Source organism: Hemibagrus wyckioides, linkage group LG23 (assembly GCF_019097595.1).
Source record: "Hemibagrus wyckioides isolate EC202008001 linkage group LG23, SWU_Hwy_1.0, whole genome shotgun sequence".
Taxonomy (NCBI): Eukaryota; Metazoa; Chordata; class Actinopteri; order Siluriformes; family Bagridae; genus Hemibagrus; species Hemibagrus wyckioides.
The window spans coordinates 17,180,174-17,323,168 of NC_080732.1; the positions used below are offsets into that span (position 1 = coordinate 17,180,174).

General features: G+C 40.7%; 6 protein-coding genes across 15 annotated transcripts; 3 read left to right on the forward strand and 3 right to left on the reverse strand.

Moving 5' to 3' along the window:
• Positions 1-5,589: 5,589 nt before the first annotated feature.
• Positions 5,590-16,101, reverse strand: brd2b (bromodomain containing 2b). 3 transcript variants are annotated; one of them, XM_058376601.1, is made up of 12 exons: positions 15,962-16,101; positions 12,615-12,903; positions 11,652-11,789; positions 11,264-11,411; positions 9,972-10,162; positions 8,905-9,342; positions 8,693-8,821; positions 8,205-8,501; positions 7,865-8,109; positions 7,043-7,362; positions 6,742-6,867; positions 5,590-6,164 (listed from the first exon to the last, which is right to left on the reverse strand). In XM_058376601.1, the coding sequence occupies exons 1-12, from the start codon at positions 16,078-16,080 to the stop codon at positions 6,031-6,033; spliced, it is 2,574 nt and encodes an 857-aa protein (XP_058232584.1). In that variant the 5' UTR covers positions 16,081-16,101; the 3' UTR covers positions 5,590-6,030. The 3 variants fall into 3 exon arrangements, with proteins under 3 accessions (XP_058232584.1, XP_058232583.1, XP_058232585.1); XM_058376600.1 differs by having other exon boundaries at positions 12,615-12,906; XM_058376602.1 differs by lacking the exon at positions 15,962-16,101 and adding an exon at positions 14,426-15,163 and having other exon boundaries at positions 12,615-12,906.
• A 1,587-nt stretch (positions 16,102-17,688) lies between these two features.
• tap1 (transporter 1, ATP-binding cassette, sub-family B (MDR/TAP)) lies at positions 17,689-28,997 on the reverse strand. Of its 3 annotated transcripts, none has more exons than XM_058376921.1 (13): positions 28,860-28,997; positions 27,653-27,990; positions 26,388-26,580; positions 24,958-25,072; positions 24,668-24,798; positions 23,678-23,883; positions 22,863-23,060; positions 22,230-22,358; positions 21,952-22,140; positions 21,269-21,442; positions 20,875-21,034; positions 20,082-20,218; positions 17,689-19,453 (listed from the first exon to the last, which is right to left on the reverse strand). In XM_058376921.1, exons 2-13 carry the CDS (start codon positions 27,977-27,979, stop codon positions 19,232-19,234), a joined length of 2,181 nt encoding a protein of 726 aa, XP_058232904.1. In that variant the 5' UTR covers positions 27,980-27,990; positions 28,860-28,997; the 3' UTR covers positions 17,689-19,231. The 3 variants fall into 3 exon arrangements, with proteins under 3 accessions (XP_058232904.1, XP_058232903.1, XP_058232902.1); XM_058376920.1 differs by having other exon boundaries at positions 28,848-28,986; XM_058376919.1 differs by lacking the exon at positions 28,860-28,997 and adding an exon at positions 28,395-28,693.
• Positions 28,998-30,905: 1,908 nt separating this feature from the next.
• notchl (notch receptor, like) lies at positions 30,906-40,489 on the forward strand. The gene is made up of 11 exons (XM_058376171.1): positions 30,906-31,155; positions 33,069-33,213; positions 33,541-33,882; positions 34,410-34,624; positions 34,813-35,140; positions 35,456-35,595; positions 35,707-35,765; positions 36,613-36,742; positions 38,499-38,596; positions 38,681-39,015; positions 39,447-40,489. Exons 1-11 carry the CDS (start codon positions 31,098-31,100, stop codon positions 39,937-39,939), a joined length of 2,343 nt encoding a protein of 780 aa, XP_058232154.1. The 5' UTR covers positions 30,906-31,097; the 3' UTR covers positions 39,940-40,489.
• A 784-nt stretch (positions 40,490-41,273) lies between these two features.
• pbx2 (pre-B-cell leukemia homeobox 2) lies at positions 41,274-51,887 on the reverse strand. 5 transcript variants are annotated; one of them, XM_058376173.1, is made up of 9 exons: positions 51,553-51,883; positions 50,803-50,876; positions 48,843-49,087; positions 47,471-47,661; positions 47,168-47,303; positions 46,525-46,666; positions 44,847-44,941; positions 44,613-44,657; positions 41,274-42,050 (listed from the first exon to the last, which is right to left on the reverse strand). In XM_058376173.1, exons 1-9 carry the CDS (start codon positions 51,789-51,791, stop codon positions 41,976-41,978), a joined length of 1,242 nt encoding a protein of 413 aa, XP_058232156.1. In that variant the 5' UTR covers positions 51,792-51,883; the 3' UTR covers positions 41,274-41,975. The 5 variants fall into 5 exon arrangements, with proteins under 5 accessions (XP_058232156.1, XP_058232157.1, XP_058232158.1 ...); XM_058376174.1 differs by having other exon boundaries at positions 44,847-44,917; positions 51,553-51,881; XM_058376175.1 differs by lacking the exon at positions 44,613-44,657 and having other exon boundaries at positions 51,553-51,887.
• Positions 51,888-53,159: 1,272 nt separating this feature from the next.
• On the forward strand, positions 53,160-64,587 carry LOC131344544 (uncharacterized). Its single transcript, XM_058376915.1, has 6 exons — positions 53,160-53,456; positions 53,571-53,653; positions 54,065-54,604; positions 55,403-55,559; positions 58,435-58,724; positions 63,437-64,587. Exons 3-6 carry the CDS (start codon positions 54,119-54,121, stop codon positions 63,575-63,577), a joined length of 1,074 nt encoding a protein of 357 aa, XP_058232898.1. The 5' UTR covers positions 53,160-53,456; positions 53,571-53,653; positions 54,065-54,118; the 3' UTR covers positions 63,578-64,587.
• A 20,529-nt stretch (positions 64,588-85,116) lies between these two features.
• Positions 85,117-138,495, forward strand: ext1a (exostosin glycosyltransferase 1a). Of its 2 annotated transcripts, none has more exons than XM_058376260.1 (11): positions 85,117-86,914; positions 126,446-126,539; positions 128,670-128,777; positions 131,404-131,523; positions 132,547-132,679; positions 133,987-134,105; positions 134,762-134,857; positions 135,133-135,222; positions 135,362-135,522; positions 135,784-135,955; positions 136,807-138,495. In XM_058376260.1, the coding sequence occupies exons 1-11, from the start codon at positions 85,986-85,988 to the stop codon at positions 136,990-136,992; spliced, it is 2,208 nt and encodes a 735-aa protein (XP_058232243.1). In that variant the 5' UTR covers positions 85,117-85,985; the 3' UTR covers positions 136,993-138,495. The 2 variants fall into 2 exon arrangements, with proteins under 2 accessions (XP_058232243.1, XP_058232242.1); XM_058376259.1 differs by having other exon boundaries at positions 85,118-86,914; positions 136,804-138,495.
• The last annotated feature ends 4,500 nt before the right edge of the window (positions 138,496-142,995 follow it).

Below are 142,995 nucleotides of genomic sequence, written 5' to 3' on the forward strand. Positions count from 1 at the left end.
GAATTATTGGGGGTTTTGATTAGGAGCTTGTTGTCCTCAAATTCCATATGGAGTGAGCCTCTTCTCTTCGAATGCCAGAAATCTTCAGTTTGAGGACCGTGAATCCTGACTTCCTGGGATAGGGTCCAGAGCCGCAGCAACTCTGACTAGAATCAAACTGAATGAATTAACTGAGTGATGTTTTAATTTTTATCATTTTGGAGCTCTGCTGTGAGATTGATCAAATATCACATTAAAACTGAACTAAGGTTTTAAAACGTGGTATAGAAACTACAGAGAAGACTCCAGAGACTTTATTATCTAGCTGGTGGAGCATCAGTACTGCACAGTGTGTGTGTGTGTGTGTGTGTGTGTGTGTTTGTCTAATTTAAATGGCAAGAATATACTTACATATAAAATAAACAAGCCCTAGGCTACACTGCATTATGTTTTAGTTATAAATGGACTTTTTAAATGTAAAGGCTTACTATCAATTGAAGTATTTTCCTTTAAATAAATAAATAAATAAATCAAATCTATTCAATATTTTTTAATTAAAATAAATAAATAAATAAATAAAAACCAGAAAATTATGCTTAATGATCCGAGAACAATTTATTTTTATTTTTTTTAATTGTGTTTACTGAACACAAATGGATGGGATTCATCTGCAGAACTGATATCAAACTTCAGTAATAATAGCGTGTATTAATCTTAAAGGATCTAACAGGAAGTGCTCCCTGCTTAGCCTCAAGGTTTGAGTTTTTAAAGACAGTCGATTCACCTTGCATCTCTGGTCCAATTGCACCTCACGGTGTCCGTACAAGCACACTGCACTCTGGGTCTCTACAATTAACGCTGAGTGATTAACGCTCGTCCTTCTGTAATCTCAGGCTTTTTTGAATCTATCAGCAGTGAAATCCAATCAGATCATATCTATGATCTATGAATCCCTGACTACATGCTTTATAGCATTATTGTAAAAATTTCTACATTTGGGGTGAGATAGAAATGGTGTAAATTGGCAGAATGTTAGATAACGGTCAGATTTTAGAGCAGGGCTGAGCAATCTGACGATACAATAGGGATATATCAGCATCAACTTGTAGGTTATACTTTAATGAGATATTGCAGATATCACGATATCTTTTAAAAACCGTTAGAAATGCTGGTTGTTATAACCTGAATAAAATGTAGACACTAATCAGTAACTTTCAAACCACCTGCTTAATATCATGTTCACAATAATAGCAGCTCAACATCACTAACCAGATCAATCACTGTTTTTGGTAGAAATGATATTTCTACATTTCATTTCATTGTCTGTATCGCTTATCCAAACTATCTATGGGGTCACAGGGAGCCTGTGCCTCTCTCAGGCATCAAGGCAGGATACACGCTGGACAGAGTGCCAACCACAGGGCACACACTCACAATGGGCAATTTAGAGCCTAGAAGCTTGGACTGTGGGAGTAAACCAGAGCACCCAGAAGAAACCCACCAAGCACGGGGAGAACATGCAAACTCCATACACACAGTGACCGGGACTCAAACCCAGGACACTGGAGGTGTGAGGCAAAGGTGCTAACCACTAAGCCACCGTGCCACCAATATTTCTACATATAAAAATAATTTACTATTAGGTGTAGTTGAGTAATAGAAAAACAAAAAACCCAACAGTCATGACATGCATGCTGCTGATTCGGTGTAATTGAATCATTCATCGAAAGGGGCGTGTTCAAAATAATAGCAGTGTGGGGTTAGTTATGGACGAAGGCAGCCAATGCTGGCTGTAGTGCATTTCTCGATGAGTAAAATGGGTCATAAAATGGGACGTTGTTCAGACGACCAGCGCACTTCGATTTAAAAAGTTGTTGGAGAGGGGAAAAAATATAAAGAAGTGCAGAAAATGATAGGCTGTTCAGCTAAAATCGTATCAAATGCTTTGAAATGGCAACCAAAACCCTGAAAGACCTGGAAGAAAATGGAAAACTATCATTTCAAATGGATGGAAGACTCATTGGGAAGACCAATGATCAGCTCCAGAAGGTCTAAAGTTACCTGTAAGTGCAGTTAGAAGACACCTATGTGACGCCAAGACATCAGCAAGACGCTCTGCAAATTCCCATTGTTGGAAAAATTACACGTGCTAAAGAGGTTACAATTTGCCAAAGAACACACTGACCCGGTAGGACGCCACATGTCCCGGGAAGCCTTCATGTCTCTCACCTTCTGGCTCTCCCTTTTAGTTATGCTGTCAGAGCTATTCTTGTCAGAGTCCCTGCCTGCACTTTATACATAATCTATATTGTCTTTAAACATCACATGATCACAAGCATACTTAATCAGTCTCTCTCTCTCTGTCGAGCTATACATCCCACTCCAGTGTTCTGAGTTTCTAGTGTGACCACTGGCTCTACCCCTGGTCTCGTAGCATTGTGGTGTTCACTGATGCTGTAGATGGATCTGTGTGGACAGCCTGTGACCCTGGAGACAGCCAGGGACTTTCACACCGTCAGGGATCTGCCATTACAGCAAGGAATTAGTGTCTATAATGGACTCAGAAACTACACTGACCTAATAGTTCCTCATGAGCCCTTGGTTGCTGTTGTAAAAAGGACGTTATTTACTGTCCAGTGTCACTCAAGGTTCCCTTCTGAGCCTGGTTCCTCTCAAGGTTTCTTCCTCATATCATCTCAGGGAGTTTTCCTTGCCACCGTCGCCTCAGGCTTCTCATTATGGATAAAATAGTTATATAATTGATTTTAATAATTTTATTCTTTCTCCTTTCTCTACTTTTGTAAAGCTGCTTTGAGACCATGTCCATTGTAAAAGGCGCTATACAAATAAACTGAACTCATGGAATTGACTGGCCTAACGAGAAATGGTGCAACATTTCGTGGACTGATGGAGCACGATTGTTCTTTTTGGGTATAGGGGCCGCAGATAGTTTGTCAGACGATCCCCAAACACTGAATTCAAGCCACAGTACAGTGTGAAGACAGTGAAACATGGTGGCACAAGCATATGGGGACGTTTCTCATACCATGGTGTTGGAACTATTTACCGCATACCAGGGATCATGGGTCAGTTTGAATACATCAAAATACTTAATGAGGTGCCTTATGCTGAAGAGGAAATACCCTTGAAATGGCTCAGCCCTGTAGAGGCATGGACTCCTCAAGACCTCTAAAGGTGTGCTGTGGAGTCCAGCACCAACAGCATAGCAGCACCATTCTTTACCTTATGACGTGGAACCTCCGTAGATCAGACTTGTTTGTCCTTCACATCCCACAGACGCTCAATCGGCTTGAGATACAGGAAAATTGCAGGCCATGACACTGAGATGTTCATCAAACCATTCATGAAGAGTTTTTTGCAGTGTCACTTTATCATCCTAACCCTGCTGAAATGTTCAGTGAGTTTATGTATGCAGAAGAAGGCAGCCGATGCGAATCTCAGTGGAAGATTTCAACTTCCCTGATTGTTAGCTGTTATATAATAGGTATACATGTTGCATAATTAAAAAAAATACCTCCTGATTTGCCGTGTAACCAAAAGCATGCAGAATGATCTGATAATATTCTCTAAATGGATACAGATATAAAGAGTTGGTGTGCACAATTTTTATTATTCTTTCAAAGGTGTCTGGTCGAGTCTAGAGGTGTGCATCGGTACTGAGATCCCACAGGAAGTGACAAAAGTCTGATGCGTGGGAAGTTTTTCACTTTCATGCGAGTGTGAACAAGCGGGCAGATACGAAGCTCACTGGAAAAATATTAACGTGTTTTTAAACCGTTCCTTAGTAACTGTCTGGTCAGGGTCACGGTGACTACCAAGAAAAATTGTGTTTGAGAAATAGAACCGAGTAAATTCTTTACGAAAAACTTTTTTTGAGACTAGAATTGAAAGGAAAATGCAGTCTTATAGGAAGTGGAGTGATGAAGCTGAGGATGAGGAACTGCTGGCATTTCTACATCTTGGGTTGTCCCCCCCCCACCCCACAATCTAGTGATCCGAGAGCGGGAAAAATAATTAGGACACGCCCACTTACCTCCCTGATCTGATTAGATACAAAGCATGATTGTGTTACTTCAACATTTACATTTCTGGCATTAAGCAGACACCTTTGAGACTGATATTTTTATACAACTAAGCAATTAGGGGTTAAGGGCCTTGCTCAGGGGCCTGGGACTGAAAAACTCACAACCTTCTGATCAGTAACCAGATCACCTTAACCACCTCCACATTATTACACCTCTACTACATGTTATGACACAAAAGCATGATTTGTTTTGTAGACTGTAATGGGAAAAGGAACAGATCGGAATGAGAACATCGTAACCTGAGCGCTGAGTATTTAAAATAAATAAATAAAGACGCAAAGTCAGTTGGCATACATGTATTCACACCCAAATAAAACCAAACTAAATATACAATTCAAAGACCATATTTTTTTTTCTTTAAATATAAATATCGCAGGAACGGAATGTTGTGTCTGTGCAGCTACATGGTTCACAACAACCGGGTGGTACTCCTTACATTCGAGGAAACAAAAACAGGTTAAAACGATGACAAGCTGATACAAAACAAAGAAGAAAAAGTAGAATAATGATCTGAGGAGGTTTATATACAATAATCGCTCCATCGTTTTTCATGCACTGGCTGTTTCTTTTCTTTTCTTTTATTTAGCCCCCCCCCCTTACAAAAATCACCATTTCAGACCTGACAAAATGAAAGAAAGCTCAAACTTCAGGCATCACATTTTCAAAAGTGGATTTTGGGTTTTGAATCTGTGACTTAAAGCAGCACGATTTAATGCTAGCAATGGACTGAACGCAAGGAAGGAAGGGAAAAAAATAAAAATAAAATAAAAAACGGTCAGCGCTGCAGGTCCGAGGTCAGGCTAACCCGGGGATTATCATCATTAGCGTGCACTCGGTAAAATCGGCCTCGTCGCCGAGTCCAGGTAAGATGACGAGACAGATAACAGACTTCATCTTGAGACGTTCAGAACCTGTATTTGATGATGTAAAAACATTAAAATGAACAAACAATAGAAGAAATGTGAAAATCAAAGGTGCGGTCAGCGAAAGTCCGAAACACGTCACGTTCTCGTCGAGTTCATGAAAATGCGAGATTCCGATCGGCGATTTCCGCGCCAGGGATCCGAAGCGAGTTCTCTAAACTCAAACTAATGAAGCCTTCGGCGTTCCATCCAAAGCCACGCCTAAATGAGTTGAGTTTTAAAGACAGCTTCGACCTAATGACCACTGACTACACCTTTAACTAGTTAATTCTTTTTTTTTTTCTTTAAACACATTACTGGTCACTGGAATAATCGCACTGAAGAACCTCGAGTACTAGTTATACAAGTTTTATGAGGGACATTCCTCCCTTTGGCTAATCGTTTACATGTGAAAAGGAACTGGAGAAACACCGATTCTCGGTTATCTCTGTCGGGACGTTCCGTCTGAATGTTTCCCGACGTAGCGTCCGCTCTAACGTTCTACGTGAAATATGGAGATAAATTGTTTTGCTTGCTTCAAATTAAGGCAGACGTAAGATTCAGATTAAAGATTAAGGTAGGTGTCAAATGTTGTGGTTTAGAGAGAGAGAGAGAGAGAGAGAGAGAGAGAGAGAGAGAGAATTTGAAAGCGAGCTCTAAATCCACCGCGGATGAAAGATACTCGTATATGACTGACCAGACTCCAGCGCAGTTTCTATGTCCACATGACCTCCCACTATGGGCACGTTTATAAAAGTCTTCTTTATGAAAGAAAAATTAATCCAACACAGTCTGTACATCGTTAACAAACACGTCTCGAAACACGCTTTTGGGAATCTGTCGTTGCACATGAAAGTGTGGCCTAGGGATGATGCAGTTTGGCTCTTTTTTTAATTTTACATTTTTTCCTCTTTCTTTCCTCCTGCCGTCTTTTTCTGGATCTCTGGATCACCCCACACAGTCCCGGTCCCTCCCGGAATCCCGGCAGGATGAATTCTGGGATGTGCCGCCGTCGTGTCGCGGTGCTCTCGTAACCCGCACGATCACCTGGAGTCCGAGTCGCTGGTGTCTGAGGAAGAGGAGTCAGAGGAGGATGAAGAGGAGTCGGAGCTGGAGCTGCTGGCACTCAGGCGGGCGGGCATGGAGTGCGGCTCGGTGCTCACGCTGGCTTTCTCCACTGCGGAAGAGGAAACACGGTCAAGTTTACTCATCACCTATTCACTATAACAGCGCTGGTACCTAACTAGCAGTTTAACTGGTTATGAGAAGCGTGGTTGTATTTTTGACCCCAGAAAATCTGCATTGCTTGTGAGGCATAAAGACAACCTTCTGCTTCGTTTTATCGTTCTATTCATAAATACGCCCGATTTTTAGCTTCACTCGCTCCCAGCTATGTGTGAGCTTGACCTTTACGCCGCTAGTTTCAGGTTGATTTGCGCAAAAAGTTCAAGCACGCAACTTTACTACTGGAAGGGTGATCTACAAGGCCCACTGCTATTATAAACAAGTTCAATGTTTCAAATATTTGGAATTCCTTTGACTCCGTTTGTAAATCTCCTGTTATCATTCACCATCAAGACTGATGTGAGATTCAAAAGAACACTGAGGGTGAGAAACTGCGGCGAACAGAAAAGCAAATGTTCAAACCGCATGAGCTGCTTTAATCACTATAATCGTGATTTTGTCCAATACCAATGATAAGGCAGAGATGTAAGCATTTTTCAAATAACAGAATAAACGGATTCAAATCTCACCTTTGGGTTTCTGAGGCTTTTTGACGGAGTTGAGCTGGCCGCTGACATCCTGCAGCCTTCTCTCCAGCTCCCTTCTCTTCTCCAAAGCCAGCTCCTCACGAGACTTCCCACTAGCTGGCTTCATCACTACACACACACACACACACACACAGTGTGTCAGGAACAAGTCCATCACCTCTGCTACCTCTCACAGTAAAACTTTAATTTAGACACATTTCCTAAATAACCATGAGCTGCGTTATTGGGGGCGGAGTCAGCTAGAATCGTGATTTGATGACGCAGAGTGTCCATGAAATCTTACCGTAAGGTTTCCGCGGCTTTTTGCGCAAGCAGCTGGTGACGTAGCTCTCGAGTTCACGCAGCGTCGACGGTTTGAGCGTCTCGAAGTCGATCTCGATCTCCTCGGGGTTGGTGTCGCGCAGCGAGGGCTCGCGGGATTGGATGATGTGCACGACGCGGCCAAGCTTGTCTCCCGGCAGCTTGTTGATGTCCAGGCTGAGCTGGCGCTTGGCGTCGTAGCTCATAGGCAGACCGTCCTCTTCCTCCTCCGAGTCGTACTGCGGTATCGGCGGGGCGGGAGCCGTAAAACGAGCCGCGCTCGGTAAAGCCTTCTTAGTCGTCCTGAAAAAAAAGAAAATATAAATAAAAAATAATAATAAATAAATAAGGCGATGATAATACATACAGTAATGTGAAGCTTAGTTACATAAAAAATAAAAGGTACTTCCAAAATGAATTAAATTAATGCAATTAAAAATTACAAGGGTAATATTACAAAAAGGTATTAGTAAAAATTAAAAAATAAACACATATGTAAATATTACAAAAAGTAAGGGTAAGAAATAATATAAAGAATATTAGAACTATCAATAAAAGTAACATACAATAGGAACAACTATTTAAAAAATAAATCAATAAAATTCAAACTAAAAATAAAAATTATTTTAACTATTATGATGACCGTGATTTTGACTGTAAATGTGCACATTATCGATTAAAAATAAATAAGTAAAATGTATTAATCAAGTAAAAGAATTCAGACTGATGCAAAGAAAAGGTTAATACTGTGGTCTGGTTACACCTGATGATGAACACGACTCGGTTGCTGAAACAAACGTCTTACTTGTTGCTCTTGCTGTTCTTCTTGGCAGGAGCTTTCTTGCTCTGAGTGGACATGGACGCCATCTTGCTGGATTTGCTCTTGGTCACTTTGGTTACTTTCTCCCTCTCCCTCTCGTTGCTCCGGCCGCCTTTGCGCTTCTCCGGCTTCTTCTTCTTCTTCTTGTCCTTCTTCTTCTCTCGCTTCTTCTTGGGTTTGATGATGGGGCCTGACGAGAGCGCGGCTAACTGCTCGTGCACCGCCCGCAGCTGCGAAGGGACACACAGCGTGGGTTTGTGGGTTACGGGTAATTAGACATATATAATAAGACTGGAGAAGTGTGTGTGTGTGATTTTGTTCATACCTGAGTGCACACTTGGTCCTGTAGCTGGGCCAGGCGCTGCGCTCTCTCCTCCTCGCTGTCCGAGCTCGGGCTGCTCTCGCTGCTCGGCTCGCTGTCGCTGCTCGGCTCGCTTTCCGACGAAGAGGAGGGAGACGACGAGGATGACGAAGACGACGAAGACGACGAGGACGAGGAGGAGTGCTGCAAGCCCATAATGCCCACGTTACGGCCCAGTGAGGTCGGCGCCAAGCCTTCTTCCTCCTCCTCTTCCTCCAGGACCTCATCGGGCATCTTTGCGAAGCGGAACTCGAACACGTCCTGAAAGAAAATCATTTTAAAATAATGTTATAAAAATTTTAAAAAGCTGTAACTATGTAAATAATTATCACAGTGGTGACAAGTTAATAAGTGTTATAACCACTGAAGAAGCTGTTTACAGCAAAAAAAAGGACACATGTTTAGGAAAAATTAATAAAGAGGAAAAAATCTGGAATGGTGTGTGTGTGTACCTGCAGTCTGCGTGCCATGGCCACCACATCGTGCTCAGGTGGATTGTACTTATAGCAGTTGGAGAACATGAGCCTCACATCAGCGCTGAACTCCTGTGAGTCCCTGTACTCCCGCTCGTCCATCTTCCTCTGGGGTCAGACAGAGAAAATTTAGAAATCTGTACCTGAGAGTACATTAACTTTATAAGATCTTATAAGCGCACAAAACTGACCTTGATGGTGCTGAGGTCCATGGGGTGCTTGATGATGAGGTGGTAGTCGTGCAGGCCGAGCAGCGACGCGTCGACGGGTTTGTAGAAGGGCCAGGCGTAGGCCGCGTGCTTCTTACTCAGCAGCTCTTTCAGGATGGAGCTGCAGTATCTCAGCTGGCCGCTCAGCTTGGTGCGGTGACGCGGCGCGCTCTTCGGCCTGGCCAGCTCGGGCAGGTCTTTGCGCGGGGGTTTGATGGGACGCCGCGGCACGGATCGTCCCATGACGGGCTGCAGGTGCACGGGCTCGCTCACGCCCATGCCGCACGTCAGGCTGGGTACAGGCGAGAGCGAGAGAGCGCCACGACCCTTACCCATACCCATAGCACGGCCTGCGGGGGGCACGGGGAAACCTGTGGTGCTCGGGGTGGTGGTGTCCGCTTTACGCTTCACACCTTTCTTCTGCAAGTAGGAAAAAAGGAAAGAGATTCAGCTTTAGGATGTTGACGATAATGTTGCTTCTCACTAAAAATAGAGAGTCAAGAGCAAGAGTCATTATCTAAGGAGGCCTACGGGTTAAAAAATAAAACATGTTCATAAATAAGTCATTTCAACCCATTTTGGACAGGCGTCTACGGCACTCCACAGAAACTTCAATTCAGTGTCATTTTTTCCTTCAATCCTAGCCGATCAGTGCTGAACTAAACAGATCCTTGGACTAACAGTCGAGACTTGATGTGAATCGTGCTGGACAAATAACTATCGTCCAGTTAAAGAGTGAAACAGACGACAGGACAAACCTAATTTCTTTGCTGATTTGATCGGAGTGCGCGATGCAGGACCGGCGACAATAATACTGAAGTGAAATAAATGAAGTGCACCATGAACACTTCCCTATTTGAAGTATCAGGCCCTGTTTCACACAGTCAGGAGAGGAACATAGCGCAACCTTTGCTTCGATTCTTTATAGACATTAAAAAAGGGATATTTTCTGTTTATGCAAATTAGAAGGCTATAAATAATTTATTGTGTTTGTGTTATATCCCAGCATTTTCCTACTACAGTACACTACTGTATTTGTAAGTCAGTACCTTAGCTGTGGGCTGTGTGGGGGGCAGAGTCATGATAGGAGGAGGAGGAGGCGGAGGGGGAGGAGGTCCAGGTTTACTGAGCATCATGTGAGGAGAGCCGGAAAACATGGAGTCCGGGGTGTCGGGAGAAGAGGGCGAATAGGCGGATTGGGACACAGCTGGGACCTGCTGAGCTACACTCAGACTGCCTCCTGAGAGAGAGAGTGAGAGAGAGAGAGAGAGAAATAAGATGATATTATTAGGTAAGAAACACTAATTTGATGTTGCAAGACGTGTAATACTCCCTGGTGGAATAAACATGTTTTTTCCGACCACAAACAGTGTAAAAGAAACAATTAGCAGAAACACACTATTAATAGTGTAATGACGGGCCTGAAGACACCTTTGAGGTCATCCAACGATAACATCAGCTCATTCAGTGCTAAATGACAGGATTATCACCATGGGAGAGTCGTAAAGTACACAAGTTTAATTCCAGTAACTGATTCTACCCAAACAGAGAAGATTTTTAACTGACTTAAAAATGAAATCTCTCATAACCACTCATCAGAGCTTTCCTTTTTCTTTGAAGTAAACATGCCATCTGAATCCGTTTATAAAATCGGTCAGAAACTGATAGAGTCTGCTCAATATTTGATTTGATATAAACTCTTGCTATAAATTTCGTCACCCATATCATATACACTATATTGCCAAAAGTTTTCCAAATCATTGAATTCAGGTGTTGTTTTTCAGGGGTTGGACTCTGCTTCTTAGTTCCAGTGAAAGGAACTCCTAACGCTTCAGCTTCATACCAAGACATTGGCTAAAAGTTTTGTAAACCAAAAAAACTTTGTTTTTTCTTTTACAATCTGAAATGACCGACAGTCATCGGTTTTAATGCTGCATTTAGTGAACGCAGCATCTTGCACCTCAGGCCACGCCCACATGTAGTAGAGTCATGGCACTCCCAAAAAATAGATAAACACAGGATGATGATGTGATGTCACAGATGTTCAAAAACGTTTTCTGAATTTGAGTTCGACTCGATTAGAAAAGTTGGAGCTCGGAATGACATCAATTTTTTACATTCAAGAATTTTCCGAGCAACAAGCAGCATTGAAGACGTGTCCCAAACACCACAACAGTTAGATGTTATAAATTACAAGTTTTCAGAATTGCTCGTATCCAGGTAGAGCGCTTCGAGCTGAGCAAAATTAGTCACATTTTCTTCACAAATGCGTTCTTATTCGATATCTTAAAACGAAGGTTTTTTTTCAGCAATATGAATAAACAAGCGCTCCAGCCCCCACCTCTTCCTCGTCGTGATTTGGCCGTCTTGATTGCTCGGCCCCTGGGTGCAGGAGGAGGCAGCTCGATCTCCTCTTGGGGCATCTGAGCCACCTTCTGCAGAAAGACCTTCTCCAGAGACTGGGCCATCAGCACGATGTCGTCAGTGGGCTAGGTCACAAATCACACACTCATTACTTCCTGTTATACTTTTTTTTAACACATCCTGCTCTGCGCAATTTTTCAGGCATGGGAGAGACGGAAGCTACACGGAAACACAAGACTCCCTAAATAATTAACCCATGCTGCACTGGGGGAAAAAAACAATGAGTAACCAGTGGAAACTAGCGCTGTAGTGAACCTCAATGGGGGATTCTCATTTCCGTGTGTGTGTGTGTCTCTCTCTCTCACCTTGTTGTAGATGTAGCAGTTGGTGAACATGGTGTTGAAGTCCTGGATGCACTCGCTGGCGCTGCGGTAGTAGTTGTTCTCCAGCCGTTTCTTGATGGTGCCCATGTCCATGGGCTGCTTGATGATCTTGTGGTAGTCCTGGGACAGAAAACACGCCGTTAGGGAAATGGTCAGCAGTTCGTCATCTCCTTAAACGCCCACATTTGATTGATCAGAGAAGGCGTCTTCGATGTACGAACTGATAAATCTTAACAAAAGCATGACTTCTTTCTCGCAAAACAGATACATTGCCCAGTGTTGTTTTTTTCCACTATAAGAACGATAAACGAAATTTTCACTTGCACTGACATGCTCCATGTTTGTTTTTCTGTCCTCCAGCATGGGACATATATATATATATATATATATATATACACACTTTATTATTAATTCTTAACAGGATTTGTTACTCATATTATGGCTCATGTCCTATTAATTGTTTGTTTCTTTTCATTTAATCTAGGGACCAGCCGTTATTACTACTCCAGGACCAAAATATTATTTATTTATCGTTTATGGACCGATTCCTCAGCCAGAGGATTTTTATTTATTATTATTTTGGTTCAGATCCACCCTCAAAGGCAGGAGTCTTCGATCTTATCCACAAGGCCTTCTGGACTCCACCTGTTTAATCAGTTGATCTTGGTTTCCAATCAGCTATGGAGTGCATGTGCTACGTGGCTGGAATGAAAGCCTGCGGCACGTCTGAAGATCTCGGCTCAAAGGCGTTATCTTTATCGATTTTGAGCCTGGTGCACAATCCAGAGTTTGCTTATTAAAATAAAAGATTTGTCAGACGTTTGCTTCGTATTTGATCTGGTGCTTTTTTCTGTAAGTAAGACAGTTTCTTAAAAGACGTTTAAGGATATTTTAGTCCGATTCCTACAGCATTACACCCCGCGACCGTATGAAGCACACACTCACGGGCAGGTTGAGACGGACGGCGTCCACGGGCTCGTGAAAAGGCCAGGCGAAGTGATGACGCCACAGCGCCTTCGTCACCACCTTCTGGAGGTACTGCAGCTGGTTGGTGGCGCGGCCCTGGCGGTTCGGGTCCTTCACAGGGAGGTGCTGAGAGGGCGGCGGCCCCGCTACAGGCGTGGGGGCCAGGGGCAGGCCGGGGCCCTCGAAGCCCTCATAGAGTAGAGAGGGTTTGCGGATGCGTTTGCCCGGGTTGGCTGCGCTTGACTCCATGGCGCCCGTCATGACAGACCTGCTGTGGAGAGAGAGAGAGAGGGGGAGAGAGGGACAGAAAAAAAAGATGTATGAGGGGGGGAGAGAGAGAGAGAGAGAGAGAGAGAGAGAGAGAGAGAATAGTTTGGTTTCTGGAGCAGGGAAATTATTATATAGGACGATGTACAGAAGGCCTGGAGCCACCTTCTCATAATATATAAAAGATTAAAAAATAAATAAATAATAGTTAAAAGAATAACAGAAAACACAAACACTGTTTAACCCGTGAACCTGAGCGGTCTGACAGCATGATGATTAAAGGTTGCACTGAATCATGGTAACGAGACAAGAGCTCCGAATTCAAACTATGTGAAGGTCAACCATCTGCGGTTTGTCTAGTAGATATAAAATAGCGAAACACCGACTCTGCTGCAGACCAAACACCAAACGCTAGCGATAATACTGACTAGAAGAGTGTGTGAAGAAAAGTGTGTAATTTGAGACAGGGCTCAAGTTTGTTCCGTCTCTTCGAGCTCTTTCACACCTATTAGTCCGTCTCGAGTCTGGATGAGGAATCTGATACCGTGGACTCCTTACGTTATTTTGATTTGGTTTGGTTCCTCATGATACGTACTTTCTCACAAACCCAAAATATTTGTTAAAAAAATACAGAAATATAAATAAAACGCTAAGTCGTCTCTCTGTGAATTAGCAGGAAACATTCGGTGTTTCACATACAGAGTTTATTTTCTATTTTGTGTTTGCTTTTCCAAACACTGAGAACATTCCCACGGCACCACAGCTCGGTCCGTTGGCTCGGTTTAGCAGCTAAAAAAATAAAATAATTTGAATAAACAGAAGACAAACATTTCAGCGTAATTGTGTAAACAGCTAGATTCATCATAATATCTTTTCCCCAGAGAAATCCAAACACAAATGTTTAAGGCATAAAATCGGACCTAGCGAGTCGTCCGAAACACTGGATCTGTATCCGGTTTTATCTGGACATCCGTGGCAATGGAAATAAAGTATTTCTTGTGTGTGTAATATATATATATATATATACATATATATATATATATATATATATATATATATATATATATATATATATATATATATATATATATACACATATACATATATATATACATATATATATATATATATATACATACACACACACAGCTAGGCAAAAAACGTGAAGCTTTCACAGCTTGATGGACTGAAAGTGACCGACGACAGATTTTGCATGTGAACACAGCAAACAAATTGTGTTACAGCAAGTCCTCATGACATCTAGGTTTTGCATAACCTGGTAACAAATGGATTTAAAAAAATAAATAAAATCAGCTGTTAAGAGTTAGACTAGAAAGATTTGTCGATCGAACCTTAAATAAATCAAGATTAAAATGAAAACCTTGGTGCTGTATATGATAGAGCTGTAGATATATCAACGTTCTTATGATAAAGCTAGAGATATCCAAGGGGTTAACAAAAAAATTCTACGACAGAGAGAGAGAGAGAGAGAGAGAGAGAAAGAAATATATCCTGAAGTTTACCACAAAAACCAAGTGTATCTGGATGTCGGTGATGTCAGAGCTATTTTTGTCCAGATGTGCTCTGAAAGAGTCCATCATGTGTGGAACTTAGTGACTAGACAACTAGCAGCTTAACTAGCCTGAAAGATCTCACACACACACACCCCTCCCCTCTTGATTTCTACTGACTGACAAGAGCAAGCGAAATTGACCACCAACAGAAATGTCTATCAGATCCCCTGCCCTTTCCCCTTCGGTGAACTGTAATGAATTGTGGACGGGCGCGGTTTTCGAGTGTCTCCTACATCGCCATAGAAACGATGCATACATTTTGGCACCTTTTATTTAACACGCAAAAGTTCTTCCTGCTTTGGAAAACCTCGGTTAATTACACGCTATATTTATTTCATTAGGTTAATTGGGGTGGTCATTGTATCAAACCGAGGTCAAAGGTGAATCTGCTTCTCCATTACAGGAACATTATTTGCGTCTCACATATCGTCATGGAAACCATAAATCAGATACCAAAGCTATACCAAAAATTTTGGCACCTCCAATGATGCATTTTTTTGTTTTTTGTTTTTTAAAAAAAGGGGGATGTTTGTTTCTAATCTTTATCTTCCACTAAAATAGAAAGCAAACACACTTCTGTCGCGTGACTCCTTCGATGGCCCCGCCCCTTTCACCTATCAGTAAACATGTATGTAAACAAATCAAACCCGCACGTCACGTGCCACTTTCTGATCAGGTAAACACATAAGATATTAGCTTTCCACTGACAACTCGCGTGGTTTGTTGTTGTTGTTTTGTGTTTTTTTTTTTTTTTTTTTTACATTAATTAAACATCTAACCGAAGGCTAACCGTCTTGTTAGCACGCTAACGCGTCCGAATTCACAATTTTAATCCCAAAATATCAGCAGACTAACACGATGTAAAGGGAAGGTATTTACGTAACTAGCTAACTTAGTCATAACAGCTGTGTCAGTACTGCATGTTCAGATGGTGGCCGCATCCCAAATGCCTCCTCTCCTTGGTGAAGTGCACTACGTAGAACGCGGAATCGAGCGTTTCGCACCCTTCTTAGGGCACGTATCGAGGGGGGCACGTAGCCGATTGAGATTGGCCCGATAACGCGGCTAAAAGCAAACAACATGTCGAAAACGCTTTCTAAAATAAAAACGACTTAAAATCGATTGCGCTGAAAATCTGGAACATTAATAAATGTAGAAAAAAGATCTAGCCTCGATGGTGTTTTACACGAATATTAAAATAATAATAATAATTTTGTTTACACACGTCTGTATTTAAAACGATTTAGTCACCTTAGTTAAGTCGAAAAAACACCCCGTACCGATCCGAAACCGCTCAATATTGTTTAGAAATAGTTCGTAGGGTGTTAATAGCTGTTATTTCACAGCCCTATGTAGTGCACTACGATCACATGGAGCCATTTGGGACTCAGCCACTAAACAACCCCAAGCCGCTTCGTCCTTTTGTGCTCGGCAATAAATTACTACAGCTAATCTTTTTTTTTTTACAAAAACAGAAATATTTACCTGTCAATAGACGGGTTGACCGCCGCCTCCATGTGGATGAACCGAGGTTTATTTTTATTGTTATTTGAGCGGTTTCGGTTTTTTTGTGTGTGTGTGCGGGAGCTCAGTTTTATTGTCATTCACCGATAGAGTCCAAGAAGCAAATGGCGCCTTTCGGTTTCCGCCCTCGGAGGTTTTAAATAGCAGCCGCGTTCGGGCCTATCACGTCACAGTCCCGCCTTCCAGCGTCAAACACTATTGGCTAACCCGGGTGCCATTCAAACAAGGATCCTGCCCGCTTACACAATGGCGGAAGTTCGTCAGCAAGTCGTTACTCAACTCAGGGTTGCCATCTAGAGCTTATACTGTAAACACCGAAGGCTGCGCTAGCATTAGCACGCGCCTCCGCTTAGGTTATTTTTTGTTTTTTGTTTTTTTTTTTTGGCGGGGGAAATATTTCATTACTAATGTTCTGGGAATGTTATGGTGGGAACTTTAAAACAACGTTCTCTTATGGTTGTATAGGCGTTGTTTATTTTCGTCGCTATAAAGTTCTAGAAACGTCTCTCTAAAACATTCTCTCGTGGGCTTGTAACAGGAAGTTTGCCACGTTTTATATCAGTATATTATAATGATATTTATAAATAAATACTTTCCTGCAAAATCCCAACAAGTCTCTGATTGTCCTAGGAGGCAATAATTAATTGTGTGTGTGTGTGTGTGTGTGTGTGTGTGAGAGAGAGATACACTACTTTGCCAAAAGTTTTGGGACACCCCTCCAAATCACTGAATTCAGGGGTTGGGCTCGGCCCCTTAGTTCCAGTGAAAGGAACTCTTAATGCTTCAGCTTCATACCAAGACATTTTGGACAATTTCATGCCCCCAACTTTGTAGGAACAGTTTGGGGATGACCCCTTCCTGTTCCAACATGACTGCACACAAAGCAAGGTCCATAAAGACATGGATGAGTGAGTTTGGTGTGGAGGAACTTGACTGACCTGCACAGAGTCCTGACCTCAACCTGATAGAACACCTTTGGGATGAATTAGAGCGGAGACTGTGAGCCAGACCTTCTCATCCAACATCAGTGGCTGACCTCACAAATACGCTTCTAGAGGAATGGTCAAAAATTCCTATAAACACACTCCTAAACCTTCTGGAAAGCCTTCCCAGAAGAGTCAAAGCTGTTATAGCTGCAAAGGGCGGGACAACTCCATATTACATTCATGTGCATGTAAAGGCAGATGTCCCAAAATATAGTTTATGAGGAAGTTTAATATAGTTTATGGCAATATAGTTTATGAGGAAGAAACCTTGAGAGGAACCAGGCTCAGAAGGGAACCTCATGCTCATTTGGGTGGCACTGGACAGTAAATAATGTCCTTTCTATGAGAGCTCCTGAGGAACTAACAGGTCAGTGTAGTTCTGAGTTCGTTATAGACACTAATTCCTTGCTGTCACAAGCTGACAGATGCAACAGCAGTTCAGAGACGGTGTGAAGTGGTTCTGTCCACAGCAGTACCCAGGTCACAAGCAGATTTAGTACGGTTGTGTCCACCTGGGAAGCTCAAAATAAATTCGCAACACAGTCATCTTCATTTTCGGTGATATTTTAATTGGTAGAAGTACTAAGCAAGTACAACAAAAAATCTTAACATACAGTGATCTTTCAGTGGCTTCGAAATGAAAAAAAAAAGTTGAAAAATTTTTGTTTTCAATTTTATTTTTGTTAAAAAAAAAAAAAAGAGTATTTTTTTATGTTTTTATATTTTTATTTTTTATTTTTATTTTCATGTTCTGGGATTTATGATTGGAAATAAACTTTTGTATTATCTTCTTGATGGTTGTGATATTTACACCTAATTTAAAAATCCTAAAATGTACAAACACTTCATACAAACATCGGATGTCGAGAAAACTTCAGGACAACAAGGAGCGAGTTAGATATAAGTTATGTTATACCTTCTATGTAGTAATAACTTAACAGTCACTGGATTCATTTTGCTAAACTCTAAAACCCCTAAAGAAAACACAAATGATTTATATAGTTGTTGGAGAAAACAGAAGCTCATAAGCAGTGTTTGACATGTTCATGAAGCACTGCTTAAGCATTCATGAGCGTTTTATGCCAGTATTCCCAAGATTACCAGAGATAAATGAGTCATCTCTACCTTTCTTATCATATCCGAGGAAAATATTGGCAATCCCGTTGTATTTCCACATGGAAGTTTGGTTAGTGGTTGATAAGTGTTAAAACTGTTATTTTAGACATACGAAGCTTAATAATTCTAATAATTCCCCAAAACATTTGAATGCACTGTTGATATTTCTGATAGTTTCATCTCATTTCAGTGTCTCAGTGTCTTCACATTATCTGTATAAAAGGATTAACAGCTATGTACCAGCTAATAGGAACCATTTTATTCCAACATGCAGCCTTGTCTGCTTTCTTAAGGGACATTTATTTAACATTTGTGAAAGGAGTCTCCAGAGTCAGGACTCAAGCTATAATTAACGTCAAGATAAACCTGACAGAATGACTGTTGGGGCGGTGGTAGCTCAAGTGGTTAAGGCTCTGGGTTGTTGACCAGAAGATCGGGCCAACAAGCTGCCACTGTGGGGGCCCTTGAGCAAGGCCCTTAACCTAACCTGCTCCAGGGGCGCTGTATCATGACTGACCCTGCGCTCTGACCCCAACCCCCATGGATGGGATATGCAAAGAAAGAATTTCACTGTGCTGCAATGTATATGTTACAAATAAAGACAATGTAACTTATAACAGTCTGCTATAACATATGCGATAACGATAAAATGTAACTAGAAACGGATTAAAAAGGATGAAAATTATTATTTTCCTATAACATCGAACGTTTTATTCCTGTGTGTATATATTTTATGCGCGTTCATCTGCTTTACTGTTATTCTAAAGGGATAAGCAACTCTAACTAATTCTCAGTGTAATACTCCTCACCATAAATAAGTTAACTTCACCTCATAAGGTATACATAACTGTTTAGATCAAGATTCTTAAAGTTTTGTTGATTTAAACGTCATGATAAGAGTTTATGCAGGATGTTATAAAGGTGCTATGTAGATGGTAGACACCCTTCGTAAACATCAGTGTCATCTTGTGAATACTGGCATATTTGTTTCACGTTTGAATTTCTGTGCCCTTGTGCGTTGGAGGGGTTTATTCAACAGGAATCACATTATCGTTAGCTTGTGAGAAATTGGGCATTTTCAGATGAAGGTGGATTGTAGAGTGTGATAAATACACATAGAGTTGGAGGTTTAGTTGTTTTCCTGAGCGTTACGATGGAAGCTGGTGTTCTGAAGCCGGACGAATTCGGCGTACGGGCCGTTGTTCTTCTGCAGACTGTCATGGGTGCCCTGCTCCACCACCTTTCCCCCCCGCAGGAACACCACCTTGTTGGCTAACTCCACACCGCTCATCTTGTTGGTAATGAGCAGCACGGTGCGACCGTTCGGATTGGTCAGGAGGGCCTGGTGCACCTGAGGGCAGAACGGTTACATTTTAGTGTGATGGATAAAAGGGGGATAGATTGTGGAAATCATGTGATTAACGATCTTCCAGAGACAAGAAAGGTGCTAGGTCTGTGCTATTAGCTTTACTGTATAATAACAAACAAACAAACCAGCAAATAAATGAGTCTAGACACCTTGACATAATAATAATAATAATAATAATAATAATAATAATAATAATAATAAGATGGAATTATTACAAATATAATTTACCCTTTTTTTCTATAATCATAAATAAAGAAATATATACTAGTAATAAAAATTAAACATATGTAGAGTTAAAAGAATGGAGGTTTGGAAAAAAATCTGGAAAATCATTTCCAGAAACTTTTGGAAATGAAATGAAACGTAAATATATTAAAACAAATTCAAATAATTAAAACAAAAAACAAAACAAAAAGAAAATGTTGAGTGTTCATTATTTTTGCAATTATTATTTTTGTTATTATTATTTATTTATTTATTTTCAATTTATACTATTATTTTAAAGACATTTTGACACTCTGTAGTTTCAGCTCCTGACACCTTGATCTACCACATCCAGACATCTTCAAGGCAACATTTAACATTTAGGAAGAATAGAGATGTATGTTACCATATGCTCACTCTCAGCATCCAGGTCACTGGTGGCATCGTCTAGAATGAGGATCTGCGGCTTCCGGATCAGGGCTCTCGCTATGGCTATTCGCTGCTTCTGACCTCCGGATACTTCATCTCCCTTTTCTCCGGCATCTGGAAAATACGAACCAAGACACTGAGAACCAATAGCAATGTACACTGACCAGGCATAACATTATGACCACCTGCCTAATATTGTGTTGGTCCCCCTTTTGCTGCCAAAACAACCCTGACCCGTGTCAAACTCGCTCAAATCCTGTCCATTTTTCCTGCTTCTAACACATCGGATCTGAGGACAAAATGTTCACTTGCTGCCTAATATATCCCACCCACTAACAGGTGCCATGATGAGGAGATCATCAGTGTTATTCACTTCACCTCTCACTGCTCACAATGTTACGGATGATCGGTGTACCTGGTTATTATGTGAATGGTTATTTTTACACTTGTATGGTTTATCCAAAAAGAAATTGTTACAGTTCGAGATACGATTCCACCATTAGATAATAATGCATGGAAATCTTAGAAACTAATTGTACCAATATTAAGCTTTTACACTGCAAATGTAATGTTTTTATGATATCATCTGACTGCGGCTTATTATTAACGTAAATCATGGAGAGAATATTAATTAAACAAAAATTAATTAAAATGAACCACTGAGTCCATCAAAGTACAGGATGGACATCGTGTCAAGGAAACAGGAAGCAAATGATATAGTTTAAAAGCAGACTGAACTGATAAACATCTCATGAGATGGATCCACTCACTGGTGTCGTAGCCGTGTGGAAAGTCACTGATGAATTTGTGAGCGAAGGCTTGTTTGGCAGCCTCGTACATCTCTTCATCAGTAGCGTCTGTTTTCCCGTATTTGATGTTCTCTCTCATGGAGCGGGCGAACAGTACGGGCTCCTGGGAGACCACGCTGATCTGTAGGGTTCATGAAAATGAAGACGTTATACGTTGCAAAAAAATGATAAAACATCAGGCTACAGTGGTCAAATCACCGGTTATTAAATTTCACATCAGGATGATTTTCATTTAAAAAGATCTACTTAAATGTTAAAGACTAACGAGTAAAAAATACCCCAAAGTCCGGCTTTAAATGTTGGATCACATGCTGCAAATGTTTTCTGTATTAAAAAAAAACATGCGTACTATTACCTTCTCATGCAGATACTGATCCTTGTAGTCGTTCAGCGGATGATCGTCCAGCAAGATCTTTACATCCGGGGGCTGGTAAAACCTCTCCAGCAGCCTGACTATGGTGCTTTTTCCGGCATCAGCTGGACCTACCAGAGCGGTGACCTCTCCCGGCTTCAGCTCCAGAGAAACGCCCTGTAGACGAGTTGAAAAAAGGCCACAGGGTTTGGTCGGGCATCAGATGCAGAGACAATGTCGGCTTCTCGATTGGTCAAAAGGTGGTCATTAAATTTCCATAGTTGCAGGACAAATCACAGGGCTATATAAATACGCTTTTTATGCTTTAATACATTCCTAAATATCATTTCTATAGTAACAACTCACAGAGGGAATTATGAGCACACCTCATCATGTTACTACTGTTAAATCTCCTCTTTAATGAGACCTTCTCATGTTTAAAAACGTTACAGCTTCACCCCTGCCTGTTACAAGGCACTGACACTGGAGCTACTGACACTGAAAAAAGAGGAAATGATTATATCGCTTTATAAATATCCTTTCATTTTCGACTAGCATCTGTTTGTTTCACACCTCGTCACCTCCACACCGTTATACACCCTCAGTGAATTTTATCGTAGATGTGAGCCACACAGAAAAACGTTTAAATGCAAATGAATGTCCTCAGATAACCTCATATAACTCACATCCAGAACGCGCTCGTTTGGCCGTGACGGATACGCAAAAGTGACGTTGTTGAAGCGCACGTGACCCCTGAGCGTCTTGGGAGCTAGGGAACCTTCAGGAGGAACATCAGGCTTCCGGTCCACGTACTCGAAGATCTTCTCTGAGGCGCCGACGGCTTTCTTCACCCGAGGGTAATAGGACATCATAGCCTGTGATAAATGGGTTGCATGATGAGCCGAACGAGTGACGCAGAAATCGAATGAGAAAACGGCGAAATGTAACGCAGCACCAGCTTTACCTCGACAGCGTGACTGAACTGAAGCTCGAACAGCACAAAAGACACCAGATCACCACTGCTCACAGTGTTTCCTGCCACCAGCTGACCTCCATAGTACAGGATACTCACTTTTAAGGCCAGACTGGACATCTGAGTGCAAAGGATTTCAGATGCATGTTAGAAATTTTATATAGTGTAAGTATATAGTTTTATATAGTGTAAAAATCTCTTTAGCATTTTTTACAAGCATAAATTAAAAAAAACTGTTAACTTTCTATATATATATATATATATACACACAATATAGTGTATCTATCTATCTATCTATCTATCTATCTATCTATCTATCTATCTATCTATCTAAGACAGTAAGGTCTTTATCGGCAATTATACAGTATAAATCTACAAATTTATGGGCTATTAAGCACACTATTAAGAAAAAAGAAAAGAAAAACATAACATAAATTAATCAAGAAAGGCTAAAATAAATGTAAATAATTGAAATTTTTTTTTAAAAGGAAATAAAATGTAAATTTAAAACAAAACACAATTTAACACCAACAAATAAATAAATAAATAAATAAATAAATAAATAAATAAATAAATAAATAAATAATAGTAATGATGTGTAGATTTGTGTATCTGAAGTCTTACGCTGTTAGTCCAGGTTGATGCCGCGTAACCAGCTGCTTCCACTTTGTTGAGCGAGTAGGTGTCTTCCAAGCACTTCTTGTATCTCTCTGACTCTCCGTCCTCGTTGGCAAAGCTTTTCACCGTCTTGATGGAGGAGAACGTCTCGGTGGCGACGCTGTTCGATTTGGCCAGAGATTCCTGCACTTTGACCGCATGTGTCTGAGAGAAAACCATCAACAGTGATGAGCGAAGTGACTCATAAAGTCACAATGCACCAAGAAACCGACGCATCTCTGTGATCTATATGCTGCTATGTGGCATTTATTGCTAGCATTCAGCAAATTTTCATGATCAGAGCTAACCTCTGAGAGAAGAGGAATAAAACGGTTGCTTTAGAGGTAATGATTTGTACGATCAGGAATTAAAACCATTGTGTGATTTGATATTGAGGCATATCCATCCACTGTCTATACCCGCTTTATTCCTTATTAGGGTCACGGTGATCTGCTGGAGCCTATCCCAGCACACACTGAGCGAAAGGAAAGGGTACACCCTGGACAGGTCACCAGTCCATCACAGGGCCACACATATAGATAGACAACTGAAGTATTTATACTGTTCTACTATCTTCAGTGCAGAAGCGTTCGAAAGCTTTAACCTTTACTGGCGTGTTTATTTTAAAGGAGTAGTTCCACTTCTACTTAAGAGAAGAATTTGAATATTTGTAACAACTCAAGCTGAGCAGGTTTTGCTTTGGAAAACAGAGCTAACCAAGGAAATCACAAAACCATTTTTGCTGTCTATATCGTTTGCTAAACAAAAGCAATCGGACAGACCTGGTAGAACTTTCCAGAAAACTCCGGGACGATCCAAATGACGGGAAGGCCGAGGATGGTGAAGAGGGACAGGCGCACAGAGAGGAGAAGCATGGAGCCGTAGAGGAAAATCAAACGCATGGTGTACCACATGAGCAGGCTGAGCTCTTCGCTCAGGGACTCGCTCATGTCGTTGGTGTCTTTAGTGATTCGGGACACGAGTTCTCCTGAGGACGCAACACAAACACCTGTATCACTAAACACTGCTGATGTTACTGTAACACTATCAGGGGGTGTGATGATATACTGGTATAAATATATATATATATATATATATATATATATATCATGATAAAGAAATCTGAAATAGTTATACTTTTAACATAGTAGTCTATAGCAGGGCTCAGAGACAATAAAATTTAATTATTGTGATAAATTATGTCTCATTATGCTTTGTCTGAAATAATGTGGCTATTGTGATATACTTATTTTTAAAAATTAATATTGTTTTATATTTATAATTACAAACTGGATTTTTATTTCTGGCATTTAGCTGATGCCGTTATCCAACACGACTGTCATTTTATATCATTTTATACAACTGAGGGTTAAGGGCCCTTGCTCAGGGGCCCAAAAGGACAATCTTGGTGGATCTGAACTTACAACCTTCCCATCAGTAGTCCAATGACTTAAAAAAGTAAATAAATAAAATAATAAAAATAAATAAATAAATTAATTAATTAATAATAATAATCTCTCTTCTTAAGCAAGTTCTTAAATAAAATATTATTTTTATATTACATTTTTTTGATCATGATATAATATTTTTGTCATATTCCCAATGAGCCCTAATGAAAAAAAAATATCTAAGACCTAATAAATAAATTCTGAGATAAAATAAATAAATAAATAAATAACAATGTGACTTTTGCATGAATTAAAGGTATGTGTAAAAAAATAATTTTATTTTTATTTTTTTGCTAAACTCTAATATGCATGCATGTTAGTTACCTGAGGAAGCTTTATCGAAGAAGGCGATTTCCTGTTTCAGCACACACTCGAACACCTGACTCTGGATGGCGGTGTGTATGAGGCTCATGGTGGTGTTGTAGATGAGATCGCACACAAACTCAAACACGGCGCTGACCACAAAAACCATGAGTAATGAGTCGAGGTGTCAGAAAAATGATGCACGTTATAAGTTAATAAGAGAGAGCGAGCTTCCATTCTACAGAAAAATGTAATGTAATTGCTTAACAGCTCTCTGCTGAACACACTGGTGTTAAAGTTCATAGCTGTACCTCATGATGGTCAGGACCGACATGATTTTAATGGCGTTAGCAAAAGCGTCGGGTTCGTCCTCCTTCACAATCCAGTCTGTGATTTTACCCGTGTAGTGTGGAATAGCCATCTCACCTGAGAATCAAAGAGAGAGAGAGAGAGAGAGATAGATAGATAGACAGACAGACAGACAGACAGACAGACAGACAGACAGACAGACAGATAGATAGATAGATAGATAGATAGATAGATAGATAGATAGATAGAAAGACAGACAGACAGACAGACAGACAGACAGATAGATAGATAGATAAATAGACAGATAAAAAGATAGATAGACAGACAGACAGACAGACAGACAGACAGACAGATAGATAGATAGATAGATAGATAGATAGATAGATAGATAGACAGACAGACAGACAGACAGACAGACAGACAGACAGATAGATAGATAGATAGATAGATAGACAGATGGATAGACAGACAGACAGACATAGATAGATAGATAGATAGATAGATAGACGGACGGACGGACGGACAGACAGACAGACAGACAGACAGATAGATAGATAGATAGATAGATAGATAGATAGATAGATAGATAGATAGATAGACGGATGGATGGACGGACGGACGGACGGACGGACGGACAGACAGACAGATAGACAGATAGATAGATAGAAAGAAAGAAAGAAAGAAAGAAAGAAAGAAAGAAAGAGAAAGAAAGAAAGAAAGAAAGAAAGAAAGAAAGAAAGAAAGAAAGAAAGAAAGATATACTTAATTAATCCCTTGAGATATTCTTGTGTTTCAGTCACTTATTCAGAAACAAGATACAACAGACACACACACACACACAATATAAAATATAAAATAAATTAACTAATATTAGTAGCACAGTGCAAATAAAATGTCAATTATTAATTCTTATGATAAACTTTTAAAACTTGTTTTTTGCCCTGCAGTACGGTCTACACACCACTGCTGAGGAAATGAGGACAAATGTTCAGTGTTGCTACAAATTCCTCACTAGAATGATTCAGATCTTTAGAACTGACCTTGTATCTATTTCATTCTTTTTTAACTTTATTTGCATATAAAAGGTCAAAGGATCCAATCTAATAAACTAATGAATGCTGAACAACTCCTGTGCTGTAGATTACGTATAACAGATAATAATATCTAGTGTATTAGTTTCCACGTGTTAAGAGAATTCGAGGTCTGCTTAAAGAAACAGAAAGTGAAGCATTAAAACAAACACAAATAGTTCATAAAATCTTAGGGAATTTCCAGCGCTTATGCAGCACCACACCGTAGCGCCAGCACATGGAGAATAACCGAAACCAAAAGCAACGGCAGCTACATTCTGCCTCGTCTTCCGTTTCAATGTGCCAAAGCTTGTAACTCAATAACACACAGCAACATGAAACACATGGTTGCAGTTTATTACCGAGAGACGAAGCTACCACGAACAGGAGCACCGCCGTGAACCGGCCCCGGTATGGCTTCATGTATCCCAGCAGTCTCTGCAGTGAAGCCTGGCTTTTCTGCTTAGGCTCTACCTTCTTCTTTGTGAGGACGGATGGCACGTAGCGTTCCCACAGAAGCAGCGAGAGAGCCGAAACGGCGTAGCTCTGAATCAGCTGAAAAGGAAATATAAATATATGCTTAAATATACATTAAATATCACAATATTGCATCATATTTACATTTGCTAGCTGATGGGTCACATATATACTTGTTTCTGCACTCATCATATAAATAGTCGATGAAAGAAAAGATGTATCGTCACAAATTATTTCATGTTACACCACGGTGCTGCCGAATTCTTGATTCCTGATTGGTCAGGTGTTGATTACTTCATTTTCTTAACCCACAGGTTTAAATTAAGGAACTGTTTTTAACATGTTATCGGTTCTATGGTTACACAGCTGCCGATCAGGCATAACATTATGATCAGTGCCAGGTGAAGTGAATAAGACTGATGATCTCCTCATCATGGCACCTGTTAGTGGGTGGGATATATTAGGCAGCAAGTGAACATTTTGCCCTCAAAGTTGATGTTAGAAGCAGGAAAAATGGACAAGTGTAAGGATTTGAGCGAGTTTGACGAAGGACCAGATTGTGATGGCTAGACCACTGGATCAGAGCATCTCCAAAACTGCAGCTCTTGTGGGGTGTTCCCGGTCTGCAGTGGTCAGTATCTATCAAAGGTGGTCCAAGGAAGGAACAGTGGTGAACCGGCGACAGGGTCATCTGCAGCCAAGGCTCATTGATGCACGTGGGGAGTGAAGGCTGGCCCGTGTGATCCGATCCAACAGACGAGCTACTGTTGCTCAAACTGCTGAAGAAGTTAATGCTGGTTCTGATAGAAAGGGGTCAGAATACACAGTGCAGGATGGGTCAGGGCTGTTCTGGCAGCAAAAGGGGGACCAACACAATATAAGGTGGTCATAATGTTATGCCTGGTCAGTGTGTATATTGAAAGTTTATGCTTTCTGGTTTCCCTTAAAAACTTTACACAACATTATATGTAACTGTTTAAGGATAAAACGTATCGTAAATCGTTATCATTGTGTGATTGCTTTGTCATAAAGGGAACAAAAATATGCTGCTCTTAAATGATGTTCTAGAATAAATAATCAAACTTTTGGTAGTAATTGTAACTGGATTATTTTTCTGTAACAGCACCTCCCTTATTACCCCCTCACTCACTCCTTGCCAGGTGTGCCAGCCCCAGGTGAGCTCCAGCGTCGACCAGCCGACTGCCCACCGCAGTGTGACGTACACAGGATACACCAAAGTGTGCACAGCTAAGGTCTGGACTCCGCTAGCACACCTCATCCACGCCGGGCTCGACGGGTAGAGAAAGGTGACCAGGAGAAGGGCGATAAACCTCAGCAGTCCTCCGGCCCAGAGAGTAGTAAAGGAATAAGGAACGAGTAGAGGGGAAGGCCGGGTCGCCCCGAACAAGGTCACCACACATACGTCCACGCACAGGAACAGGAAAAAAGACAGGTACGCTGCCATCTTGGCCTTCATTCCCAAACACACTGCAGAAATAACAGAGGTGATAAGAACAGATTGCTAACAAAACTAACTCATTAAACTAACTTATTTACCTCGACTTAAATTTGTTTATATACATATTTACTATAATACTTAATTGCTAACACATTTATACACCTTCTTCTCTAATCAAATATATATGAAGTAAGCTGGATGTTTGTTTAAAACCAGGATATGTTTGTAACTTGTTTGTTATTGTATAATTAATGTATAATAACAACTTATAACACGCAGGCGCTTTCACTTTCACTGCTTATTACTTATTACTGTTTATCCCACTTCTAGCACAGAATCTGTATGAAATATGACTATAATGCGTCATTAAACTGTCCAAATTGCCTTTTTAATATGCTATAAATTAAAAAATGAAGCTTGAGATCATACTTACGTTATGAGAGGCGTTATAACGATGTGAATTATAGCAAACAACGACCTTATCTTCCTCTCCTCCCTTCGATCTCCACGAATAAAAATGAAAAAACTAAATTAAATAATTATCTAAAAACCTAAAATTAAATTTTAAAAGCGATTCTAAGGGCAGATAGATAAAGGTGTCTCGTCTACACACGCCAAACAAGATCTGAACAAACGACAGAAAAAGGTACTAAGAAAAGATCTGGGTCGAATCCTAAATCGCTCCCTGCTTCCTACATAGCTTCACTACCTGTCATGGAAAATAATAGCTTCTGCGCTCGTGCTAGTGCACTACAGATGCTCTACAGGAGCCATTCGGGACCGAGCCTTAATCCAAACGTAGACGAAACCGAAAGTACTTGAAATGGGGGAAAACCCGCTGTTCAATAAAGGCCTCGAAGCATTTAAAAACACGAAAACGACTTACGTGAAGACTTACAGGAAGATTACATGTCCAGAAATTGTCGACTATCAAACAAGAAGCTTTAAAAGGAAGATCCTTGTGGGTAAAGTGGCAAACTGTTTTCTACAAAATGCCCAATGTCCTCGACCAATCAGATACGGTGCAGGAGACAAATGGCGCCATCTCGTGGCCGCCACGTGCAAAACCAACGGTTGCCAGATTGGAACGTTCCCTCTTAGCTAACAAGCTAACACACGCACAAAAAAACTTTCCCTCACATAATCTTTGACGAATTTACTATTTGTAAGATGGCCTAAGAGAAACCTTGAGTCAAAATACGAGTTAGTCTGTTCTTTTCTTTTAAAGAAAAGAGGATATGTCAATGGAATAGAAATCAAATCTGATTTTCTTCCTTTTTCCTCTGCCAATATTTAAATCAGGCATAAATGGCTAGTTAACTAGCTTGTCTGATTTACAAGCAATTATAGGTGGAATTTCAAAATATATATTTCTATATATATTTTATTTTACATCACCATAAGAATCTAAGCTAATTTTATGTCTGTAACATTTGCTAAACAAGCTAGCGAGCTCAGATGTAGGATCTGTGGCTGAAAATTTATGCATGTTTCTAATACAATGTAATCTTCTTGTAATCTTAAGCCGGGATTGGTCCTCAGAAATGATTTAGTGACATCACAAACTGAGATAGATAGATAGATAGATAGATAGATAGATAGATAGATAGATAGATAGATAGATAGATAGATAGATAGATAGATAGATACTCTGATCAGGCATACCATTATGACCACCTGCCTAATAATGTGAAACAGCCCTGACCCTCCTGCACTGTGTATTCTGAACCAGCATTAACATCTTCAGCAATTTGAGCAACAGTAGCTCGTCTGTTGGATCAGATCACATGAACCAGCCTCTTCACTCCCCACGTGCATCAATGAGCCTTGGCCGCAGATGACCCTGTCACCGGTTGGACCAGCTTTTGATAGATACTGACCACTACACACCGGGAACACCCCACAAGAGCTGCAGTTTTGGAGATGCTCTGATCCAGTCGTCCACCCATCACAATTTGGCCCTTCGCTCAAATCCTTACGCTTGTCCATTTTTCCTGCTTCTAACACATCAACTTTGAGGACAAAATGTTCACTTGCTGCCTAATATATCCCACCCACTAACAGGTGCCATGATGAGGAGATCATCAGTCTTATTCACTTCACCTCTCACTGCTCATAATGTTATGCCTGATCGGTGTAGTGTACAGTGTTATTGAGAACGATCTCCTGTAACATTCTAAGTGACAACGAATCTGAACGAGTCTTTTGGAGAATGAGCTCCGCTAGCTCTATAGCGTATTGTAGAGTGGATGAGATGGATTGTCCATGATGGCGAACAGTTTGTTCAGTGGCCTCCTGTTCTTCACTGACGTCTCCAGTTTGTGTCTGATGACAGATCCAACCTTGAGAATTAGCTTGTTAATCCCGCTGACATCCCTGGTGCTGATGCCGTCCCTCCAGCATGTACAGCATATTGTACACACACCAGCCTCTCGGAGCACTGTGGAATTATTGCTGTGTAAAAGAGCAGATATGCAGATGCTTTCCTAATAAAATGGACAATGAGTGTATGTAAGTTTTGCTAAATTAGTTTGATCCAGAGTTGTAGAGAAGGTCATTTTTAAATAAGAAACTTATCATTTTAGATAAACCAAAAACTGTTGAACTCCACCCAGACACACACATTTCGTGTCTTGCGGCCCCCCCCCACTTTTTAAGGCTAAGAATTGTTGACCGATTTGACCTTTTTATTCATGTTCTTATGTATATTTTTTATAACAATGTTTCATGTGTGTTTATGTGTGGATAACGACTTCCTGAAATACAAATCTTTTATATGAAGTCAGATTCAGGTCTGCAACCTAGTCACAATACACACACATAAGGCTCTCACACTTCTATTCTTTTGCACACAGTGGCAGGAAGTGGTCCAGATATCTGCAGAAAAAGAATGAGGGGATAAATTAAGGAGGCGTGGACATAACCGTTCACACGACTCCGAGAATTTTTGCGTCGGGTCTGAAAGGGGGAGGCCCAAGGATTCAAAAAGATACACATTCTTGTCACTGGAGGAAACGTTCTGGACGGAGAGAGAGAGAGAGAGACAGGGGAGCGATTGCCTTTTCCGAGAACTCGTGTGTGGTAAAATTGTCTGAAAGAATAAAGAGACGAACAAAATCGGGACGGAAAATTTACTATGGTCCTGGTGGAGGGTCTGATCTTCTTGTTATGGCCCCTCAGCACTTTATCTCATGGTGAGTCCAGATCAACTTGTAAAGATGGATGGATGGATGGGTGGGTGGATGGATGGTTAAATGGATGCATGGATGGTTGCATGGATGGTTGGATGGATGGACAGACAGATGGATGGATCAATGAAAAAAGGGAGAGCTGAATAAACAGGTCAATAGATTAAATGAATAGATTGAATGAATGGATAGAATGATTAAGGCAGATGGATAGATGCATGGATGAATGGCTGAAGAGAAAGATGGATGAATGCATGGATGAATGTACCAGACAGATGTAGAGTACGACTAGTGCATGAATAGATAAAGAGAGACAAATGTACAGATCCGCCTCTGGATGGAGGGATGATACTTGTACGGAAGAATAGGATGGACGAATGAATAGAAAGAAGGATGACTCAACAGATACAGGGATGTATGGACAGATGAAATGGGTGGATGGAAGGATGGATTGATTAAAAGACACATGGATGGGGGAACGGATGGATAGATGAAATACTGGATTGTCTGATGGATAGATAGATAAATGGATCAGTGCTTGTGAGATAATTCTGCTCTTTAATCCGCTAACCTAACCCAAGCTAAGGTTTGTCCAAGATGCTTACACTTTGATACAGAAAAACATTAAAGGCACTCTATAATTTTTACATATGTATATCTATCGATTTGATTAGAATTTGTGTCAATCATCTGTAAAATCTGTTGTGTAGTCTTTAAAAACAATACCCCCAAAAATATATTTTTAAGAAGTCCTGAAATACTGTTTAAAGCAGTTGTTTGGACCCAGACAATGTAAATACTAATTTATAAAGATTTAATTTGACACCGTTAGTAATATTGCTTTGAAAAATAAAAATATCTAGTAGCCTTGTTTTTAAATGCATCGTTAAACAGAATTCTTTATCTGAATGATTAAACAGTCGTGATTTTTGTTATCTGTAATGTACAGTAGTCCTGTTTTTGTTTTTGTTTTTTTTCACTTGTCATGCACTGTAAAAGACTTCATTGTCCTCCACACCTGTTAGCCTATTGTTCCTTTCCATTATGTTCATCATCGCCATGGTGTTGCCCTTCAACCCTGACCCACACACACACACTCCAGTCCATTTCCTGTTGCTATACACCTCTTCTGGTTCGCCTTTCCTGTTTGTGTCAGAGCCCGACTTTCCTGTTTCCCCTCCGCCTCAGGCCAAGAACACGCCTTTTGGGTCTTTGTGGAGTTTGACCCTCTTTTTGAGCTACAGATTTTAACCTAGTGTCTCTCATCTGGTTCTGTATGTACTGTATAAACAGGGCAGCTAATATACATATATACTGTACTCAGGATTTAGTGCTTTTCATTTATACTTATAAATAATGTTATTGACTTGGTTATATTGTTGTAATCAACAAGCAAATATCGGATGCTTTTGATAGATAAACTCAAGCATAACAGGAGGGTTAACGGTTCTACTAAACACTACTAAACTATTACTATTAAGTAGTAATTTTAGCGGCATGACCAGTAGTAGTCGCTATAGTAATATTAGCTATAGGTGTAGTAGATCATGGTTAGAAGTAACAGTTGGGACTAATAGCTACAGCGTTAATCACTGTTGTGATAGCAGGAGTACTAGCAAATAAATTAGTATTATTAGCATAGTATTAATAGTAGGAGTAACAGATGCGGTAGTATTAGTAGTAGTATTAGCTGTAATAGTATCACAAATAGCAATAGCAGTGCTTACAGTAATAGTATTAGATGTAGCACTAGCTGTAAGTAAAATAGTAACATTGGCAGAGCAGTACTATTAATAACCTCAAAAACAGTCGGAAGAGGAGGAGGAGTTGTAATTGTTGCATTAGATGTAGTGTTAGGACCATTCAGAGTCAGCTATATTTTGCTTGGTTGATTGCCCATGGGTTTGATCTCTTTAAAGCATCACCAGGTGATCCGTGGAGCAGCTGTCCAGCAGATAAAATGTGCAAAGTCAAGTTTGCGAATGGCGTATGCGATATGGAATGCTCCGGATCCCAGTGCCTGAAAGACGGCTTTGACTGCCTTAGGCCCAAAGAATCGTGCAAGTAATAATCCGATTGTGTTTGTACATCAATAATATTCTTGTTATATACCACATATATCGATACAAAAGTCTGGATCCAAGATCACGAACTGTTACTGCGTCTGATATGCAATACAGAAATTTGGCCTAAGCGAAGTAAGAGAGGTCTGAACTGACCTTCTCAATCACTACGAGTTGCCACCAGGAGAACCAGGAGAAATATAAAAAAATGAAACAAATTAAAACTCAGCACCAGAAGTGACATGATTGGTCTTGGAAGCAGACTTTTGAACTGCACACATACGTAGGATTAACTAAACTCCAATTTGTCATGTCTCTTTTCTTACAGTTCCGGCTATACTAAGTACTGCCGTGACAACTTTGACAACACGCACTGCGATAAAGGCTGCAGTACTGCACCATGTGGGTGGGATGGTTCAGACTGTATAAAAAACTATAAAAATCAGCGTCCCAACTGGGCCAAAGGTACACTGATTCTGCATACAGCAATTCCCTTCCAGAAAGCAGTGTTGCAGAACAATTCCTTACTTTGGGCTATCAGCATCCTGCTCCAGACCAGTGTCAAACTGAGAGGTATGGTGCCACTTCAGCCCAGTACTGATTTCATTACTATGGAGGCACAGCAGATGATAGATCTGCACCAGCAAGCACCTACCTACAAGAGCAACAGGTAACAGCATACTTTTCTTGTATCTGATGTTATACGTGTAGGTCAGTAGGTAGAAAATGCTAGTTAAGGTATGGTGATTTGATTGGGGACAATGGTAGCTCAAGTGGTTAAGGCTCTGGGTCATTGACCAGAAGATCAGGGTTCAAGCCCCAGCACTGCCAAGCTGCCCCTCTTGGGCCCTTGAGCAAGGCCCCAAGGGCATCTTTGACATGGCTGACATTCAAATTCAATTTTTATTTTGTCAGATGCCTTAATCCAGAGCAAGTCAGCAAACATGGCCCAATCTAAGCATCAAGCAATTGAAGGTCAAAGCCTGATTTATTAACTTCAACAGGTTTTAGACTGAAGGGTCTTGGTGAAGGTCCCCAAAAACTCTCTGAATGTCCTGAACCTTAAGTGCTAAAATACTATTTGCTAACATCATCAAGAGAGCAGAAAGTAATGATATCTCTTTAGTATTGCAAATTCATATAAGCATTAACAAGAGAGGTAACTTCTGTCCATCTGTCCATTCTGCTGTAATACAGGTCGTTATTGTTCCTTCAAGTGGATAACAGGCCATGCTCCCGGTTACAGTTCACTTGTTTTCCCTATGCGTCGGAGGCAGCAGATTTCCTGAATGCTGTGCTGGAGTTGAACCGTGCCCCAACCCACATCAAGCCTGAGATCCAGGCACTCATCAGCATCCGGGGCATCAATAAGGAGATCGCAGTGATAGAACCTACCATCAAGGACCCTGATGGTATTTTCAGCCATACAAGATCTTATGTTCTTACTTTCCCCTTTTTAATTTTTGTTTCATTTGAATTTTCAAAAATATGTTGCAACACAGATACATAAGATGTATGTTATAACATAGTGAAGCAAATGGTGACTTCCATTATAGCCAGTCTTTTTGTCTTTCTCTGTACTCCATGCTTAATAATACAGGTTCTCCTCCATGGCTGTGGCCTGTGGTTGGTATTGCGGTGGGCATTGGGGTAGCACTGGCCGTAGTGGCACTGATAGTGCTGGTATGGCGATGGAGAAGACGGCATAGGAGAGAACGAGGAAACCTTGTGCATCACAGATCTACGGCAACGGACAACAATGGTGAGAGTAAAGACTGGACACAGTGCTCCGCTGAGCAGAACAAAAGGAACGGAAGGATAGCAAGGGAGAAGGACAGAAATGGCATGAGGAAAAATAAGGAGAAGAAAGGGAAGGACCTGGGAAAGAAGCGCAGGGAACCACTCGGAGAGGATGCCATCCGAATGAGGTGAGGCTACTTTAGACCTTTATCAGTATCTTCAACTGGTATGACAAGCGTAATACTTTCTTGAGCCCTTTTTTCCCTGGATATACAAATAAACATTTTGAAATTGCAGAGTAGAGCTTGTGCTAAAGGTCATGTGAACATCTTGTAAACTAAGACAAAAATAGCCTTTCCAACATCCTTCCTGTTCCCATCCTTACACACTGCTTACACACATCTGTAACTATGATATATTTGGCCAACAAAACTCCATTGATCTATCAATCAAGCTGTGTGAGGAAACTGTTCTGAAGTCTTCTGGGCACATTATGACTGCAGGCCTCTTAAAAAGACCATGGACATTGGCAGTGACACAGATGTGACCCAGAGCTCAATGGAGGACATCAGCAGGACAATCTGTGACCACAGATCTCCAGATCAGAAACATTTCAACATCAGTCACCAACAAGTGCCAATAAGTAAGATAGATACTTTGTGTTTATGATTGTTTTTTATGTAGGTACAAGTTATACCAAGGACCAAGTCCTTGATATAACATTCTCCTCTTGATAATTTGCTATAATTATCAGGTCCACCAAGAAGGTGGGACAGGAATTCTATTCCTACAAATCAGCGGACCCCAAGCAATGTGAGTATACATAGTGCTCAAAATCTTACTGTGAAGTAGATGGGTTGTTATGGGCAATAGATATGTAAGCAGGACCAAGAAACATCGGTATCCTATATTCTTGTTGAACATCGGATGCCTTTTGAATCCAGAGTAATAAAATACTGCCTCCCAAAGACAACTATCCCTTGTTCATAAGCACACCAAACCTAGTCAAGCATCAAAGATATGGAATAGGTGGTATGGTTAAATGGTTTAAGCCAGGAGTGTCCAAATTCTGCAAAGGGATGGTGTGGGTGCAGGTTTGTATTCCAAACAAGCAGAAGCCACAGAAGAGTCTATTGAAAGCCAAGATCAACTGATTAAAGAGGTGGTTTAAGCTTGATTGGTATAAAAACCTGTACCCACACCCGCCATTTGGGGATTAGATTGGACACCCCTGGTTTAAGTGGTACATTGTGTTTGCTGAACTGATGAGGCTTATGGTCATTACCCTATATGTGAAATAATCTAGCTGATGAGTTACAGTCTTAAGGATTGTCTGGGGTTTTTCATTACCCTCATATAATTGTAAAAGGCCCTAGATTAATACACAAATTAACCTTAAAAACAACTGATTTACTTGTACCTTGTACTGTGTATAATACATAATTTTAGGGTATCCAGGGTATCCAAGCCAAAGGATGTACCATGATATTACGACTAATGCTTGCGATTTACATGTCACATAATGAGCAGACTATATACAAGGACTCGCTTAATTCCACCCTTTCATTCAGAATGCATCATTAATTTTAGAGTTTTGCCTCAACAAGAAGTAATCACTACCCCAAACCTGGTCTTGTCATTTTGATGTTTTTCACCACAGTCAGCCCCAGTGCAGTGGTGTGGACCTGATGGTTCTGTGGTTCTGATCCGAGCTGTGAGGAGCGGCCTCGATCGGGTGGTGCTGGAGCTGCTCAGAGCTGGAGTGCCTGTCAACAACACTGACCACACTGGTAATCACCACTCTCCTTATTAACCTAGCTTCTGTCAAGTGGTGGTAACAGGAGGATCAGTTTTGTATCAATATTAAGTTCTGTTTCCTATCTAGCTCTTTATGCCAGCCCTCAGTGGCATTATATTTCATTTAGTTCCATATACATTTTGTAGTTCTATATGGCCAAAAATATGTGGGCATTTGACCATCCTGATTAGACGCCTTGTTGAACACCAAAACCATGGGCATTGATATAGTGCTGGTTCCCCATTTCCTGCTATACAGCCTCTTTACAGGCTCCATTCACCTTTCCCCTAGATTTTGGAATGTGGTTGTGGGGATTTGTGTTCATTCGGCCATAAGAGCATTAGTGTGGTCGAGCGCTGATGTTGAACGAGAAGGACTGAAATGCAGTCAGAGTTCAAATTAATCCCAAAAGTGTTCAGTGGGAGTGAGGTCAGGTCAGCACTGGAAAATTATGTCATTATGCAGCTTGTTTTGTGCACAGAGGTAGTGTCATGGTGGAACAGGTTTGGATCTCTGTACCAGTGAAGGGAAATTTCCAATTTACTGGCAACAGACTGTAGAAAAAGCACATAAGGATGTGATGGCCATGTGTCCACATACCTTTGGCCATATACTGTGTCTTCCTTTTAAAGCACCAGTCCTAAAATCCTAAAAGAATCACAAGGCTGCATTCAGTTCTAGTTTGGGTATAGTTTAGATGTTTTTGATCTCTTGCCTCCATGGAATTCTGACCAACCCCACAGTGAGCTTGGGGTGGTGGTAGCTCAAGTTGTTAAGGCTCTGGGTTGTTGAGCAGGGTTCAAGCCCCAGCACCGCCATCCTGCCACTAGTGGGCTCCACGGGTGCTGCATCATGATTCACCCTGTGCTCTGACCCCAACCCTCCAAGGATGTTTGAAGAAAGAATTTCACTGTTCAATAATATATATGTGGTAAATAAAGGCTATTTAAATTAAAACCAATATAAAGGATTTACTGAAGACAAATGAATGAATGTGATAAATGTGGCAAGTAAAATACACTCTTCTGTTAATTTCTTTGCCCTGTTAGCTTCATATCTGACTACACTCTCCACACAACCTGTGTAAGAGTAAATCCTGCCCACCCGTGTTATTTTTGTTGGGTCCTGTGGGATCCTATTTCTGAAGACCATCTCTGCCATACCACTAGCTAGACTAGGCCTCAAGAATGGTAACAGCTGTGACACTTGGACATGTTGTAGGAGGACCTTTAAATGTTCATATGTAAACTGTCTGGATAGTTGGTACTGATTCCTGACAGGGGATTTAAAGGTCTACACAGAAGTGGCTTAATGGGTAGATGGGGAGTAACATGCATTTCTCTGATCTCCCCATTTCCTCCTCTTCTTCCTTTGTTCTTTTCCTGCTGCATCACCTTCTCAATCCTCCACGGGCTGTCAGAACCCTTAATTCCTGCTGATGAGTCTGAACAAAGTTAACGTGCTGTGGCGTATTTAGTGTGGATACTTTTATAATAGCTTTCATTGCTCTGCTTTGTCTCACTGAATGCTTTTCGCAAGCTGTTTTTGTCCTTGTTCAACCAGTACTATTTATATTATTACTTATTACTTCAATCTCCTTTGATTGCACTATGGCCTCCTAACTTTGAGCATCTTTTTCTCATCTTACCTCCCTAATATCAATGCATGCCTCTGTCTGCTTCTTTGTGTGTGATGAAGCCTCTTCTTTCCTTTATTTCCCTCCTCTCTAAATCCACTCTCTCTACCAGGGAGATCTGCCCTGCACTGGGCATGCTCAGTAAACCACCTCTCATTAGCACGGACACTGATACGTTATGGCGCTGCTGTGGACATGCAGGACCACAAGGTAAAACAACCTTTTTCAGTACTATCAGAGATAATTCAAGTCAACTTTGGTTGCAGTTCAAATCCTGGATGTGACCATTTTCAGGGTGAGACAGCTCTGTTTCTCGCGGCTCTCCACGGTTGCTATGATACTGCCAGGTTTCTCCTCCTAAACGGTGCCAATCAGGAGCTGACTGACCGCAGGGGACGCCGGCCATTAGATGTGGCCCGGGAAGGATACCGTCATCAGATCCTTGAGCTTCTACTGGCCCACCGAGTACACCACAGCCCATTTCCTGTGGCCCCAGCTACCGAGGTGCTGTGGGATGATCGCGGTTACCTGTATTCCCCGTGGATGGCATCACCTCCGTGTCTGCCAGGAAGGAGCGCTTCCTTTTCTGGGGTTGTAGGACCCAGGGATATGTCTTCACCCCAGCCCAGGTAAAGTTTTCAAACGATTCAAACTTATAATCAACAAAATTCTTTATGGTCTTAACTGCTTTATAGTGCGGATTCCACGCACCTGATCTGATGATCATTCGGACTTGCACAAATGGGTAAAACTGTCTAAGGTTTCACCCTATCTTCAGGAGATCATGAGTTTGCATCCAATGATCCCACAGCCATCTGTACTCCTGTCCGCCTTTGCTGGCTTTAGATGTTTTTAAGGAAGCACTTGTTAGATTTTATCCTCCAGAATTAATAGAGAATGATGGGGATGACCTATATAATGGAGTAAATTGGCAAGTCACACAACAACTAAAGAAAGGTGGTGTGTATTATATCTTTGTACTCAGTATAACCCTGAGGTGTCTCGATTATACTCATATTCATCGTAAAAACTCTATAATTACAAAATCTCTTCTCCACAGTGACTGGCAATATGTGCCAACCCAAAGCTTGCGGCCAATGACAAACCAATCCACAACTGCACTAGTCAGCCCCAGGGTCCTCAGCAGGCCATCACGTCCAATCAGCACACTTCAGGAAGTAACCTCAGAAGCTGAGGAAGAAGAAAGGGAAGTAGCACAGCAAGGCTCCAGAGCAACGACACCCCACTTCCTGTATCCTCAGCCGGCACCGCGGCAGCGCTCGTTCTCTTGCACGCAACCCGCTCTGCAGCGCCGCCTCAGTGCCAACCAACCAGAGCCGGTCATCAACGTCCTACCAGAGAAACTAACAAATGAGCAAGTGGAAATAGTGGTTGTGCCCCACCCTAAGGCTAGCTCTAGCCAATCAGAGAGCAGAAATGCCGGGGGAGCGGGTAACACAGACTCTGAGAGAGAGAGAAAGAAGAGCTGCGAGGCAGAAGGTCAAAGCGAGGTGGTCAAAACCAAGCCCATATCAATACAGACTGTTATGTGAGCGTGATGGACTTGCATAAAGTTCTGTATTGTAAGAAGGTCCAAAAGTCTAATTCCACTACCATGCACTTCAAATCGATCATTGTATTAATGTTTTAAAGTTCTAGATATGCTGAGCACGCTCTCTTTGCATTGTTTGTTTGTGCAAGTTTTATACTCATGCTGCCTTCTATGTTTTCTGTCTAAGACTCTCCAGATATTTTAATGTCAAGTAATTAATATTAGAAAGAAATTAATAATAAACCACTTCCTAAATGACCATTTTAGATTGTTAGATAGGTTCTAATAAAAACTGGTGATAGAAGTTGATATTGATGTTTATCATGATGATGATGTCATAAAAAAGGATTGCTTTCTTTTAGTGTTAGTAGTCTCTTATTGTAACAAACTGGATTAGGATTTCAGAACTAATGGATTAAGACAAACTTCTGGTAGTGGACTCAGGCTTTTGTAGCCAGCTGTATATATTATTTTATACAAATATAGATGCCCACAAATTTTTTAAAACCTGTATCTGCAATTTGTATTAATAAACTAGACAATTTGTTCAACTGTCTAATAACTGTTCTTGTGGAAGCCTGAATACTTAGCCAAGAGAGGACAATATAAAGATAAACTTATAGTGCACTTTTAGGGTCATATTTTAATATAAACAAGTTTTATTTCCCATAACAATGACCAACTCTGAATAGAAGCAGTTGATTAGCTGATGGATGTCCAGGGTGTACCCCTGCCTTTCGCCCAATGTGTGCTGGGATAGGCCATTTAGGTCCATGTGACCCTAATTAGGAATTAAGCAGGTATAGACAATGGATGAATGGATTAGCTGTTAATATTACGTATATAAGTATCAAACATTTTTATTTACAATTAAATAGCCTTTATTTGTCACATATTACTGCAGAGTGTAATTCTTTCGTCGCATATCCCATCCTTGGGGGTTGGGGTCAGAGCACAGGGTCAGCCATCATGCAGCGCCCCTGGAGCAGGGTGGAGTTGGTGGCAGCTTAACAGTGCTGGGGCTTGAACCCTGATCTTGTAGTCAACGATGCATAGCCTTAACCACTTGACCTACCACCGCCCCATCTCAGCTTACGTAATAAGTGTAATAAGTTATGTAATAAGTGTTTTGCTGGTAGTCTGTTTGTGAATCATGTGTATTACATATTACAGAAATCTATTGAAGGATCATGATACGATACTTTTGTCAAATCTAAGCTCAGTTAAATTAACAAAACAATACGGTACACTACACTAACCACATCTCAGCTGCTCAGCAACATCTGGTGTATAAATCCTGGCACCTGGCCTGTGAAATGAGAGGCTATGTGGCGGTGTGGCTGAATGTGTACACAGACAGTCTTTATTGTAAAAGAGGTAGAGAATACAGGTGTTTCACTGTACAGAGAAAGACAGCACTGTTGTTATACGCATTCAAACCGTAAAATAAAGACGGCAAACGCACCCCATTCGGAAAACAGGTACACATAGTAAAAAAGAGAAACACACACACACACACACTCAAAAAACAAACAAACAAACAAACAAACAAAAAAAAAAAACCAGAAGACAAAAACGATCTTTGGATTATTCTCTATTGCCCCATTTAGCCATGCCAATTCATCTCTATCTGAGCATCGAAAAAATAAAACAAAACCAATATAGGGTTAGAATAGCAGTGTTAACAGTAACAATAGTACTATAGTTATAAAGAAAAGCAGACTTAATGCAGCTTATAAAGTTTCCCCTTCTTCTTCAGAACCCAGATATTGCAGTAACAAGTAGTGGAAGTAGTGATGGTAAAAAAAAAATTAAACGGAAAAGTAAAAACGCCGAGTACATGAGCCGAAATAAAACGCCATTTCCTCCGTCTTCTCTCGTGCACACGCTTTCCAGATATTGACTTTTTTTTTTTTTTTAAAAAAAAAAAGCAGAACAAAAAAAACACTGCACTTTGGCAGAAGAGTGACCATCGTTCTCTCCGTTTTCTCCTCTGTCCTCGTCTCTCGGACGCGTCGGGGGGAACGGCGGCGGCCATCAGTCCGAATTGTCGGAGCCCTCGCTTCCAGCTGGAGAGGGGGGCGTGTTCTGTTCCTGCCAGGTCCCGTTAGTCTACACACACACAAAGAGGTGACAAATAATGTAAATAATCATTTGAATAAAGCATTACTTTTCCTGTAATTCAATTTTATCCACAACAAGAGCAAAGTCTTCTTGCAAACTGGACAATTTCCATTCATTAAAAACTGGACATGGTTCCGCGTCAACAGTTTGAGCAAACATAAAAAGACCGAGCCCTGAAGACAAGACCCTACATAGAGAAAATACAATATCAATAATTTTTTAGGTTTCTGGATACATTGTGTGTACAGTACATATTCTCTCGCACCTTAGGAACAGAAATGTGCTTACAGCTTTAAAGAAGCTGCAAGCTCCGCCCACTCTGCGTGTCCTCTAACTATACACCCTTTTTGTCACGATTATGTCACAGCGCTAGCTTGAGGCAAAACAAAGGCCAATACAAAGTCGGCTACACAAGAAATACAAATGTCATCTTGTTGGGTGCCAGATCGACGGAGTACAGGCTCCAATTTGAAGTTTTATCCCATAGCTGCGGTCACTGCCGGACAAAAACACGTGTCCATTCAGCACATAGTTATACGCATCTCTAATGCCTTCAGTTTATCTTTACTATACACGCTCGGTTTTTCTATCAGATAAATGTAGATGTCAGGTCACTCAACCGGAGGTCATCCTGTCACATCGCCCATCCAGTGAGTGAGCGGCCAATCTGGTTCCGTCTGTTAAAGTAAATTTTTTCAAATAACATTTGAGTTCCTGGACAGTGAGTGACCTAACAATAGTCAGATAAATTCGATTTTGTCCGGTCATTGTTCAGAAACAAACTAAAAAAACTTGATAACTACCACTTGTAAAGCGGTCAGGGAAATCATTCTGCCTCCACCTAAGCTCTGCCCACAAAAAACCCTCACAATGTTGACTATAATAACGTTACACATTATTCCCATGTGTTCTCAATTCAAACAGAATTAGCCTAGATATTAAGCATGCACAGTTAAAGACACAAATCTATCTTTGCATATAAATAAATATAAGCCTATAAATCAGCTCACAAAGCTGTCATATCAATCCTCCTGTATCTTCTTGCCTCAAAAAACACACACTGACATACAAACCACAGCAACCAGTAGCATGTGCTGATAATCGATTCAACAATAATTAGCAACATTCGAGCTCTTATAAACATTAGAGAACCAGTTTAAAGGCCTTTAATTTGGACAGCTGTTAAGAACCAGCTGTGTCTCATCACTGTAGTTATTTTTAGCATCCTTATATTAGAAGCAGAGTAATTATAATGACGTGGATTGTTTGGAATCAGCACATGCCGAGTGCACAAACACTCTCAGGTTAATTTTTATTTAAAACACCACCATGGAAACCTTTACAGGGGAAAGTTTAGTGGGTCATTGAGCACATGAGTCTGCGAGAATAATAATAACAAAAAAAAATAAATAACTGGCCTGTTCTGAACAAATGTGGGAAATATGGCAGGTGAAAAGCACGAGTCTAGTCTTATTCATTTATCTTGAGACATGGTTTCGAGCTCCAATAATTAGACAAAATTATACTATAGTATACACCAATCAGGCATAACATTATGACCACTGACAGGTGAAGTGAATAACACTGATTATCTCCTCATCATGGCCCCTGTTAGTGGGTGGGATATATGAGGCAGCAAGTCAACATTTTGTCCTCAAAGTTGATGTTAGAAGCAGGAAAAATGGACAAGTGTAAGGATTTGAGCGAGTTTGACGAAGGACCAGATTGTGATGGCTAGACCACTGGATCAGAGCATCTCCAAAACTGCAGCTCTTGTGGGGTGTTCCTGGTCTGTAGTGGTCAGTATCTATCAAAAGTGGTCCAAGGAAGGAACAGTGGTGAACTGGAGACAGGGTCATGGGCGATCAAGGCTCATTGATGCACGTGGGGAGAGAAGGCTGACCCGTGTGATCCGATCCAACAGACGAGCTACTGTTGCTCAAATTGCTGAAGAAGTTAATGCTGGATCTGATAGAAAGGGGTTAGAATACACAGGGTCGGGGCTGTTTTGGCAGCAAAAGGGGGACCAACACGATATCAGGCATAATGTTATGCCTGATCGGTGTAAAAAGCCTTATATAATATTTGACTAGCCGGATTATTATTAAGGTCTACTGTGGATGCTGAAGGTTTGAGAACTGGTGCAGAATTTACTTACCACTATTTTATATCACTTTTAATAATTTATTAAATTTTTTATTAGTAATGTGGCTTGTATTTAATATTCAATGCAAAAATCCTCACCTTGCTGTGATATTAATTCAGCTGTTTATTTGAAATTTACAAAACTATCAAAAGTTTGAATGAGACCCAGCTGTTGTAGGTGAATATAGAGGATTCTGAACTATGGACTATTCATGTATAAACTTGAGCAGGATGATGGAAAGCTGAAACACACATCAGGTGCCTCTGTATAGTGCGATCTTTCCCACAGTCGCTCAGGACAGCACCGTGCTCTGCCTCCGTTTTTCTTTCTGCAAATCACTGGGAGTTTTTTTTTTTTTAATGATTGGCCGTGTTATAAGCATGCATGAGTAATGATCTCCTCACCCGGCTCTCTCTGGGACTGTAGAGTCTGTCTGAAAAGCGCGAGTCCTACCAGAGAGAGAGAGGATAAGGAAGTTTAGGTGGGTCCACACACAAACACACAACAATTGTTATACTGTATATAAACACACGCACAGATTAACACAATGACTGAACGTGCACGCGCCCATGCCCCGGGGACGGCAGCATGCAGCGTGGGGCATTTAAAACAGGAGAAAGACGGTGAAAGGGTCTAACCTGAGCCCCCATGTGGTAGTCAGGTTGCTCTCCATTCACTGGAGGAACTCCAAGGAAGAGATCAGCTGACCCTGAGAGCGAGAAGGACCCTGAGCCTGGGAGAAGCGTGTGTGTGTGTGTGTGTGTGTGTGTGTGTGTATGTGTGGGACAAAAGGTTATCTGTGAAAAACACATGCTCAATTTCCCTTGTATTAATCCCCCCCCCACCACCACCGTTACTGTACACACTGCAATCACGCCAATTTAATTCCTTTTGGTTTATAACAGTATAATTACATTCAGACCCTTTTATTTACTTAGTGATGAGTGACTTAATATTAAGTTACAGCTGGCGTGGGCCGAGTAACATGATACTAAATCTGATTAAGCTTAGTGCCGTATTTATAATTATCTTCATTAACTTTATACTCATCGTTAAATTTTCCGGCTTTTATCTGTGCACACTTGTTCCTTTACAGCGAGACGTGTTAGAGGTTTGCTTCTCTAGCTTCGCACTGGAGGTTTATCTCGGCGGACATCTTTTCTGTAACTCCGCGTCCAACCGCATCCAGTTCAGTGATGTGCTTTAGGACAATGCCTGGCTTAGTGTCACATGGGCCTTGACCATAACCGCTGGGGCTGATGACAGCTGTTACTATCACCCCAGACTTTTATTCCTTTAGCATCACAAAATAAACTGTAACTGTAAATATACGGATATAAAAACAGTCACTCCCTCAACGGTCTATTTTTCCCCTATTCTGAAAATATTAAGACAAAAAGGAAAAGGGATCATTCTCTACTCTCTCTCTCTCCTGAAAGCACAGAGACACTAGAGACTTGCTCCATACCATTCTTCCTCTCTCTCCTGAAAGCACAGAGACACTAGAGACTTGCTCCATACCATTCTTCCTCTCTCTCCTGAAAGCACAGAGACACTAGAGACTTGCTCCATACCATTCTTCCTCTCTCTACTGAAAGCACAGACAGTAGAGACTTGCTCCATACCATTCTTCCTCTCTCTACTGAAAGCACAGAGACACTAGAGACTTGCTCCATACCATTCTTCCTCTCTCTCCTGAAAGCACAGAGACACTAGAGACTTGCTCCATACCATTCTTCCTCTCTCTACTGAAAGCACAGAGACACTAGAGACTTGCTCCATACCATTCTTCCTCTCTCTCCTGAAAGCACAGAGACACTAGAGACTTGCTCCATACTAGAAAATGTAAACATATGAACAATGCATAAGCTCAAGCTGTTATTTAAATAAATAAAAAAATCAAGCACCATCTTCTGACCAATCAGAGTCCAGAATTCGACACTGTTGAGGTATAATGATTAAAGGATGTATATAAAGATTTGAGCTTGTCATCTACATTTCCATTTCCGGCATTTGGCACACGCCCTTATCCAGAGCGCCTTACATTTGATCACATTTTGTACAACTGATGATTAAGGGCCTTGCTCAAGGGCCCAGCAGTGGCAGATCGGGGATTCCAACTCACCACCTTCCAATCAGTAGTCCAGCACCTTAACCACTAAGCTACCACATCCAAATGAGACTTGTAGCTCTAGTGCAAAACTAAAGAAGCAAACACGTCCTGGCTTGATCTTTGGGCCTTTAAGAGAACTGACCTGATTATCTGTAGGAACGATATCATGAGATAAATCCACGGAGTTTGCGCTCTGAACATACCGGTGGAGTTGGGGGTTTGGGGCGATCCCTCTCTCTGCGTCGCCCCCATGGCCGTCTTCATGGCGTAAAGGTTGGCCTCTTCCTGGAACTTGCTGATGTTTTTCTTGTAGCGAATCCTCTTGTTGCCAAACCAGTTGGACACCTGTTGCAACACGGACCCCGAGGTGAAACCCGAACCCGCGGGGAAATAAAAAAAAAAAAAAAAGCAAAACAATCAATCAATTTTGCTGACGCAAGACACAGAACGAAACGTTGCCCTGATCTGATATCTGTGCATCATGAAAATGACAGCGGAATAACGATCCCACGAATCCATAGTGCCAATTTTCCACGTCTGTTTCCAGAGAAGAAAAAAAACGATTGATGGAAACAGATCAATTCGTTCATATTGCACTTTCACCATGGCTACATATGAAACCAAATACGTCAAAATACACACACTCTTAAAAAGTTAACAGCCGCATAAATGCTTTGTTGTATTATGTTGCTCTTTGTTTGTTGTTCCGTTACTAGGAGAGACTCAGCCTCGTCTCATGGCGCCGTCTTAAACCACATCGGGACTGTTACCAAAGTTCTGTGTTTAGTCATGCTGTTTAGAATATCGTTTTTCAGAAGCGTTAGTCAAACTAAAGCGTCGTGTTACCTGAGAGATGGTGATGCCGCACTGTTTGGCCAGCTCCTCTTTGGCCTCCTCGCTGGGATATGGGTTAGACAGGTGGGAGTAGAAGTACTCGTTCAGCACCTCCGTGGCCTGCTTGCTAAAGTTGCGTCTTTTGCGCCTGACAAAGAAACGGCGCGGATTCAACCATCACGTCGCTAATTATGTAAATATTCTACGAGAATAAACCCGGGGCTCGACTCATCGGCTTATCATCAAGTCCAAATGAGAGCGCAAATATTTAGAAGTGCAAACATGGACACTGCATACAAACACACACACACGCACCTGGCGTCCAGGAAGCGGGAGCGGAGGATCATGACGGCCTCGCACGTGCTCTGTTTGAGCTGTGTCTGAATGGAGCTGAACTTGCGGTGGATGATGGCCACCATGCGCTCGATCTCACGCGGGGACACGGGCCGCGTACGCGACTGTTCGCGCAACAGGTTCATGACGTGAGTCGTGAACTCGCTGCACGCCTGAAACACAGGAAATAACACCAGTTGTGTGCATGGGTTATACTTCAATCAGGAAATTTTCCTTAGATTATAAAGAAGATTATTTAGCATTTATGGAAGGAGTCTCCAGTGTCAGTGCTGACGAACAGTCACTCTCTAATTTACATTTTTGCCAAAGAGAGAATAAACTCGACTCGCAGACGATCCACAGCGTTTAATGTAACTAGAAACGAATCAAATTATTGACAAACTGAAGAATCAAACAAACAATCTAGAAAGTTCTATGACGTTAATTAAGGAAAACTTTTTCATGTAAAAAAAAGCATAAAAAGAAAGTGAACCTATACTCAACTATAATCTGAGCGATCGATTTCTACTCTTCAAATAGAGATGACCGATTACTGCGCCTGATCTCGGATCAATACGGTCTCTTGCGTCGCAGCTATTAGATGAAAGTTAATCTTTTTCCCGGTGTGCGCATTATTGACCGGAATGATTTCCATGCTTGCGTCTTGATGCTCGAATCTTTTGATCTTAAGGCTTGCGTCTGCACATATCAGATCCAGCAGTGGGTTTGGAGCTCGAGCTGAATGTACGCATTAGCAGTTATGAGAGACGTTGCAAAATATGAGTTTTGCAGCATAGGACATATGTGGCCATTCATCAAATGCAAAAATCCAGGAAGTAGAGACACATTAAGCCGCGTTAGATTTGATTCATTATCTTATTTTATTTGTACCGCTCACACTTAATGTGCCTTCTTCTTTCTCCTGTCTGGCTGAAAGCACAACATTCTCTCTGTTTTCTCCACCTGTTCATACTGAAGACGAGACAAAACGGTTCGGTTTGAAGAAAATATCCAGCCTCTTCTAAATATGTCTTTGGCTTCATCAGAGAGTCTAAACTAGGCTTTCCTCGTACCATCTCATATTTGAGATCTGGGCATTAATCAGAGCTTCATACACGAGTTTTAATAGTTTATTACAGAAACTGTTGTGTTATGTTCGCGATTTGCCGCCATAATTCACAGGATACTTCTCCTCTTCCTTTTGGAAACAGGAAGGGTGAATGCATGGTACTAACAAGTTTAATAATATCTAGTTTCAGTTCACGGTATGATCTGAGTGTGCAGTCTAAACTTAGCGCTTGTGACTAAATAACTGAGTCTCTCTTTCTCCGTCTGTCTCTATCTCTCTACTGACCTGTTCGTATTTTTCCAGCTCGGTGTGATAAATGGTGCGGATCTGGCTCAGCTTCTGTTTGTAGTCCGAGTGCTCCAGAGAGCTGTCTGGAGACATACCACCCGAGCTGGTTGCTGCTGAGACGGCCGCGGCAGCCCCGCCTCCTTTCTCCGGGCCAGCCACGCCCTCGGCTAGAAGCATGTTGTCCAGTCGGACAAGCTGCGGGTCCGGAGGTTCCTCCTCCTGCGTGTTCCGCATGGACAGACCTGACAAGAATGTGGAGATCATCATTTAGTTATAAAGTCACGCACTTTTCATAAACATATTATAATCGTACGGAATCTATATTACATCCATACATCAGTGACCTCCAAGCCTATGCGTCCTTTATACTTTGTGGATGCTGTTTGTTGGTTCATTTGTGTTTTTTATGCACAGCAACAAGCCTTGTTTCTCTATAAAAACTTTCCGCTGTCTTCATGCTTGTTGTCATGATCCAAGTCTCAGTGATGCTCAAAAACACTGACCTTACATTCACAAGTGTTTGCTTATTTTGAAAAGATAAACAGAAATTTCAGTAGGCTTGAGACACTTTTTAATTCAAACACAAACTGAACACAAGAGAAAAAAAGTGATCAGCATTAGTACTCAGTTACGCTTGAGAACACCGTATGTGATTTGAGACGCACCGTTAAGGAAAGGTTTCCATTTTCCATGTTTTAATGACGTCTTAAACAGCATGTATTCATTTCATCATGGCTTTTCTGAACGAGACTCCTAATAACATTTCAAAATATGAGCACACAAAACCTCTTGGAGATGCTGAGTTTCTCTCACAACACCATTTGTAAAGCAACAGACCCCATGTGGGGTCATGACCCCTAGTTTAGGAGCTTGTGATCTAGACGGTTTGATATAGGAAAATAATCCGAATGACACAATGAAGCAGAGTTTAGACTTTTCTAAACCATCACACCATTAAAATATTTATTCCTCTTATACCACAGCAACTTGCTGACAATTACAACTTTTTAATTTCTTCCTGGACGACACGTCCTGCTTCGTCGTCCACGGAGTCGCATTAAACTTCGAGGAACGTCTGCGAAACAAGCTGGCTCCCGATATCTCTCACATTATAGTAGCTATAAACGTCCATTCTCCCTGAAGACTATCCCTCTGGGGAAAACGTACCGACACTGGACACGCTGTTAAATATCACCTTCAGAGCAAACGTCACCATAGCAACAATTACACAATTTATTACACATGAACAGAGTAAAACAATCAGAGAAACAAAACAACAAACTTATTGAGGTGTTACCCCTGTGCTTCATTACGCTACTCCGTTCTCTTATAAACAGATCCCTTACAAAACCACCGCGCTTTTATTATTATTATTATTATTATTATTATTATTATTCTGTAGAAATTTCTGGAACATTTGTAGAAATCATTAGGGGGAAAAAAATAGATTATTATAATAATAATATTCTCTTTCTTTATCTCTTACAGTACAGCACCGAACACGCTCGTTCTTCAAGATGTTTCACGACATAAGCGAAAAGATGAGTGAATGACACAATAAAAAGTTTATAACAACTTAAAATACACTTCCAGTCGGCTCGCGCAGCTCTCGGGAAGGGGGGGGGGACCCCACTCCCAATCAGTTCCTGTTACATGATAAAAGCTTACAGTTAACATTGAAATAATTTTATAGAAAATACGATGGATAGATTTAAGGAATAAACGTTATAAAGGACAAAAGAGGGCTGTCTGCTTTGCGCCATTAACCTCAGATTGTCGCTTTGTTCAACATGGCGTCGCTCGCCCATCTCTCTCTCTCTCTCTCTCTCTCTCTCTCTCTATGGCCTGCTTCCAAATTAAACTTTTAAATGAATTATGTTCCAAAAAAAACAAAAAAAACAAACAAAAGCTCTGCCTTATTTAAGTGCAATATCCAAATGCACACAATTAAACTTACCGGTTTTCTCTTTAATTTCACAAAGCACGCTGAACAAAGCCGGTTTCATTCGGTGACAGTTCAAGGCATGTTTTCTGTGGGTTTAAATAAACAAACTGCATTAGCCAACCTCGAGCTGTATTTAGCTTTAACTTTATAAAAAATAAAATTATCCTGCATTCAAATATGCAATCCCACTCCAGCTTAAAGCTGTAAAATGCAACAACAACAACAAAAAAAAAAACTTTTATTAATTTGTTAACATCAGGTAAATAAAGGAAATCTGTCCTGAATGCTATCCCTAGCTAGATTAGCCTACATTGTCGTATTTCGTTAGAGCAAAACACAAACACAAGGTCTTTTTTTTTTTTAAATAAATATATTATTAATGCCAAATGGAGTCTATATATTTTATTTTAATAGCGAAAGGGAGTGTTAATAACTTTAAAGCGGTGTTAGGGAGAGTTTTTTTTTTTTTTTTTAATGCAGAATAGGTGGCTCGCTAGTTAGCCATAACGTAAACAATACAATCGCTCGATAAGCCAACTACATTAGACATTTCCAGAAATAATGTATTTATACGTAAGTATGTTAATTTCGTGTCATAATGATGCAAAAAAAAAAAGAAAGAAAAAAGATGTCGTGATAATGTCTTAAACATCTATGGTTAGCTGGGAAGCTTCGGCTGCTAGCAACTTAATGCTCAAACTTTGTTTTTCGGGCACGGAGCCAAAGGTGTTAATGAAAAGCTAAAACCTCATTTCTACTCACTTCGCCTGGGCTTCGTCTAGACTTTGGTCGGTGATGGTCATGATCTGTTGCAAAATGTCCCCAATGTCCCGTCTGTTTTCATGACCGTTCTCTGTTCCCTCGAGGCCCGCGTCGCCGTCGGGCCGGTGTTGTGGCGGAGGGTGCACCGAGTTCAGAGCGTGCATTCCCGGGTGAGCGTTCAACGCGAGCCCCCGGCCTGAGCTGGGCCCGTTGCCTGTAATAGGCTGCTGCTGCAACATACCGAGCGTCACATTAATCTCAACCGAGCCAGCTGTGTGTGTTAGTGTGTGTGTGTGTGTGTGTGTGTGTGGCAGCAGGAGTACACACAAGCACACACCCTTCTGTGGATCACCACACTGGGGTCCTCTAGCGATGGGATTCACCTCATGGGATAGAAGAATAATGGAAAATAAATAAATAATAATGCAGTCTGTAATGTGAACACAATTCCCTTTGTAAACGCATACACTGTGCATGGAAGCATGGAATGAAAACCCCTCTATAAAAATGATGTAGGTGCCAACAATCATAAAGTTTAACGTGCTGCATTATCGTGTTATACTGAATTTAAAGGGGCGGTTCGTCATTTCGAGCCCTCTGCTGACTGCAAGCTGAATTGCAAGGAAAATTATGACAAGTATTTCTCCATCTTTCCGAAGGATCACAAATAACCACACATGTTGAAGCTTGTGAGAGTTGTTTTTTTTTTTCCAGAAAAACGACTGAGCACGGTTAACTCCACACGTCTCCAAAGCAAAACAAAAGAAAAACAGAAATGTCTGTCGTATATTATTGACTACATTTGATTGTACACCAAATCTGCTCGCTTCTTAGACATGGGTCACGTACAATTTAAGTTAAGGAAGGAGGAAAACTTATTGCGGCAGCTGCTTTTATAGGAAAGTGATAAAAAGATGGTTGTGACGTGAACTTGGTGGTTGTGAAGCGGAGTTCTTTATAATAGCATAGTCTGGTGTGTTTCAAATCACAGCAGTTTGCTAATTATCTAATTTATATATATGTATATATATATATATATATATATATATATATATATATATATATATATATATGTATATATATATAAAGAACACGTTAGTTTTCAATTTTCTTGCTAATTAACAACTAATTTATTAATCAGTTTATTACACATCTTATAACGTTCGCTGTCATAGAAGTCTCTGTAAATGAGCTGCTATTGAAGAAATAATAAAAATATCAGAACGAGAGAATTAATATTATCAATAACCTGCGATACGTGTTACAGCTAGAAACGCTGTCAGAGCTGGCGTTATGGAAAATCAGAGACGTTTTTTCTCTAACGATCACAAATGGAAATCTGACAAGAATCTAATTAGGGTTGCAATCACAGCTAAGCCCCGAAGAATCTGCGTAGAATTATAATGTCATTGCGGACTTATGTCAGGTCACACTGGCTGTAGTGAAATAAACAAGTCAGCAGAAGTCATAGTTGCAGACACGGTTGATCTATAAAAGGGTTGTCATGACACATTTCCATTCCTCTGTGTTATATCCTCACCCGTTCTCAAACAGAGCAGTGCACTTCTTGTTTTTGCTGGCAGACAACAGGAAGTGTGCAAAACCACAGTCTTTTGCATTCATGTCGAGCAAGCGGGCAGCTAGTTTCAACTTGCATTCGAGCTGTCAAGTATGAGCAAACTGAGACTCCGCGCTTATAAATCAGCACGCTCTTTTCTGAAAGCCTCGTGTGAAGCTTTAGGTGAACCTGAACGAATTAATTAGCACTCTAACACGCTTGGGAATCTCTGACGGAAACAAGAAACTCAGGTTTACTGGAGTTTTGAAACGTTATTGACCAAGTTAATAGGGGTGGGTTGGGGTGAAGAAAGGAACAGGAAGAAAGTCAGAAAAAAGCAGCTCGAGTACGAAACTCAGATCTTGGCAGCGCGTCAGTGCTCCACTATCGAATTAGATTCTTTTTCTGTAGGAAAACTCAGCAGGTGTGAATTTAATATGAAGCATCTATTTTCATTTAGCGGCATGAGACGACGCCAATGAGGGCAGTCTACAAGAGACGGACTAAAGGATTTCATTTCAACATTTCAGGGTCTGGAAGACGGTAAGAGGCCCTCGTGAGGATTTCATTTGTTTTAACCTTAAGTTTAGTCAGTTAAATAAACTTATCATGATTGTACCTTGTATTAATGCTAATGAAAAATGAATAAGTGTATAACTATCTGGATTTTGCCTTTTCATACTCTCTTTTTTGTAATGTGTAAGAGTTACGACAGGCTTGTGCAACGGTCATGTTTTTTTTTTCCTTGCTGCTGTCAGCTTAACATATTCGAGTAGGATCTAGAGCAGTGCTTCATGAAGTAAACAAGTAACTAGAACTTGCTTTTTGGGGCAACTTGGCAACGAACTGCAAAATATTTAGGCTTGTGAATAGCAAACAAAATCCCATCCTTGTATTATAATTAGTCTGTCAAGTATTTCAAAATCATAACTCCCTAAACTCTCATAACTAAAGCTTAAGGTTCCCATATCCGCTGGATGACTGAAGGACATACTTGTGGATTCTGACATGGACTGTGCGGAGGTCAAAGTTCATTTCCCAGCGGTCGAGCAGCTGGAGCCACTGGTCATCCTCGAGGAAGGGGACGAGTTGGACGATTTCACACATATCTCTACAAGCGGGAAAGGCATTCTGAGAGTCAAGAAAGAAGACATGGAAGACAGAAGTAAGGAGAGCGTGAAAGGAAGCACAGAATCTAGAAATGATGTGGAAGAAGGTGAAAGCATGCACATAACCACCACTCAGGAGGAAGAGGAAAGCCAGCAAAAGGAAGGCTTGGAATACAAAACTACAAAGATTGAGGGAGCGACGGAAACCAGGGAGAACGCCGAAGAGAAAACTGGATCAGTGATGGAGAAGGCGGGAGGAGAGACGGAAGGATCTAAGACAGATGCAGCACCTAAGGCTGTGTCACTATCTGATACCCAGCCTTTGACTCTGATCCCCAAACTACGAACCAGAGACCAACTCAGCCCTGAAGATGCTCAGCAAAAGGTAAGGTTCTACAAAACACGGCTAACTGCAGTGCTCTGAATTATGTTTAGTTGGAAATTTCTAGAGCCAGCTCCCGGATGCTTAAGCAACTACTCTTACAAAGAAAACAACTAGCGTTTAATCCTTCCCTAAACCTGACCCCAACTCTTAGTACTAAGTTTTGTGAGGTGCTTTGTTCAAGTTTGGAGTGGGGCTTATTTCAGGGCCTGAAAAATATAGACCGAAGCTTGAGATGAAGATGACTGTCAGTTTGACCACGTGAATTTTGCAAGATTTTTTTTACAGGTCAGGCAACAGAAACAGAACAAGCTTTAAGGTGACAACAATCATGTCTAAGTCTTCAATTGATTATATGGCACATCACTCAGTTATATGACACTCACTATATAGGATTATGTCTACTCTTGCTTCCAATTACAATGCTACAATGCTTGAACCAAAGGCTAACATATCACATAACATAGTGACATAATTTGATGATTTTGTTCATAATTATAAGCAAAACCGTGATTAAGAACCACAGAAAAGTATGCTACGCAGTGTGCTAGAGTACACATTATAATAATTAAGCTCTAATTCTATTTTTCAGGTTGACGCTTCTGTAAAATGTCTTAGGTAGCTTTTCCTTGCCACCATCACCTCTGGCTCGCTCATTAGGAATAAATTCCAATTTAAAATCCATATCCTAAATTGATATATTTCCGTAAACCTGCTATGTTAAAAGCGCCACACAGATAAAATGATATTGAATTAAAATGGACTTGAATGTAAAATTGACCCCCTGCGACCGTTCCTCAGGTCCACAGGTTATCCCCAGATTCTCCTGACGCTCTCTACGAGCTGCTCTGCGCCCTGCAGGAGGGCCGTCGACTCAACGACCAGCGCTGCTCCTTCACACTGCAGCCACGCCGGAGGTGTCACTCAGAGCCTGGGACCCCACGTCACAGCCAGAAAGGTGAGGGAAACTAAGAGCTAGCGTTCTCAAGATTCCAGTTAATAAGTCATAAAGCATATTATCAGGACTTAATGCTACTAAGGTCTTTATAGAGTCATTTGGTAAAAAGCTGCACCGCTAATCATGTGATATTTTTACACATTAGTGTTATTATAATACTATAGAATAGTGATTATTGTGTTACTACAACATTCCTTAAAATCTACTATACAGCTCTGGAAAAAAAAATAAGAGACCACTGCCCAATCTCCAGATTTCATTTTTCAGTGTAATTATTATAGTTTACACACTACAAAGTTCGATCTACTAAACTAGTGCTATATTTTTCTAGCTAATACTATATATCTATAATTGTACATTGGTTATTTAATAACCAATGAAAGATTGGTCTTCTAATAGTCTGTTAGTATTTACTATAATTTTACTCAAACGTGCTCATTAGTTGTACTTTAATATATTTCCAAGTTAAAATGTTACTATTCTTATATATTCTTTGTTGTTACTATAACATTCTGCTTTGTTAGTATTTACTGTAGCATCATCCTACACTCACTATATAACGTTAAAGTTCACTACAGTATTATGAGGACTACATAAACTAACATTTTACTACAAAGTTACTGTTTATTAAACCTATTATATTTTCAACTATAGTGCAAATATTCATTATATGTAGCTGTACATTGAACTATTTAAAGTATGTAGAGGGTATGTTTAGTTTAAACTTTTAGATTCTTATTTTTTCTTTGTTGTTACTATAACATTCTGCTTTGTTAGTATAACGTTAAAGTTTACTACAATATTATGACGACTTCATTAACTGACAATTTACTACAAAATTACTGTTGTTTAAACATATTATATCTTCAACTATAGTGCAAATATTCATTATACTGTTACTCTAACATACTCTGTAACTGTACATTAAACTATTTAAAGTATTTAAAAGGTATATTTACTTTAAACTTTTAAATTCTTATTGTTTCTTTGTTGTTACTGTATCATTCTGCTTTGTTAGCATTTACTGCAGCATCATCCTACGCTCACTATACAACGTTAAAGTTCACTACAATATTATGACGACTACATAAACTGACATTTTACTACAAAGTTACTGTTTACTAAACCTATTATATTTTCAACTATAGTGCAAATATTCATTATTTGGTTACTCTAACATACTCTGTGGTTGTATAAACTATTTAAAGCATTTAGAGGGTACATTTACATTACACTTTTAGAGACTCATTTTTTCTTTGTTGTTACTATAACATTCCGTTTTGTTAGCATTTCCTGGTAATTCTATTTGCTTTTAGAATTTCCACTATAACATGATTAGACTTACTATCCTGTGCTAATCTTTGCTAGAATATCACGACAATTTATTAAGTGTAGGTTTTACTACAAACTTACTGTCTACTAGCTGCACAGTTTTCTACTAAACTGCTAATATTTATTATAGTGTTACTCTAGCTTACGATATAGTGCTAAAATTTTACTATAACTTATTTTATATACAGAAGTACAAAAATGGTGCTAGGGAACTAAGAATATATTAGATATTACCTAATAGGATATTATTCATGATGTGATATTGAACATGGTATGATGATATGATATTGCGGTATGATGATATGATATTGCGGTATGATGATATTGCATGTGGTATTATATTAACGTAGATTGTAATTATATATTGAAATTGATTGTGGATAGTGTACATAATGACAGTAATAATGTCAGTCTTCATTTGGTCAGCTCTGCTCTGTACTGAAAGGGGAGGAGTTATAGTTTGATGGCCGCTGGTACGAAAGACCTCCTGTGGTGTTCTGTGGTTGTGAATTAATGTGTACTTTTACTATGGGTTTCACATTCTCTAGAACTTTACTGTTATTCACAGTGTTTCTGTTTATTATATACCTACTGCATTTTTATAGCAGTCTTTTCTATACTAAAGTGCTACTGCTTTTTAAAATGTTGTTTTTAAAATGTTTCTGACCTTACTTTAGAACTGTACACATTTCTTCTTTCTTTCTTTCTTTCTTTCTTTCTTTCTTTCTTTCTTTCTTTCTTTCTTTCTTTCTTTCTTTCTTTCAGACACTTTTTATAAGCTACATATAACTGCACACATTCTTTCTTTCTTTCTTTCTTTCTTTCTTTCTTTCTTTCTTTCTTTCTTTCCCTCTAAAATGTTACTGTATTATATAGTGATATCAATTGGACTTACTTTTCTGGCTATACTTTCTGTTTAATTTCTCATTCACATTTCTTTCTTTCTTTCTTTCTTTCTTTCTTTCTTTCTTCTTTCTCTCTAAAATGTTACTGTATTATATAATGATATCAACTTGATTTTCTGACTATACTTTCTGTTTAATTTCTCATTCACATTTCTTTCTTTCTTTCTTTCTTTTACTGTATTATTCTATATAGTACTGTCAGTTGTTTATTTTGTCATTCAGACTGTAGAACAGAGTATTTTACATTAATTTGTCCAAATGTTAAATTTTGGCAAATAATTTTAAGTTGTCAAAAATTAAATTAATTTATTATCTTGACAACTTGTAAGTTGAAACTAAGGTTATCTTTAAGTTTACTCATGTTTTTAAGGTAGAAGGGGAACTTTTTTTCTGTTCTGTAAAAAATGTCTGCCAGTGTAAGCTTCTCATGGCTAGCATTTCTTCTTTATATAATCAATCTTTAAATTCTCGGTGTTTCTCTCTTTCAGACACAGTCTGTTTTTAGTGTTGACGCAACTTATTAAAAAGGAACTTTTCCTCTTCCATCATTTCCTGTAAAGTGGACATTTACTCTATCTTACCACAGCGTGGACTTTTTACAAACTTTTCCTCTTACTCTCATCCTCTTTTCCAAACAGTGGTTTTCTCATCCATGACCTCGCTACAGAAGGAGGAGTTCTTCGAGCTGGTGGCCACCTCACAGGCTCGGCGACTGGACGACCAGCGTGCTGACTTTCAGAAACATTCCCCCGAAACCCCCGTGTGTTCCCCTCAGGAGACTCGCCGTCCCTCCAGCGCTCCTGAAACCTACTCCTCACAGCCCAGACCCAAATCCAGAAGAAGCAGCTGGAAGGTCATCGAGTTCGGCCAGACCGCTCCCAAACCAGCGCAGAAAGAAGAGCTCTACAACATGATCGTAACTTCACAAGTATGTCTTGTACTAGTTCTTCCTTCCTTTCTTTCTTTCTTTCTTTCTTTCTTTTTTATTTATTTTTTCATTCATCTTTTTTCTTTTTTCAAAATAATTTATTAGTACAACTATGCAGTATCTCACAAAAGTGAGTACACCCCTCACATTTTTGTAAATATTTTATTATATCTTTTCATGTGACAACCCTACAATGTAAAGTAGTGAGTGTCCAGCCTGTATAACAGTGTAAATTTGCTGTCCCCTCAAAATAACTCAACACACAGCCATTACTGTGTAAACCATTGGCAACAAAAATGAGTACATCCCTAAGTGGAAATGTCCAAATTGGGCCCAAAGTGTCAATATTTTGTGTGGCCACCAGCGCTGCCTTAACCCTCTTGGGCATGGAGTTCACCAGAGCTTCACAGGTTGCCACTGGAGTCCTCTTCCACTCCTCCATGATGACATCATAGAGCTGGTGGATGTTAGAGACCTTGCGCTCCCCCACCTTAGGGTTTAGGTCTGGAGACATGCTTGGCCAGTCCATCACCTTTACCCTCAGCAAGGTAGTGGTCATCTTGGAGGTGTGTTTGGGGTCGTTATCATGTTGGAATACTGCCCTGCGGCCCAGTCTCCGAAGGGAGGGGATCATGCTCTGCTTCAGTATGTCACAGTACATGTTGGCATTCATGGTTCCCTCAATGAACTGTAGCTCCCCAGTGCCGGCAGCACTCATGCAGGCCCGGACCATGACACTCCCACCACCATGCTTGACTGTAGGCAAGACACACTTGACCAATTTGATGCAGTGTGCAGCGTATGGTCTGAGCACTGACCGGCTGACCCCTCACCCCTTCAACCTCTGCAGCAATGCTGGCAGCACTCATACGTCTATTTCCCAAAGACAACCTCCGGATATGACGCTGAGCACGTGCACTCAACTTCTTTGGTTGACCATGGCGAGGCCTGTTCTGAGTGGAACCTGTCCTGTAAAACCACTGTATGGTCTTGCCCACCGTGCTGCAGCTCAGTTTCAGGGTCTGGGCAATCTTCTTATAGCCTAGGCCATCTTTATGTAGAGCAACAATTCTTTTTTTCAGATCCTCAGAGAGTTCTTTGCCATGAGGTGCCATGTTGAACTTCCAGTGACCAGTATAAGAGGATGTGAGAGTGATAACACCAAATTTAACACACCTGCTCCCCATTCACACCTGAGACCTTGTAGCACTAACGAGTCACATGACACCGGGGAGGGTAAATGGCTAATTGGACCCAATTTGGACATTTCCACTTAGGGGTGTAGTCAAGATTCAAGAAGATTCAAGATTCAAGAAGCTTTTATTGTCATTTCAACCACATATAGCTGGCGCAGTACATAGTGAAATGAAACAACGTTTCTCCAGGACCTGGTGCTACATAAACATACAACAACAAGTTCAATACAAAACAACAAACAACACCACAGAGCTAGGACAGAAGTTTGTCTTAGCCACGTAAAGTGCACAGTGTGCAGCTAGGTGCAAACAGAGCATAGACAAGACAGTGCAAAAAAGACAATAAATACAATAAAGACAACACAAAAGAACACAGGACACTTAGCGCTGAAAAGAAATAAAAGAACGTGTACTGGAATGTAAGTGAAATAAAATAGATAAAGTGAAATGATGTAAAAAAAAGTATTGTGCAAAAATATTGTGCAAAAATACACAGCAGCGGTTGAGGTAGTGCAAATAGAATAAACATAAATATAACTATAGCAGCGGATGACAGGTAGAGGTAGTGCAGTAAGTAATGAACAGTATAAATTATGTGTGTGTGTGTGTGTGCGTCCACACAGTCAAGAGAGAGAGTGTGTGTATCTGTGTGTGAGAGAGACAGAGAGTTAGTATACAGTTCAGTCCTGAGTGAGAGTGTGTGTGTGTGTGAGAGAGAGTGTAGAACAGTTCAGTCCTGAGTGAGAGTGTGTGTGTGTGAGAGAGTGTAGAACAGTTCAGTCCTGAGTGAGAGTGTGTGTGAGAGTGTAGAACAGTTCAGTCCTGAGTGAGAGTGTGTGTGTGAGAGAGTGTAGAACAGTTCAGTCCTGAGTGAGAGTGTGTGTGTGAGAGAGTGTAGAACAGTTCAGTCCTGAGTGAGAGTGTGTGTGAGAGTGTAGAACAGTTCAGTCCTGAGTGAGAGTGTGTGTGTGAGAGTGTAGAACAGTTCAGTCCTGAGTGAGAGTGTGTGTGTGAGAGTGTAGAACAGTTCAGTCCTGAGTGAGAGTGTGTGTGTGTGTGAGAGAGTGTAGAACAGTTCAGTCCTGAGTGAGAGTGTGTGTGTGTGTGAGAGAGTGTAGAACAGTTCAGTCCTGAGTGAGAGTGTGTGTGTGAGAGTGTAGAACAGTTCAGTCCTGAGTGAGAGTGTGTGTGTGAGAGTGTAGAACAGTTCAGTCCTGAGTGAGAGTGTGTGTGTGAGAGAGTGTAGAACAGTTCAGTCCTGAGTGAGAGAGTGTGTGTGTGTGAGAGAGTGTAGAACAGTTCAGTCCTGAGTGAGAGTGTGTGTGTGTGTGAGAGAGTGTAGAACAGTTCAGTCCTGAGTGAGAGTGTGTGTGTGTGTGAGAGAGTGTAGAACAGTTCAGTCCTGAGTGAGAGTGTGTGTGTGAGAGTGTAGAACAGTTCAGTCCCGGGTGTTGAGGAGCCTAATGGCTTGAGGAAAGAAACTGTTACACAGTCTGGTTGTGAGGCCCGAATGCTCCGGTACCTCTTTCCAGATGGCAAGAGGGTGAAGAGTGTGTGTGAGGGGTGTGTGGGGTGTGTAAGAGTGTGTGTGAGGGGTGTGTGGGGTCAGCCACAATGCTGTTGGCTTTGCGGATGCAGCGTGCGGTGTAAATGTTTGTGATAGAGGGGAGAGAGACTCCGATGATCTTCTCAGCTGTTCCCACTATCCGCTGAAGGGTCTTGTGATCTGAGACGTTGCAGTTCCCAAACCAGGCAGTGATGCAGCTGCTCAGGACGCTCTCGATGGTCCCTCTGTAGAACTCAGTCAGGATGGGGGAAGGGAGATGGGCTTTACTCAGCCTCCTCAGGAAGTAGAGGCGCTGCTGGGCTTTCTTGGTGATGGAGCTGGTGTTGAGTGACCAGGTGAAGTTCTCCGCCAGATGGACACCAAGGAATTTGATGCTCTTGACAATCTCCACAGAGGATCCATCGATGGACAGCGGAGAATGGTCACACTGTGCTCTCCTGAAGTCAACAACCATCTCTTTGGTCTTGTCGATGTTCAGGGAGAGGTTGTTGGCTCTGCACCAGGCTGTTAGATGTTGCACCTCCTCTCTGTATGCTGACTCGTCGTTCTTGCTGATGAGACCCACCACGGTCGTGTCATCAGCGAACTTGACGATGTGGTTGGAGCTGTGCATTGCTGCACAGTCGTGAGTCAGCAGAGTGAACAGCAATGGACTGAGCACACAGCCCTGAGGTGCTCCAGTGTTCAGTGTGGTGGTGCTGGAGATACTGCTCCTGATCCGGACTGACTGAGGTCTCCCAGTCAGGAAATCCAGGATCCAGTTGCAGAGAGAGGTGTTCAGGCCCAGGAGACTCAGCTTCTTAATCAGCTGCTGAGGGATGATTGTGTTGAATGCTGAACTGAAATCTATGAACAGCATTCGAACGTAGGAGTCTTTGCAGTCCAGGTGTGTGAGGGCCAGATGCAGGGTTGGGGTGATGGCGTCTTCCGTGGAAGGGTTAGGACGATACGCAAACTGCAAGGGGTCCAGCAAGGGTGGTAGCTGTGACTTGATGTGCCTCATGACGAGCCTCTCGAAGCATTTCATCACGATTGGTGTGAGTGCAACGGGACGGTAGTCATTGAGGCAGGAAACCGTGGACTTCTTTGGCACAGGGACGATGGTCGTTGTCTTGAGGCACGTAGGGATGATGGAGCTGCTCAGCGAGATGTTGAAGATGTCAGTGAAGACATCTGCTAGCTGCTCTGCACACTCCCTGAGAACTCTGCCAGGAATGTTGTCTGGTCCAGCAATGTTGTCTGGTCACTTTTGTTGCCAACGGTTTAGACATCAATGTCTGTGTGTTGAGTTATTTTGAGGGGACAGCAAATTTACACACTTATACAGGCTGGACACTCACTACTGTACACTGTAGCAGAGTGTCATTTCTTCAGGGTTGTCACATGAAAAGATATAATAAAATATTTACCAAAAATGTGAGGGGTGTACTCACTTTTGTGAGATACTGTACATGTTCTTTCTTTCTTTCTTTCTTTCTTTCTTTCTTTCTTTCTTTCTTTCTTTCTTTCTCTCTCTCTCTCTCTCTCTCTCTCTCTTCTTTCTGTCTTTTAAAATATTTTATTAGTCATAAACAATTTTACATATTTCTTTCTTTCTTTCTTTCTTTCTTTCTTTCTTTCTTTCTTTCTTTCTTTCTTTCTTTCTTTCTTTCTTTCAGACCCTTTTATAGGCCATGTATAACTGTACACGTTCTTTCTTTCTCTCTCTCTCTTTCTCTGTCTATCTCTTTTTTCTTTCTACATTTCAAAATATTTTATTAGTCATGTTCAACTATACATGTTCTTTCTTTCTTTCTTTCTTTCTTTCTTTCTTTCTTTCTTTCTTCTTTTCTTTTAGAATCTTAACAGAGCTCTAAACAAGTATGACTAACAGACAGCAGAAGCTTTGACAGTTTGTATGTACAGTGAACTTCACCTCACACAACTCTCCCCTTTCACCCCGTTTCCAGTCACAGGGCAGATTAGAGGAGCAGCGAAGCAAAGCCCCAGGCCCTATGGATGATGAAGATTTCTTCTCCCTGCTGTTGAAGGTCCAGGGAGGCCGAATGGACGAGCAGAGAACAGAGCTTCCTGTAGCACTTCGGCATTAAAAGACACGCCGGCTAACACTGATGAGTATTGATAAAAAGAACAAAAGGCTGTTATTTTGGTTAGGCCTGAAATATGACTTTTAGTCACTTTTTGATTGAATTTTGTCTAAAATTATGTAATTTATGATCATCTGAGCCTCAAGTATGTTTTTTTTTTTTTTGGAGGTCCTGCTTTCTTTTTTTAGTTACATAACTTGAGTGTTAATCATAGTTTTTTGTGTTTTTTTTAATAAGAAAAGCTAGGTTCAACAATGGAGCTGAGATAAATGTTGCACGTGGTTGCAGCAGCCGTTTATTATTCGCTGATGGTTTTCAGTGTTGCTCTTGTCTTCTGTGAGGTGTTACAGAGAGAGAGAATAAAGGAACTGAGAATGCAGGCTTGTAGAAATGTGTCTGGTATAAAGCAGTTAAAGACCAAGAGCTGAGAAACAGAAGAAAGAAGGAAAGACACAGTGAGTGAATAGGGTCAGTAGAACGAAAGAAAAAAAAAAGATCAGTAATAATCGATATTTAACAGACGATATTCTTACAGGTATTGAAAATGTTTTAAAAAGATTATTTGTGTAAATCGGTCTGCGTATAGAATTTTTAGAACATTATTTCAATGGAATTAAAAATTAAATGGAATTTATTTCCATATAGAGATGCTTTTAATAGAAAAATAAAAAAAAATTAAAAATAAATAAATAAAAATCCAAGAAAGCACACTGTTACACAATGATTTTATGGCATTATCGCTATCAAGTCCAACATAAACCCCAAAATAATCCACATTTCACAATATATACTAACAGGAATAAATATATATAAATATATGAAATGATTCTGGGGATTCTTCATCTGGGTCGCTCTGATCGCAGTTTTACTATATGTTTCATTCGTGTAGTTTAAGAGATAAATGTTATAGATATTATAGTTTAAGAGATAAATGTTATAGATATTATAGCTCGAATTCTTTAAAAAGCTAACCATAAAGCTCAGCTTCAAGTCGAACCACTTCCTCATCACCAGAGATAAACCCGATCTTTGTCACTGCTAATAATAAATCTAATAGTTAGACTGATACTAGCTAAGACTGTAGTACGAGCGTTATTCTGGTTAAAGCGTGTGCAATCAGCATAAATGACGCTTCAGCCAGCACTTTTCTAAAGTGTGATAGCAGTTTTAGTTCTGTTCAAGAGCCACAAGGCTAACCGTGGTGCAAGCTGTATGTCTGAATCTTTACAGAATCTCTTTGTGTATTTGTTCAGTGTCTTGAACAGTCTTATCTATAAAAATGAACCCAAAGGATGCTACAGCAGCTGCATCGTAGCCCTATCTCGAAGCTGAACCAGCACGAACAACCACAGCGCCTCCATGTTGTTTTTTTTTGTTAGCCAGCGATGATATATTTTCTTTCTCCAAAAGAGCAAAACTGCTGTATAGCCAATAACGTAGATTAAACGACTGATCGAAAGCAAATATTTGGATATACAGTATAAGTCATTAAAAGGACAGAAGTTCTACTCTGTTTACTCTGTCGATTTAACGTCACTTGCTGAACTCGCGAGCTTCCGAACAGGAAAGGAAATTCTTGAGTTACGCGTGAGTTACGACTTTTAGCTGAAAGCAATAGCAACTTCATAGATGATCGACTCTAACGATCACGAAAGGTTGAACTTTTGGCGTAGCCATCGTTTGTATTTTGGCATGAACTTTCAAACACAAGAGTTCTGTCTGAAAGCTAACCTTTTTCGCATTTGTAAAAAATAAATTACAAAAAATAAAAAATAAAAACATAATGAGAAGAGGCAACTTTGAGAATCTACCGATATGTGGCGTTGTTTTTTCTCCAATAAAATGTTCTATATCATTTTCATTCATGTAACAATGTTTTGTTTTAAAAAACTATTTTTTATTTTTCTATTTTCATTTAATAATGTGAAAGTGCTGTGAGTTAACCTAGAGAGTAGACTACATGCACATCACAGGAAGTCTTGCACTACTTCACAGTGTTGCCAAGTGTTATAAACTAAAGTGATTCGCTTTATACAGTATATGAAATATAAATGAATAAGTCTGTGCTGTGTTTGTTCTTTGAAAATACAGGATACTTGACCTGCTATTGTATTTGATGGAGAAAAAAAGCTAAAAGCGATGGCTGTTTTATGTTTTGTGCACATAAAAGATTGTTGCAATTTTGCAATGGAATTAAAATGAACGAGTTAGTAAGTTTTTCTTGTTTCTTGGTGGTTATTATTCAAGGTTTGTAAGAAGTGACGAGATGTTCGGATCATTTTAACGACTCGGATCGCTGACTCTCGTTCAACGGAATGAACTAATCTTTTTTCGAGACATTTCGGTCATTTCAGCAGAATATAATTACAATCTGGGTCAGTGGCACCGATCAGGCATAACATTATGAGCAGTGAGAGGTGAAATGATTAACACTGAGTATCTCCTCATCATGGCACCTGTTAGTGGGTGGGATATATTAGGCAGCAAGTGAACATTTTGTCCTCAAAGTTGATGTTAGAAGCAGGAAAAATGGACAAGTGTAAGGATTTGAGCGAGTTTGATGAAGAGCCAAATTGTGATGGCTAGACCACTGGATCAGAGCATCTCCAAAACTGCAGCTCTTGTGGGGTGTTCCCGGTCTGCAGTGGTCAGTATATATGAAAAATGGTCCAAGGAAGGAACAGTGGTGAACCGGTGACAGGGTCATGGGCGGTCAAGGCTCAATGATGCACGTGGTTGAAGTGAGTGAAGGCTGGACCGTGTGATCCGATCCAACAGACGAGCTACTGTTGCTCAAACTGCTGAAGAAGTTAATGCTGGTTCTGATAGAAAGGGGTCAGAATACACAGTACAGGACAGGTCAGGGCTGTTTTGGCAGCAAAAGGGGGACCAACACAATATTAGGCAAGCGGTCGCCTGATAATGTTACGCCTGATCGGTGTATAAGCGATGAACAGTACATATAGAGATTTGAGTTGCTTTTGTTTAAGTAATAAAGTGTGGGGAAAAAATCTAAAAAAAAAGTTCTTTAACAGTGGGAAAAACAGTTCTGATTTTGGATAAACTTTTCAGTTTAGTTTGAATTCGATTTTTTCTATTTTTCTTAAATATTGTTTATGGGGAGAACTGGATTAAGTGTTAGGGCCACAACCACTAATTGCCCTATTACCTATTACTTGTATCAGCCCACCCTTATATAATTGGTTAAACCGGCCCTGATTACAAAGTTACATATTAATAACCAATTACCTCAACGCATCTAATTACGCTGATCACATTCAGAATAAGACAAAACTATAAATCAAGGCCAAATTGTAGGAAACAGAAATGATAAATTCACTGCTTAGCTTTAAGTCTGTTAGTTTACCTCACCTCCTGCCCGAGGTGCGAGATGCATAGCCTAACCCTATGAGACTGTCAGGTGATGAACGAAAGACTCGGGAGATGAACTAATCATATTTCCCATTACAGAACCAATAGCATGTTGCGCATGCGCGGTCAATACAAAATGAACGAATCGCTCTCTAAAACGAGTCATATTAAGGATTCGGTTCAAGATGAACGAATCGTTTATAAACGACACATCACTATTATTACATCATTAACATAACAGTTAAAAGGTGGAATGATGTATTTGTGACTGTTATAGGAAAATATTTTCACACTGTACAGTCCTACATTTCAATCCTTCTTCCTTTTAGCATATTAGCATTGATTGGATAAACACAGCAGGTAAATAATGATTTACACGTCACTGAGGGAAAAAAAAAGGACAGGCATGTTGTTGTGTACTCAGGAGGTATTGTTTTCTTTCTCAGCTTTCTAATAATTTTTTGGTCTTTTTTCGTTTTGTCATGTAGTTCAGGGGTCCCCAACCACCTGGCCTCGGACCAGTACCGGGCTGTGGATCGTTGGTACTGGGCCGCAAAGAAACAATAAACTTATAATTTTATATATATAACTTAAAATGATATGTATTTTATTTTAAAAAATTGTGACTTCCGCCTGCACCTCACTTCCACATTTGATGCAGTCGCGGTTCCACAAGCTAACCCATGCCAAAATGACCCAAAAACAAATGTCACTAGAGCGTTCCCTCATCAGTCAAGTTCCCTAACCCCCCCACCTACCACCTACCACCGCCCTCTGACCACCACCAACCCACCGCCCGGGCAGTGGAAAAATTGTCCAGTATCAAACCAGTTTATGGTACAAAAAAGGTTGGGGAACCCTGGTGTAGTTGATCAGGCGTCGCGGATATCCAACTTCTGCTAATTTTCCAGTGTCACTTATGTCAAAATTGCAACGTTCAGCATTTTTCCACTTGGTGCTACTGACCCATATTGGGATGTGGTAACTTAGTGGTTAAGGCGTTAGACTACTTCTCAGAACATTGTGAGTTCAAATTCCAGGTCCACAAAACTGCTTCTACTGGGCCCTACAGCAAGGCCCTTAACCCCTAATTGCTCAGTTAAAAATGTAAAGGTGTAAAATGCAAGAAATATCGTGCTAAATTATAGCTCTGTCTTGGTTTTCACACGATACGAGGCACGCACTTTCCAGTTTCTAAATGAGTGTCTGTTGCTAAGCAACTAACTCTACATGTTTGTGTGTGGTGTTAAAGCCAGGTTTCTTCACCCCGGGGTTAAAAGCAGGGTTGAGAGTGTCTTCTAACAACCCAGAAAATGGCAACTGATCAAGACATCACTCATAATTAAGCTTATTAAATCTACTTATTTAGCTTAGCAACCTGGCTATTTTACAGCTAAACATTTCATACAAAGTCAAACTGAAGACCCAAACTATCAAATAACACCAAACACACACTAGATGGCAACAAAATCTAAGAGTGGGAAAGCATCAGTAAGACAGTTACTGCTAATAAAACTAATAAAATCCTCAACAGAGAAATGAGTAATAAAAAAAAGAAGCCAGAGAGGAAATATATTGCAAGAGAAAATAATTAAATATTCATTTATTTATTTATTTAGAATAGTTATATAATGATTACAAGGTGTGATTTTGAATCATGAACATTAAGCATGTGCACTGGCCGCTTTTTATTTGGATGTAATTAAAGAATAATTTTTCAGATATTAAATAGATAGACATGAATTGGGCTGATGTGACTTCCAGAAATTTGTGGAGGAGGTAATTAAATTATATTTATTTCTTATTCGTTATTATTTTATTTGGAAAATAAATGAAGAAAAAAAGAAAGAAAGAAAACACAAACAAACAAATAAATAAATAAATAACTTAGTGGTTAGCACTGTTGCCTCACAGCAAGAATGTCCTGGGTTCGAATCCCGGGTTCGAACAAGGGCCTTTCTGTGTGGAGTTTGCATGTTCTCCCCGTGCCTCCGTGGGTTTACTAGGGTACTCCGGTTTCCGCCCACAGTCCAAAAACATGTACATTCTAAATTGCCCGTGGGTGTGTCTATATGTGTGGCCCTGCGATGGACTGGTGACCCTTTCCAGGGTGTACCCCTACCTTTCGCGCAATGTGTGCTGGGATAGATCACAGATCCCCGTGACCCTAATTAGGAATAAAGCTGGTATAGTAAATGGATGGATGGATGGATAAATGTTTAAAGAAGGTGAATACTTATGCAGCACTTTGTCTAATAAAGCACAAAGGACATGATGAAGGTTACTGAACATTACTTCACTTCTAAACTGCCTCTCTCTCTCTTCTGTTTATCTTCAATCTGGTCCTTAATTTTCCGTCTCATGTTGTTAGATTATGTCTCACTCGGCTGTAATTGAGGCCTAACCAGAGCGCCTTGTTTAATTTGGACCGTGATGAGATCCCAGGCTTTTATCCAACTTTTATTGCATTAGAGACCGAATACATAATGACATTAAAGCCCACTCTGTGCACCAGGAGATGGCAGTAATTAGCTTTGAAAGCACCGAGGTCTGGGCCTCAACATGCTTATTTATTTATTTATATATTTATTGCACTTATATTCAAGGTTTTACGGTAATTATCTGAATGGAAGATTTTTTCTTTGCATGCACAATATATATATATTGGCATCACTAAATTGTCCATAGTGTGTGTGTGTGTGTGTGTGATTGTGCCCTGCAATGGACTGTGTCCTCTGGGATAGACTCCGAGCTCCTCATGACCCTGTCTTGGATAAACGGATGGATGGTGTAATCAGTTCCTTTTCAATTTACAGTACTTACAAAAAAATCCATGATGTATTAACAGTACGATCTCCACCCTCTTCTTTCTTTAATATGAAATTGGTTGAAGATGACGGAATTAAAAGAAATAAGACGTGTGTAAGAAGTAGAGATCTCCAAGTTCACTCCTGAAGAAATCCCCACACGGCTGCTGACATAGGAGCCCACTGTTTATTTTACGTTCCACCAAACTGACAGGTTCTAGCTATAGCCTGCCAGATAGAGTCGACTGTTAACATGAGCCATTAGCCTGTTTCGGCTTGGTTTATAGGAGTTTATCCCGAGGGGGGAAAGGTTGGATAACATGATTCTGCTTGTTGTATAAAACGATCTGTAAGTGAACAATTTGTGTATGCGTACTAAATCATTTGGGAAGAGAAAAAATGTTAATCACGGAGGTGTCAAGCTTTACGGATTATTTAGAGGAAGCAGATGCACAGACTTGTGATTTACGATTGGAAAAAAAAGTTAAGGCAAAGATAATATAAAAATCATAAACTGTAAATGTTCTAGTGAAGATTCTTGAGAAAAAGGATATAATATAATATACTATAATATAATAAGAAATATAAACACATAGCTCATGCTCTTATAGTATATGGCAACAATACAATTTTTTTATTATCCGTTTACATTTAAGTTTCTGTTCTCACTTGATTTGATATTCCAGTCATTAACATTCACTCCCTCCCCTGAAGACTTTCCTGTGGTGGAGAACTCACAGTCACAGCTTTAACTCAGTGTTACAAAGCGCCGAAAGTGGAGACTCCTTCTATAAATCTGTTTATCTCCAGCGTCCACTCTACGCGGCCTTCGATTAGAGCCGCAGCCGCTGTCCAATCTGCTGTTATAGAAAATGAACCAACACTTTCTGACCAATCAGATTCAAGCTTTGAAAGCGATGTGTCAATAATACATTGACATAATTACGTAAACGTTAGCAGTGACATCATGAATTAATTAATTAGTGCTCTATACGGTACGTTAAATATTTGTAGTATGTCATAGATGGATAGAAATTGCATACAGATATATAGATCTGTAATTAGCATCATAGCCAGTGAAATATGGCTTCTTTTTAAGTAAACGAAGCAACCAGTCCAAATGAAGTCCAAAATTTGGTTTAATGAAGTACAGAAAGCTGAAATTGAGCTGCAGAATAAATTCACGAAACAAAGCTATTAGTCCTGTGATGTATTGAACACCGTGACATTTACAACACTGTAGGTTGTATATACGCATAATGCAGCCAGTGTTTTATCCCACTCAATCCTCTGAAATGATTTTAATGATTTGAAGTTACAGTCTCTTTTTTGTGGTTTGTTTTATCTTCAGGAACAAAACAAAATCCCGAACAGAGCCAGCCGGTTTTCTTGCTCTAATAGCTGTTGGGATTGAGTCATCCCAAATGACTGTCTAGTAATCTGATTTCTTCGCTGTCTACTAAAAACCCCGCGGGGAAATATTGCAGGCGAGCGTGAACGTGCCTCCTCGACCCCGTTGCGACCTCCGTGTTCACCTGTGACCTCCTGCGAGGCCTCTCGGGAATCCAGATTTATTACCTATCCGCTGCAAATCCCTCCAGCATCATGAGTGCAGCTCCAGGATGCTTTCGAGTGGGCATTAGAGAAAAGCACAGCTAAATTAGTTTTCAATCCTGGCCTATATCTATTCCTGAACTCACTTGATGTTTATTTATTTTTTTTTCATTTCTGTGAAAAAGCATGATCACATTCTTGCATCAAGTGATGTAAGAGCCTGAGGCGGCGGTGGTGATGTGTGTGTGTGTGTGCGTGGTTTATTTAGGCGTTTGTGAAGAACAATTTTTTTCAAGCATGTGGCCAGGATCTTTGTTGTGACGAAGCTGTATTCAAGGTCAGACTGCGAAAATCCTGATTGAGGGACTAGAGGATCAATAAAAAAAAAAAATTGTATTACATAGAATTAATTTTTTAAATTATCATTCAATTATCATCATAAACTAAATCACTAAAAATGAATAAAAAATAAATAACAAATCAATTAATACTACTACTAATAATAATTATAATAATAATAGTAATAATAATAATATTTTGCAATATACAAATAATAATTCTTAAAATAATTACCATTTTAAATATTTTTTAAAAATATTTTTAATTCAATTTTTAAAAATCTGAATTTTATAATATTTATATAGACTCAGTGTTGAAAGGAGCGCAAAGGAGAGATTTTTTAGCTATTACAAAGCCGGAATTTAGCAGATTTATTGTATGTGAGGCTTGAAGGCTTAAATGCCACTGAACAAAAGTATGCATCTCTTTTTTGTCAGGGGGCGGAGCTTATTTCAGGGCCAGAACGTTTTAAACAGAAGCCTGAAACGAACAAACCAAGCAAGATATCTCTGACATTATGTGATTATCATCATAGTCACGTTTCATCTTAATATGCCATTAACATCGTGTGACCTCTCAAACACATAGGATTCAATAATAAGTCCAACATGCGGTGCTGTTAAATTTCCCACACACAGACAGGTCCGATTTCCTGCTGCGACTTCTCGACGTGTCGTCCGAGCGAACAGATCTCTCTGCTTTCATGCAGGAAGCCGCAGGTCTGCTTTGACCTCTATTGAATCTCTTTCCAAAGGCGAGTCATTAGAGCGCTGAACTCCTTTCATGGTGCTAAGTTGATTTGAATTCGGCGAGGAGATTAAAGAGAGTTTTGGGGGCGCTGATGTGAAGCGGTGATCCGCTACTGATGTGTCGAATCTTTAATACAGGAAGTGGGAAGGATGGAAATGTGAAAGAAATAGCTTAAGTTTTGCATTAAACTAGCTTTCAGGAAAATGATTTAAAGCATGGGTCACAAAATGAAGTCCAAATTACACTATATTGCCAAAAGTTTTGGGACACCTCTCCAAATCGTTGAATTCAGGTGTTGTGTTTCAGGGGTTGGGCTTGACCCCGTTAGTTCCAGTGAAAGGAACTCTTAATGCTTCAGCTTCATGCCAAGACATTTTGGACAATTTCATGCTCCCAACATTGTGGTTTGGGGATGACCCCTTCCTGTTCCAACATGATTGCACACCAGTGACCAAAGCAAGGTCCATAAAGACATGGATGAATGAGGTTGATGTGGAGGAACTTGACTGGCCTGCACCTTTGGGATGAATTAGAGCGGAGACTGTGAGCCAGGCCAAAACTGGGACGTCTGCCTTTACATGCACTTGAATGTAATATGGAGTTGTCCTGCCCTTTGCAGGTATAACAGCTTTGACTCTTCTGGGAAGGCTTTCCACAAGGTTTAGGAGTGTGTTTATGGGAATTTTTGACCATTCCTCTAGAAGCGCATTTGTGAGGTCAGCCACTGATGCTGGATGAGAAGGTCTGGCTCATAGTCTCTGCTCTAATTCATCCCAAAGGTGTTCTATAGGGTTGAGGCCAGTCAAGTTCCTCCACACCAAACTCACTCATCCAATGTCTTTATGGACCTTGCTTTGTGCACTGGTATGCAGTCATGTTGGGAAGGGGTCATCCCCAAACTGTTCCCACAAAGTAGGGAGCAAAAACAATTAGTCCAAAAATGTCTTGGTATGAAGCTGAAGCATTAAGAGTTCCTTTCACTGGAACTAAGGGGCTGAGCCCAACCCCTGAAAAAGCAAAACCTGAATTCAATGATTTTGGAGTGGTGTCCCAAAACGTTTGGCAGTTTAGTGTATGAGGACTGACAGAATTCAAATCATCAGTCAATAATGACTGCTACGATCCTACAAGCCGAAAAAGGTTGAATAGTGATCTAGCTGAGGTATTGTGAGGTATTTTAGCTAGCTGAGGATACAGGAGCTCAGCTTGTCCCAACACTGTATATATAACAAACCAGCCTTCTATAACTTAAGCATTAATGCTAAACTTGGTGGCTAGCACTTAAAGAACACCACAGTAGAACTGAACAAAACTGAACTGAACTGAACACACACACACACTTATGGTGTGCTAAGTAAAAGTAAATCAAGAATGAAGCTAATTCTTCTTCGTCACTCTTTATTTATTTAGGCTTTTCCCTTCAACACGTCGCCTTCATTCCATTCATTCATCTATTTTCATTCTCTACAGCGCTATGCGAAATTGAATCAAAACTGTTGATTAGCAGATCACTGAATACGGTTTGTATTCAGCAGGATCAGTACCGAGTAATAGCGCTAATCCGGAAATGCATATTAAGAGGCCCGTAACGTGATCCCCCTTTCCTGCTTGGTTTGATATTCAGCTCAGGCCACTGTTAAAACTGAGAGGCTGAAGGGTTGTGGAGAGCAAACATGAATCACAACATGTCTAAAAATGCGTGTCCTGCATTCAGGAAATCTGCACTGGGCTCTGTGTGTGTGTGTGTGTGTGTGTGTGTGTGAGTTTCATATTTACACATTCATTCCAGAGTTTCGAAACCTCCCAGCAGGATCAGATCCAAGCACCAAAAACACTGACACCAATAGTGTAGCTCACGTATATTAGTGCTCTCCTCTGAGCATCTTCAGCCTCCCCGTGTCTATCGTTGATTATTTTCCTATTATAACACATTATATGTATCCCATTACGTACATGCTACCTGTATGGGAAATGTGTGTGTTTTTGCAGTCCTTATCAATACTCCTAATAAATAAATCATATCAATTTCATCAGCGTTGACTGAGACTATTATTTCGGTTCATTCGTCTTACTTTTATTGGAATACAGGTCATATTTCGCTTATCTTTAGGCAATGATTCCACGGTAAATGAGGCCTAAAGGGCTAACAGTGAGACACAGCCAAGCAATTAGAGGAGTGTGAGATGGAAAACATCCAGCAGGGGTTCCCTGTGGCCCGGATCGGAAATTAGTCTTGATCAAGCAGCTGTCTTTATTATGGGAACTCATTGAACGTGTCAGATAGATTTGCATATAAATGGTCTCCCCTGGCCAGACGAGAGGATGTGGGCTTGGACACGTCTCTGTCGGACAGGTTAGCGCTTACGAGCAGCTTGTGCCGTTGAGATGTGAGTCATTATGCCGGTCTGCGTGTCAGAAGTCTATTTTCTTGACGTCAAGAGAATGTTTATTGGCTTTTAGCTATTTACACGAAACGACATGCACTATTGAGGTACTTAAAGCTGGGCTATTACACTTATTTAATCATGAAGCTTCCCCGCTAGGGTTGTAAATGCCTTACTTACTGTTTTTACAATCTTCCTGTCGCTTATATTTTGAGTTCTAGCTTCTATTTTTTTTTGGCACTTTGGTAAATATTGATTCACCTTTAATAAGTTTCCCCAGAGTTATATAATGGAATGATGTAAAAGTGCATAGTCATGCTAGTCAGCTAAATGTCCATGTCTTGTCTGGGTTAGCTAGCTAAGCGCTTGATTCCAGCTTGCTGAATGTCTATTTTAACTATTATAGTAATGTTTTTTATGTTAAGGAACGAATTTTATTGTAGCTTGTGCTAAAAAGCTTGTTAATACAATGACACATTCAATTAAATTATGTGATTTTGGTCCAAAAATCATTCAAGCTTAAACTTATAACATATTTACAGTGGAAGCTCGGCATATGGATTTAATTCCTTCTGGAGGTGAGTTCTTAAGATGAAAATTTGTATTGCAAAATGAATTTTCTCATAAGAAATAATGTAAATGCAGATAATCCGTTCCAGCCGCCAGAAAAATATGACCAATATGACCAATACGAAGTGTATGTAAACTGTACGGCTGCTTACAAAGAACTGACCCAAGCCAAGCATTCCATGTCAAGGCTCCTCACAGGAAGTCGTGCCACCAAGCTTGGGCTAAAAATAGAACAGACCACCCACACCACCAATCTGTCAACAAAAAAAAAACGCCTGAAAAAATCTTCGCTTGGCTTTCCACTGATGTTTCGAACGGCTGACCATTTAGAAACCTTTATTTTTTCTAGACGGCCCCCTGGTGGCGTGGAGGACCTAAGCGGCCGTTTATCTCACTGTTCTACATAAAAAGCAAAAATAATGTTTCTGACTGACCACAGATCTTACAAAGTTACTGATTCAGGGTTTTTTTTTGAGTCACAACTAATGAAATAAAACTCAGTCTGATTTAGTTTATTTTCCATATAAGAAACATGAGTATGGCATCTCTCTTGGCTTCTCCCGCGGGTCCGACAGACCTTCCAGACACCAGATACTTTCTATCTGTTCGCCATCACTCATTACACCAGAGCCACGACATGTAGAAGCCTGTTCTCTAGGCGCTACTTCGATTACACGCCCTGGAAAAGCCGAGGAGCTTCTTCCAGCAGTTCCAGCAGCTCCGAGGCTGCATGCATTAACCATCTGTTTCTGCTGCATTGATACCTCGCTCGCGGTAATGATTAGCCAAAGAGGAAGAGCTACTTTAATGCGTCTGTTGCACAGTGATGGATAATGGATATCGATGACCATGAGCCCATATTAATGCATTATAAAGCACGCTGGTGTAAAAAGTGGTCGCTCAGCAGTTAAAGCTGGGAGATAGACACCAGAAAGAGGTGAGTTCAATCCCAGGAATCCCACAGAGCCGCTGCTGAACTGCTCAGATTTCCACTTTGGCACCAGCGGATGCTGTAGTGTAGTGTTTCAGAGCAGAGCTACAAAATTACGGTGCGTTTAAAACCATCTGTCTATATTTTTATGCCTTTCTACCTGAGAGTCTCTCTCAATTCATCTCACTTCTGTTTTTACATAAAAATGCTGATGTATACAAATTTCTGTGAAAAACTCAACACAAGCTCGTGCTGTGAGTTTTAAGAGTAAAAATATACAGTAGGAATTCACAAATCAAGCGAGTCCGCTTGGCCGAGCGTCTCGGAGGCTCATTAGAATATCCGACGTAGTCCAGAAATGTGTGTGTGTGTGAGAGAGAGAGAGAGAGAGAGAGAGAGAGAGTGAGAGAGAAAGAGAGAGAGTACACCTGCTGTGAAGCGTCAGATTTATCTTTGTCACACTGAATCCGAATCAAGCACCTGGGAAAAATGAAAATGACTCGGGCTAGTGCAAACCTGCTGCTCTCCCTCTCCTCAGGCTCTTCCCACACATTAGGGCACATTTGCGACGTCATTTCTCAGTTTCAGAATGTTCAGGGTATCAAAATCACTCCCCAAGGAATTGAGAAGAGATTTACATACATAAAATAACCCCGGAACTGTCAGAAAAGACAACATTTTGGGAATAATTCATCTACATGGACCAGAGGTCTATAAAGCCTGACCCATATGATCCTCACAACCTTATTATATTTACAGGTCCAAGAACCAAAGTCAAAATCTACTGTCTTTTCACTGTAGATTGAAATAGATCATATTAATGAAATGATTCCTCAATGAGGGGAATTTATTTTACAATTAAGCATGTCTTCATGTCTACAAAAGGATTACATAATCTGATCATAGAATCAGTTTCTTTATACATTCAAAATCCTGGACTTGAAAATACGATCACTCCGACTAATAAAAACACAAGAAGTCATCAATTATCAGCTCCATATTAAATACCTGCAATGTATATATGCATATACACTGTTCAGCCATAACATTATGATGTGCTGGGCAAACAAGTCTGATCCATGGAGGCCTCACCTTGCAACTTACAGGCCTTAAAGGATCTGCTGCTAACATCTTGGTGCCAGATACTACAGCACACCTTCAGAGATCTAGTGGAGTCTATGCCTCGACAGGTCAGGACTGTTTTGGCAGCAAAACTGGGGGAACAACAAAATATTAGGCAGGTGTTTTATATGTTTAATAATATTTTCATCCATCCATCCATCTTCTATACCTGCTTTATTCCTAATTAGGGTCACGGGGATCTGCTGAAGCCTATCCCAACACACATTGGGCGAAAGGCAGGGGCACACCCTGGACAGGTCGCCAGTCCATCACAGGGCCACACATATAGACAGATGACCACAGACACTTGCCCTCACTCCTATGGGCAATTTAGAATTACCAATTAACCTAATGTACATGTGGGAGGAAACCAGAGTACCCGGAGTAAACCCACGCAGGGGCGGGGAGAACATGCAAACTCCACACAGAAAGACCCCTGCCTGTTCGAACCTGGGATTCGGACCCAAGACCTTCTTGCTGTGGGGCAACAGTGCTAACCACTAAGCCACCCTCAAATATTCATTTCATTTCATTTCATTTCATTTCATTTCATTGTCTGTACCACTTATCCGATCTATACTCGGGTCACGGGGAGCCATCTCAGGAGTCATCGGGCATAAAGGCAGGATACACCCTGGACTGAGTGCCAACCCATCGCAGGGCACACACACGCACACATTCACTCACTACGGGCAATTTAATGACTCCAATCAGCCTAGAAACATGTCTTTGGACTGTGGGAGGAAACCGGAGCACCCGGAGAAAACCCCCCAAGCACGGGGAGAACATGCAAACACCATACACACAGTGAGCAGGAGCGATACTCGCTGGAGAACATGCTAACCACTAAGCCACCATGCCACCTCACCCACAAATATTTTCATGTTAAATTTTTTACAGCTTACTGCATAAATAAAGAACTCCTGAGTGGTAGATATGTCAGTAGTTTCAGTATATTGACGCTTCCTCCGCCTCAGCTACATCACTCCATCTATTCATTCACTTCATAACAAGTGTGTTATGAAAGATCGTCAGGTGTGCCATGGGAAATTATCCGCCACCTAACTGATGTAGTGACTGGCAGAGTAGTGGAAATACTCCTCTATGTCAGTAGGTAGCGATATAACGACCTTGTTAATTCATGACAATAGATTTAATGATGAATGCGACAGGTAGCGGTGATAGCAATGGATAAATATTTAAAAATGAAAAGTGCAGACGAACCAGACTGTCAGGAGTTACTGGGACAGTTCCTGGCAAGTGGTTTATTTATCATTGTGTTATTCCTACATGGGCAGTGCCACGCCCTTTCCTAAGGTGTTTTCCCGCTTTCTCACCAGTCCCTTGTTTTTCCTTGATGTGCTGCTCTATATATGTTTGTCCTGCTGTCTTGGTCAGTCATTATGTTTATATACGTGTCGATGTAATGGTGTGTGTGTGCCGTAAGGCCGGACGGCGTGTTACCTAGGTTTTTATGTTATAGACATGTTTTGTTGAGGTTATTTAAGTTTCCATGTCATAGTTATGGTTTATTTCTCTTACATTTAATATAGTTGTGTTTTGTTTTGTTAAATAAAAGCAGTACATGTACCAGATCCCTGTGTTTGGGTCTGATCTGCTATTGTGGACGATTGAGCTTAGATCCGGGTTTGATCCCCGGAATGGGCGGCGTCTGCTGCCCTGGACAAAATTCTGACCCAGATGAAAGCCCTAGTATCAGCAGTGGTCAAAAGAAACCAAAAATGATGAGCTCGGGGCAATCTGGGGATCTGACTAAACCTGGTGTTTTTGATCGTTCTGTGAGCTTCATATCTGACCGCTTGCTCTTGACTTCCCTTCTTGTGCACTTTTCTACCAAGCTTAATAATCTATTTGTAGCTGTTTATTACGCATCATGTATCCATATTCTGTTAAACCCTTGATGATTATACAGAGATTAACGACTTTACGATACTGCATTGTTCTTGTTAATGAACTGCTAATGTAATGCTAAAGTATGTTGATTTACAAACTGCTGAATTAACCAGCAAGCCGTTATCAAGCTAGCGAATAAACTCCTGCTTTGAGTGCTACATCAGTCATCAGGATCGTTTGTACTTTTGAACCCCGACTTCTGTGTTGTCCTAGGCAGCCGTGTCCTTTCTTTTCACTACGCGCTGCATCGGCTATATATGACGACAATAAAAGCCTCTCGACTCAGAATTCTAGTATGAGGTTTTATCTCACCGGTGTTTGTAATCTAGGCTACAATCATCTGAGAATCCCTGGTAGACCTACATAACGCTGGTCTTCAACATCACACAATGCATTAACTATACTGCTGTTTGTTTTGTTTTTTTTGTCCTTTATTAGCCTTTTAAGTAGAGCTGTCTGAGCAGCCGAGCAAAACCGAGTAGCAACCAAAGCATGACTTAGCATAAGAAGCGGTCATTAAGCCAGCGTGCACATAAACATTATTCTGTGCCGAGTAAAGATGCGTTAACGATCTGTGAAAGTGGCTCAGGCTGTTGGGGGAATTTAAATGACCATCCATTGGCTCCTGTTGTCCCAGGGGTGAGCTTCATCCTTAATTGAAGACGGAGGCGAGCCGATGCAGGTCTGCTTTCAGGCCTAACGACATCCACACACCACCTTTCCCATCGCCATTCACTTAGCGTCAGCGCTATCCTATTAGCCGTTTCAAACTCGACGGACTCACCACAGGCAACGCCGGCATACAGAGCAAGGCCTGGATATAAATAACTGCAAACTTTTCTCATTAAATCGTGAAAAGTGTTTAAAAGAAAAGAGATTGAATGTAACTTGATTATATTAATATATGTTGTTGCTGCATTTTTTTTATCAGATATGAATAAATCAGATATCAGAAGCTGTCTAGTTCTCTATGTTGTGTAATAATCTAATGATGTAAAGCATTGTTACAGCAACTCGCAAGGTTTACACTAAATTAATGCTAAACCTCTTTCGATGCATTAAGGATTATAAAATGTATATTCAACCCAATTTTTAAACCCGATTATTAAATGTAAATTCAACCCAAAACTCAGCGAGCAGCAGTTCTGATATGGGAGATATCAGAAGAGAAGGGCTAGATGGGTTTGAGCTGACTGGAAATGACCGCTCTTTGCCACAGTGGTGAATAGAAAAGCATCCCAAAATCCCAGGCAACAACAGGAGAAGAAGGACAAGGGGGATGTAGTAGCTTAGTGGTTAAGGTGATCGGAAGTTTGTGAGTTCGAACCCCAGGTCCACCAAGCTGCCACTGCTAGGCCCCTGAGTAAGGCTCTTAACCCTTAATTGCTCAGTTGTATAAGATGAAATAAGTCGCTCTTGATAAGGGTGTCTACCAAAAGCCAGAAATGTAAATGTCTGTCAGCCAGGAACAGGAAACTGAATGGACACTGGATCCATCCAGGAAATCATCCAGTTTCTGACATAATAGCCATGGTCAAAATCACATTTTTAGGATAAGTTGCTCTGTCACCTGGGAGGAGCTTGGAGTAGAGCCACTGCTCCTCCACATCGAAAGGGGCCAGTTGAGGTGGCTCGGGCATCTGTTTCGGATGCCTCCTGGACGTCTCCCAGGGGAGGTGTTCCGGGCATGCCCCACTGGGAAGAGACCCCAGGGAAGACCCAGGACACGCTGGAGGCACTATGTCTCTCGGCTGACCTGGGAACGCCTCGGAATCCCCCTGGAAGAGTTGGAGGAAGTGTCTAGGGAGAGGAAAGTCTGGGCATCCCTGCAGACTCCTGCCCCCGCGACTCGGCTATGGATAAGCAGGAGACAATGAGATGAGATGAGAAAATCACATTTCTTTCTGATTCTAGTGCTGACGTGAACATTAAGTAAAGAGCTCGAACCGTATCCTCATGATTTTATGGATCACGCTGCTATCACACATGCTATGCATAAACGGCCAAGTTGTTCCTATTAAAGTGGCCTATTAGTAGTCATATGGAAAGAAAGCAGTGGCATAATCGCTTGTTCTGAGTCTAATGCAAGCACGAAATATGAAACAGTCTGATCTGCATACATATGTGTGGCTCGACACGTTCAAGACTCTCCAGATGTTCCTCATGTGCTAGTAGCGGCCACCGCGGATGAAAGACAGGGACGGAAGGAATGCCGGAGAGAGAAAGAGGAGGCTTTGATCACTGGATTGTAGAACCACATACACACACACACACACCACACACACACACACACCACACACAGGTCTGAGGCTAGCGAGCAACCTAGCTTTAAATTCCTCCTTCGCATTCTTTCCTGCTGCATGAAATCGGGTCTCGTCTCTCAGATCTCGGCAGCTGTGACAACACGATCGGACGCCAAGACGTCCAGACCACCGGCTGAAACTTCTTATGAGACGAGAGCGCGCTAATTTCGGAGTCCTGGTCTCCTGCTGTGGATTCGTTCGAGGCAGAGATGATGCATATTAAAGACAAGTTCATGTTTCTGCACTCGGATTAGATTATCTCACTGATCGCATTTTACGTTAAACTGCACGTCTTCTCATAAGGTTTTATTTCTGTTATGCTACGGCAAATGATTCCAACTACATTTTCATTACATAACAACAACAGAGTACTTTTTATCTGTTTATAGTTACATATAATGCTGTGGAACATTTCTTACATTATAGCAGCTATAAACAGTCAGTCCTTCACCTGTCTCTCTCTCTCTCTCTCTGTCCCCTTCTCAGTCTCTCTTTCTGTCTGTCTTTCTCTCTCTCTCGGTCTCCTTTTCTGACTTTCTATCTTTCTCTTTCTGTCTCTCTCTCACTCTTTCTCTTTGTCTCTCTTTCTCTTTCAATCTGTCTGTCTTTTCCTGACTATCTTTCTATGTCTGTCTGTTTCTCTGTCCCTCTCTCTTTCTCTATCATTCTCTCTCACTCTGTCTATTTTTCACTCCCTCCCTGTCTCTCACTCTCTCTCTCTCTCTTTGTCTGTCTGTCTGACTCTCTCTCTCTCTTATAGGTGCTGACACTTCGTAAATGCTGAAGAATCGTCTCTACAGCAAGAGCCACACCCAGTTTTAAAATCTGTCCGGGTCCCCATGCCCGAGCTGTTACTATGGAAACGATAACGTCTCTGTGATTTGCAGCTGCATTTCTGTCATGGAGCTGCTGTGACAGAAAACAAATCAACACCTTCTGAATTCAGCAGCGCTGCGAGTTAATTACAACTAAACACAACAGGATGGTTTTTAAGGTCAAGAGTAAGGTCACTCTCTTCACCGGGTAAAGACGATCAAGGGTCAGTGATGATTTGGAAAAAAAAAAAGACTTGGCCTAGATTTCTGTGGGCCAGATGGAAATGTTATGAAAAAATAATGAAAGGAGCAACAATGGTCTTTGTATTGTAGTTGAGAGTGAGATCAGCAGAGATGTGTGAAGTGTGAAGGAGCCAGATATGAAAATTTCAATGCAAATCATGACATAATTGTGGTTCAGCCATTTGTATAATGGACTCTAGCATGAGTTCAAAGTTCAGATGTTGTGTGTAAGCAAATAAAACCATGGCATATTTTTATCATCATCGTCATCATCATCATCACAATACTACTACTACTACTACTAATGATAATAATAATACTAATAATAATAAGTGAGTGTGAGTGTGTGTGGTTGTCTGTCTATATGTGTGGCCCTGTGATGGACTGGTGACCTGTCCAGGGTGTACCCCTGCCTTTCGCCCAATGTGTGCTGGGATAGGCTCCAGCAGATCCCTGTGACCCTACTGTAATTAGGAATAAAGCGGGGATGGAAAATGGATGGATGGATAATAATAATAATAATAATAATGATAATAATAATAATAATGATAGTACTGTTGATTTGTTTTCTATCACAGCAGCTCTGACAGAAATGCAGCTGCAAATCACAGACGTTGTGATCGTTTCCATAGTAACAGCTCGGTCATGGGGACTGGGACAGATTTTAAAACTGGGTATGGCTCTTGCTGCAGAGACGATTCTTCAGTGTCTATGGAGGGAGTCTCCAGTGTCAGCACCTATAAGAGACAGAAAGAGAGAGAAAGAGAGAGAGAGACAGAGAAAGAAAGACAGATCGAAAGAGAGAGACACAGAATGACAGAGAGAGAAACAGACAGACAGACAGTGAAAAACAGACACGGAATTTTAAAGAGTCAAAACACACAAAATATAAATAGAGAGAGAGAGAGACAGACAGACAGACAGCAGACAGAGAGAGAGAGAGAGAGAGAGAGAGAGAGAAAGAGAGAGAGAGAGAGAGAGAGAGAGAGAGAGAGACAGGCAGACAACAAGATAGAGAGAGAGAGAGAGAGAGAGAGATGAATTTTAAAGAGACTGACAGACAGACAGACAGACTGACAGTGATAAACAGACTCTAAGAGAAATAGAGAAAGACAGACAGACAGACCAATAGAGAAAGAAAGAGAAAGATAGTCAGATATGATGATGATGATGTTGATTCTCTTGTAATGTATTAAAAAAGAAGATGAAGAAAAAGAAAAAGTAAGTATGTTGGGAATGGTGATAGTGATGAGGTCATCTCTCCCAAAATGTCTGGACCACCAGCCGACCAGCAAATAGGTGTCCTGGAGACCATGTGGTGCTTTAAATATAATAAAAAATCATTTATATTTAAAAGTATATCAGTAAAGTGCAGTGCAGGAAAACTCCTGTAATAAATGTGAAGGATCTATTTAACAATAAGAGGATGTTGGTGTTTTGAGTGATTGTGGGTGAAGAGAGCTCCCGCTCTCTCTGTCTCCTTCTCTGTCTCTCTCTTTCTGTCTCTCTCTCACTCTGTCTGTCTCTATCTGACTGTCACTCTTTCTCTATCTATCTTTGAGTCTGTCTGTTTTTCACTGTCTGTCTGTCTCTCTCTCTATGTCCATCTCTATCTGACTGTCTTTTTTTCTCTTTCTGTCTGTCTGTTTTTCATGGTCTCTCTCTCCTTCTGTGCCTCTCTCTTTCTGTCTGTCTTTCTTTCTCAGTCTGCCTGTCTGATTTATTCTCTCTCTCTTTCTCTCTTTTTGTCTGCCTGTCTAATAATAATAATAATCTCTCTCTCTCTCTCTCTCTATCTGACTGTCTAGCTTTCTCCTTCTGTCTCTATCGGACTGTCTCTCTCTCTCTCTCTTTTTGTCTGTCTGTCTGACTGTCTAATAATAATAATAATAATAATAATAATCTCTCTCTCTCTCTCTCCTCTATGTCCTATTCTGTCTCTATCAGTCTGTCTGTCTGTCTCTCTCTCTTACTGTGTCTGTCTCTCTCTTTGTCTCATTCTCTCTCTCGCTCTCTCTCTTTCTTTGTCTGTCTGTCTAATAATAATAATAATAATAATAATAATATCTCTCTCCCTCTCTCACTCCTCTATGTCTGTCTATCTTTCTCATTCTGTCTCTATCAGTCTGTCTGTCTCTCTTTCTCTATTTCTCTTTGAGTCCTCCTGTTTATCAGTCTGTCTGTCTCTCTCTCACTCTGTGTCTGTCTCTGTCTGTTTCTCTCTTTCTGTCTCATTCTCTCTCTCTCTCTTTCTTTGTCTGTCTGTCTAATAATAATAATAATAATAATAATAATAATAATAATAATAATAATAATGTACCTCAGTTCATATTTATTTACTTTTGTGTAACGCATTTGTTTCCGGCGGCGAACGGGTGCCGAGAAAAGCCCCGCCCTTTGCGGAAGTGACGCGGGCCAATCGGAACGCCGTGGAAGAACGTCACGTCAGCAGACGTCGTGCGGGGATTGGTATGCTAGCTACATTGAAACAATCCGAACAACTCGAGCGCTCCAACATTTCTCCGCTTTCCTTTTTCCTTTTTAATTATTTGTAGCACCGCAACACTTCACGCCGCTTTTATCTTTCATTTATTCCCGTTTACGTCTTCATGTTTATTTACCGGAGGAGTTTCCGAGCCGGTTAGACGGGAGAGAGCGCGAGAACTTGTCGGTGTGTAAGTTTATCTCACGTTACTTAAAAGTCGGCTGCTTTAAAGGCGAGTGTGTCGGGCTCGCGCACCACAACCGGATTGGTTTCTCTTTATTTACAAATAATAAATAAATAAAAGAAATGTATAGCAATGCAGAAATGGGTTCGGATTGATCCGGACGTGTTTCCCGGTTCTACAGACTGTGTCTCTGTTTCAAGCAAAGAAAATAACAATGAGGCTTAAATAGCTTTGAGTACCCCGGCTCTCTGGACCTGCTGGAGCAATGTTCCGAATTTTTTAAAGGAACGTTTTTTTGCTCTGGTTCGATTCTCTTTCATGGACCATTTTTTCCCCAAGTCGTTTTATATTCTTCTTGAGATGCTAATTTTATAAGAGCATGGTTCTGTGCCTGATGCGCGTGCAATCCGACACTGGTTCCGATTCAAGTCCATTGAAGTGAAGCTAAGAGGGGAGGTAAGTGCATGGTAAGTAAAAAGTCGCCCACATGCCCTGGCTTTGGGAACTGGATCAGAGAAGCATTGAACCCTTGCAGGCTGGTGGAAGATGGCCGTGCTTCCCAGTAGGAGCGGGTGAGAACACGACCTTAGGGCGCATTGGATCTATCGATAAAGATCTCGACCTGGACCGAAGGACACATGCAGGCCAAAAAGCGGTATTTCATCTTGTTCTCCGCCAGCGCCTGCCTCGTACTGCTGCTGTACCTCGGTGGGGTGCAGATCGCCGAAAGGAGCCCGGGCGGGAGCGACCGGCGTGGCCCGGAACCTCGCTGGCCCAGATTTGTGGAGCGCCTCCAACCTTTCCTCGTGTCGGATCGAGCGGGAAACGAGGACGGCGTTCCAACATCGCCAAGGGACAAAAGAGATGCCGTCTCTGGCGTATACAAGGGCCGGATGTGCCGCATGGACTCGTGCTTTGACTTCTCCTTGTGCAAGAAGAACGGATTCAAAGTTTACGTCTACCCTCAGGAGAAGGGCGAGAAGATCTCCGAAAGCTACCAGAACATTTTGGCTTCGATCGAGGGTTCGAGGTTTTACACGTCCGACCCGGGACAGGCTTGTTTGTTTGTCCTGAACCTGGACACCCTGGACCGGGACCAGTTGTCCCCGCAGTACGTCCACAATCTGAAAGCGAAGATCCAGAACTCGAATCTATGGAACGACGGCAGGAATCACCTGATCTTCAATTTGTACTCTGGGACGTGGCCGAATTACACGGAGGACTTGGGTTTCGACATCGGCCAGGCCATGTTGGCCAAGGCCAGCATCAGCACGGAGAACTTCAGGCCTAGATTTGACGTTTCCATTCCTCTGTTCTCTAAAGATCACCCGAGGACAGGAGGGGAGAGGGGGTACTTGAAATACAACTCCATCCCACCGTTTCGGAAGTACATGCTGGTATTCAAGGGGAAGCGCTATCTAACCGGGATCGGTTCGGATACCAGGAACGCTCTGTATCACGTCCACAATTCCGAGGACGTGGTCCTGCTCACCACCTGCAAGCACGGCAAAGACTGGCAGAAGCACAAGGACGCGAGGTGCGACCGGGACAACGCCGAATACGACAAGTAAGTGGACTTTGGTGTGACCGCAGAGACCTGTGTGTTTACTTTGTTTTAGAAAATATCGCATCAAGAGCCAGCTGTCACATCTGGTAGCGTGAAAAAGCTAAATCCAGATCATTTTCAGCTGCTTTGATTCATATTCAGCCAGAATGACAACTAGCAGCGACTTGAACTGTTGAATCGTTCTGCTTTCTATTCACGTGGACGCGCGTGGTCCTGCTCCTCGTCTATTAAAAAATTTAAATGTCAACTCATGCAAAAACGTCACGTGGCCTTTCATGTAGAATTTGGAAGGCTTGTCTCATAAACCTCCAGATCACTCAGCTCGTCAGTCCAGTTTCAGATAAAACAGGTCTGGTGATCAGACCGCTAAAAAGTTCATCCTTTTCATGGCTACACAATGGCCTCTCGCGTTCATTCAGCTCACCAGATGTTTTTGCTTTCGGATGAAAAACTCGGACTCGTGCGTCAGGCCGGCGTTCCTAAATTATCCAGAGTTCATATGACCGCAGCATCACAAGACCTCTGTCGCTTTCTCAGTAATCCCCAGAGCCAGGTCGTGGACTGAAACGACTGGAAATGAGCCCGGGAAACATCTGGTTTAAATAAGGACACATTTAATGCATTATACGCTACAGTTTGACACACTTGAGCCACCTGTTCGTGTGTTTATTTACATATCAGTGCCATATTTACTTCCATGATATCAGTCTCACAAGGGCCATATTGCTTATCTTTAATGACTTACTACACCGAGGTTCATATTTATTCCAGTTTCCTCACAGTGACGCACAACGTTTACAAAATCGAGCTTGATTTTACTTATTAATTGCGACACTTTTTGTTGCGTCTGTTACTTCCATCCTGGACAAAACCAGACGTTTACGTAATACACATGATGTTTCTTAAATTCGAGGGAAATGTTACGTCTATATTACGCTCCAGGTCTGACAGGGGTGTGTGCGTGTGTGCGTTTAACCAGAGACCTTCTTGCTTTTATTCCGAATTTCTGTCAGTAATTTCAGCCTCTACGGTCTGCCAAGCTCTGTGTCAAACGCTTCACATTTACAGCGCCGAAATGTCATCTCCGTAACGCTCCAGTTTCCACAATATTGCATAAATCAAAGTTACAAAATGAAACCTTCTGCAAGTCTCCTTGATTTTCTTTCTTCTTTTCTTTAATACTTTCTGCACAGGTCCTTTTTTTCTTTTAACTTCAAACTGCTTTCTACACAATATAAAATCTCTTAATGGGAGAATGTCTACATTTTAATATAAACGGTGGGTTGACCTGATTATTCATGATCGTAACCAGATTGTTCAATGCTGTAAAAATTTTTTCATATGTATGTCATGCAGCAGCTTCGAAGAAATCCAGATGTAAATTTAGATCTGAGTGGAACGAGGAGGAGGAAGAGGAGAAGGAAGATATAGTGTGATTAGGCTTGATCATGACAGTGTACAGGTGTAGAAAAGGAAAGAGAAACAGCAGTAAGTGTGTTGAAATGATGCTCCTTATTAACCGAGTCCATGAAGGTTCACAGGACAGGACAGTCTTTTTGAGAACAGCAGCAGCTCTGAAGCATCCAGGTGAGGTTACTGACTGAAATCAGACTCGGAATCGGACAAATCGAAAAATATGACGGCAATTCAGACAAACCAGAAAAGGTAGGTATAGTTTGGGAATGGAATTCCTACCTCTGATCGGACGAGACATCTGTCACTCAGGATATACAGGAAGTCCAGCAGTAGTTGCAGCAGTAGAGAGTGGATTGGTGTGTGTATGAATGCAGCTCTACTCTTATAGCGCTCCTTAATCTGGAATAGTTTTGTCTTCTAAACACACATGCGTTCTTCAGGTGTGTTTTTTGAGATCGCAAACTAATCATCATGCCATCATACACTATCCGAATATCTGAATATCTAAAATAACGCCACATGAACGTCCTTCCTCAAAGTAGCGCTGAATGAATTCCATTTTCTTATAAAGATAAATGTTAATTTGTTTTCTGATTTGTTATTTTGTTTTGCACCCTTCACCCACCGTAGTGCCTGAACACACGTCCCACCGAACATCACAGCTGTAACACTGGATCTGATCTTCATACATATGTGTAATTTGGCAAAATTGGAATTTTTTGTTGGGGGGGGAGTCCAGATTTTTCTTAACCTTGGCAGTGAGACGTGATAAATGAAAACGCTTTCGTTCAATCTGATGAGCAAACAGCCGTCTCGTTGTCTTTTAGAGCCACAAAGCACTGTGAGTATTACCCCCACCCCATGCCCCGGGGCATTCTGACGGATTAACAGGAACAATACCCATGGTGCCAGTTTGGGTGGGGGGTAAAGGGGGGGAGGTTGTTGGGGGCTGTTAAGGTCATCGACTGCAGACGCCGGTCTACGCAGACGTTTAACACGTAGCAGTCAATCAGCGGCGAGTGACTGCATCCTGCGTGACCCGGGTGCGACCTCACACCCCGGCGGCCTGACCTCAGAAACGAGTCTCACCTGCCGGCGTGCTGTCGCTGTAACACACGGAGATGTTCACATGCCACGCACAGCACTGACAATGTAAAGGCATCAAGCTCAGTGACGCATCGCAGCTGTTCCGTCACGACCTTCTGTCTCCTTTTCTGACAGTTCACTTTGAAAGTGGAAATCTATTATTCATTTATGCGGCAAGACGAAAAATTCACAATTTTATTAGGCAGAAGTAGCTGATTTTAGTGGACTGTAGTAAAAAAAGAAAAAGTCAGGTGCAAAACTTTTTGCACAAATAGGAGACAAATTAAACTTGAATTAAATTTAAAAAAAAAGTGCTGGCTTTAAACATAATTTTAAACATTTATTTTATTTTATTATTTATTTATGGTTTGATTTTTCCAGGCTGTGTTTTTTTCTTTATTCACCACAAAAATATCACAATTGTTTAAATTATCTTTTTAAAGACATTTCAATTCCCTAATCTAAAAAACATTTACTTATAAACATTATTAACATTTATTATATTTACTTTTACTTTAATTATAGCATTTTATTTTGCAAAAAAAAGTTAACACTGAATGAAAGAAAGAAAAAATGTTAATATTTTAACTTTTTTATTTTAAGTATAGCTTTGTCATTTTTGGAATTATTTAGCAAAATATAATTTTTTAAAGGAAAATATATTTTTATATTATATTATACCTTATATTATTTAAATAAATAAATCAGGTGTTTATTCAGGTGTGTTTATTAGGAATTCCTATTAGATTTATTTACAAAAATATAAATAATTTATTGTAGCTCTCAGATCCTCCTATATTATGATTATTTTATTTTATTTTTATGTGGCTTTGGTGATAAAGTATTCTAGGTCATTTCCTAGTTTCAGGTTTTAACTGTAACCTCCGAGTGACTTTTTTGCAACAGCTTGACAAAGTCTCTCAATGACTAAGATTTTCCATGTGCTCATTTTTTTGTGAGAAAGCTTTTAAATGATTTTCCCCCCTCCCCTGCCGTCATGTGGCTTCGTGCTCACATGCTGCGTGTATTATAATTAGTCTGAATTAGTCATTCAGCAACACATTAGTCTGCCGAGATGTTTTCGACGTCTTTCACGCCGAAATTCATTGCCTCTCAATCGTGGCAGTGTGGTAAGAACTCTAATGTGGCTCATTTAAAGTCTCCGATCTGGAGGCGAAATAAGGTTGTGTCCCCGAACAAAAGCGTTTTGTTTCTCCTTTTTCTAGTGAAGTAACATTAATAAATCCTAAACATTTAATTTCAGACGAATTTCATCTGTCACTTTAAGCTGATTTAGCCTAATTAGTAGCTAGCCAGCGCGCTGACTAGTAATTAAAGAAGTCGTCGTCTACATAAATTAACAAACCGCTAACGTCTGGTGCTAAATGTACGGTACGATATGTTCTCCTAAATTTAGACTCCTGGTTTTTAAGTTTCTTTTGGATAATTAAAGGTTTTTTTTTTGTTTTCCTCAAAGGGAAGACCCTCTGTTGAACCCAGAGAGATGACTAAAACATTTAGGATTTGAAACCTGGCTTTTGTAAGGGTTTGTTGGACTGTTCATGGTTCTAGCCTGTTGTTGGGCTCCACATAGGATGTTTATTGGGTTCCTCCAGGTGGACATACTAAAGAACACCTTAGGGTGCTAGATTTAGCTTGTATTTCACCGAATATGTTTAAGGATTCCATCAGGGTCCAAAGAACCAGTTGGGTTCCTCAAAGTTTCCTTGGATGGTTAGAAGGTCTATTTCATTTTTTGATGTCAGCATATACTCTTGGACAGAACAGTTTTGCAAGGGTTCCTTGGATAGTTACAAGGTTCTAGCATACACTGAAGGTCTTGATTCAGGATCTTGGATCGCTAGAACCTTCAATGAAACCCACTGGTATATAAGGGAGTTTAAGCACTCTGGGTAAGCAAGGGTTCCTCAGGGGTTCTTTAGATAGTCTAGCTTCCTGTAGGGGTTGTACTTGGAACCTTCTTTCAAACCCATTGTTCTAGGGTTCCACATGGAATCTCGTCATCTAGATGGACAATCCAGGAGGATTCACTCCTGGACATAAGGGTTTTACAAGGGTTCTTGGAAGGTTCTAGCAGTACATCATGTACTTGTACACACTTTGGAAAAGAGTTCTTTGATTTGTGAAAGTTTCATTTTCTTGCCTCCGTAAATGGTTCAATTGGGAAACCCTTATGGTAGGATTCTACATATAAGCCCATCCTCCAGGAAGAAGGACAAGCAAAGATCCCTGTAGGGGCATAGAGTATTAGAAGTTTGGGTTGTACCAGGATTCCTGGGTTCTTAATGGTTCTTGTATTTAAAATGGGTTCTACTTGGACCCTTGTGTGAAGTTTAATACTAAATGAATAGCTTTGTGGAAGATTTATTTTGTGTCATCTGACCCCTAAGACCGAGGACCTCTACTTCTTGAGGGACAACCAGAGATCCCCTAAGGGGCCTCCACAACCCACTGTTTTTGTGCTCTTCATGGAACATTTTTCGAATATTGGTTCCTACAAGATGGAAAAGTATTTCTTGATGTAACTGCTTTTTCTGCTAATGAGATTTTTTTTCTCCAAAGGTTACTGTCCTGACCTTGAGTTTTCAAACCAACCAGAGGCCTCATGCTGATGCTCTGAAACATTAATACAGTGCGTCCCGTCAGCATTCAAGCACCAAGTGAATGATTTTTTTTTGCCTTGACAGGATTTTGCGTAATTGCTCCATGACAGTAAAAAATGCATGGCACAATTTTTTTTATAGCAGGCAGCAGTTCATTCTCTTCTCATTTCCTTACTAACCATAGGCCATTTTCTTCTCCCTCCATCTCCACGGACACACTGCGAAGACGTCGTACACCGGCGTCCGTGCGAACCCACAGAGCTGATGGCTAAGCGGGTGAATTATTGATGGCTGTATTTGAGTCATGTTTTGCCCCATGCACATTACATCCCCACAGCGCCATCCAAACACCCCCCACCCCCACCCCCACTTTGCATCTTCCTTTGCTTGAAAATTTCATGTCTTATTCATACACGCTCAAGATCTTCTCCATTTCTCACTGCATCCCCTAAAGGCAGGACTGTTTTGCTGTTTCAGAAAATTAAGTAAGTGACTATGAAACATGAAATGAGATGAGGTGCGATGGTGCTGGAGTCTGTAACCGTGTCTCAGATCCCAGAATTTATAACCAAACAGCATTTAATAGGAAGACATCAGGCAATTATGGGAGTTATAAATCCGTTCTAACAAGATATGCTGACGTGTTAGCGAGTTTTCTTGCCGATCGGATGAGATAAGTGTAGAAGTTTTGATCAGTTGGCTTGGTCTTGATGATATAGTCGTCATGGCAACGGTACTGCGTCCAGCTCGTTTTAATGCAAGCTCATCAATAGCTCACCTGACCATGACATACATACACACACATTGGATTTGCTTAGTTCCTCACCACACCATAAAAGGGATCTACTGGGAAAGCTGGAAGGGATTCTGGATATATGCTCGTCCCCTGAACCATAGGCACAGGACCTTTAAGGATGCTTTAAGGTTCTAGCTAGAAATTCTATTGGAACCTTATGGAAAGAGGTTCAATAATGAACCACTTGAAATCATTGCTGTTTTTTTTCAGGGTCTGTTTCGCACACGGTGAGATCGGTCACGTATTGTAAAAGAGCAATACTTCTCCTTCGACCTGAAGTGAAAGGTAATCATGCTAAAGGTGTAGCACCTGCATAATTAGCGCTACGCAGCGTAGCCGAATTTGTACGACCGTTCCCTTTAGGCGCTGGCTGCTAATTAACTGGGAACGTTTGCTGAATTTTGATTCTGCAGGCATCGCTTTTGGAAAGCGCTTACAAATGACTGAATTGTATAGCATTACAATTGGAGGCCTCTCTGCTTATTTCCCACAATCCTCAGCCCCAATCAAATGGTGCGAATTTAAAACCCTGAGACTAATCAGCAAAAAGAAAGGCAAGAACATGGATAAGTAATCTTACTAAAAGCGTTAGAGGGCTGAAATTACAGAAGTGAGGCGAGACAATAAAATAATACGTAAAGCAGCCATTTTGGGGAAAATACACCTTCCGAGTGAGTGTGTGAAGCGTTCCCTGTCTCTCTCAGCACCGAGTGTTGGTTTACCTGAGTGTGTAATTATGCTAACGGCCACCCAGAGCCGTCTCGGGTCGCAATGCGAGGCGTGATTTGGCAGGCAGATGTTTCGCTCGTCTAATAGCAGATGTGGCCACTTTCGCCCCGACAGCCGCCATAATCACACCCCGAGACATCACGGCGGATTTAATGAGACGGTGATACTCGAAAAGATAACAGACTGCTTACAGATCAATGCTCTCTCCACCCCTGCCTTAGTGGGTGATTATGGGTAAGAAGCACAAGACGCTCCGGCTGCTGGAGGGCCCTTGATGAGGGAGTGGAGTGGAGGAAATAATGATAGAAATAGTAACCCACTCACACCGGTCTGAATCTAAATAACCTCAATAAGGGATGGACCGAGATGTCTCAGGCTTGTAATGACTCAATTTGGCTCCTTTCATGTGTTGAAAGTGTGGATTAAATGACAACCAGGCGATTGGTGCAAATATTTTTCCTTGATCATGAGACGCAACCATTAATTGGGAGGAGAATATAATGAGTTTTTATTTTACATTTCTGTCATTTGGTAGATGTTCTTATCCAGAGCGACTTAGGTTTTTATAAAACTGAGCAATTGAGGATTAAGTAGCTTTTATTTGTCACATATACATTAAAGTACAGTGAAATTCTTTCTTCACATAACCCATCCTTGGAGATTGGGGTCAGCCTTGAGGCAGCGCCCCTGGAGCAGGGGGTGGTTGGGGCCTTGCTCAAGGGCCCAACAGTGGCAGCTTGGAGCTGGAACCCTGATCTTCCAGTCAACAACCCAGAGACTTAACCACTTAAGCTACTACTGCCCAATTGCTCAAGGGCCCAACAGTGGCTTGGTGGACCTGGGATTCCAATCAGTAGTCAGTAGTCATCCTTCCAATCAGTAGCCTAATGCCTTAACTTAGCCAATGCCTTAACCACTAAGCTACCGCATCCCCTTTTATTCATATTCTTACCTCCAAAAAAGTGAAATATTTAAGCAACAATTTAAGCTCATGTTCCAATGAAAAAGTCGGTTTATACCACAATTGAATTTCAAACAAACAAAAAGACTGAAAAGAATTATTCATTCAGAATTTGAAAACCAGTTTTCACAGAGTATTGGCATCTCATCACTTGAGGTCAAGCTCACCCTCTGTAACAGTTGTTAAGGCTTTGTTAAACACGAGCGACCAGAAGCCGAGTGGAAATGTTAAGCTTGCTCAGGTAACTGTATCGCTTTCCTCACCAGGTCTCTCTATACGATACAGATATAGCTTTTCCAGCTGTCACTTCCAGCGCTCGAACATTCATACACACTCGTGCAACCGGATGATGTTGCAGCTCAGAAGTAAGGAAAGCCGAGAGCCTTTTTTTTGAGCCAGCTCGTCCGCATTCCCGATTTGGAAAGGCAGTGTGGGAAAATGCAGGGTCAACCGCTTGTCCCGTTTCATGTCCAGGCACACTCACAAACACACTCCGAGCTCACCAACACAAGACGGCTAAAACAGCTGAGCCTGCAGCTGGCAGGAGGGCCTGTGGTCCTCATAACGCAGCCACAAACAGGAAACACTGGTTTGCTCTTTTTCCTAAGTTTGTCGCTGTTTTTCTTCTTCGTCATTCATGCTTTATAATCTCCAAAAGGACATCTTTCTCTCTCATAGCTCTGTCGACTTTCCACAAGCCAAGCATGTTTTTTTTGTTTTTTTTCCTCCCCCTGTCGTGCTCGAGATGGAAGAGAAACAAGTGTGGACTCGGATAAGAATTCAACATGACGCCTCAGCGAACCTGTCAATTTGCATCGATTCCTTTCCGTGGGCTGTTTCACATATTTCCCCGCATGTCATTTTCTCTTCTCCAGCATGCTGCTATTTTTAGTATAAACTTGCCCGAAAAGAGCAAAAGTATGTTCATTAGCGGTTTGCGTTTTTCGCTGTTTTAGTTTTTCGTGCATCCACAGGGGTAAATTTGGCAGATTCAGCTCTTCACTTGTGTTCAGCTAAACGTTCGGTATGAAAGCAGATCATTTGACGAAGCTTTAAGGGTTCCCAGTTGGAAAACAGGAGGAGGCGTTTTTTTTTTGTCTCTAAAACCCTTCATTCACACTAGCAAGCGATAGGCCAACATTTCTCAAGTCTCTAGGCATGAGGTCCCCAAAAGCTTGGAATTCCTCTCACCAATTCTACACTGGTTGTCTTCTGTCACTGAAAAACCTCAACACTAATATCTTTGATGGTTCAACAAATTTGCCACTCAGAAACCAGTAGTCTTACACCATTCAGGCATATTAAGCAGTATGACCACCTGCCTAATATTGTGTTGGTCCCCCTTTTGCTGCCAAAACAGCCCATCGAGGCATGGACTCCGCTAGATCCCTGAAGGTTTACTGTGGTATCTGGCACCAAGATGTTAGCAGCAGATCCTTTGAGTCCTGTAAGGGCCTCCAAAGACTTACAGGATACTTTTGATAGATACTGACCACTGCAGACCGGGAACACCCCACAAGAGCTGCTCTGATCCAGTGGTCTAGCCATCACAATTTGGCCCTTGGTCAAACTCGCTCAAATCCTTATGCTTGCCCATTTTTTCTGCTTCTAACACATCGACTTTGAGGACAAAATGTTCACTTGCTGCCTAAAATATCCCACCCACTAACAGGTGCCATGATGAGATCATCAGTGTTATTCACTTCACCTGTCATAATGTTATGGCTGATCGGTGTGTATATGCCTTAATTTGTTGGTTTGTTACCAGCTCATCTAAAGACAACAGGAACAGTCATAAGAAACATGTTCCACTTTTCTCAGACTTCCCCTGCCCACAAGACAGCTGTATTACTCTTTGAGTCATGAATCATAATGTATAGTTGTTGGGTTGTATTCCTTAAACACAACCACTGACTCCTGATGTATGAGACAAATGGCCTTGTCCTCGCTCTGCACAAAAAAGTAATCAGAAGTCCAAGCTCCTCCAGTCAGAGTCGATTTTTCTTTTCTTTGACGTTGTCAAGCCTGGCTAGTTTGAGAATGGACACAACAGTGATGTAGCCTTGGTTAAATATGATGTTGGTGAAAAATGAAATACCTCTTAGTGGCCAGGTTTTTTTTTTTTTTTGAAGTAAGAGGAGAAGAGATTTTAACCATCAGTCTCTAAGCTGACATTTGACTGGTTGTTGAATTAATGACTTTATATCTTACTGGTATTTCATCCACATTATTTATGAACTGGACATGTTTAACTTTTTATTTATTCCCACTCTTAAAGCCATTGTGAAAATGGGTTGGATTGATTGTTTGATTACAATGTGAAATACAGTACTGGTGGGATGTATGGGGTAGTACAGCTCCAAACCAGTGGGGTGTATCGGGCAGTAAAAATTAAAACTGGTAGGATGTATGTGGCAGTACAGTTCTAAAATGGTGGGATTTATGGGGCAGTACAGCTCCAAACTGGTGGGTTGTATAGTACAGTACAGCTCCAATCTGGTAGAATGTATGGGGCAGTACAGGCCCAAACTGGTGGGATGTATGGGGTAGTACAGCTCCAAACTGGTGGGATGTATGGGAAAGTAAAGCTCCAAACTTGTGGGATGTAGTGGGTAGTACAGCCCCAAACTGGTGGGATGTATCGGGTCGTACAGCTCCAAACTTGTGGGATGTATTGGGCAGTACATTTCCAAACTGGTGGGATGTATGGCGCAGTACAGTTTTAAATTGTTGGAGGGGGGTATGGGGCAGTAGAGTTCCAAACTGATGGGATTCCTGATGGAAGCACTGTTATGAATTGATGGGGGTTAAGGGGCGGTATAGTTCCAAACTGAGGGCATGTATGTGGCAGTAGAGTTGTGAATTACGGTGTATGGGGCAGTACAGTTTTGAATGTTTAGGGTGGGGGTGGTATGGGGGAGTAAAGTTCCAAACTGATGGGGTGGAATGCACTGGGCCAGTAGAGATGTCAATTGTTTGGGTGTATGGGGCAGTACACTTACAAACTAATGAGTGCCATCACACACTTTAAGAAAACTATTAGGAACTATTTAAGCAGAAAGAACTCCTGAGCTTGACCCCAGTGCATTACAGCACAACATGCTGATATTTACTGTCTGTTAAATTTTAGAGTACTTCTTCAAATGCCATAGGAAGTTCATTTGAATGAAATATGACCCAACTCCTACCAAACTCGAGGCCTTTGTTGCAAGCCGAAGCTGTGACGTTTGATCCCATGCTCTTTACTCATGCTTTCAAGCCTTTGCGTTCTGCTCTCCAACCTGGAGTCTCAAGTGTATATTATGTACATTTCTGCCTAGTTGATGCCAGTCATCTGCTTTCTCATCCACCCACAGCCCCTCCATCTCCGAGTGCATCTGTGCCACTAAGCCAGGCAGCAGGGTTTAAAAACTGCTCTATAAATATAAAAATATAAATCCCCGAAGGGCGGCATGACGTCAGCCCGTCTCCGTGTCACACGGACCGCGCACATTTTTCTCCATGCTTTGGCAGTGCTTCCTAATTAGAAACGTGGTAGAAGCTTTTGCTTTATGGCTGCCATTTGATCCCTAGCTTTTTTTTCCCTACTTTCCTTCAATGCCTACATGGGAAGGAGCTTGGGTTTTGAAAGAGTGACTGGGGAAGTTAATGTGGTGTAGCAGGCATAACATTTTTTATAGCCCATTTTTCTTAGTTCTTGGGTTAACACCATGTGTAGACATTATTTAAAGGGGGAAAAAAACGAAGATGAATGATCATGAGACTCGTACGATGACCCGGTTAACGATTTAAGCTAATCATCCAGAACAGACAAAAACTCTGCACGTTTCTGTAGGACGAATCACCCTATCACGGAGAGGAATTTTATTTTATTTTTTATTTTAGGAGATTCTGAAGTTTCCTGTATTCACTATCACTTTTCATTGAGTTTGTATGCTTTTCGATTAGCATTCGATTTTTCAAGAATGTTCACCTTCCTGCTTTCTCATTTTCAGAATTTAGCACTACCACAAGTTGTAAAAGCCATGCCCCTAATGATTTCTTTTCCATGATTGAAAGCGGTTTGCAGAAGAGCAGCTAGCTAACTAAAGGCACTAAAGGTTAGAGATGTTGGGTTGTTGATAAAAAAAACATGGCTGAAAAAATGTTAAAAATCGAGAGAAATCTTTCATTCAGGGTTAGCATGATAAAACGGCAGCATCGTGAACAACATGAACAACAGATCTGCATCTTCTTCTTCATCATCTCTCTCCACCTATCCCTATCTTCTACATCCTCAACACTAGCTTCATATCTTCATTTATTCCATCCATATACCTCCTCTTTGCCTCCTGCTTGGCAGCTCCATGTCCAACATTCTCCTACCAATATACTCACTCTCCCTCCTCTGAACATGTCCAAACCATCTTAATCTGGCCTCCCTAACTTCGTCCCTCAAACGTCCAACATGAGCTGTCCCTCTGATGTACTTGTTTCTAATCCTGTCCAACCGTGTCGCTCCCAAATAGAACCTCAGCATCTTAACAATAGATCTGCATAATTATTACTATTTTGGTATTAGAGAAAACCTCATTGGACATTGAAGCACTGATTCATTTTTAAATACTTGTTAAAATACGTTACAACACAAACCTCATCTAGATTATGAATGAACTTGCATCATCTGAAAGTTTGAATACTTCAGCTCATATGTAATGACGGGAAAAAAATCAGACTAAGGTTCAAGCCAGGAAGGATGAAGAATACGAAAGATCTTTCATCCGGTTTGATCCGGGTTAGCATTCATGCTGGTGTTTATTTTAGATTGCACTCACTGGACTTTGCCTTTTGGTTTGTGGTTGCGAAAGGTAGCATTAGTCAACACGTGTAATGAAAGGCTTTCCAGATGTTTCCCAATAAAACGTTTCCAGTACACTTTAGATGTCTGGACTTTCCCGCCGCTGATGTCATGAAACTTGGCACCATGCTGTTTTATTTATTTATTTTATTTTATTTTGAAGCATGAAGTAACTTTCTTAATTATTCATGATTGTTTACGGTTGATAAAGATTTTATTACAAAACATTACGGTTGTATTGATTCAATGAGTCGTTAAATTTCTAAATCGACCTCCATTTTGCTAATTTTTTTTTTCCCCCTAGTACAAAAGCTCAAGATTAATATTAGACAGAAAGTTCATGATTAATATTAGACTTTTATTTAAAATTTTACATTAATCCCTAGTTCCTAAATTGAACTGTGGTCAATAAAACTGCTAAAATACTGGATGCATAAAACAAAAATAAAAAATGATATAAAACATAAAAAACAAATAAAAAATAATATAAAACATAAAAAATATGTAAATAAAAAATAATATAAAACTTTAAAAAAAAATATAAAACTTAAAAAAATATATATATATAAAATATAAAAAACATAAATAAAAAAATAAATAAAAGCTTCAGCAAACTTATGTAATCATATTCGTTTGTAATTTCTAATAATCGTTCCTTTTTTTAATTCAATTTATTTGTAAAATGCTTTTAACAATGGACATTGGCATTAGAGGTAGCTAATTAGTTAGCATGTGTTAATGTTAAATTCTCGATTCTGATTGGTCGAAAGGTGTTGGTTCATTTTCTAGAGTCACTGCTCCAGCACATGGACTTGGATCACGGGGGGGTTATAATGGTCATGTAGGTCATGTGACCTTATAGAACAGCGATAAACAGCGGAAATGGTGACTTTTTTTGGACAGAGTCTCCAGTGTCAGTGTTTAGATTGAATATTTACCAGTGAGAGAGGCATTTATAGGTTTGAGAAGTGACGTGCGTCATTCTGTAATAAATACAGACCATAGCACCGTCCAGTCGTTTATTATTTTCCTGTAACAGCATATCTCTAGTGCTTTTATTCCTGGTGGATCGTAAGGACGTTCTCATACCCTGTCCGCTCCTCAGACTCTTCAAGCCGAATCTTTCTGACCGATCTTTGAGAGCCGCACAGTGAGTAAGGTTTTATTAGGGATTTTATAATACTTTCCTGCAGTTTTTAATTTTACGATGGCGCTTCTGCTTGGTCTAAGCCTCGCGGAGCCTTTTAAATCACTGTGCTCTCTGTCAGAGTGTGTTTAATTTATTCAGGCATTGTAACAGAAGAACAGCACACTCTCTCTCTCACACACACACACACAGAAATCAGTGCTGTTGCCAGGGTGTCGTTTACACAGCAATCCCACGCTTCTGATGTAGAGATGGCGGAGGATTCTGGCCAGGCCCGGGCATGTCCGCCTCCAGCCAAAAGACTGAAGAGTGTTGGGAAGTTTGATGGAAAGGTCACCTCCTCCCCGCTCTGCTTCTCTATAGAAACCACCAGCCTCACCTGCTCCTTCATTGGAAACTGGACCGGAGTGTAACTTGTAGAAATCTGACTGGCTAATCTGACTAGTTCGATTCTTTCCCCTCTCCTCCTTCCCCCTCCTTTCACTTATTTGGGCTTCTATGTGACATCAACCTTTGAGTTGGTTTCTGAAATTGTGACACACACACACACACACACACACATGTATACACACCTGCAGACACACATACATACACACACACACATAGATATACACTTACACACCTGCAGACACATACTCAAACATACATAAATGCATACGTGTGTGTGTCTGTGTATATGTATATGTGTGTGTGTTTGTGTAGATGTGTGTGTATGTACAGTATGTGTGTTTGTGCATGTATATGCATGAGTGTGTTTGTGTAGATGTATGTGTATCTATAGTAAGTGTGTGTGCACGTGTGTGTGTGTATAGTGTTTGTGTATGTTTGTATATATGTGTGTTTTTTTATGTGTGTGTATACAGTAGTGTGTATGTTTGTATGTGTTTGTGTGTTACTGTATATACACTGTGTGTGTTTGTGTATGTGTGTGTATACAGTACATGTGTCTATGGGTGTGCATGTATGTGTGTACGTGTTTGTGTGTAAGTGTGTATATACAGTATGTGTTTGTGTAGATGTATGTAGGTGTGTGTAACGTAAAGATGGCCGCTGAATAAAGCCGGACTAAGCGGTGCTTCAGGCTCTTGCCGGTAAATCCGAGCACTCATCGTTAAATAAAAGGGATTCTGGGAAAATGGGAAATCTGACAGCTATCCAGCAACATGGTCCTTTTCCATACAGAATTTCAACCACGGATCTGTCTTTCTTTTTAAACACGTCCTAGCCAAAACCATTTCCCTGAAACCAATATCGTCAGAGTTCATTCATCTGCAAGGGAAAAAAGCTGTTTGAGATGATCCTCCCAAAATCTGGGCTGAATTCTCTAACACAACAGATGTTCTTCATGTCGGATTGTTTGGAGAAGATCATCAAGAGACATCAGCTGAAATGAAAAAATCACTATTATTATAATTATTATATTATTATCAGTGATGTAATGCCAGATCCTGATTAGTCCTGAGAACAGGCTCACTTCAACACAAACCTGATCTTGAGGTAATAAAGACAACGTCTTCAGGCTCCAGAGAGATTTTTTTTCCCACCATGCACCATTTTTCCTCACTGACAGCGGTGTGACAAAAAAAAAAATCAGACAATTAAAGCCGGCTTAAAGCGGATAAGCCTGATTGGATGACAGTTGTGTCTTCAAAGCTTTTAATCTTTGTGTAAAATCTTATACTGTGCTTTTGGATTAGTCCTTTGACTCGTATTAGCATATCATGATTTCAGCTTGTTGGAACAGGAAATATTTATAGAAAGGGTTTGTTAATGGTGTGAGTTAAATGAGTCACATGACTAAAAATCTAGCATTGTTTTTGAATATGCAGAGAAAGTCAAGTTGTCAGATTCGTCTGGATTAACCTGGTGGACGTGATTACAGTGGAACCTCGGTGTAGGAATTTCTTAAGGTGAAAATTTGTATTATGGAACAAATTCTCCCATAAGAAATAATGTAAATGCATATAATCCATTCCAGCTGACCAATAATATGACCAATGTGACCGATACGAAGCGTATGTAAACTGTATGGCTGCTTACAAAGAACTGACCCAAGCCAAGCATTCCGTGTCAAAGGTCATCACAGGAAGTCGTTCCACCGAGCTAGGGCTAAAAATAGAACAGACCACCCACCCCACCAATCTGTCAACAAGAAAACGTGAAAAATAGCTAGCTTTTGAGCACATGCCATAGGCAACGTTGGTATCGTGGGTGGGTCTTTCCAAACAGCTTTCACTGACTGAAAAATAATGCGTAAACTCCCTTTGCTTGGCTTTCCGCTGATGCAAACACGTTTTGAACGGCTCCCGGACGTACACACAAGTTAGCCAGCGCTCAGTTCGGTTTATTCGTATGCTGAAAATGCTTCGTATGCTGATGCAAATTCGTTGTGAAATTTCAATTCTTAAGGGGAAAATTTGTAAAGAAGGGCATTCGTGATTGGAGGTTCCATATGTATTTGTTTCTCAGACTTGTTTAGTTGATGGCGAATCAACAAAAGCACTTGTTGTTCTTCCGGCTGTTCCCTGTTCAGGGTCACCACAGAGGATCGTTTGGTCAGCATTTTTGATTTGGCACAGGTTTTACACCGGATGCCCTTCCAGATGCAGCCCTCACATTTAAATCAGGCTTGGGACCGGCACTGAGAGTTAACTCTTCAGTGGCTGGGTTAGCTCCCTGTCTGGGAATTGGACCCAGGCTGTGGCAATGAGAGCACGGGATCTCATATTCCTCCCAAAGTTTTTGTTGTTTCCAAAATGCAATCTTTTAAATCAACCTTTCATTTTAATTCCTTTTTAAACGGAACACTGTCACAGTATGACTGTCAATTTCTTCCTCTCTGTAACTGTAGAGCGAAGCTCAGCAGCTCCGTCATAATGAACCGTACACGCTAACTAGCGAGCACATTTATCACACAAACGATCCCAAAGATTCCAAAATCATTTCTATACGATTTGCATTCTCCTGTTTGCGATGCTGTTTATTCGTGATCTAACCCTACAGCAGACACATTTCCAGCGCTGAGAGCTGCAAGAATAAAAACCTGTGTCTCTCTTTCTCTCTCACACACACACTGACCGCCACCGCTGCCTCGCTTCTGGGCACGCTCCGGCTTAACTTTTCAATTATTTAGCACATTAGAATATTTCATACAGTGACAGTTGCCTGGAATTCAGATTTTATTTATGGCCATGTTTTGCTGCCCTAAGTTGTCCACGCAAATGATGTCGGATGTGCACACGCATGCTTAGCAAGGGAATAAAAAAACATGAAGGAACCGCGTCGATCTGAGTTAGGAAGCGCGAGAGTTAGCACCACAGGTGAACATCAAACACAGAGAAATGCGTTCATTGAGATTAATGATTAATGACAACAAATTACACCCACACCACACTAATAAATCTGATCATGTTTGTCTGACTTGCGCTTAGATCAAAGCAAGGAGATGATAAATTGTTGAGTTTTATCATTTGCACTTTATTACTATGCATCCTGACGTGGATTAGTTTCTCCTAACATTATATCCTGATCTCTTATATAGTTGAAGAGGTTGTAGGAGTTACATGAAGTTATTAACGTAAACAGATGCACTGATTTGGGCCGGTCAATGTCATGGCAAGGTCAAACGTTTAGCCATTCAGGAGATCAACATGTTGATCCAAACATGGACAAGAGATATTGTTTAAAACAAACAAGGAAGTAACATGGATCCAGATTTTTTTTAGACTTACCTTGTGAGCCCTTGATACAGCTTTAAACCACTTTAAGACTAGCCCTTCTTGCCTTTTCGCTGAAACCAGATGTCGGTTAAACCAGAAGACACTGGATGTGATTTGCTTCACAGCAAGTGGGTTTTTAGTCATTCAAAAAAGGTTAATCTGACTAATCAGAAGTGAGAATTTAACACCACTGTGGTATAATGGCATGGCAGCTGGAATCGAATTGCCCTCAGCTCCATTTGATGATGTTTTGCTCAGAAGTTTGTTAAAACAAACACTGGAGAAAGGAGAAAGGATGTTGGAAGGATGCTTCACAATAAGTGGGTTTAGGTTAAGTTGTCTTTACCCTGATCTTCCGGTCAGAGACCCAGAGCCTTAACCACCACCCCAATATTTATATGGAGGTATCATAACTGATTAGATTTTGGCAAAGTGAGTAATTCTAAAAATCTAACCAATCGAAAGTGAGAATTCAGCACCACTGTGGTATAACAGCTGGAACGAATTTACCCTCAGCTCCACATATTATTGTTGAACCTACACCGTTTTGCTCAGACCTCCACCATCAAAGTGTTCACAATTAACAAAAACCCACACGATGTCCAATGTCATTTAAAAATCTGACCATAATTTGATTCACCGTAATTCCCCGAACCCTCTGGAGTAACGTTCTCAGATCTTGATTTCACGCTACATGGTTTCCCATAAGCAGCCTATTGTATATCTTTCCTCACCGAACCAGCGTCTCACCCCGGGGAGCTCAGCATTGCAGAATGAAGGTTTGTCATTTGTTTACCCAGCTCATGGAGTACTTAGGCAGGATGATGTATTTGTGGACCTTGGCAGCGCAGAGACGGTGATGTATTCGACGTAGAATGCAGAGAACCCATATTTCAACCTCACACACGGGGCCTGTGGGGACAAACAACCACGCTGGCACTTTTTTCTCTTCCTCTCTCTCTCTCTCTCTCCACTATTTCCAGGCTGTTGATAACTTGCTTTTCTGACATGACAGGATTCTTGTTTGTACAGTGGTGGTTTTTTTTTTCCCTAGTTTTTTGGGGTGGGGAATATTAAACAGAGGGAGGGTTAAGCAGCTTGGAGACCGCAGGCTTAAAGTCCCGCGTTATACGTGTCATCATGGCGTCTCTGATCCAGGGATTGAGGGATTAGTGGCTGATTTAATCATCCTGAGTAGTGCTGGTCAGCAACGCTGGATGGATGATGGAAAGGTTTCTAACCAAAAATATTGAGATTTTCAAAATGAAAAAAATGTTCTTTTGGGTTATTGAGCAAGTTTTGCTTTATGCACAGTTTATTTATTTTTTACAGTGTTGATTTCATTTGAGTCGAGTTCTCAGAACGAGCAAGTAAGCGCTTGTACCATGACTATTGACACCAGGATCAAACCGGGCATTGAAGCTGCTTCATGTCTGGAATATCAAATATTTGTGATTTTTTTAAGCCCTCCACTTTATCCTGCAACAAAAGATTCAATGGATTTCTCTGAGTCCTTGAATAAATTGCTTTAAATTCATGGTCTCTCTTTTTTTTTTTTATACCTCTTTTGAATTAAAAGCCTTCTCTCCGTAATCCTTCCAAATACATGGGCCGGGTTTCATAACGTATCAGAGCGCGCTCCGAGAATCAGTCAGCTGTTTTATACATAATAAAAATGTATCTTTTTTTTTTTTTAAAGTTATGTGACATTATAGCAGCGAAGTTAATAATCACATTAAGTTAATAAGCCAGAATTACAGCTTTATGTTCTTAAGGAAGTGAAACTCTTAATCAGTCTTAAAGACTCCTGTTTTACCTGTTAAACATCCACTGACACTGGAGACTCCTTCTGGAAGCATGTTCCTTAACGTATAAATGTTTACTTTGTTTTAAATAACTATATTATTATCATTTGAATTGAATGAGGTACAGAAATGATACAGAAACACTTTCTGACCAGTCAGACTCAAGAATGCAACAGGTATCTTTTTTTTATAATGTTGTTAGCACTGTTGCCTCACAGCAAGAAGGTCCTGGGTTCGAATCCCAGGTTCACCTTTCTGTGTGGAGTTTGCATGTTCTCCCCGTGCCTGTGTGGGTTTACTCCGGGTTTCCTTCCACAGTCCAAAAACATGTGCGTTAGGTTGATTGGTAAGTCTAAATTGCCCATAGGAGTGAGTGTGAGTGGTTGTCTGTCTATATGTGTGGACTGGCGTGGTATGATGGACTGGTGACCTGTCCAGGGTGTTCCCCTGCCTTTTGCCCAATGTGGGATAGGTGGGATCCCTGTGACCCTAATTAGGAATAAAGTGGGCATAGAAAATGGATGGATGTTGTGAATGTCACTAAATTAAAAAAAAACAAAAAACTGATTATATGGTGTGTTTTTTTATATATGTTTTTTACACTTACTAACTGATAGTCGAGTATCAGAGATCAACTTCTTTTCTTATTTCGATACAAGCGTGACCCGAAACAGGATGGAAACCGTGTCCGTCACAGCTGCATACTTTCGCTAAAACCCAACTAGCAAGTCCACCTACTTGGCAAGATGAAGCTCTGATAAATTTGCACATCAACACTCCACTGCATTTCCACATGCCGGTCCTCCAGTTTCCCATATCTCCTCTCTTCTGAATCTTCCTCTCCATCAGCAGAGATGGATTGTGTCATAGTGCCATGTGAGATCTCTTTTCACAGATATCATTTTTTTGTTGTTTTTTTCCCCCCAGACTGATCAAAAAGTGACTCGCCTGCATGTAATACCATCTCTGGATTTTTAATTAAGACGTATCTTGGGCTTTCCACTTTTTTTTCTGGATGGAAAATGGGTGCTTTTACTTGAAAAGACTTGTCTTGGCTTGTGTCCACTTGTTGGAAACTGCTGGGAGATTGGGTTGCTCCATTCCAGAACAAGGTGCTGTCTGGCACCTGTGCTACATTTTCTGCAGGTTACCATACCAACAGCAAAGAAAAAAAATCCTAGTTTTTATAACTTTGTAAAGAAAAAGTCATTACGATATGAATAAGGTCCTTCAGCCAGATTGCAAAACTCTTCCTTATTTTATGTTTGGAAAAATCTCATGTTCTTGTAGCATTGTTTGGTATAATTAATCAGGCCACCTGGTTCGTCATGGCATCAGGACAGGACATTTGAAGGGTGTTTTGCTCTGAGCGCTGAAGTCTGTCCCCGGTGTCCCTGCTACCTGACACCGAACAACAGTCTTTCCAAATGTCTTCTTTGTAACCTGGATAGAAGTAGTTCTGTTTTTTAGTAGATTCTTTTATTCATTTTTATCACATATTGGGCAGAGTGAAACCAATCCCGATTGTGTCCATACAGGATATGGTCCACCTCCTGAGGCCACAACAGAAATCCCCCACCTGGTGTTTCCCTAATGCACATTTTTAGCCAAAATCTACCAAATTCTGTTTTTTCTTTTGCTCCAAATCTGGTGTTGACTTCACTAAAATTTTAAATTAGCCACAATTTCCAAAGGTGCCAATTTAGTTCACTATACCCCCTTGTGACACCCTTGATACAGTGATACAGTAGCCACCTTAAAAACTAGACCTTCCTGCTTTTAAACCAGAAGTCAGTTAAAACCAAATCTTCAAGAAGAGAAAACACTGGACATTATGTTCTTCTGGTTGCAGTTACTTTCTTTGCTAACTCTGATCTAGGTGACCTGGGGATTGCCAGGTCTGTGTCTGGGGAGTCGGTAGAATGCAAGGTGATGCTGTGGTTCATTTGTCTGGTATGAAAATAAGGAGCTACTAGTTATTAAGGTAGTGCTTAAGGCAGGCTTCATTATTTTCTTTCATTAGCTTATGATATTTGTGCCAAAAAAAAAAGCTGCTAGGTTTTTGTTTTTTTTTTTTTACTTTCAATGTTGGCACCACTATTGAATGGAAAGTTTGGTATCTTATAGATCCAGAATTCTTGGCTGTAGGCTGAAAGATCACCAGTTGGCCCTGCTGCACCTGGTGTTCCAGTGAAAAAACACAGGCTTCCTTTTTCTCAGTTTTGGCACGGCTTCATAAAAATGCCATACTCCTCCTGCCACCTCTGTGAAACTTTTGACTTCCCCTTGCGATCCCATAACCTGCAAGCCTGCCAGGAACTCGCCTCTTTCATCCTTCCGCACTGTTAAACTAATTACCTGCCCGCAGTGATGGCCTGGGAAAGCATTAACCAGGCTTACGGGACGTGATTTGTTGGCTAATTTCGACCACGAGGCCCTGGCGCTTTATGCCTGCACGATGGCGCACGAGCCGGAGCAAAAACGGACTCCCTCGAGCGCTCGCCGCATTAGGGGTGCAAATGAAATCAAAAGCAATTAAAAATCTCAATGGGACATTATTTCCCCCATGCTAACCTAATTCCATCATCCTTATTTTTTTATTGGAACTCTGGTTTCAGGCTCTGGGTTGCAGTCACATCACTTCCCCTTGCTCTTGAGTATCTCTAATGACTTTTCGCCAGTTTCCAGCCCAGACCCATTTATCGAGGCCCGTGCGGTGATTTGTCGTATTTGGCTCAGTAGGAGGCTTTGTTCCAATCGCTCCTCATTCCTTCTTGATGCCCTCATCCTGACCCCTGGAGGATTATAGGCTACACCGGTGCATTCCTCGAAGTCCTGTCACTCATTCTTAAATTCTTAACATGGTACACTTTATTTCTAAGTGGAGTGCACATGGCGACCCAGAGCAACTGACAAGAAATTTGCCGTGTATATATATCTTGTCAGAATACATCGGAATGCCTTCTAGAGTTTTACAGCAGACTTGAGGCCAACATACCTCCTTTTAGGTCCTAATCAAGTTAATCGTTCAGGTGTGCTTTCCCCTGAAGATTTCTCCTAAAGCTTCAGGATTGTTCTTGGGGGACTGCCAGCTCCGTGAATTCACAGTATAAAAAAAAATGGCGCTAAGCAAACTGATCAGTGTTTGCATGTCCGGACTTGTCTCTTATTTCCTTGTCGCCCTGCCCTCTGTGCTTCCTCAGCAATGAATAATTTAGAATGATGCAGTCGGGGACTAAAATAACATCTGTCGTAGCAGCTTGAGAGCGCTGTAAACAGGACATAAACCGTAGCCCTGTGATGGCAACTTTTCACCAGCTTTTACTCTCAAATACTGATTCTTATGGGAGACACTTTGCTCTGGTGCTTAAATATTTCCACCCGAGCCTTACTTAAGAACCGGAGGAAGACACGTTTTTTCTTTCACTGGTTAACGGATGCTAACAGTGGGTTAAAGTTTGAAGCGTGTCAAAGGTTTAGTCGATTTCAGTTCTTACTTCCTTAGCAGAAAATATTCAAAATACAGGTCAGAAATGTCACATACTGAGGGAATCTGTACGGTTTTGGAACCGTAACCTCGAGAGATGTACATTATCATATAAATGTATGTCGTATCAAATATATTAAATCCGTTTTATACAAGCAGTGACCTGTTCACATTGGCCTTTAAACATTAGTCCGGCTCTCCCACGTCTCTCTGCCTCGCACTCGTTTGCCGCGACCTTCTTGGCTCAGGAACAGACGAATTCCTGCTATGTAATTATCTGTCCAGAATAACGTATCTCTTTCAGGAAGTGGGGCTAGAGTTACTGAGATTTCGCACAGCTGAGTGACTCTGGATTAAGATTTTTTTATTTTCTTTTTATGGATCTGATTTTGCTATCTCGTGATTAATTTTTTCATTTTATTACAAACTCCATTGAATATGTTTGTAAGCCAGCGTAAACATGCTATAAAGCATTTAGTGATCCTCAAAATGGAGTCGATTGTTGACTGGACCAGTTGTTTTTCTGGCCTTTTACCATCTTAAGTTGATGTCTCTGTCCCCCCATCCAACTCATTGCATCTCACTCACACCGGCCTCCTATTCGAACCCCTCCGACTCGCTGTATCCATCGGCCCTTTTACGCACTTTTGATCAGTCTACAAAAGGATGCCTTCAACTTCAGATTCAAAGGCTCAGTGGAACAGCCAGAGAAAGGGACTAATGAAAAGAACGGGTAATGAATCTGTGTGGATAAGGGGGTCGGCGAAAAAGGGGCCGATGCGCCTCCTTTGTGTAGCAATTAGATAAATTAACCCGAGGTCAGAGAGAACGGTGAGGCAGCAAGAGCCTGTGCTCTGAGCGACTCTAAATCTTTTATGAATCCCTCCTTTGAACTCCAGCGGCGCTCCAGGAACCCGGGACCTCGGTGCTCTGCGGGAATCCTTTGATAGTTTCTTTTTATTTTTTTCCATTTTAATTTGTTAGTGCAGCAAATGAAATTAAGCTCGTTTCTGCTCCCATATTGTTTGTTTATAGCGCACTTGCCATTTTGGATTGAAAAAAAATTCTCATAAATATAAATTGTGCCATCGGTAATGGTTAAAAGTTAGCTTTGCTAGTACTATCACCATTGTCAGGACCATTATATTCCATATGCTACAGCTTGAAACCTGGATTACACAACTTGTATATCTGATCTTCCAGGTCCCAGAATGCCCCATTTCCCCGTGTTATGCCACCCAAACTGCTCTTTTTCAGCTATTCCACAGGAAGTGTTTTTTTTTTTTTTTTTTGGTTCTCCTTTAATGGAAAGGCTTGTGTTCTCGCCAGAATTGGAATTAGGACAGAGAACAGGAGGATGAACTGGAATGAATCTTTTCAGGATTTTTTGTTTCCAATGTCATGACTAGAACTTTCCAGAGGTTTGGAGCTGCCATGGGTTAAACAAGACTGATGTAGAATAAATACACTGCCAGATCCTCACTGGTTTAAGAGGACAATTTCAGGTGTTTAGCAAAGCCTCATTTCTTTAAAAAATAACCCAGTTTCATTTCCAATTTCATTTTTCTATGTTAAACACTTTATCCTTGTAGGAACCAGTCCAGGGCACAGAACAGAAATCCACACACCGGATGACACTCCACACACACACACACACACACACACAATTTAGCAAAGCTAATAAACCAGCATGTTTTTTTGGAAGGTGAATGGATCAACAGAGCCAGGTGGAAAATCACACAAAGAGAGAGAACATGTTTGACTCCAGACAGACAGTAACCTAAACTCGGGAACGATCCAGCAATCCTGGAGATCCGAATCAGCATCTCTACCTGCCGTTCCACCATTCTACTACCAAGTGAATGCATTTTAGCAGATTTTATTGGCCTGAGGTTTTCTCTTCATTTTCTCTTCATCATTCAGTATACAAACACACATACACAGTATCAACTGAGTCAAGGTAATAAAAAACGAGTAGTCCACTCAGTAGTCGACTCAAATACTTGCAACTGTACACCGCTTCCAGGATTCAGTTTAATTTTCCAGATGGTTTGCAGATCCAACCTCACTTGCGAGGTCAGCGTTCGAGTGTGCGCTCTCTGTGTGGGCTTTTTCCTTAAGCCCTGAGGAATTGCTTTGCGCATTGCGAAATGAAACTGATAAGAACCCCAACAATCAGCCGGCTGTGGATTTTACATTTTACATATTCAATCCATATTCCCTTCTCAAAAAAGCGCTCGCTAGCTGGCTGGAAAACACAAGAAGTATGGCTTCATGCTTGGAGTTGTTTAGTTAATGGAAATTAGCGGTTGATGGTTAATTAATGTGTGTGGATACAAACGTATAACCATCATTTAACCACTGCAGTGAGAAATCGCAGAAAAGAGATATGAAGCGGGCGATCAATAAAGCATCTGGGCGTTGATTGGGTTTATGGGAAATTAGCATAATGGGATGGGAAGGCAGAAGTCATTAGAATCTGAGAAAGAGAGAATGACTGAATGAGTTTGTCAGCGCTGAGAGTGTGTGTGCCAAGTGCCACGCCAATAACATACACTTTCCTTTCGAAGCGGACATTCCTTCAGCTCGATCTTGTGTTCTTAGCAACGCAGAGCTCTCTGTGAGGGATTAAAGACACTGCCATCCTCCTACACACACACGCTTAGCGTCAGTACTTTTTTTTAAAAGAACAGCCTGTGGCATAAACGCACCCCGTCTCTTTGTTTTAGAGAATGTTACAGTTTAACTCGAAGTGCTTGTGGACTGGAATGTTCCGCTGGTGCAGGTTCTCAAACATTACCCCCAGTGCCGTTCGACTGCCTGTAGTCCTAATTGTGCTGCCTGTGAGATTTAGTCCTTGCTTGGTTTCTAGCTAAAGAGAGCGCTGCAGCGGCGCTTTAATCCTTCAGTCTGCCAGCTGTCTTCCTTTCTCTTCTATACAGTCTGATCAAGCAGATGAGCTTTAGCATTTTTGCTGATACCACCACCTTCGGGACCGGATTCATCAACCGGTAGATTGCTAACTATCGGATAATGATTAAAGAGAAAATAAGCTATTGGTATTATTTTTAGAAGCTAACAGCTATTGTTGAATTTCTTCCTTATATTAAGCACCATTGTATCTGTCCTAGCAATAGGTTTTGGAAGGCTAATTACAAATCAGCACAAAAAACACAAATATTTCAATATAAACGTTTCATGCTAGAATTTCCCTTTAACATAGTGTTCATAGCCCGTTCATGTTAGCATAGCTATATTGTTTGAGCTTGGTAATGTTTTCTTTCTTTCGTTCTTTCTTTCGTTCTTTCTTTCCCATACCGGTGCTTCTTCAGAGATGTGGAAAAATGTGTACGAAGGAACCAGATGGTGTGGAGCACAGTGGGTCATGACACTCTGAAGCTCATGCAGTCTCTCTCAGACAAAACATGTCTCCATCTGTCTCACAAGTTTGAGGTGGATTTCTGGAAAAAGTCAAAGGCAAAAGAGATTACTAATCAGGAACTGCCATTATGTGTTGCTTGGAGACTGGGTAATAACGGGTCAAGATGATAGATGATGTAGCTAGCTAGAACGTAGCTGATTAGCATGAACTGATAGGATTGATGTAAGAAGGAATCATGATGGATGTTTAGGAAACTCAGAGATGCCATATAGTGGGAGTTATACTTTAATTCCACTTAGCATCAAATGCTAACTAGGTCATCATGTAGGTGTATTTATTATTAATATGTGTAGTTTAAAGGTACAACAAGAACAAGACAATCATCCAGAATATCAATATTTTCCTCAGATATGTCATTAAAATGGTAAAATGGCATTTCTCAGGTTATTGTGCCACACAAAGCTATTTCCATTCGGCTCAAATGTTTGCCTTTTTTTAAAATTTATTTATAAAGTTGACTAAAGAAACTGCTAATTATAAACCGCTTCAGGTAATTATGCTGGACATAAATCACCTTATTGCTAGGCAACAGAGAAATATGAGCTTGAAGAATAAAATAGCTTATCGCTGAGGATTTAGCTAACTAGTTAAATCTTTGATGCGATAACAAACAAAACAATATATATATTAAGGCAGACTGATTGTGAAAACCTGAGAAGATCTGGAATATTAGTATTTACCTCAGATGTGATGGAAAATCATTAAGAAAAGGATGTGTATAGCTAAAGATAGGCTTCATGGACACACTTAGCCAAGAATGCTAACCAAACCCACGTGTAGCTCTTTGTTTTTGTGTTTTTACCTTTAATATGAAGGCAGAGGCAGTCGGAAACCAGACAAAATCAATCAAGAATATAAACATTTACCTCAGATGTGATAGAAAATTACTAAGAGAAAAATGTGTATAGTTAAAGATAGGCTTCATTGAGACACTTAGCCATGAATGCTAACCAAACCCACGTGTAGGTCTTTGTTTTTGTGTTTTTACCTTTAATATAAAGGCAGAGGCAGTCGGAGGCAAAGGGACAATGAAAACCAGGCCAAAACATTAGGAATATCAATATTTCCCTAACACATGCTGGTAAAATGTTTGAAAAATGATTCTGTACAAATATTACACTGTAACTTTCACTTAGCAATGGCTGCTAACCAAATTCACATGTAGTCCTTATGTTTTTATGTTTATAGCAACAAATGCACAGTCATTAAACTTAGCACTGTGTGCTAACTAGAGCTGAGCACTTACAGGAAAGAGAAAGGAAACTACACGTCAAAAAAAAAAAACCCAATCAAGAATCTCAATATTTACCTCAGGATAAAAATTCTATACATCTACTTCTACACAGGACAGTTAGCATAGCCTGCAAAGTAAACTTTTATAAAAAATCTGGCTTCATCCAACGATTTCTTTTCTACCCCGACATATTTATTTTTATATATTCAGCAGCTCTTTCAGGTTTTGTAGCATTTCTATGACAGATTTTTTGTCTTAGTTCCTGTGGTTGTAGCACAATAGTTGAGAAGTAAGTGTGTGTGTGTGTGTGTGTGTGAGAATTGAACCCACTGCACTGCAGTGTTCTGTAGCAGAGCCATTTTTCTATTCTGGCCTCTCTTCCTGGCCCAGCACGGCGAACGAGTTCCTGAGGCTGTCCCGGGGACACAGCATGCCCCTGCTGTATGTGCTGCAGATCACCTTCGGCAGGGGTCATGACCTCACAGCCCTCTCAGCCCTCTCCTTCCTCCACGCAGCTCACTCCCATGGCTTTTAATTAAGAGATCTCAGAGCCTGCAGCTCTCTCCAGATTACCTCTTCATTGCCACGTCTCGAACAGCTGTTTTCTAACAGCTGAGGGGAAAAAAAACAGCGTTCTGCTTTATGGCTGAACCGAGGAAAATGGCGAAATGGTGCGCTTGTAGCGTATGGCTTCTCGAAGAGGGTTTATGAGGCAGACGAAACCACATGAATTGTTATAAAGAAGTTGGAGCGGCTAATGGGAAAACGGAGGCCTGTTTGAATACATCAGCAGCTTTGGCTCGGATTTACATTTTGCTCTTTTGCAGCTGTTTTATCTACAATCCAGTGTAGAGCTGATCCCATTTTCCATCCCTGATATCAGAGCGCAGAGTATTGCCAAACACCTGATACTCACTATTTCAATTTTTTTCTCCAGTCTTATTGGATATTGCAGGGTTTCAGCATTAGCAGTTTCTAATAGTTTCTAGCTTACTACATGTTTCCACACATGACCTGAAAAATTTGCAAATTTTGGTTGTTTGGGGGCGTGGCTTATTCTCTCAAGTTAATCAATTGTGCGATTCCATATGTAGCATGTACTAGGTTCATGCTTTTATTATTATTATTACTCTTATATTCAGTTATTTTAGCCTCCCGGTGGTCCGCCAGCAGGATCCCGTGGCCTGGGCAGGGAGCTAACCCAGCCACTGAAGAGTTAACTCTCTGTGCTGGTCCCAAGCCCAGTTTAAATAGGAGGGTTGCCTCAGGAAGTGTATCCGGCGTAAAACCTGTGCCAAATCAAAACATTCAGACTAAATGATCCGCTGTGGCAACCCCGAACAGGGAGCAGCCGAAAGAACAACAACAGCATTCTTATATTCAATTATTTTGCTGTGGTACCAGCATTCAGAAGGTGAAGAACAAGGCTTTTTGGATTCCTACCATGTCATGGTGCAGGATCTTTCTCAGGAGATTTCGCAACTCAGTTTTCGCCAACCAAAGTTAAATAATCACAATTGCTCCAGTTCTGCAAAACTCGATAAGACTTGCCGTCTCCTCCGCCGACCATGACCAGCCTTTCACCATCATGTCCAAACTCAAACCAATCACATCCACGTCACGGTACGTTTAAAGTGGCCCCCAAGACCATCACTTTCAAAAGAATCTCGTTGGGTTTGATTCTCTTGAACCTGTCCTGACTTTACTTACCAAACTCTCAGGGAAAAGAAACGCATGTTTAAAAACCTAAGACAAACGAACGAGCTGTATTTCTTTTAGTCAGCTCAGAAGCAAGTACACCGTGGTTATCAAGCAGCTGAAACCACAACTAATCCCCACAGCTTGAGGAAGCGTTGGTCTTCAACAGCTTCTACAACCACAGCCTGCAATACTGACTTCCACGAAACCTCCATAAGCTTCACTCTGTCATCAGGCTAAAAACGCCCCATTTCTGGCGAGATCAACAGTCGAGTGCGATAGAGCACGCATCTTGAATCCGCTTCCAAAAAAAGCCAGTTTTCTGATCATTTTTTGTTTGTTTGTTTGCACTGCTTCCTCTGCTTGATGTCAGCTCCTCATTTCGGGTTCGTCACAACATCTTGTGGTTTCTGATATCAGGCTATGGTTACAAGTGGTTTCTAAATAGCTGCTAAACCATAAGCATCAGCGTGTTTTTTGTTTGCAGCTGGTGGTTTGAAAGTTTCATGGTGTTTATGACAGTTCTGAGAATTCTCAATGTTTATCTCGGTGCACAAATCTGTCTAACTTTAGCGAGTTTCCTCTTTGTTTGATTTTTATCTCTTCTCAGTCACCTCAGTGGGATAATCATCCGGGCCGAATTTAGATCGAGTTCATTGTCAGCTCAAAAAATACATTCAGTAGTTAACCCTTTGCGTTAACATGTTTAAACAGAACAGTTTATTTAAATGGGAATTTCCAGAGCTTTGGTTTTTCCAAGCTGAATGAATCAGCATTGTGTTGGATTTTGGCCTGGAAGGCTCTTTATTTTGGAGCGGTGGAATCACCCACAGTACCTCAGCATGGAGTTTCTAGTGAACTGGTGAAGAAAGAACCTAGCTCGCCCACGTAAAGCATTTTTTTCCCCATCAGTTATCAATAAGCTGACCCAAGACATAGCGGGTTTAAACTGACGCCATTTTCTAGTTTCTCTATTACTCATAGGGTGGAGAGCGTACTAGCCCGAGCTCCAGAGATGTCCAACAAATAAATATCTCCCTATTCTTCAAGTCTATCTAACGATAAACAGATTTTTGTTATTTAACAAATAACGACATCATCGTTGATATCGTGAGGCGATGATTGTTTACAGGAGTCTTCAGTGTTAGTGCTATGTAAAAGAGGTAGGTTTTTCCCCCACGTGAAAGTCTTCAGGACAGAGAAGGCTACGCTTTGCTAGCGAACTTTTTTTGTTCTACGTAGAATAAAACACCTCAGAAATCAGAAAATAATCCCTTTCGTGTGACATTCATGTTGTTGATTATTTTCCTGTAGTCGCATGGCACACGGTGGTTTGTTCCTTATTTAGAGCACATTTCTCTGTGTTGAGAGTTGAGTAAGGATTAAATTCAGTTATTCTCGTTAATTGAAGCGTAATAAATTTGAGGTCAGTGTCAGGTTTTTTGTTTTAAAGAATGATCAACTCTGATTAGAATCTAATTTTACAGACTAATACTTGGAGGATTCGGAATTTTGGACCAGAACGGAGTAATTAATGACTAACACAGCAGATAATTAATTGCACAGGTTCACCCTTGAACTGTTTTGACCCGGAGAGAGAGAGTGAGTTGTGAGAGGGAGAGAGAGAGAGAGAGATGACAAGCGAGAAAGATAAATTGTGAGAAAGACAGAGAGAGAGGGAGGTAGAGTGGGGGAGAGACAGAAGGAAAGAGAGACAGAAAGAGGTTGTGAGAGAGAGACAGACAGAAGCAGCGAGAGAGAGACAGAAGGAGAGAGAGATCGTGATCGAGAGAGAGTTGTAAGAGAGCATGTGTGAAAGAGACAGAAGGAGTGAAAGAGAGACAGAGAGAGCATGAGAGAGAGGTGGAGAAAGAAAGAGAGAGACGGAAGGAGTGAAAGAAAGAGAGAGAGAGGGGGAGAAACAGAGAGAGAGAGATCTCTTGAAGGTAATTTTAAGTCTAGTTTCTGAGTATCAGGTTTTTGTGTAGTTTCTCAGCAGCAGTTCTAACTGAGCGTCCAGATTAATTATTCTTCTAAACACACTAACGTGTATCTTGGGCTGGATAATATTCATATTTTATCACTATAAACTTAAAATGAGGCACAATATGCTTTACACACACATCAGGGTACACACACATCGAGATTATATATATATAGAGAGAGAGAGAGAGAGAGCAGGGCTGGATGATGTATACGGATATGGGGATAAGTCTGTTTTTCTGAGATATAAGTATTATAATGTCTTTATCATGTTTGTAATATTCGTTATATTGAGATGTGGGTTTATTGGTTTCAGTGTGTTGAGTCTATCAGGGTTTAGTGTCAGCACTGTGTCCAATCACAGTGTTGTGGTGTTGTTGTGTATCAGTAAGATATGAATGTCACACACCCGGGTAGGGAAACGCCCTCTGACCTCCTGTGTCCACTCAGCTTATTGAAAAAGCTCAGCGTAATGGACGTGTGAGGGATTGAAAAGGATTTATTTCTCTCTCTCTCTCTCTCACACATGCTCTGTCACAGCTCTCACAAGTCTCTCTCTCTCGTTCAGACTCTTTTGCTGTCTTTTTCTCCAACTTGGTCTGTCTTTCTCTCCCCATGCGTTTTTGTCTCTCTATCTGTCCATCTGTCTTTAATCCTCTCTCTCTCTCTCTCTCTCTCTCTCTCTCTCTCTCTCTCTATTTCTATCTCTCTCCCATACTCTCTCCTTCTGTCACTGTCTCTCTCACACCTTTCTTTCTTTTTCTTTCTTTCTTTCTTTCTTTCTTTCTTTCTTTCTTTCTTTCTTTCTTTCTTTCTTTCTTTCTTTCTTTCTTTCTTTCTTTCTTTCTTTCTTTCTTTCTGTTTCACTGTCCTCCTTTCTCTCTCTCCCTCTCTCTCTCTCTTCCTTTCTTGCTTTCTCTCTCTGTCCCACACTTTATCTGTCTCTTTCTTTTTTCCATTTTTCTCTCTAATTCTTTCTCTCTCTCAGTTGCTTGTTGTTCTCGGGCTCGGTCACTCTCATCAGTATATTTTTTATTTATTTTAGATTCAGCTCATCACTGCTGCTGGCAGGCCTGTGACTGACATCATTACAGTCTTCCTCTCTGCGCTCTCAGCCTCGTGCCTCTCTGCTCGTAAAGCGTCTGCCGGCAGAATGAATGGAAATAAAAGCAGAAAGCTTTCTGCGATCAAATTTAAAGCGTCTCTGTCTCCCTAATGCCAGAGCAGAAGTGGTGGAGAAGTGGTTACTGAGTGATTCGGGAGCAGTTTCTCCTTCCTCCAGTCGGAGCCGAGCAATTTAAAACAGATTGTTTTTCCTCATTCCAGTCCTCATTTGATTTCCAGCCATGCAATCTGTAAAGTTTTCCATTTAGAAACTGATGAGACATTAAGCCAATAAAACGCGAGACGTTACACAGACAGCGCAAACTTTAAAGAGATAAATAAAGATGTAGATACATTAAGACTTTTGGTGTTTAAAGTGTTGTTCCTGTCATAAGTTTCACTATAAAGACGCGTACTAAACGTCGCACACGGAAGCTTTCCGGAAATTTCCGCCCGCTCAGCTGCAGAGTGGCAAATGGCAAAATGGCTTTATAAAATTAACGTGAATTCTGTTGTTCTCAAACGTTATTGTTTCCATAGTAACAATTCGTACAGGACGCGTTCATTTAACGTTTGTGGAAGGAGTCTCCAGTGTCAGAGTTTTGTTACAGATTGTTGAGATTGAGATTTATCTATCTATCTATCTATCTATCTATCTATCTATCTATCTATCTATCTATCTATCTATCTATCTATCTATCTATCTATCTATATATTCTAGTGTGCTAGATGCAAACTTTTTATTATTAAACTGCTTTCTTTTTCTTTCTTTCTTTCTTTCTTTCTTTCTTTCTTTCTTTCTTTCTTTCTTTCTCTTCCTCTCTCTGTTTCTCTCTCTGTCTTTCTCCCTCTCTTTATTTCTCTTTCTTTCTCTCTCTGTCTGTTTCTGCCTCCCTCCCCCCGTCTGTATCTGCCTCTCTCTCTCTCTCGCTCTCTCTCTCTGTCTCTCTCTCTGTCTCTCTCTGTGTCTCTCTCTTTATCTGTCTCTGGCTCCATTCAGGGAATGTTAGACAGCTTCTCACTGAAGTGTAGCTAGAAACGGATAAAAAGTATCACATGACGTTGATTTTATTTATTTTTTTTGCCTTGGGTTAGAGAGCAAGAACTTGTTCCGCAGAGTTGGAAGTAGCGATAAATGGATAAAACATACACCGAACTAGCAATATCAGAGGAATAAAGTAGTGCTAACTGTGACTGACATCACACCACCCTGTCCTTCCACTTAAACTAAAGACCTGAAGGTCACATGACTAACATTTGCTTACAGTGGACAGTCTTTTCTTCCTAAATATCACTTCGACTCTTCTATTTTTCCCGCCGTTTCAATCCTCCAGGTCCGTCCACACGTCAGCGTTGGAGAGACTTCGTATATATCGCACTATGGCACGCGGCTGGTACGGTCATTGCGAGCTCGATATCAATCACCCTGCCGATCTCTCCCACACAGCACTCGCGTCATGTGGGCTTTAAATCTGCCATTGACCTGCAATTACACACCCTGTAATTAGCGTATGAAAGTGTCGCAGCGGCTCTGGCGGGATAATTGACGTGTCATCCTTTTCCGCTCTGTGTTTTGTCAGGTCTCCATTTGTTGATATGGCGGTGGGCGGTTCTGTCGAGCCGACATGTGTCTGTCTTTAATGCTGGTGTGTGTGTGTTTTTTCCCTGTTCTAATTACACAGTCATTGCAAGTAGGTTTCCTGTGTATATGTGTGTGTGTGTGTGAGTGAAGCAGTTGTTGCCAAGTGAGCCTTCATCTCTAATAGTCTGGTTTATGCCAGTCTGCCGGTTACTACGGCAACAGTGCCAACGTATAAACACAGCAGCCAAAAGTGTGGGTTCTAATTATATGTGAGAGGGGCGCATGTTCACGTGACGTCGACGAGAAGTAGGGGTCAGTTCCCGAACTCTCGGGTCGCACTTTCCACGTGAAGTCGACGTCAAAAGGCTCAGAAGAACAGATATGTGAGTTTCGGCAGGTCTCTCTCTCTCTCTCTCTCTGTGTGTGTGTCTGTCTCTCTCTCTGTGTCTCTCCCTCTCTCTCTCTCTCTCTCTCTCTCTCTCTGTGTATGTGTCTCTCCCTGTCTGTCTGTCTCTCTCTCTCTGTGTCTCTCCCTGTCTGTCTGTCTGTCTCTCTCTCTCTCTCTCTCTCTCTCTCTCTCCTCCTTTCCCTCTCCCTCCCCCTCCTGTTCTCTCTCTCTCCCTCAGCTGCACTACATCGACTCGTTTTAACCGGGTTTCCAAACTTTCTGTTAGACGTGTCATGTAATGGATGGAGAATAATAACCGCTGGCTGTAGGATATCTGTAATAATAATAAAAAAGAAATATACACCAGATGTTCCTTTCCTGAGGAAGATTCTGTGCATTGGCTGAGAATGGATGGAGGGAAGAATGAAAGAAATCTGTGTTTCATAAAACAGTTTCAAAGTGGTGATGGTGATAGAGAAAGAAAGAAAGAGAGAGAGAGTGGGCGAGGGAGGAGGTGGAGGAGCGGGGCGGTGTTTCTCTTATGTGAGAGTCAGGGAGAGGAAAAAGACTGCAGTTCTCTTGATATTTTTTTCTCAGTGCATTTACTTTAGTCTTTTACTTTTACCCACCTATTTACTTAATTACTTCTTAACTAACTTAATTTGCATATTTTAAGGTAACTGCTTACCTCATTCAAGGTAATTACTTACCTACTTACATGCATAATTACTTAGCTATTTACTTAACAGCTTATTTACTTTGTTTACTTGTTTACCTGGCTATTACTTACTTGGTATATTCTTACCTGCTTATTTACTTATTAAATTATTTCCTTTCTTGCTGATATTCCTTACTTTATTATTTACACAAATTCTTCGTTATCTGCTTGGTAAACGTCTTGCATGCTAACGTATTTAGCTACCTCCTTATTTACTTACTTAGTTATTAATTCGCTTTATTTACTTACTTTTAAGGTTATTAATTATCTGCTTACTTCATTTAAGGTAGTTACTTTCCTACCTGCATACATAGTTACTTAGCTGTTTACTTACAGTATGAACTTAGTTACTGTATTTACTTACTTACCTGATTATTACTCGATTATTACTAATATAACCTCTAAACATAGCTACTTACCTGCTTATTTAAAAGCATACTTGGTTATTAACTTAGTAAATTTCTTACATATATATTTAGCCACTTAAGTATTATTGTTCTGGTGACATCGGATCACGTGTGCGCCAATCCCCAGGATAAGTAGAATCGCAAAATTAAAATCATAACATACAAACGTGACATCAAAACGCTCAGCATAATTTGCGGAACTGCGTGACGTGTTTCCTGGTGACATATCCACTCGCCTTCAAAGGTATCAGCACCCTATCTAACCACTCGTCTCAACCACTCAAATTTGTTACTTATTCCATTATTTCCCTTTAGACTTACCTAAATACTTATTAAATAACTTAAGTAACTTTATTTTCCTAAATTTCTGGTAATTAATATTATTAATAAATTATTAATTATTAATAAATAATAATTACTAACCTACTTACCTTAAATTAGTTACTACCTACATACAGAGTTACTAGTTAGTTATTTACTTATTAAATTAATTACCTTATTTATGTGAATATATATTTGAATATTTTTTTGATACTGTTTATTTACTTTCTTATTTAAAGGCATACTTAGTTACTAACTTAGTAAATTTCTTAAAAATATATTTAGCTACTTCCTTATTTACATACTTATGTATTATTTTTTTAAGTGCTTATTACTTCAATTATTCAAATATTTTCCTATTTATTCACCTATTTACTTACGGAAATACTTATTAAATAACTTAAGTAACTTTATTTACTTAAAATTTAACGTCATACTTACGTAATTTAAGGTAGTTACTTCCTACCTACATAAATAGCTAGCTACTCGTGTACATACTTATTAAATAACTTAATATTAAATAACTTTATTGATTTTATTTAAATTAAGGTACTTACTTTCTACCTACATACATAGTTACAAGTTTAGTTATTTACTTTTTTTACTTACTTATTTACCCGAATATATATTTGGATATTTATTTACTCCCATTTATATGCATACATAGTTAGTTACTTAATTGACTTTAAATTACTTACCTATATATTTATATATAGCTTTGTACTTTATGCAGTTGCTTCTTTAATTATCCATTTAACTACTAACTGATTTATAAACTTATATATTTACTTTCTTGCATATTAAGTTACTTAAGCAACTCGTATTTGTATTTATTTACATCTAAGCTTGTTTACTTACTTACTTATTTACTGAACTACTAAATAAATTACTGGCCTGAATATATAAAGTTACTTAGCTAAGTTACCTACTTGTTTACTTACCTGTTAAGTAACTTAGTAACTTGCTTACATAATTTTATGGTTAATAAATTGCTATATTTCTATATTTTAAATATTTAAACAAATTGCACTTTTTCTTATTCAAGCAACTAAAAGTAGATCAAAATATGTGCAAGTGCATTTATTTCAACTGAAGGGTTTTTTTTTTTTTTTTGGAAATGCATTATTTATTTGTATCAAAATTAAATTTAAAATTATTTAAAAAAAAAATTAAATTAGATTTAAAATTATTTTAATCCTTTTTTATGTATAATTAATTTAAAAATCATTTTAAATGTAATTTAATTTTTTTATTTAATCATTTTAAATTAAATTTTTAACTGTCTAATTGTAATTTTAATTGTCTTACTGCAATAATAAATATTACAAAATTAATTACAATAATACGTAATACTGAAATAATAATATTTAAAAAATGTAAAAAGAATTGATTTGTAATCATATCAGGTCTAGATACGAAACCGAGACGTCTGTGACTCCAAACAGCAAACTTCCACATAGTCTGAGTTCATGTTCATGAATTTTGGGCTCCTTGAAGTCTGTATTGTCAACTGAACCGTGATGTAATCCATACTGGAAACCAGGAAGTACAGCCTTCTAGAACATTCTTTGTGTGGTTTTCAGCATTTCTTCAGTCGCTGTAACATGAGGTGGAAGTGTCAGGCACACACTGTTTCTTAGGGTGTGTGTGTGTGTGTGTGGCGTCGAGTTGTGATGCATTAGCTTTTCTCAGAGACTCGGTGCAACTTGACCTGCGCGTCTGATGAAGGCAGCTTTCAGTGCTGCGTGTGAGAAAGCTCGGTGTGTGCAGCGCTGCCAGCAAACCCTGTGGCTCCATCACCACTGATCCCTCATCCTCACTGAGGAGGAGGAGGAAGAGGGGCCACGAAAGAAAAGAAAAAAACCTCATTACCCAGTGATTTGACATTTTGCTGAGGTTTGAGTTTAAACACAAGTCCGTGATTTAATGAACAAAAAATTTTTTTTTTTAACCATTATATTTTTTTTATTGACCATCTGACGGTCAGTTTGTTTCATACCACACAGTGTCGTTCAACCACCTGCTTATAGAGGTGCAGTGGGATAAAAGAGAGCGATGCAGCGGCGCTTTAGTGTTTCAGTCCTCATGTTATCATTCATGTCCTCATCTGTATACATGCACTCTGTTTAAACACATCAGTTTTCCAGGCGTCATGCTAACACCTCAAGCAGCGTTCGGCGGCATCACGCTAGTCACCTCGTAGGTTACAATGTAGTCGAGACAAGTCTCTGTACTGGTTCTGGATTATTGATCATTGGAAGTGCATTGTAATTACGGTCAGCTATTTTGAGGCTTGATATTTCCTGAAATGATTAGATAGATAGACAGACAGACAGACAGACAGACCAGTGTCTTAGATATTCCTGTCCTGTCTATTGTGATGCTTGATAATTCCTCAAATGTTTGATAGATGGATGGATGGATGGATGGATGGATGGACAGAGAATTTAAGACTGCTGTCTCAGATGCTCAGAGTAGTAACAGTAAGATACCCAGAGCCCACGATAGAAGATTTTTATTATCTTGTGATTTTTCTCATCAGCCTTTCCCTAAGATAAGGGTAGGAATGTTTCCCGTCACTTCGTCTTGATTAGAGATTAAAGAAGGAGAGGAGGAAAAAGTCTGAGTATCTGCTAAAGGAGGAGGAAGAGGAGGAGGAGGAGGAACCCGGTCAGACAGGCCTCAGCGTTGGAACAGTGAAGGAATGTTCAATTAGGAATTCCAAACAGCTTGTGGAGCCAAGTGCTGACAGAGACACTCACTTTTTTTTCCCCTTCCGTCTCCAAATAAAGGAACGACGCAGGGTCATTGAGGTCATGCGTGTGTGTGTGTGTGTGTGTGTGTGTGTGTGTGTGTGTGTGTGTGGGGCGTCTCACTTCGTGTCTAGCTGTTACTCCACTTTAAAACACTCCAGACTCTTTTATACCACACTTTACCCCCTTAGTCGAACTTTATTCCCTCCAGTAGCTCCTAATAAACTCTGCTCTAAAGCCCCGTATCCTGCCGTGACCTCGCGTCCGGAGCGCCGGGTTCACACACACACACACACACACACACACACGCACACCGCCTCGTAGAACTGACTGAAAGGATTTCTGAGTGCAAGACAGCGGAAACACAGTTGTTCTGCTGTTCCCCTCTTATCAGATCAGTGAGCGCAGCCAACTGCTGATTGTTCCAGTCGATGAGGGCGACGGGGCAGTAAATGTGTGTCTGTGAGTGTAAAGGATAGTTCAGAGCGCGGGATTGTTACACGACCGCTGGCCATTTTTTAATAAGAGCGAGGAAATGACTAGACACGCAAGACTAGATATAGATTATTGTGTGCGCGTGTGTGTGTGGACTCGTCAAACATCCATGTTTAAACTCTTCGGAAAATAATTGTTTATTATAACTAATTATGTTCCCGTCTGACTAGTACTCATGCTGTTAACAAAATAAAAGCAATCGTTTTCATGCCTTCAGGAAAAAAAATCATGTTTACACACCCAACTAATAATCCTGTTTGCTATCCTGATCTATTTCTAATAGTCGCCTCTGTGACATCCAGAAATCCTCGTCTTCAAAAATGGCCATGTTTGTAGCCTTCGACAAATAGTCACATTAGTTAAAATCGGATAAAAGTACAACATCTGATCTAAGAAACGAAGCTCAGGGCTGTAGCAGTAACTCTCTGTCGTTGATTATTTTCCCCTACCAGCACCCCCCCACGACATCGATGCAGTACAAATCCTACTGAAAATCTTCCAGTTCAGGATCTCACTCGAGTTTGTGTCACCTCTAGATAAACCAGTCTCTCAGACAGAATCTCCCCAGCTACTATCTATCTGTTGCCGGCTTTTCAAAGCATGCCGGAGATCATCGTTACCGGTCTGCACTTGTCTTTGGATCAGACGCCGGAAACTCGCGGCTCGCGTATCTCCGTGCCGGCTCGTCCAACAGCTTGGCTCCATCCTGAGTTCCTTGGCATGAGAGATTCCGGAGAATTAATAAATATAAACACGTCGTCTTTATCTACTTCTTCTTCTTCTCTTTTTTTTTCCCCAGGTATGACTACAAAGAAATGTTGCACAACTCCACTTTTTGTCTGGTGCCTAGAGGACGGCGTCTGGGTTCCTTCCGATTCCTCGAGGCTTTACAGGTGAATTTCGTTTTTGTTTCAGCTCTGACTGATTTATTGATTTATTGAATACGTGATTTAGATTAATAATTATTATTACGCTAATATTATTTAAGCATAGGACAGTCATTTTGTTTAGAATTTGTTTAGAATTACATTTTTTCTTTCTTTTCTTGGTGGTGTTTCAATTTATTTAATTTATTTTATAACATTTTCTGAAAATCCATGCCTGAATTTTTTATATAGAGATTTTAGGCCAGGCCTCCTTTCCTGGGATCGACAGTAACACAGGTCACGCCTCCTTTCCTGGGCTTGACAGTAACAGAGGCCACACCTCCTTTCCTGAGATTAACAGTAACAGAGGCCACGCCTCCTTTCCTGAGATTAACAAGAACAGAAGCCATGCCTCCTTTCATAGAATTGACAGTAACAGAGGCCACACCTCCTTTCCTGAGATTAACAGTAACAGAGGCCACACCTCCTTTCCTGGGATTGACAGGATCAGAGGCCACGCCTCCTTTCCTAGGATTAACAAGAACAGAGCCCACGACTCCTTCACTGTTCCTCAACCTTTTGATTTAAAACACATTAATGAACATGAAATAAATGAAATAGTTCTCATTAGACACTGAATTTATTTTTCTTGGATCCAGAATCATTTTCTGGGACTCACTTGCATGCATTACGGTGCGCTACAGTGTGAGTGTAAAACATTACACTCAGCGTCCTCCGTGCTGATCTGATTTTTATAGTCCACATGCGCGCACACACACACGTATCCATGTGTTGTGCGTAGGCTTTGTGTGCTGCTGCTTTCTTTTTTCCCCCGCATTAGCGCTCCGTGACTGTAACAGTGTGTATTTCAGCAGATCTCGTTAATGACGCTGAAGGGATTAGCGCGACGGAGCAGCAGCCAATCACACACCGGCTTCCTGCTTAACAGATTAACGGACACACACACACACACAAACCCTGTTAAACATGTCCTCCTGTTATTCCACGGCCAGGACAGTTAAGTAAGTGCGTGTATGGGGACGTTTCCGAGCGGCCCATTCGCCGTTATCTCTGTAGCTGTGGAACGCCGTATAAGACACCTTTATACGACACGCTGTGACTCCATTTTTGTTATTGTTGAGTCACAGAGCGGTCCAATCACACACAGCTGGAACCAACCAATCGAAAAAGATAAGGATTCGACAATAAAAGGAAGGGAGTCGTTTCAGGATGTGAAACAGGATTTAGCTGGAATAATTAAGCTCTGATTGTTTGCTTACTTTTTATTACCACTTTAGTAATAGGGTGTGTGTGTGTGTGTGTGTGTTCATGATGGACCTTGATCCATGGTTCTTCACTAAATAAAAGCTTCACTGTTGGGAAATTGCTCTGATATAAAAGGAATAAATAAGGATAGTTGTTGATTATTTTCCTTTTACAGCGCCCCCTGCCCATCAGCTTTTACCCGCTCCAGTGTCCGGGTTATCTCCTCGGTCATGAAGCAATCCATCATCAAGCCTTCTGTCAAACTGAAACTCTGCTGTTTCTCATGTGACACTGAATCCCTTTACGAGCCGCACTCTTCTCATCACCATCACCATCGCCTCCAGCCTGAGCATCAACACATCACTGTCCTGCTGAGTTTCACTGTCTTTCACATACTCTCTCTCTCTTTCACTCTCTCTCTCTCTCTCTCTCTCTCTCTCTCTCTCTCTCTCTCTCTGTCTCTCTCTCTCTCACACATACTCTCTCACTCTCTCTCTCTCTCTCTCTCTCTGTCTCTCTCTCTCTCTCTCTCACACATACTCTCTCACTCTCTCTCTCTCTCACATACTCTCTCTTTCCCCCTTACTCTCTCTCTCTTTCTCTCCCTCTCCTTATGTTTTCTTTCTCCATCTCTATCTAAATCTATCTTTCTTTCTTTCTTTCTTTCTTTTCCTCTCTCTCTGTCTCTCTCTCTCTCTCCTTTATAACTGAAGAGCAGTAGATCAGTTCTTTCTGCTCTCATCACATCTTCAGCTGTGTGTTTTCCAGTGATTTTGGACAAAATCACTTGATATTTTGTGTGATGAGTATATCATACAAACACAGGGTCTATCACTGAAATGTATCACTGAAATGAAGTGTTCTGAAATGTGTGTGTGTGTGTGTGTGTAGGCCGCCTGTGTTCCTGTCGTGCTCAGTAATGGCTGGGAGCTCCCCTTCTCCGAGGTCATCAACTGGAACATGGCGGCCGTCATCGGGGACGAGAGGCTGCTTTTACAGGTAACAAACTGCATCACGAAACGTCCGGGGGGTGGAGCTTACCTCGATCTAACACCTCCCCTAACCTACACCACTCAGAACAGCACACTTACACGGCATGGAACACATCAGACTGTCCCCACTTACTGCCTTGATTCCACCCGGGTGGGCGGAGCTAGATCAGGTTAAACTCCACCCCATGGATTGTTTCGGCGACTCCACAATGGAGAGAGTTTGAGTTCGATTTCTGGCTTATTATTATTTATTTCCAGTCAGCGTATCCGTCCAGTTTAGCTAATAAATATTTTATTTTGAAGAAGCATTTCTTTCCTCCCTCCTCAGCTAAAACAGTCCAGACTCTCTCTCTCTCTCTGTCTCTCTCACTCTTACTGTCTCTCTCTCACTCTTTCTATCTCTCTTACTCTTTCTTTCTATCTCTCTCTCTGTCTCTCTCTCTCACTCTTTCTATCTCTCTCTCTTTCTCTCTCTCTCTCTGCTTTCCTTACCCCTAACTGTCATGCCACAGAATATTTTCACACCCCGATACCGCTGCTAGCTAAACACCCCGGAGAGGATTCTCCGAACAAACCACAGAGCAATTGAAATGCTGGAACCGAACCCGAATCTCCTGCATGCTGCAGCTTAGGGCCAAAGGAAACAGGGGTTAGAAGAGCGACAGGTCCAGCACAAGCCGAGTCGCACGTCTTGCGCATTTAACACGCCTCTCATCCGAGTCTCGCTCGCCATCTCGGCGCCATTACGGCCGGATACATTTCTGTAATTGCCCGGTGACTGGTGTGTCAGAGCACCGATCACATCTTCAAAACCCTCAGCCGGGGGTCCAGACCGAATCCATCAGCTTTGTGGAACAGACCAACATCGAGTTGTTTAACTTCTTTCAGCCGTCAATCTGATCGCCATTAAGCAAATTGTGAGCGCACACTGATTTCTCAACATCGCAGTGTTTTTATTAGGATTTCTTTCTGCACTTAAAAACATCGAGCAGCCAGAGTGGGTTATGGGTAATTAAAACAAGTCCATGACATTTAAGTGAATTCAGTAAGAAATGAAAAGCAGTGCATCAAAAAAAAATGACAGGGAAATCTTAGCTGGAACGTCGTCTGGTGTTTAAAAGTGGAAAAGTAAATCGCTAAAAAATTAAAACGTTTGTTTTAAAAACATACAAAGGTTACATTTTGCATTTTATTTATTTATTTTAATATTTTAGCATTCACATTAAAAATAAAAACCACTTCAGTCTCATTTCCTTGAATTTGTATAGGTTTTTAATCTTTTTTTTTCCTTTAGACTAATAGACAGAAAGGTGATTAGATGTGGCTTCCATATAAATTGTTATGGATTTAAAAAATGTGTGATTTAAAAAAAAAAAAAAAGAAATATGTAAAAATGCATAGAAATCAGTAAAGAATGCTGGACAAGTGGATCTGAGGTTACATGAGGTTTTTGGAGATTGGTTTAAAGGGTAGAGCAAATTAACACACATGGAGAAAAGCGCTATCTGTTGTATTCCACATACACAAGCTGACAAATGCTGACCATTGGCTAGTGTTACTGTGAATGACATGCAGGGAGAGGGAGAGAGAGAGAAGAGAGAGAGAGATAGTCCGCCCCTCCTACCCAGAGAGCACAGCCAATCTCCTTTTCTCCTTCTCTTGGATTCAAAGGAATCTGTATCTAGTCAATAGTGCTGTATTTTTGGTCCAAAATTGACATTATTTATGTTTATAGATTATTTTTTATATGCTTATTTATCCAATATATAGATAATTATGCATCGTCTGTCATTATTAACACTTTAATTTCCTGGATTTTCGAGGTCCGGATGTCTAGAGAATCACTTAATGCTAAATAATTCAACGTAGTTTTTGAGTAATATTCTTTCCAGTTGAATTTTATATATATATATATATAATATACACACCGAACATAATGTTCATAACATTATGAACAGGTGACGTGAATAACACTGAGTATCTCCTCATCATGACACCTGTTAGTGGGTGGGATATATTAGGCAGCAAGTGAACATTTTGTCCTCAAAGTTGATGTGTTAGAAGCAGGAAAAATGGACAAGAGTAAGGATTTGAGCGAGTTTGACGAAGGGCCAAATTGTGATGGCGGATAGACCACTGTATCAGAGCATCTCCAAAACTGCAGCGCTTGTGGGGTGTTCCCGGTCTGCAGTGGTCAGTATCTATCAAAAATGGTCCAAGGAAGGAACAGTGGTGAACCGGCTACAGGGTCATGGGCGGCCAAGGCTCACTGTTGGACATGGGGAGCTAAGGCTGGCCCGTGTGATCCGATCCAACAGACGAGCTACTGTTGCTCAAACTGCTGAAGTTAATGCTGGTTCTAGAGAAAGATGTCAGAGTACAGGATGGCTGCAAAAGGTGCACCAACACAATATGAGGCACGTGGTCATAATGTTATGCCTGGTCAGTGTATTTTTATTTCTGTTGTGGTGAAGCAATACATATTTTGCTATAGAGGTGAAGCAGAATGGAGGGGAAAAACCCTGAGAATCATCAAGCCTAGAGGAAAAAAATGTCTGTTTCTAGTCATTTCTAATAAACCATGAGAAGTTCTTGTTCCTCCAAACATCTCTTTTTTTTTTCCCCCTCTACAGATCCCTTCCACTATCCGCTCCATCCACCAGGACAAGATCCTTTCCCTCCGGCAGCAGACGCAGTTTCTCTGGGAGGCGTACTTCTCCTCCGTCGAGAAGATTGTGCTCACTACACTCGAGGTACAGTACACTCTCCTCCCCTCTAGAGTCAGCGCTCATGATCGATGAACATCCTTCACCACGTTTAAGACATGCTCTCATTAAATTTTAATGCTCCTGCAGCAGTAATGGCTCTATACAGGTCCGTAATGTTACAGACGATAGGCTACGCTACCATTTCCTCCACTCGATTCAGCCCGAGACTCGGGACTCGCTGTTGTGTGCTCAATTAATCACATCGAGTTCAGCTAGGAGTCTGAAGGAGCTCTGGTTGCAGGACCCAGGGTCCTGCTGGGTAAGAGAGCCCTGAAGCCACGACTGATGATTTAATCAGCTGTTAATTTCCATTCACGCTTCACCCTTACACATAGGATTAAAGCTCTATATTAAAAAGTCAGTCATTTAGAAGGGAGACAAGCCACTGCTCATTAATATGGAGCTCCCGTGCAACAGTATTGGAAGAATTTCCTGATAAAATTGCTCCAATCTATACGATAAATAAATAACAAACTAAACATGAGCTGGACCCGGCAACCTATTGAGTTCAAGCTAAAACTCATCTCTGTCTCTCTCTGTATATACCAGTCAACCGTAACATTATGACCAGCTGCCTAATATTGAGTTGGTCCACCTTTTTGCTGCCAAAACAGCCCTGACCTGTTGAGGCATGGACTCTACTAGATCCCTGAAGGTGTGCTGTGGTATCAGGCACCAAGATGTTAGCAGCAGATCCTTTAAGTCCTCTAAATTGAGAGGTGGGGTCTCCATGGATCAGACTTGTTTGTCCATCACTTTCTACAGATGCTCGATTGGATTGAGATCTGGGGAATTTGGAGGCCAGGTCAACACCTCTCGTCAAAAACTCATTGTAGTGCTCATCAAACCATTCCTTTTAACCACAAAGTGCAGACAATCATTCGATACAGAGCCTCGTACACTCGTGACCGAACACCTGAATAGCCTTTTCTTCTTTTGTTCCACACTACATTAATGAGTTTGGATTCATTCTTGACCGCGATTTGTGATTCATGATCTCTCCGTCAGATCATCCATGACCGAGTGTTGCAGCACCTGAGCCACAGCAGCGTCATGTGGAACAACCTGCCCGGAGGTCTCTTCGCCATGCCGCAGTACTCCTCTTACCTGGGACACTTCCCTTTCTACTACGCCCCTCTCGGTAAGTCAGATACACACATATACACACACACACACACTTTCTGAAAGCTGCTTTACATGAACAGCCCTCGAAAAAGTGATAATGGTGCTAATAATGGAACGGCAGCGTGGGCCATTTATTGTCATGCATGAATCACACTTCATGGTGATTTCTGCTTTTTATTTATGGCTGATCAAGTAATAAAATAAACAGTTTATTTATTTATTTTTATTTTTATTATTATTATTGTTGTGTTTTAGGTTTTTAAGTTGTAAAAAAAAATCTCTACTTTTTTTTTACTTTTAATAAAAATGATGTGTAAGTTGGGAATAATGTGTCGATTATCATTTAAAAATATTGTCAAAGATTTTAACACAAATAAATAATTATTGTATTTTATATTTTATTATTTTATATTATTCATATAAGAATAGTGTGTTGGGTGTTTAAAATGAAAAAATAAAAAATACATATTTTATATATATATATATATATATATATATATATAATATAATAAAAATCTGAAGCAGTGAAAAGAAAAATAATTTGTAATTTTATGCAAAATATCTTTCCTCATTGTTAGAATGGAAAAATAATATGGGTACAAAATATTATTTCACAAAATAATGAAGTCAATAATATTTTTTTTTATTATTGCTTTGGTTATTAAAAAATGTTTTCTTGTAATTAAGATGTGTTTTGTGAAAGCGAAGGTACTTTCTTTTCAGTTTGAATGGAAAAATAATTACAAAATAATAACTTTCTATTATTTAATAAATGTGTTCTTATAAGAATTACAGTCTTACAGGAAACCCTTTCTACGGTGGTTAGTGTTGGAATTATAATTATGATGCTATTCCTTTTTACCCTTTCACTAACGGGGGTGGGGGGTGCCAATATTTATGAATCTGACCGTAGGACATTAGCTAACAATGTTCAAACATTTTTTCCCCCTCATGCTCGCTGCTAATTGCTTGGGTTGTGAGCAACGATTTCTAAATTAGTTATTCGCGTCTCCCAATGGACCAATTAAACTTTGCTTCAAATAGCAAGGTTTCTTTTAAAGGATGTTGCCTGGTGCTAACCTTGTGTAATTACTTTAGCAGTGTTAGTCTGTGTGTGTGTGTGTGTCTTAACTTTAATTCTGTAGTGATGCGATTTGTCTTGTGTCTTGAATGTCCTTCTTTCTTGCAGTTGCAGTGGATGAATCTAGGTTTTAGTGTATCATGGGTGTGATTTGGTTCTCGAAAAGTCGCACCTAGACGTCAAGGATGTCAAAACAAACTCAAGGTTTTGGTAGCTAATGATATATACTCCTCTTTCTGCAGGTATCAAACCACATCAGAAGTTCACGGCGGTGATCCACGCTGTAACACCGCTGGTCTCGCAGTCACAGCCCATCCTGAAGCTGCTAGCGTCTGTGGCCAAATCGCAGTACTGTGCACAGGTATGGAGAGCTAAAATAATAAAACATATTATACACTGTATGGGCAAAAGGTTTGTGGATATCTGACCATCACACCCATATGTGCTTGTTGAAAATCCCATTCCCTATTTACTGTTATAATCAGCTCCACTCTGCTCTTCTGTGAAGGTTTGTGGTGGTGAGGATTTGTGTTCATTCAGCTACAAGAGCATTAGTGAGACTCCAGTTCCAGCTCATCCTTGAAGGTGTTGAGTCAGAGTCAGGGCTCTGTGCAGGACACTCCAGTTCTTCCAGTCCAACCTTCACCTTCACACCATGTCTTGGTGGAGCTCAGGAGCTTTAGGCACAGGCCCATTGATGTGCTGGAACAGCATTTGAATCCTCAGTGAAGGGAAATTGTAACGCTACAGCATGTAGAGAGAGATTCTTTGGGGAGGTTTAGGGAAGAACCACACATGGGTGTGATGGTCAGGGGTGCACAGACTTTTAGCCACGTAGTCTTGCTTTGATCCGAGTCATTAAGGTTCAGTGATAATGAATCATTAAACGTTATGATGGTTAATTTAAGTATACAGGGTGGGTTTTTATACACTAATGTGGCAATTCAGACCCGGAGTTTAAGATCTAGTAGTAGTAGACGTTTCATTAGAGCGCTCACAAATCCATTTGTTTTGTAGATTATCGTCCTGTGGAACTGTGACAAGCCTCTACCTGCGAAGCACCGCTGGCCTGCGACCTCTCAGCCTGTGGTGGTGATTGAAGGCGAGAGTAAGGTAAAAGCATAGATTTTTGGTAGACAACACAGGTAGGTGTCTACCAAATGTCTGGTTGATATTCAGAGTCAGTGTGCCAAACACTAAGCCTTATCAGGCTACACGCACCACAGCAGATAGCGGTTTGCTACAACCGTCATGCACGGCACGGATTTTACCAGAACTTTCCGGTGTAATGAACCTGATGCGGGGAGCAGACTTTCAAGCCAGCACGTACCATGAGAAAGTCCTTCCAAGTCATTCTTTGAGATTGTACGATTTGCTGATGTCTCCAGGTGATGAGCAGCCGGTTCCTGCCCTACAGCACCATCGTAACAGATGCCGTGCTGAGTCTGGATGAGGACACTGTGCTCTCCACTACTGAGGTAGGTGGCGCCTCGTCACAGCTCTTTATCACGCCGCTGATAAGCTTTATCTCGGATTCTCCAAGCGTGATAAGGACCAAAGAAAGCGTACCAAAGCAAGGTGAGGTCAGATCAGAGCTGGGATTTTTTTATTTCGTAGGTAGATTTCGCCTTCACTGTTTGGCAAAGTTTTCCTGAGAGGATTGTGGGATATCCAGCAAGGAGCCATTTCTGGGACGTCAACAAAGAACGCTGGGGCTATACCTCCAAGTGGACCAATGACTATTCAATGGTGCTGACTGGAGCTGCTTTCTACCACAGGTACAAAAAATAGTATTGGGTTTGTTTCATGTGTAAAACTTCTGTCCAAGGCTTGTAGTGGTTGAGTAGTTAAGCCTCTGGGCTAGTGATCAGAAGGTCTTGAGAAGGTCTTGTAGCCCTTGAGCAAGCTCCTGGTCTTGTGTCATAGCTTAAACCCTGCTCTCTGACCCTAACTTACTAACAAGCTACTATGTGAAGTAAAGAATTTCACTGGACTTTTATATATAATATAGCCTTTCTCCTCTTTTTTCACCCATCCAGATATTACAATTACTTGTATACAAATTACCTGCCAGCCAGCTTGAAGAGTATGGTTGACCAGTTATCAAACTGTGAAGATATCCTCATGAACTTCCTCGTGTCTGCTGTCACCAAGATGCCCCCCATCAAGGTCACGCAGAAGAAGCAGTACAAGGAGACCATGATGGGACAGGTACCACATTACCACTACTGAATTCTGAAATCCTTCTCTAACAGCAGCTCTGATGTCTTATCAAACACGTTGAGAGAGAAAAGAAGCAAGAAATAATGTTTCTAGCTGCTGTAACATGAATGATAACAGGAATTAACCTTCATTCATTCATTCATTCATTCATTAATTCATTCATTTGTTCCTTATTTAGCTTTTACCTCAAACCTTTGGTTCTCTATAGGAAGAAAAAGTGATGTCAGGTGATTTTAAAGGGAACGTAATGGCAATGTTATCTAGCTTGTTTAGGGTTTTTTTGCCACTTTCCAGATAAACCACTAGGTTGACACCAACCTAATAGTTCCCTCTTTATTTTTCACTGATCAAAGACTGCCCAGTTGATCTCATAGTCCAAAGTTTGTGAATTCACACGGTCTTTCATGTCCTGTGTCATGTGACTTGCCAAGGTTGTGTTTGGTCTGACTTTCTATTTAGAAAGTTCAGAAGATCTTCTTACACACTCAGCAGTCAAGAAGAAAACATTTCCAAAGAAGACCATTATGTTTATCTGGATCAGACTAAAATGTCTGATCACGAGCTAACAATAATCTGTATCTTGCTATTATTTTTATATTCCACGTGTTGACATTTTCCCTCTTCTGTATTCCGAGAACTCGTCTCTTTCCGAGACAAACCTTTATGTTGCCATTCCAATCCTGAACCTCACTAATGACCGCAGCTTATCTCCGCTTCCTCTCATCTGTTGTTCATAAATCCAGATGTATAAGAGTAGCATGGAATATAATTGGAATGCACGTGTTGCTTTATAAAATTTCACCAACGTGACTTTTCCTTTATTTTTTCCCCCCCAGCAGACATCGCGAGCCTCTCGTTGGGCAGACCCGGACCACTTCGCCCAGCGGCAGACTTGCATGAACAAATTTGCCAGCTGGTTTGGCAGCATGCCCCTTGTCCACTCCCAGATGAGACTGGACCCCATTTTGTTCAAGGACCAGGTGTCTATACTGCGCAAAAAATATAGAGACATCGAGAGACTCTAACCTGAAATCCCCGAGAGCCTTTTTTTTTTTTCCCCAAAGGGTGTGGAACGGAGCCTGGTGTCACCCCACGTAGGGCTAGAACAAGGCGGAGGACGTGGAACCCTCAGCGAGAGGGAGCGAGCTGGTCAAGACGAGGCGGATGGTGGAGGCGGGGTTGGATGCGAGGTTGTGCTTAATGAAGTCCTGCTGTCAAAAAATGTACGACATATCATTGTGCTTGTCTGATACACATCATTTGTTTTACACTACAGCAGGGGTTATTTTTTGGCAGTTGGACTAGCTTGGCACAACCACACACACACACACACACATTCATATCAGTGTGTCAGACTTCCACTACCCTGTGTTCATGTTGCAATCCTTTGCCAAGGTTAACCGTGACCATGGCGACCTTGGATGCGACAGGGAGCCACACACACACACACTTAACCACGCACAGTCCTGGACTTGAACAGAAGACGGTTAACAGGACCCTGAAGGCTTTTGCACCAGTCTCTCATCACAATGCATGATGGGGAAACGTTCTCTAGCTCTTACCTGCATGCTCGTCTCATCAGCCTTCAGTCCTGGTCCATGCTTCAGAGTTGGCGGGTTTGCTACATCCTGCGAAGCAACAAAATAACGCGACGACGTCACGGTGCCTAACCTTTTGGGGTGCACTTGGGAGTCCAAATAGGATTCAAACGAATGCAAAAAAATAAATAAAGAGCGCCTCGGTCATGCTGCTTGTGTATCTGCCCAAAGTTCTCCTTTTTTTCCATCTGTCATCTTTAGCTTTATCTCCGAGAGATCCTGACGTCAAATCGTCAGCTTAAATAAGCTGCACACTCATTTCTGAGCCCAAATTTTTTGGAACTCAAACACTACATTTGTTGCTATTTAAGCTGAAATCCATCAATAAAACGTTCTTCTTCAGAGAGGCTTAAAAACGCCAGTACTTGCCATTGATCGGATTTATTTTTTCCACGTATCAGAATATTAATTTGCACATTTTGAAAAATTTATCATGAAGAAATACAATGCAGGCCAGAGTTTACTGTGGTAATAGGTGTTAAAAGTTTGTTCATTTATTTTTCAAGGCAAGTTTAATAGAGAGACAGGAAACGTATTACTGTGGTAGGTGTGAGAAATCCATGAAAGCTGTGTGTAAATTTATTTATCTTTGCCTCATTATGATCAGATGGACTTAAGAGAGCCTCCTTATGATCAGATAGACTTAATATCTATGAGGTAATATCTATGTATGTTTGTAATAGTAAACCATCTGCAGAATTGCTTCCGCTGAAGCCCTGAGAAATCCGTACAAAATCCCCCAAATTCCCCCATGACGATTATATAATTGTACCCTAAAGTATTAGAATTAAAATCAGTCATTGTTTTATTTAAAACACATTGTTTTATATTCATGCAAGGAGTCCAAGTTGAGGCATGTTTTCCAGATTTTCTTTAAAACAAGTAAATGTCGGTACCAATGCTGGTTGTTCTTCCCATGTCGATACAGTGCCATTCCTTTTCTTTTTCCATACAGGATTTGCCAGAAATAGGTAAACTGCCAGGACATGCTTGTTTCTGTACACAAAATAAAATTCATCCTAAAATCTCTGGGCAAAAAAAACGATAATCCAGTCTTTAGCATTGTTCAAAGTTTGTCGCTTTCTAGAAATGTCACATTCGATCCTTCACATTCTCTGTCTGCTTTCTGACATTTTCAAAGATCTCTTAATTACACGAACGTGCCTTTCTCGAGACACTTCTGAGTCGTTTTTCCATTCGGCCTTAATGGAAAACTCTCGCGTGCTCCCATTCCTTGTGTTGCGTCAGTCAGATGGACATTTCCTGATCCACTTCCACATTTTATTTTATTTTTTTCCATTTACTGTGTCTAACACTGGATGATTTTTTTTTCTTATTCTTGCAGTATTATGCTGTACTGACATTCCTACCAGTTTCGTAGGAACACATGGCTGTGATGTCTCTGTCTCTTTTTTGTTCTGTGACCACTCTTCGTCTGTGTGTATGTGGACTCATGGCTCTTCTTTGACCCAGTATGGACACCGATGTAATTCAGTGACATTATTTTACACAGTTACAAACAATAATATAGAACAAATGCCAGTTTTTTAAGAATGGTTTTATAAAAAAAAAAAAAGAAAAAAAAAAGAAATAAATACTATTTGCCTACGTTTGTCTGTATTGTATTTTCTTATATTTTATGTATAATGTACTGTACATAGAACTTTCTTATATTTGTTTTGGGGGAAATGGGTTATAACTCAATAATCTAATATATAACAGTAATATTGTTATAAATCAATAATAGAGTATTAACTCCAAGGTACTGTACAGTATATAAACCAATATAAATCAGTACGGATATATGTTAACCAATATAAACCATTAATATTGTGTATAACCTAATATAGTTAAAAATCCTTTTAAACCAATAGTATTTCTAAAACCCAATATAAACCAATAATATAACAGAGAACCCAATTTAAACCAATAGTTGTGTATATTAAAAAATATAGTTAACTATATAAGCTGTAACCCAGTAATAGAGCACATAGCCCAATAGAAACCAATAATATATAATCCAATTGAAAACCAATCTGTATGCAAAGGTACTGTACAGTATGTAAACCAATATAAATGAGTAATAATATATATTAACCAATATAAGCCATTAATAATGTATAGAATAATAAATGTAGTTAAAATCGATTTAAACCCAGTTTAAACCAAGAGAATTTTTATAACCCAATATAAACCAATAATATAGTATATAAAACCCACTTTAAACCAATAGTTTTATATATTATCCAATATAAACCAGTAATAAAGTATATAACACAGTAATATAGTTATAGCCAAATAATAGGCTATATAACCCTATATATAATAAACTTGAATCCAATTACATTACATATACTTCACCCAATATCAACCAATAATCTATTATATAACTCAATTTAAACCAATAGTTAACAAATATAAACCAATAATATAGGGCTAACATTGTAACCCAGTAATAGAGTATATAACACAATAAAAAAAACCATTAATTTATTATATAATCCAATTTAAACCAATCTTTGTATATATTAACTGATCTAATCCAATAATATGGTGTATAACAAAATAATATAGTTGTAACACAATAACAGAATACATAGCCCAAAAGTACTGTGCAGTATTTAAACCAATTGTTTAGCGTTATTGACTTTGTTCAAGACCTAAGATTTATGACCCTCTTATCCAGAGCTAATTACATTTATCTCATACAACCGAGGGTTAAAAGCTTTGCTCAGCGGCCCATCAGTGGCAGTCTGATGGTCTTGGCATTCAAACTCTCAACCTTTTTTTAATAAGTACTTCAACACCTTAACCACTGAGCCACCACATCGCAACACTAGTTATTTTGGTGATGTAGGTATTTGAACTCTCAACATCATGCTCATTAACCTAAACCCTTAACCTCTGAGCCACCACTCTGCCCCATTAATCTTCACACGCTTCCATAATGTCTTAATAATCCAAAAACCTTCTACATATTTAATACACTTCTCATCAAGATCACATTCAAACTGAGACTGAGATTTGATACTAAATGTGTAATTGCTGGGCTAGCTGGTAAGAGGGATACACCATGATACACAAGAATAACCTGATCAGTGTGACCCAACATGGTCAACATCAACTTTCAGCAGGGATGGTGGTATCCCTGAAACCTGTCACCCTATAAAGCTGAAAATTTGCATCTTGGATCAAATTATTTACATTTCTGGCATTTGGCAGACACCCTTATCCAGAGGGACTTTTTTTTTTTTTTTTTACTACTGATGAATTAATGGGTAAAGGGAATTGAAGGTCTGGGACTTGAGTTCACAACCTTCCAATCAGTAATCCAACACAGCTACCACACCCCCCACAAAGTTAAAAATTTTAAACATTCTAGCTTCATATTAAAAAAAATCTATGCATATACATTTATTGCCCTCTGTTTGGGAGAAAAGTGCTTGGGCCCATGCGATTGCTGCTTAATTGCATCTTTATATCCATTTGCCTTTTCTCCTTTTAATTACTCTTGAACGGTCAGCTCGATACTAACGAGTACCAGTGTGCCTTTGACCGCTCATTACACCATCGTGGCCTTTTTAGCAAAATTGATCAAGGAGACATGAGGCTGAATTGACGTGAATGAAGAAACCAACCGGTGAATAGAGATATTACGTAGCTACCAAATCTGCACCGCTCTGTGGAATAAGGCTAAATGACCACGCCAAAGTAGCCAATACCATCAGGATGTGGAAAAGAGGCTGGATGTGAAAATGCTAAGCGGATTGTTCTCTGGAAAACAAAATACTTTCAATTTAAAAGAAGCTTGAAGATGAAAAATCAATGCAAGTCAATAGAGGCCACTTGAATCCAGGAAGGGGTCTAACATCGATCTGTACGCATTACTATGAATAATATGGACTGGGGAGGTGCAGTGGTTTTGCAGGACTTGAGCTGGAAAGGAAGCACCTCATGAAATAAATCCCAGATCAAATAAACCTGACATGAAATCATTGGAACGGCCTTGAGGCAGGTGAGCCGAAGGCAAGTCGACGGCGGTATGTTAAAGACGATATAGGCAGAGAGGCAGTGCTTTGTGTTGTGTGACTTAAATCCGAGCTAATTCATATCCCTGCCTGTCCACGGTGACCCCAATCTCATTCAAATCTCCCTGCGATTGGTTTACACACACAAGCTGTGCATGAATAACTACTTCAAGGCCAGCCGGCTGCTCTGCTGCGCCTCAACATGACAGTCCAGGCGTACTGTAACCGTGCTAGTCGTCACAGAGCGTGAATCTGTTAGGGTTGTTGTTGTTGTTTTGGGGAAGGATTTTGTATGTAGAAAATATGAATGTGGCTGCAGCTTGGATAGAGTCACAACCCGCAGAGCAGCTCAGTGCGAGATAACACCACAGGAATCCTAATTAAATCTCTTCAGACTTAAACGTATTAGCCGGGTGTTATTAAATTGTCGTGTGTTTGAAAAGTGATGCTGTGTATAACATTTCACTAAAACTACAGAGATTTGTTCAGAGGTAAAAAGTGCTGCATTAAAAGGAGATTAGTGTATCGTGGCATTATTAGTCTTTAGGTATTTTCTGTACTGGCTGAATAAAATACCATTTTTTCTGATATTTCGCGGACGCCCTTATCCAGAGTGACTTAAGATTTATCACATTTTATACAACTGAGGGATAAGGGTCTTGCTCAGGGGCACAGCAGTGGCATCTTGGTGGATCTGGGATTCAAACTCACAACCTTCTGGTTTCATTAATAGTCTAAACCTCATCCTTTTAACTCAGTCAAACTCTTTAATCCAGTGATTGTCGCTCTCTGGTATCAGGCTGCGATCTCCCAAAATTGCATAATTTCTCAGGTAAATTTGTCAACATTCAAAACATTTCCACACGTTTTCAGGTCCAGTTCCGGTTCAATCGGCTATATATTATAAAGCCAACAAATAACAGGAAGTTTGACGTTCAACCACACACAGCATTTCAGTATCAGACGTGCTTCCAAACAGAACCTTGTAGTAATCACAGGTTGTAGGAAGATATTAGGAAGAAAAATAATGACCGTCAGTGTAAAATTTGAAGCAGATGCTCAGTCTTGGAAGAAAAAAAATGATTTGTTTCATGGTTCTACACAGAAAAGAAAATGAAAAGCAACAGCCTTTAAGACATTTCCTCAGAACCCGTCACATCTGGGCTTGTTTCATAACAAGGCTAGTGCGCTGCTAAGAACACGAGGCAGACTTTAACACTAGCGTTTGAGTTTGGGCTTTTCATTTGCATAATGCTAATTTTTTTTCAGCGATTAGCTTTCATCCATCATGGCTGCATAATACAGAGCTCGAGAAACTGAAGGACAAGACGTGGGACAAAAGCCATGCCAACTTGAGTCATGATTCATTCTGGGAAAACTGTGAAATCTAACCGCAGAATCT

Bases quoted from the DNA above. Each gene is read 5' to 3' on its own strand.
- LOC131344544 (XM_058376915.1), top strand. From the start codon at position 54,119: ATGGACTGTGCGGAGGTCAAAGTTCATTTCCCAGCGGTCGAGCAGCTG. The intron at 54,605-55,402 runs GTAAGGTTCTAC...ACCGTTCCTCAG, and splicing joins CTGAAGATGCTCAGCAAAAG to GTCCACAGGTTATCCCCAGA. The intron at 55,560-58,434 runs GTGAGGGAAACT...TTTTCCAAACAG, and splicing joins CCCACGTCACAGCCAGAAAG to TGGTTTTCTCATCCATGACC.
- tap1 (XM_058376921.1), bottom strand. From the start codon at position 27,979: ATGAAGGCCAAGATGGCAGCGTACCTGTCTTTTTTCCTGTTCCTGTGC. The intron at 21,035-21,268 runs GTAATAGTACGC...TGAACCCTACAG, and splicing joins ATCAGTATCTGCATGAGAAG to ATCAGCGTGGTCTCCCAGGA. The intron at 20,219-20,874 runs GTGAGTGGATCC...CGTATTTTCCAG, and splicing joins TCCACACGGCTACGACACCA to ATGCCGGAGAAAAGGGAGAT.
- ext1a (XM_058376259.1), top strand. From the start codon at position 85,986: ATGCAGGCCAAAAAGCGGTATTTCATCTTGTTCTCCGCCAGCGCCTGC. The intron at 86,915-126,445 runs GTAAGTGGACTT...TTTTTTCCCCAG, and splicing joins GACAACGCCGAATACGACAA to GTATGACTACAAAGAAATGT. The intron at 126,540-128,669 runs GTGAATTTCGTT...GTGTGTGTGTAG, and splicing joins GATTCCTCGAGGCTTTACAG to GCCGCCTGTGTTCCTGTCGT.
- pbx2 (XM_058376173.1), bottom strand. From the start codon at position 51,791: ATGTTGCAGCAGCAGCCTATTACAGGCAACGGGCCCAGCTCAGGCCGG. The intron at 50,877-51,552 runs GTGAGTAGAAAT...TTAAACCCACAG, and splicing joins CTAGACGAAGCCCAGGCGAA to AAAACATGCCTTGAACTGTC. The intron at 44,658-44,846 runs GTTAGACCCTTT...TCTCTCTGGTAG, and splicing joins ACTACCACATGGGGGCTCAG to GACTCGCGCTTTTCAGACAG.
- brd2b (XM_058376600.1), bottom strand. From the start codon at position 16,080: ATGACAATAAAACTGAGCTCCCGCACACACACACAAAAAAACCGAAAC. The intron at 8,822-8,904 runs GTCAGTTTTGTG...GTCTGACCCCAG, and splicing joins TGGACCTCAGCACCATCAAG to AGGAAGATGGACGAGCGGGA. The intron at 6,868-7,042 runs GTAAGATTTCAT...GTGTGTGTGTAG, and splicing joins AAAGCCGCGGAAACCTTACG to TGATGAAGCCAGCTAGTGGG.
- notchl (XM_058376171.1), top strand. From the start codon at position 31,098: ATGGTCCTGGTGGAGGGTCTGATCTTCTTGTTATGGCCCCTCAGCACT. The intron at 33,214-33,540 runs GTAATAATCCGA...CTTTTCTTACAG, and splicing joins AGGCCCAAAGAATCGTGCAA to TTCCGGCTATACTAAGTACT. The intron at 34,625-34,812 runs GTATTTTCAGCC...TTAATAATACAG, and splicing joins TACCATCAAGGACCCTGATG to GTTCTCCTCCATGGCTGTGG.